The 123,259-nt window shown below is 34.4% G+C and overlaps 6 protein-coding genes and 1 pseudogene across 14 annotated transcripts in view; 3 read left to right on the forward strand and 4 right to left on the reverse strand.

The window, feature by feature from the left end:
- The window catches only part of LOC100251514 (phosphatidylinositol 4-kinase gamma 5), a 6,318-nt gene extending 1,735 nt beyond the window's left edge, over positions 1-4,583 (reverse strand). For 4 of the 6 annotated variants that reach the window (XM_059742907.1, XM_059742908.1, XM_059742906.1 and 1 more), the window contains exons 1-3: positions 4,382-4,583; positions 3,614-3,732; positions 268-2,565 (exon numbers count right to left, since the gene is read on the reverse strand). In XM_059742907.1, coding sequence (XP_059598890.1) covers positions 434-2,413 — 1,980 coding nt within the window. In that variant the 5' untranslated portion in view covers positions 2,414-2,565; positions 3,614-3,732; positions 4,382-4,583 and the 3' untranslated portion in view covers positions 268-433. Of the gene's footprint in view, positions 2,566-3,613; positions 3,733-4,381 lie in introns of all 6 variants that reach the window. The other 2 variants (XM_059742905.1, XM_059742909.1) reach the window with 1 other exon arrangement.
- A 5,774-nt stretch (positions 4,584-10,357) lies between these two features.
- LOC132255078 (bifunctional aspartate aminotransferase and glutamate/aspartate-prephenate aminotransferase-like) lies at positions 10,358-12,202 on the reverse strand (annotated as a pseudogene).
- A 9,669-nt stretch (positions 12,203-21,871) lies between these two features.
- Positions 21,872-30,678, forward strand: LOC100256641 (O-fucosyltransferase 27). Of its 4 annotated transcripts, none has more exons than XM_010662262.3 (10): positions 21,872-23,003; positions 23,101-23,185; positions 25,079-25,152; positions 25,243-25,331; positions 25,450-25,693; positions 26,738-26,850; positions 26,946-27,036; positions 27,138-27,266; positions 28,485-29,038; positions 29,717-30,678. In XM_010662262.3, the coding sequence occupies exons 1-10, from the start codon at positions 22,878-22,880 to the stop codon at positions 30,186-30,188; spliced, it is 1,977 nt and encodes a 658-aa protein (XP_010660564.1). In that variant the 5' UTR covers positions 21,872-22,877; the 3' UTR covers positions 30,189-30,678. The 4 variants fall into 4 exon arrangements, with proteins under 4 accessions (XP_010660564.1, XP_019080884.1, XP_010660563.1 ...); XM_019225339.2 differs by having other exon boundaries at positions 25,082-25,152; XM_010662261.3 differs by having other exon boundaries at positions 21,872-22,446.
- Positions 30,679-40,229: 9,551 nt separating this feature from the next.
- Positions 40,230-51,590, forward strand: LOC100246438 (transcription factor BIM2). Its single transcript, XM_002278286.5, has 8 exons — positions 40,230-41,518; positions 41,614-41,722; positions 41,809-41,917; positions 47,257-47,326; positions 47,473-47,568; positions 48,038-48,471; positions 50,560-50,689; positions 51,179-51,590. The coding sequence occupies exons 2-8, from the start codon at positions 41,635-41,637 to the stop codon at positions 51,287-51,289; spliced, it is 1,038 nt and encodes a 345-aa protein (XP_002278322.2). The 5' UTR covers positions 40,230-41,518; positions 41,614-41,634; the 3' UTR covers positions 51,290-51,590.
- A 940-nt stretch (positions 51,591-52,530) lies between these two features.
- Positions 52,531-56,142, reverse strand: LOC100251581 (rhamnogalacturonan I rhamnosyltransferase 1). Its single transcript, XM_002278262.5, has 8 exons — positions 55,364-56,142; positions 54,926-54,993; positions 54,703-54,791; positions 54,422-54,587; positions 54,032-54,321; positions 53,728-53,932; positions 53,490-53,647; positions 52,531-53,098 (listed from the first exon to the last, which is right to left on the reverse strand). Exons 1-8 carry the CDS (start codon positions 55,638-55,640, stop codon positions 52,861-52,863), a joined length of 1,491 nt encoding a protein of 496 aa, XP_002278298.1. The 5' UTR covers positions 55,641-56,142; the 3' UTR covers positions 52,531-52,860.
- Positions 56,143-69,147: 13,005 nt separating this feature from the next.
- On the forward strand, positions 69,148-75,652 carry LOC100261745 (uncharacterized). The gene is made up of 4 exons (XM_002281696.5): positions 69,148-69,382; positions 69,585-69,692; positions 74,969-75,043; positions 75,266-75,652. Exons 1-4 carry the CDS (start codon positions 69,249-69,251, stop codon positions 75,495-75,497), a joined length of 549 nt encoding a protein of 182 aa, XP_002281732.1. The 5' UTR covers positions 69,148-69,248; the 3' UTR covers positions 75,498-75,652.
- Positions 75,653-76,085: 433 nt separating this feature from the next.
- Positions 76,086-109,774, reverse strand: LOC100256705 (auxin transport protein BIG). The gene is made up of 14 exons (XM_010662263.3): positions 109,408-109,774; positions 109,099-109,205; positions 97,376-97,541; positions 91,206-97,273; positions 89,293-89,910; positions 88,940-89,120; positions 87,050-87,284; positions 82,366-86,919; positions 82,045-82,267; positions 81,232-81,636; positions 80,462-80,605; positions 78,653-79,678; positions 77,825-78,325; positions 76,086-77,093 (listed from the first exon to the last, which is right to left on the reverse strand). Exons 1-14 carry the CDS (start codon positions 109,652-109,654, stop codon positions 76,263-76,265), a joined length of 15,306 nt encoding a protein of 5,101 aa, XP_010660565.1. The 5' UTR covers positions 109,655-109,774; the 3' UTR covers positions 76,086-76,262.
- Between the last annotated feature and the right edge of the window lie 13,485 nt (positions 109,775-123,259).

Consider the following 123,259-nt stretch of genomic DNA (forward strand, 5'->3'; position numbering starts at 1 on the left):
CCAGCATGCTTCAAGACACTAAATATCAAAACAATAACAGCGTAGATTTCTGAAGACCAACAAAGTAGAGAATTTTAGTAGTGTTGATCAGAATGTGATAAAACTGGAAATATAACTGAAAACAAGATCATATATTTTGCATCACTAACATTATATACGCCAAGATCTCCTTTTCCATTTGCTTCTATTGTCTAAACATTGAACAAGGAGTGGAAGAAAAATAAAAAGAAATAAAGAAAAGAAAAGAAAAAAAGCCACAGTTCTCACCTTCTTAGCTTACTATTTCACAATATGACTACGTAAAAAAGAGGCTCCAACTCCCAGCTGTTGCCCATCATGGGAACCCATGAACCTAGGACACCTAAAATCCCCATGGTATACAACCCCATTATTCTTCTTTGGACTTCACATTCTATATCTGATAGCTATCTTCTCAAAACTGGCATGAAGTTCCAAGCCTCTGCCTTTGCCTCTGACCTAAACTTGTAGATTTACGAGTAGCAAAAGCTGGGCGCAGCAACTTCTGGAAAATTTCAAGGAACTGTGTCCAATCCTCTCCATTGATATCTGTCAGCTCAAAACTTGTGCTTGCAGGCAACTGCTCATTGACACTCCAGTTTCCAGAAGATGGACCAGCCAAGCAACCATCTTTTAACATTGCACCCTGGTGTTGCCAAGTCTTCTTACCAACCTTTGTGTTTTCCAGTGACAAGGACAACTTCAAAGCACTTGGAACCTGGCTCCCCTCCACTTGGGAGAGCATGCCATTCCCCTCAATCTCTGCTGCTGCCTCCTCCTCAACATTCTCCTCCAACTTAGAAAGTGGATTTCGCCCATTAGCACTTGTGAACCCAAAATGAGAGGTAGTTTTAGTCACCAATTTCTCTTCCTTACTAGGGATCAAATCAAATTCCTCATCTTCACAATCCATATCAAACTGAAACTCCTCTTCTCTTACTTTCCTTTCCAAAGCCAACACCTCCATCTCCTCTAACTGCCTTCGTGCCTCAATGCATATAACCTCAAGCTCACTTGGATCCCCCTTATGGGCCTGAAACTCCCTACTCATCATTTCACCAATCTCAGCAAGACATAGACCAAATGCTGCTGCTTCCTTAAGGAAAGTGGTGCAAAGAACCAAAACTCGGAGGCATGCCTCTCGAATCATGGGCAACTCCATTCGCAGCATATCAGAATCATGAATAGGGTCAAGATTATCAATATATTCTAGCTCATCCTCAGAGAAAGGAATAGATGCCTGTGGCCAATGGATCCACTCAAAGTATGGATCCTCTAAGCTTTCTGGAAGACAAAGCCCATGGTCAATAGGAACAAGCTCCACCTGACCAAACTTCTCAAACCCGTCAAGCTTCCTGACTAAAAGGTTTCCTGCATGCCTGTCTGTGTTTAAAATCCGAATATCTAAAATCCCAATCCTATGTACAGCAGAAACAGTGAAGCTAGAAGTACCATGATCACTAGCATCAAAATCATGCTGGATGAACTGCTGCAATGAGGCAATCTTGCTGACCTGCTTCCCATTTTGATTCATATTTCCATTCACTCTATCATTGACATTGAAAATTGAGTGTGTAATCTTTACAAGGGCAGTAGATGGCACATTGGAAAAATGATCATAGTCAAGAAGGTAAGCTGCCACTTCTCTAAAACCTGTCTCCCCAACCCTCACTGAACGTTTCAGGCCTGGTTGCCCAAGGGTTTTCCCCACCCAACCCTTTGGGTTGTTTGGGGCAAAAGGCTCCTCATCTGTTGGCTTCACAATGGCAACATTCTCACCATTACAATTTCTAAAATAGTATGAACCTCCAAGCCCACTACAAACAGGAATTGGATCAATACCATTCTCTATTGCCTTCACAATGTCCTTCACCAATAACTTTGTTGGAGCAAAGTAATTTGAGCACCCCAATATCTCAATTGGACCACTCTGATCTCTCTGCTGAAGATCCCGACCAGTGGGTGAGAGACATGGCGTAGATGAGCTTCTGTGCAAGAATTTCCTTGTAAGAAGAAGTGGAGAATCATGTCTAACAGCACTTAGATCATTCTTTAATACTGTATCCCCATATGTCAATGAGCTTTCTTCAGTTGGGATATTGAGGGCAAGCTGCAATCTCTTCTTCACTGTATATGCATTGTCACTCCTGTCTAACTCTATGCCCAACACACTGCCAGTTTCAGTTTGAACAAAAACACGTCTTCTTGCAGAAGGTTTTCTTTCCATCCTCTTATTTTCAAGGCAATCACAACTGGTTCCTTTGATGGTTGCAACTGCCATCTGAGTTTGTAAAGGGCTGTCCAGATCACGAGACATGGTAAGGAAAAGGCGCACAGGCAGAGGCAGAGGCAGAAGTGGTGGCAGCAGCAAAGGGCTTCCCTCTCCCAAACTCATATACCAGTAGTGTTTGAAGGAGAGAGTTTTATGTCCCAAACAATCATAACCAACGCATTGGAATTTGAATTTTCTGTGATGCCCACATTGAAATAGATAATCACTATGAAGCAGACTACGGAACTTAGTTAAATTGCTACATTGGTGGCCACCTGACAGAGCTCGGTAAAATTAAAGAAATCAAAATCAGATAAATTATCTCATAAAAGAAAGTGATTCACAAAAAGAACAAGAAATAAACATGGATAAACAAAAATTAAAAAACGGACATAAACTGTTATATCCCTGAAACAAGCAGGATAAGGCAACCAATAACATCGCTTGTTTGCAGGAACTAAGATGACAATTCAGCAAGGAAATGAAAAGTGTTTAAAAACTGGCGTCCTTATTTGACAAATATCATATATTCCTTGAGCAATTCTAAGAGAAACAATTTTTTTTTTCTGCAAAAACAACAGATTGTTAATCAACCATGCAATGTTCACAGCATAACAGAAGGCATAACTTGTACAGACATAAAGAGAATTAATTGGTTTTCATATCGGAGCAACCTTGGATAACACCAAGAAAATCAGTCTTTCATGAATCCAGATGCTCTGAATTGTAGAATTTCCAACCATAGTTCACCAAACAGTCAACTTCAATTTTTTTATTCATTCACTTCAAAATTTCCAAACTCCCTGTAACTTTGAGAAAATATTTTTTTTCTTAACACTTCTATATAACTGATAATAAAATTTTTTTTAAAAAAAAATCTCTGAAATTCCTAATTTTGAAATAAATTAGTGGGAAAGAAAAATCTCTTTCAATTTACCTGCAACTCAATTCAAATAGCCAGTTAGCAAATACATAACCATGATAGAGTCACGATGGATAAAGATTCACAAAGTAAGCCACAGAAAGAACTTAACAGGCCTTAAACAAACAATCCAAATCACCAAAAGACATCCCCTCCAACAAAAAATTAACCATCTAACAAGAAGTCCTACCTGAGCCTGAAATTTATAAACTCGATTTCCTCATTTCTTAACCATAAAATCATATTATCTCACACGCAACTAAAGCAGAACAAATCGGGAACAAAAATGAAAGAAAGGTAAAAATACTAAAAACTATTTCATAGGTCGCCAAAATTTATCATAAGTTAATCACAAACCGAAATCAAATTCTAGGAATTGGATCTTAATTGGACAGACTCACCTTTTCAGGCTTCTGCAAGAGCTAACAATGACCAAGCATCAGTCCTAGGAATCGCCCACACATTCTTTGGCATCATGGAGACTTAAAGAAATATTTTGTTAATCTTTTAGCATCACAACCTGGAAATTGAGGAATATTTTGTCAATCTCCACAGGAAACAAAACTAAAAGACACTAGAAAAATCTTAAAAGTATATTTTGATTCTTTTGTCATCTGAAATCCATTTCATAGAAACTAAATTTATTCCCCAAAGAATCATCACTGCACATTTCAATAGTAGGATTTATGTCCAAAATTTTGAACAAAAAGTTATGAAACAAAAAATGAGAAAAAAATTTGTTCCTGGGATGCCATGTTTAGTTTAATGCCAACAGAGAAAGATCGGATACCATCAGAAAATGCAAAAATAAAATAAAATAAAATAACAAAATATAAAAAGAAAAAAATACGAATCATAACATTTCTACATAAAATCAAATTCTGCAAGGTGTACAAAACTCAACCTCGTGACCATCAGAAAATGCAAAAATAAAATAAAATAACAAAATATAAAAAGAAAAAAATACGAATCATAACATTTCTACATAAAATCAAATTCTGCAAGGTGTACACAGTTTTTGGACAATTATAAGACGTTAGGTTGTTAAGAAAAGAACAAACTAAAATTTGATTCAGAATTCGTATCGAACTATCTTTCCTTTTTCTTTTCCCACGGTTTCTCAGCAACGAAACGGACGCGACAATGAAAGAAGCCTGTAAAATCTTAACTGAGAGATCAAGAAACGGAAGACGGAGAGGCGGGGAGATGACGGGAAATCGAGAACCGGCGGCCGTAATTCGGAATGTCAAACGAATCGACGGCTATGATGGCACAGACCCCAGATCCCTCTCCGTCTCTATCAGTTGTCCCCTCCCTCTCTCTCCCGCTTTCGAGCTTTTCTAACTTCCTTTCAAGAGAAGCCGCAGATGGAGTTTTCATTTAAAAATAATTTAATAAAGGTAGGCCACGGTTTTACGATATCTTGCCACGTGGTAGAGATGGGGCCGTCGACGGCAGGCAGGCATGGGGAGATCGTGGTGGTGTTGTGCAGGTTTGTCTTTGTCCTATTGTAAAGTGTGAGTGGTGGACCGTTGGATTTGTTGACCCGCTGGGAATCTCACGGATTCGGGTGGGCTCATCTGCATGTCATGATGTGGACAACAGAGGGTGACGCGGGATTAATTCTTTTCTTAAATTTCTCTACGCTTGTGTCTGTACTACATATTAAAGTACGAAGCGTTTAAAGTCTTTTTTTCTGTCGAAAATAGCCTTATCATTTTTATTATATGTGATTATAGCTCATCATTATTATATATAATTAATTATTTATTATTATTTAAAAAAAAAATGGATTGGGATAATGATTCTCTTTTAAAAACTTAATTTAGATAATGTTTCTTTTTTTTTAAATTATCACCATTTAAAAAAAAAAAATTCAACTTGATTTAGATAATGATTCTCTTTTAAAAATTTATCATAATTTAATTTTTCATTTTTAATTTATTCAATAAAAAATATTTAAATGAAAATCAAATAAATACATAAATACAAAAAATTGGTTTGAATTAATTTGTTTTTTTTTAATCCAAATTTTAAACAAAAATATTTCTTTAATGTGTATTCAAGTCATATGATAATAATATATTATTTTTTAATGGTTATTTCAATTTTTTTTTTAAAATGATATTTGAAGATGATATAAGTTTTTCATAAAAGAAAATAATAAATTGTTTATGTATGATGTATTTATTATTATATTCATTCAAATTATTCATTGTTATATTAATTGAAATTGATTTTTTTATGAATACTTATTTATCAAAATAAATATTAAAAATCATTGTTTATTTATTTTATATTTTTCATTAAAAAAAAAGTATTTTTTTCATATCCTTTGATTCCTCATAATGACTTTTTGTACATGCTCATTCATATCAATTTATGTTATTTATATAACTTTGCGTACGTACATTCATATATGATATCTAGGTGTAATTAATTATGATATTTGTTTTATGAGTTTTTCTTTTAATTTTTTTTATAATAATTATAATTTGTATTTTGAGTTTTTATCGTGTATAAAGATTCTTAAAAATAAATTATTATAGATTCTAATTATCTTGATGAATGTTAACACCATTATTTACTTATTTTATATTCCTCATGTTTTTATTTTACTTCTTATAATTCTTTTTTATTTTGTAAGTTTATTAATTAAAAATTGTATTTAAGTATCATTAATATTTTATAAATTTAAAAATTATCATGACCTTTTAACTTTTATTTCAATTGTAAAAAGACAATAAATATTAACAAATTAAAAACGTAAGAGTCAATTTTTTCATCTCATTAATTTATCCTTTAAATATGTTTATCCTACTAAATTTTAATATCTTTTTACGTCTCCTTTTATTTATTACTCTTATTTTTTACTCATCTTATTAAATTAGAATACATTTCTACATCTTCCATTATCGATCATTCTTATTTTATCTATCATTCTTATTTATATTACTCATTTTATATAAAGCAGTTAATAGAAAAAATTCATAAACTATGTGTCAAATCTCGCATTTTCATCTCTTCATATAAGATGAACAACAACTCTTTTTCATTCTCTTATTTTCTTCCAACCATTTTTTTCTTTTAATTTATTTGAAGTTTTAGATGATCAAATTGATACATTGTGTTTTATTTAGATATTTATGAATACCAAAAGGTTCTAGATACTCATTTCTAAAATTAATTTATTTTTTATTATCTTTGGGTGATTATAGAACACTCAAAATTGTTTTTTTCTTTTGGAAATTGGGAAAACAAATTTTAAAAAGATATTTTTTATAATCTTTTTGGGTAGAGGAGAAAAACAAGGAAATACAAAATATAAGATAATTATATTTATTTGGATAAAAATAATATATTTTTGTAAAATAATTATATCTATATGTATGATAAAAATCATATTAATATTGAAATTTTAACTTCGCCTAAATTTAAAATTAATATTTATCAAATGAAAATAAAATTAATATTTAGAAAATATATAAAATTGAGATATAAACTTTTTCTAATCTAAACTATCATTACCATTTTTTTTATAAAAAAAAAAAAAGTAAATATAACACAGAAAAAAATTTCAAATTAATAAAATTTGTATACACAAATTGTTTGATTAATTTATCTATACTACACATAAAAGTTCAAAGTGTTTAAACATTTTTTTCCATAATTTTGATTAAATTATAAATTTTCTTGTTGATATATTGTATTAATTTTCCATCACAAGCGCATCAACAAGGGACTTACGCTCCTTCTGCCCTCAAACACGTTGATCAAGTCAAGTCGTTCATAGGAAATTCAATTCGAACTAAATCAAGACTAAATTAGTGATTAATTAGTGTTCAAAACAAGGAAATACAAAATATAAAATAATTATATTTATTTGGATAAAAATAATATATTTTTGTAAAATAATTATATTCATATGTATAATAAAAATCATATTAATGCTGAAATTTTAACTTCGCCTAAATTTAAAATTAATATTTATCAAATGCAAATAAAATTAATATTTAGAAAATATATAAATTTGATATATAAATTTTTTCTAATCTAAACTATCATTACCATTTTAGAAAAAAAAAAAAAGTAAATATAACACAATTATGAATCAAATTAATAAAATTTGTATACACAAATTGTTTGATAAATTTATCTATACTACATATAAAAGTTCAAAGTGTTTAAACATTTTTTTCCAAAAATGGACTTATCATTTCTATTATGTACGCTTGTATCCTATCATTATTATATATTATATTTAATTAATTCAGATAATATTTTTGGATAACCTACAAATCAACATCACTAACCCATGTGGGATTTCAATTACTAGTAATTTGAAAATTGGTAAAAACTTATATTAGGCACAAAAATAAGTGTAAATTAGTCTCTGTTATTTCTCTTTGATTTTGCCTTTAAAATTTATTAAAAATCATATATTTAAAGTTTAAAAGCACTTTATCCAATTGATGCATTTCTTAAAATTTTATTGAAAGTTATTCGATTGTAAGAATTTATGGATGATTATTAATGATAATAATGATGTAAATTTCTTCCTTCAAAGATATTGTTAATGAAATGCTAATCTATTTTGCTCTGACCATTTCTATTTATTCTCTTTTCGTTTCTTGCTCTAATCAACGGTTTGAAATATCATTCATTAACAACTTTTTATAATTACTATGCAAATATTTCATTTTATTATAATAACTAAAAGTTATGATAAAATTGGTGTCTTTTATTTTTATTATTAGTTAATATTATGGAATTTTACTATAATTTTTATTCTTAATTTAGTTTTTTTATACAATTATGATCAAACAATATATGTAAAATCATATAAAAATGAGAATTTTTCTTAACCTACAACTATGAAGAACAATATAATTGTAATAAATTTTCATATTCTCAACCTATCATCTTATATTCTCGTACAAATTTTTTTGACTCATAGTCTGAAACTATATGAATTTTATACATTTTCATAACCAAAAGATATGAAGGAATTATATGAATTTTTTGTTTTTGAATCATTAGTTTTCATAACCATTTTTAAATTTAATTTTTATGTTTTATATTTAATGTCATAATTTTTTTATTATAATTTATTAAATTTAATTTTATGTTTAATATTTAATATTTATAAATTTAGATAGAATTTATTATTTTTATTCATTATTTTTTTAATTTTAATAATATATAAAATATATATTTATGAGGTGACCAGTTGAACTGTGGTTCTACCGTCAATTGATAACTTTTCCAATCTAATGATCAATTTTGAAAAACATTGCTTTTAACGGCACATTTCTAATGGTCAAATTATTTAAGAATATTGTATTTTTTTTTCTTCATTAGGGTTTTTCCTAATAAAGTTTTGATAAGACATATTCTTACGATTATACAAGGGAAATTATTATAAAATATGAGAATTTATGAGATTTTATAAACTTGTAAATGATAGTCTATATTGATGTAGATATCTCCTTTAACTCTTTATAAAAAGAGGAGACCTATTAGTAAAATTTTATTATATTTTTCTCAGATTATTCCTATTTGTTCTCTTTTTGTTTCTTCTTCCGCTTTTTTAATTTTATAACACAATACCCTTTACAAAAATAAGCTTTTTGTTTTTAAAATTTGGAAATGTTAATAACCGTATTGTTTTATTTGTTAAAAAATATTATTAGCTATAATATTTTTTTTTTTTTAAAAAAAACTCCAACTAATATTTAAAATAAGAATAATATAATTCTTTTCATTTATGATAAAGACTAATATTTTATAAATTAAATTCCTATTAATATCATAATTAAAAGTAAAAAAATACATTTAAAATAGAAATAATAAAACAAACTAAAAAATTAGATCATTTTCAATTTTTCGATTATATCATCCGATTATTATTATTATTATTGTTTTTTTTTTTTCTCATCTTATCTCTATTTTTGCTTTATCCTTATGAACATATCATGTATGTATTGCATTCATGATTTTTTTTTTAATTTTTATTTTGTGGTTAAAAATGTGATATTAAGAATTTATAGTTGAAAAACTTCCATTTGAGGCTATCTAATTCAATATAGATCAAATTTATAAATAAAAATATAATTATTTATTTATTAAAAGAAAACCAATTATTTGAATTTTTGTTAAAACCAATTTTTTTTTAAACAAATATTTTCATAAAATATAATTTTTTAAACTTTTATATTAAATTATTTTTAAATCCAATTTCTTTTTATAAAATTTTTCAAAAGGATAAGAAAGCTTTTCTTGAAATTAAAAAAAAAATGTGTTGAAATAATCTAACCTAAATTGGCATAAAAAGATAGATAAAATTTTCACCCTCTCAAGAGTCAAATGAAACTATGACAAGAGAAGAAATTTGCGGACCCTGCATTTCGGCTCATGCGTTTCCCACTCGATGGCGAGCTCGATTTTTATTTTGAAAATGATTTTATTTATTTAAAAATGACTTGGAGTCGCCACTTATTTTTATTTTTTTAAAAGGGTAAACAAAATAAGAAAGAAAACCCTAAGTGCGACTCCTTATTTTGGAAAAGGTGATCTACGAAAAAACTGGATCGAGTTCGGGGGTCAGGTTACTTATCAGGAAGGTACGGTAAAGACCGTAGCACCCTCTAAGTCCCTAAAGTCGGGTCTCTACTAATGAGATGAAACTGACATGACAATCAATGAGAAAATCAATGAATACTCAAATCAAATCATGCACATACGAGTATCAGAATATGCAATAGAGGATAACTGAAGTGGAAGTGGATGCGTACTTGATCAGCAAATGGCAAAGCGCTATCACAAAATGAGATTAGTGCATAATAATGAACACAAAGTATATCACTCATATCACCCAACTAAATAAAGGAGCACCAATATCATGCATGGTATTTTATTCAATTTCATTCTTATTTTAAAGGAAATTTATTTGATGTAGGGCCCCACCATAGCCCATTTATTTTTGCATGAATTAATTCCATAAATTTCATTATTCGGAATTACGGAATTTAAATTCATGTTTATTTTAAAATGTTTTAAAATCATGAAAAATTCGAAAATGGCTCACCGAAAAGAAAATGGCGGCCAAATTTGATTGAAAAAAACCGGATTTTTGGAACCTAAGAAAAATGCTAAGGATGGGAAACAGAATTGAAGAAATCATTTTAGAAAATGAGGTTTAGAAAATTTATTTTTAAAGTCAAAAGGAAGGAATTCGGGAGGATGACACGTGGCCCTAAGTTGGCCATGCAAAAGGTGGCCATGCTGCGAGTATCTTCTCCTGTAGCTCCTCTTTGCATCTTCCTCCTATTTGGCTTGCAAACCTCTTTAAGAATTTCTTGGATTTCAAGCATTGTTTCTTCAAACCTCTAGCGACTCAAACAGATACAAAACCTCAGTCTGATTCACCTCCAGAAACGTGCCTATCAATTTAACTGCCATCTCATTCTCTAACTGATCCAAAAGAGGGTACAAACTTTCACCCAGCATTGCTCTTTGCTGATCAGATGCTACACTTGCATGAGTTGAAGCCGAAGATGGAATGAGTATTGGCTGTCCAGCTGCAGCATCACGAAGTGGCCTGCCACCCATGTCATAAGGAATTGAAAGCATGCCTCCAGCTACACCTGGCATTGGAGAATCAGGCATATTGAGGCCATGAGGGTAGGGGTAGGCTCGTCCCCCCCTCGGAAGCGTCTGCTGCCGCGTCTGGGGCACTGGCTGCTGGTTCTGCTGAAGGAGAGTGATTAGTCTCGGCATCTGGATCATGAACATAAGAACCAGTGCCTAAGTCCACAAGTTGAGGTGCATGCATAAAAATCCTTTGGAGCGTGTCAAGGGGCACCTCACGGTTCAACCTCAAACTCTTGAGATTAGGACATCTTGCCACCAGTCTTTCAAGGGCAGTCAAATTCACTTTTCCCTTGAGGCATGCAAAATTCAAGGAAATTAGTGATGTGCTGCTGTCGTCTATCCTTAGAAACTTCATCTGGTGCATCTTCATTTTTGCGACTTCTCCTTTTTTGCCATCCATAAAATATGAGATTGCATTTGAGATGCAATATTAGATCGTGCAAACAGTTAAGCGTTCTACTGTTGAGAAAGGAATCCTCGCTCCCTGGATTCCATCCATAGCTGCATCTCACTGTTCAGGCAGGGACGGTAGCCTTGAGGTGTACAATTGCTCCCGTGCATCATTCCATAGTTGCCTGCAAATTTACATGGATACAGCATAGGAGATGCAGATGCATTTGTCGTCCCCGAATGCATCTCCTGGGACCAGCGCAACCTGTGCCTTATCAAACAGATATTTGCATAGAGATTCTGAGTCCTTGAAGATACCATAACCTTCTGCTTCTGCTCCATTATAGGAGCTGAGATCAAGGGATAGACAGAATGCACCCTGAGGCTCTGATATCTTAACATCCCCCCAACTCTCTAACGCTTTCAACCAAGAAATCTCTTTGCTCCTCAAATGCTTTTACCATTTTGGCAACTGCTTCCCCTCCACGGTACCCCAATCCCCAAAGCCGCAACCCCTGCTTTCTGTGAAATGTTGCTAGCACTTGAGGTGATCTGGCTCTGAATTTTTCCACATGCTGCCACAAAGTGTTTTGGACCAGCCAGGTATTCAAGTCGACAACCAGTCATTGCAAAAGTCTTTGAAAATCCATTGACAGTAAGTGTTCTCTCCCACATGCCAGGAGTCTAGGATGTTTTGCTACAATATCAGCAATCTCCTCTAGGAGTTTCTTGGGATGTACAGATCATGTTGGGTTTGATGGTGAACAAAGAATCAGCACCCTTGACTTTTCACTGATCGTGGGCTTAAGAATCTCTGGATCCAAGAGAAAATTGTTGGAGATGAGTGTAGGGTTATGGGTATGAGGGAATATGGGTTTATGGGTATGATTAGTGGAACGGGTAGTGGAGGTTAGTGAGAAATGAATATAGGAATGATGGTCAAGTTTTCACGATTCCCATGCACGTGGATGGGTGAATTTGGAACTTTAATGAAGGCTATGGATGACTTTTGGGGAAGGAAAATGGGATTGGAGAACTGGATTTGTATGAGAGAGAGATTGAAGGGATGTGGCAGTAGGTATGACGACAGCGGGCATGTTGGGTGTAATAGGTGGCCACTGTTTACAGCTTCTTGGGTCTGGTTCATCATTTTGTTGGGCTGGTAACAGTCCACTTCTGGTTGAGCCTCTGACCAATTTGCTCTTCTCAGTCCATCAATCTAATCCAGGGCAGCTTGCAGGGGGAATGGCAACCGAGATGCTGCACTTGACACCACCAATTTATTTGTATCAGAAAGGTTGGGACCACTGGCAACCAAGGAGGCAGAATGACCTATCAAACTTGAAGGTCTTGAAGGTTTCAAAGTCAAACTGGAAAGGGGCTTGGGAGGTTCATGAAGCCCATTTATTTTGGGTTCTCTCATAGATCCTGTATCAGCGTTTCATCGATCAAAGGACCATCTTAGGCTGTAGGAAAATTGAAACTTAGGAAATTACGTCTGTTAAAAAGTTGCTCAGTGGGGTGAGATCTAAGCATAAAGTCATCCATTGGTATAGGAAGCTGAAACTGATCTTCAACCCCATGGCCAGCTGCCCTCATCTCCGAACAATTGAGACTAGTCATGGATTTGGGCATGAGTTTGAAAGCCGGAGAGCATCGTCCATACATATTACCCTGCATATTTGCTCATCTCTGTTCAGTGTAGGACATATTACCCTGCATATTGCTCATCTCAGTTCAGTGTAGCACAGGGACAACATAGCCAATAGTTGCCTGGTAGAGTGCAAGTCTAGGGTAAACAATGGCTTCTTGGGAAACAAGATCCTCATCCACAAGAACCCAATAACCATGAAAGTCCCTTACATATAAGCTTGCTTTATGATGGAAAATAACAGAACGATGAGGAGAAACGGGCCTCAATACATCTTACACATCAGTCATTATAGCCAAATATTGAAGTCGAGCCTGCAACTCATCAAATCTGGAAGTCACCTGAAGCCTAACACGTGTGCCACCACGTCACAGAACTGTTATTTCTTCTCGTTTTCACAAACATTCCCACCATTTCTGTTTCAGCCGTCCAAATTTCTCGGCTTATTATTCTTCATGCATATTTATGAATGATACACCATATTTCCTTTGAGAACTCTTCCTTCCTTTGCAGGAGTTCATAGCTAGACCCAAATCTCCTCTCTCACAGTCCATGCATTGAGCATAATCCAGGAGCAAAGAACAGCCACAACAAGGAAGAGATCATAGAAACAGAGCATGGAAGACAACAGATGAAAATATCCTCAAATGAGGCTTCACTTCATGGATCATAAGTGAGCCTTCCGATTAGGTGGGAATAAACACAATAAATATAACTATCGGCATGACCGTGGAGTATTTCACAGTAGAAGCAAGACATATTAAGATCAACAAATGGCAAACATGAGTTCAAAATTATATATCAACAAGCAACAAGTGGCTTTCATTATTCACCCCAAGCAAACCAATAAACACTCAAACATCAGTAGGAATCATAGAGGAGTAATAAGAATCCAGATCAAATAATAAATCAATTGCATTCATACCTGAAAGAACCCTTTTCCAGTAAGGCTCTGTTTAGCTGTAAATGCCTTCAATCCTCCTCCAATGTCTACAAAACCAACAAGCTTACCCCTCTGAACTGCACCCCCCTCCTCCTGTCCGGCTTGCTTGTCAAGCAATGCCCTCAAAAATATCTCTCTCTAAGCTCTCCAAAAACTCACCTCTCTGCTCCGACCTCAAACTTCCCTATTCTCTCCAAAGCTCCCCCTCTCCCCCGCGAGCTCCCCCCTCTCTGCCAGAAAACCGCAACAAAAAGCACCTCTCACTGCAGCTGCTCTGCTACCCAATAACGGCCTGGAAAAATCCCCAGCATCCTCCCACAGGTGTCGCCTCTTGATAGCTCCTCCAACTCCACTACCTGATTCACTGAAGGCCAATTACGAGGTGACACGTGGTTTCTTGAGATTGTGACACCTGTCCAAAGTTAGCCGCAGAAAATGAGCCCCAGATGGGGGTTTACAAAATTATATTAATATGTTTGACTTTAGGGTATGAATATAAATATGCACAACATGGCCCATAAAACTCTTGAATAGAATGAAGATTGCAACTCTACATCTTTCTAATTTTATGTGCTTTTGCAATGACAAAAGAAAAAGCCAATCCCTATATGGTCCTAAAAGGAAAGACCCATCAATATGACACTCTCAAGAAAATATGTTACCATCACTAGATTCCACAACAATGTGTACAAACAAGCATTATACTTCAATTTCATATCCTCTTTGGCATTTATGCCTCTACAATCCCTAGCTCTAGGATGTGTGCAAATAGTAAATCAATCCCCCCATCACCCTTGCTTCTAAAATCTAAATTAATCTTCATCTACCATAAATAAATCATTACTATTGAAAGACATTGAAGTCAAACTAATACAAAAAACTCATCATCATCATTTATGAAATATAGGGACAAGTAAATTAGAGAGTTCAAAGTTGTAATCTTAGAAGACAAAAAAAAAAACATTGCATCCTCAAATTGAGCATGCTAAATGTGTTTTATTTTCACTATTTTGTCGGAGTGGTTTATCAATCCCATGAAAATGAAAAGTTTCTTGAACCCGTATATTGAATTACTCTTTTTTGGGTGTTTCTAACCTCAAATATAGGCATCAACAACTCTAAGGTAAATATGGAGGTTTTTTCATCAATCCTTTGAGAAAGCTTCTATAGTATAATCTTTTCACTCTCTTATTGTTCTTTGTCTTTTTTGGAACAATGAATTCTCATTTCAAGTATATCAATATGTTTCCATTATAATTTTAATCATTTTAATATACAAGTGCTTTTGATAAAACAATTTTAATAAAAGCATCACTAACCAAAGCATAAGAATAAAGATTTCTTGGATACCTGTACTTAATAGAACGAGTTTGGAATTTAAATAAGCATATTTGAGATTTTTTTTTTTTTAAATCCATGATGGGTTTAGGGTGAGTTCGAGTATTACCTTGTCGCGTCCCGTCCCACCCCAATTATATATAGAATTAATTTTTTTTATTTTTTATTTTTTTATTTTAAATATATATATATATATAATAAAAAATAATAATTTCAATAAAATAAGTTATGAAAATTATAATATTTTAATTATTTATAAAATTTATCTATTTTAATGTAATTAAAATATTTTTAAAAAAAAAAAAAAAAAAAAAAAGTTAAAAATGATGGGGCGGGACGGGTATAAAAAATTTACATACCCACCTTGCCCTATTTAATTTTTTTTAATGCGACATAAATGAAAATTATTTTGAATAAACAGGGTAGGGTTGGGATGAAGACGACCCACCCCACCTCATCTCATTTAATTTTTTTAATATGATAGAGATGATAATTATTTTGAATAAATAGGACAGAGTTAGGATGTGGGCAATCTACCCTGCTACCGTCCCAACGATAGAAACTATTTTTTTATAAAAAAAAAAAACCTAAATCACTTCCAAGAATCTTATTCACTTATAAATATAAGGAGGTATTAGAAAATAATGATGCATCTCTAACAAATTCAAAATGCTTTTGAAAGAATTGTGTCCTATATAAGTGCTAAAAGTGTTTAATGAGGATGAAAATATCCCAAGTATGTTAGAAAGTGATTTTAAAAGTGCTACCATACTTTTGAAAATTGCTTAACAATTTTTGAAGAAATTACGTGCAAGGATTCATTCTTTCTAAAATCAAAATTTTAATGTATAACGATAAATGTGAAAAAGTTTGATAGATTCACAAACAAACTCAACACATGAAAATCTAGATCGAGTATAAATGAGTTTGGGTCGAATACATGTCGACTTGTATAATTTGTTTAATAAATAAGTAGTTTTTAGGTCAATTTACAAAACACAAATTTGATCTGAACCATTTAATAATCCTATTAATTAACCTAATTATATCTTAAACTATTTAACTCATTTTAAATTTGTTTTAAACAAATAAGTTAATTAAGTTACAAACATGTTTAGTTGTGACATTAATCCTATAGACTCGTATAAAACCTCACTTAATATGGTTATTAAATAGAATGACCTGATTATTAAATGAGTTAAATAAGTTACACAATGCATTACCTGTTTAATAATTATATAGTTTTTGGGTTTATACCTTACATGCAATTCTTATTCGTATTCGATTTATGTTAATTTAGAAACAATCTTTTTCACTTTCAAATATAAAGAGGTGGTAGAGAAGTGTGGTGCATCTCCAACCATCACACCGTCCCCCTTTGACACATGGGGGATGCCTATGGACCACCCTAATGGGAAATGCTCTCATTTTCCTTTAAAATTTTCACCAAACGTGACTATAGTAATAGCCCATGCACAGACATCCTCAATGATTCTCCGATTCTTTTATCCCTTTATTCATATTTAAGCTTATCCTATAGCTCCAAAATAAAAATAAAAATACTACATGAAAACCATATTTTAAGCAACAATGCTTGTCTGCATGTGTGGTCATGGTGCGTGGACCCCATCTGAATTTTATTGTCTACTGCCATCTCAGTTGACCTCAATTACCACATCTGAATTCGAAATTGGTGCACATACTTTTTTTTTTTTTTTTAACAAGTTTTATTTATAATAGGGTTATAATTTGGGTTAATTACCCTAATTGAATCTGATTTCAATCATTTTTAATATTTGAATTAGGTTTTTTATTTAGTATTTTTATAATATTTGTAATTTATAATAGTATTTATTTTATTTTGAAATTTTTTTAAAAATAACAAGAATATCAAATAATAATTATATTATATATTTTTTCATTTTGTTAAAAATATGTTAGAGTCTCTTTGGCCATGTTTTTAAAAACTATTTTTAAGTTAAAACATAAAAAATAGTTTTCTAATATTTTATAAAAATAATGGTGTTTAACAAGTTGTTTTTGAAAAAAAAAAATTGAAAATAAAAAAACAAAAATATTATTTGGATAAGTTGTTTTTATTTTTTAAACATAATTTTTTTTTGTTTTGGTTTTATAAAAACATTGTAAATTCCATTTATATAATATAAATTGAATTTAATTCAAATCTTATAAAAAAATAAAATAAGTTTTGTAATTATATATAAATTAAAATAGTAAAATATGAATAATAATATTATAGTAAAATCATAAATTATATTTTTTTCATAAAAAAATATTATTTTGGTATATGTTAAAAGCATAAAGTTATTAACATCTTTGTAAAAAAAAATTGGTTAATAATAATTTAAAATAATAATTTTTAATAATATTTTATTTAAAATGAATAATGAATGTTTAACTTTTTATTCACATGTAAATGAGTTAAAGTTTTTATTTCATGCACACATTCGATATTGACATAATATTTTAGATTGTTTTGATTTGATCTTCAATTAATTAGATTAATTTTTTGAATTTAAAATTATTTTTAAAATTTTATTAAAGAATTTAAATTATTAATTATGTCTTAATTTATAATTTATTTGCCTAAAATCAAAAAATATATTTATGTGTATAGAAGAAATAAAGTCATAATTCATAATATATCAATTTTGATTTATTGTCTTTTTTTTTAATGATTAGATCTATTTTTTGAGTTCCAAATCATTTTTAAAAATTGTTAAACTCATTGATAAATTCAATATAAAATATCACTTAATTTTATAGTGAAAAAAAAATTATAAAAATATAATTGTGCAAAAAAAATAAAAAAATTAGAGCCATCATGAACCCATTTTTATTTATAAATTCTTAGTATTATTAAGTTTATTATTTAATTTTCATATTTTTTTTAAAATAATTACTAAACTTGTTATGAATCCAACATATTAAGTCTTGTTTGATTTGAAACTTATTTATCTGATTAAAAAAAAATTAGAAAATAATGATTCTATGTAATATATAATCATTTTAGACTCATTTTTCTCCATAAATTTATAGTACTGATTGGAACATTATTTGAGTTTTAAATTATTTTAAAAAATTGTTAGACTTGTTAATGAGGACTTCATGTTATGTAATATATGTATTAAGCCTTATTTAATTTGGAGTTCTTTTGCATAGTAAAAAAAAAAAATAGAAATAAGGATTTCATGTTAAAAGAAACAATAAAGTTATTTTAGACCAATTTTTGTTCATAAATTTTTTATATTAATTGGTTCACTATTTGAGTTTCAAATTATTTTTAAAAATTACTAGATTTGTTAATAAATGTATAACATTAAATCTTATTTAATTTGAAATTTTTTTGTCTAATAGAAAAGCTTGTAATATATATAACGAAGAAACTAATCCAAATATTTAAAATAAATTTTTGTTTATGACTTAAAAATGTTATTGAATTTAATGACTTTTTAGTATTAGTTAAATCAGTTTTTGAGTTTCAAATTATCTTTTAAAACTAATAAATTTTATGTATTAAGTACAATTTAATTTAAATTTTATTTGATTAATAACTTTTTTAATGAAATTTTAAAAAATACTTATAATTTAAAAGAATATCATATTTTTAAGATTTTTGATATTACGAATAGATTAGATTATGGAGGGAGAAAGGGAATGATATGATATTCAATTTTATTTATTTATTATTTTAAAAAACAGATGAAAACATTTTTACTTATTCTCTTGTTTATTTCATTTAGCTTTTAAAAATGGTTTCGGTGTTGGTTACACGTCAAACAATGTTAAAAAATTTTAAAAATAGAAAATTATTTTTAAATCATACTACTAAACATGCTATAAATTTAATATTTTTATTATTATTTTAAAATATTATCTCATTTAAATTTAATGTATGATTGCCTCCTAAACATGCTATAAATTTCACTTTTTCGTTATTATTTTAAAATATTATCTCATTTGCCATTTAAATTTTAGATTAAAAAAAAAAAAAGGTGTTTTCATAAAAACCTTTACAAATTGACTTAAAAAGAAAGAAAGAAAAAGGGGCAAAAAAAAAAGCCAAGTTCCCAAAATCAATGTCTTTCTACAGCAATTTGTATGAGATATGATTTGACAAGACATGTTAAAAATTGGAAAAGGAGTTTTTTTTTTTTTTTTTTTTGAATTTGAAGGTGAAACTTTCAAATGCCAACTACTCAACAAATTTTAATGTATGATTGCCTCCTTATCAAATCAAATAAAATTGCATTCACTCAAAAAGTCTAATTGGTCCATTGGTGACTCTGCTCACCCCATGAAAAGCCTCGTTTATTAACCTTTTCTCACTCCTCACCCCCCCACCAGATCTCTTCCAGATTCTTTGCTTTCTCTTACAAGCCCACTCTCAGAAGGCGACACACCGCCCTACCAAGCCCCCTCCCCAACTCCACCCGCACTCTTCCTAAAGTTAAAGCCTTTCCACATCACGTGACATGCACTCCCCCCTCACGTGGCTCTCTTTTCTTGTCCTTCCCATGCATTGGGATTTGTGCTTCCACGCGCCTTTTTCTGCCGTGTGATCATTACTCTTTTCCCCTTGATTGCCGAGCTTCTAACTGCACGGGCTTATTTCGTGCAGTGTTTTGAAGGCTTAAAAATCGCTTTCTCATTTTTTGATAACAGCTTTCAAAAGCAATTGTTTGATATTTTCTAAAGTAAAACTTATTTTTTACATTTTCAAATATTTTTAAAAATAATTTATATTTTTAACTATTTATCCTTCAAATATTTTTTAAAAAAGTCTTAAAAAAATAAATAAAAATAATTAAAATAACTAAAATATATTTTACTGTCATCATTTTTTTTCTCAATAACTAATCATTATATTTAGATCTTATTTGAATCAATATAATTAATATATGGACTAGATATATTTATAATTTTTAAAAAAGTCTTAAAAAATAAGTAAAAAAAATTAAAATAACCAAAATATATTTTATTGTCATCATTTTTTTTCTCAATGACTAATCATTATATTTAGATCTTATTTGAATTAATATGATTAATCTGTGGACTTCATATATTTATAAGTTAATTGATTTATTTATTCAAAATCAATATTTAAATAATTAAAATATATTATTATACTCTGGTTAACTAACAAGGTTATTAAATGTTTGTTGGAATATAATTTTTATTTTTTGTTTTTAAAAATAATTAGAATTTTACCTGAGAAACATCTATATTAAAAAATTTAACTTAAAATTATTCAAATTCTGATTTCTTAATCTATATTTATCGAATTTTCTACTAAAATTATCTTAAATTTTTAATATAATTACATCATTTATTTAAAAATAAAAAGCTACCACTAAAATTATTAATTTTATTAAAATATTTTTATTACATTTTGAATAAAAAAATTAAATCATTAAATTTTTTTAAATAAGATTTCATATAAAATTTTATATTTGAAAGTTTATTTTAAAAACTTTGGTTGGATGTTTTTCGGTTGTGGCTAAATTATTAAAAGATGTATTTATAATTAACCTTTATAAAATTTATTTTTATTCAATATTTAAATAAATGTTAAAAAATTTATTTTTATTAATTGTTTTAATAATTTAATGGATAATTTTATCTTTTTAATCTTTAAAATAAAAAATTAAGAGTTATTGTTATAATTTTTAATTAAAAATTAATATGATAAATATGGAAAAAATGAAATTTTTTTAGCAAAATAAAAAATAAAAAATAAAAAATAATTATGTTTGATTAAATCTACCAAAAAGAACCAAGATAATTGTTCTTTTTTCACAATTTTATCTAGACGACTTTTTTTTGTTGCTCGTTGATAGTAAAAAAAATCAATTTAAAAATCACTTTTAGAGATTTTAAAATTTGAGGTTACAAAATTTTTTTGATATCGCAAAATTTTAAAACCATTAGTTTTCAATGTATGCATCAAAAGATTATTATATATATATATATATATATATATATATATATATATATATATATATATATTATAAAAAAAATTATTTAAAAATAAAAAATTGATAACAATGAGTAAGTCAATTTACTCATATTGATATTTTATGGGATAACATATTAAAATGGATGAAATCTTTTTCATTATGAAAAATTAACCCTTTACCTTTTTTTCAACCTAAAAAATACAAATTTTTGATAAAAATGCTCTTATTTTTTCTTGTAAAAATAACAATTTCTTTTAAAATATACATATAAATAATGAAAATATTGAAGGGTATTTACATGAAAAATGATTACTCTTCAAGTTAAAAAATGAGGACGATTAGTTTTACAAATTTGAGATATTTTCATCATTTTTAATCAATTGATCCATGTTTTATAGGTTGAAAGAAACGCAAAATTTATAAAAATAAACATATAATTTGAAGTAAATTATATCAAAACTTCATTCATATAATTTTTTTTATATGAATGTAATTATTTTTTCCATTGTTTTATTTTAGAAACAAGAAAGGATTAATTTTTAATTACATTATTAAAACAAATTTTTATTAATTTATTTATCAAATTATTGGTTGAACTTTGAAGCACTATAAAGATAAAATCTAATTTTCCAAAAGCGTAGAAAAAAAAGAAAATAATAATAATACAATGAACGGAAAGGGGTATAGAAGTTGGGACATAGGGAACACATTTACTTTGGAACTGAATCATAGGTTAATACATACTTATCAAAGCTAAAAGGAATAATGAATGCGCTTACGTGGCAGTTTTAAGACCTCTTATCGGGTGGTGTACTTCACGCGCTTTTGAGAGCGTGGTTGGGAAAGTATCTGTCAGAATCCTCTGCTGCTCCAACTCAGTTCTCCTGGGCTGTACAAACGTGTTTTCACACGTGTCATCTTCTCTCTCGTGTCTTGACTTCCACTGACCTTCTGGACTCAGAAAAACAGAGATAGAGAGAGGGAGATCAGACCCAGTTTTAGAGAGAGAAATACTGGTTTCCAGAGAGGGAAAGCTATTTGGATTGGTGGGGTTGGCTGTGTGTTTGGGGGAGGTTCTCCATGAAAGGCGAATCAAAGATGGTTTTCAAGTCAAAGATGAAGTGGGTTGGCCTTGTTGGCCTTGTGCTCTCTGCTTTCTCTATATTCATCCATTTGCTCCTTGCTAGATACACCGAGGATGGCATTTCTGACTACCAGTCTTCCGTCACTATCTTCTCTTGGCGACCCATTTTTGAGAATGCAGATCTTCCCAGAACTGTAATGTGCACTCACACCCCCTTAAAGATCTCACCTTTCTCTTTCTGTTTCCTCGGTTTCCCTTTATTTTCAATGTCCATGTGGTTGTCTTGTGGTTTGAATTTTGATCCTTGCTCAATGCTTTGATGGTTTTCTCCAGGATTTCTTTCTGGGTTTGGATGTTCTGTTTGATTGGTGTTGTGGGGGAGTTGTATTTTGAGTTCTGTTCTTTTTTCCGTAATGGGGCGGACAGTGCTGTTTTGGGTAATTGGGTTTTCTTTTTCTTAACCAAATATTTCTTTTTGGTTTTTCGCTTTATGGTCTGTTTGGTAGGGGAGAAAAAGTAGGAAAAGGGAAAAAATGAAATAAAATTCAATTTTTATTATTTGGGGCCTGGGAAACTTCAAAGCTCCATTATACTGAACCTAATTCAACCATGTAGATTAGTGTGCATGAAAATTTTAAATTTAGGTTATGAAAATGACATGAAGTGTGAGATTCAAAATTTAATTTTTTTTCTAAGGTCGGTCGTAGTCTTTTATGCTTTGTTTGGATCTGCTGAAATCATACCCACCAAGGTTTTAGCACAATTTTCTCCATGAGTTTGGCCTAATTTTATGTGTACTGTTTTATGTTAACACCTTCTTATTGTTCATCTTCGTCTCCCTGATACAGAGTCCATTGCATCGAAAATTCTGGGGTCCGGTAAGGCGTTTTGAACCTTTAAATCCAGATGCAAATCCCAGAGGATACTATGCTGGTAAGTCTCAGCTGCAGCTGCATTTTTCTGGGTAATATAGTCTTTTTCTTCAGTCCTCTATGACACAATCCTTGAGTCACAGAGGAGGAATTTTAATGGTAGGATCTTGGTGCTTATCCCTATTATTTCTATTCTAACGGAAAAAGTAAAATGTAGGGGCAATTTAGGTTTCTTCAAGAAAAATGCTGAAAAATGATAGCAGACTAGATTAATATTAGAAGCGCCTGCTAGTTGCTAAGCGGATTTTAGGCTTGTGAAAATTAAGAAGCTCCATTGCTATGGACATAACATTTGAGGATACAAATTTATCATTGTCACATGAGTGGCAGCCCCTATCACCATTTATCATAAGAAACCTAATTAGATTCATGCCATGAAATGCTAAAAACGATCCTTTAACATTGGTTGTTATGAAGTCTCTTATTTCTTCAATGGTCTTATTTTAGATGATAGATCTACAACTTAAAATGATATGGAAAAGCACAATATTTCATTTGATTTCCATGGGATATCCAAGCACAAGTCAAAGAACAGAACTATAATTACAACATAGTTTTTGGAATACCAGGCTATGCAATTCCTTAATTAACGTTGAAGGGGGTAATCCAAATGTTGCTTTTCATTAAAAAATATGCATTCTGAAACTTGTCTTTCTAGCATGTTCAGGACATGATATTATTCCACATTTAAGTCTTGCTGTCAGATTTTTGCTGCTGGTAGTTGGTAGTTGCCACATCCATAACTATAAACATGAACATGAGCATGAACTAGGGAAGCCCTACTAAGTTTGAGTCTAAACATGAATATGGTGATCTTCATTGCTCCATGTCAGTCATGCTGTGGCAGCTAATTTGTACCCTCTTTGGAGTACAGTGGATGATGCGCTTCTCAATCAAAGATGTCCTTTTGAGCTATCAGAGATCTTTTGTTGGGAAAAAGAGGAAGAAAGTTTGGAGAGCAGTTTCATTGTACTTATTTTGGATCATATGGAAGGAGAGAAACACGAGTGTTTGAAAAATACCAAAAGAGTGGATCAAGCAATCATACAACCATTTATGTATATTTTCATTTAGTCGGTTAGGATGTATATAGGAAATTGCTCATTGTCCATATAGACTTTATTAATTGGTTGAGCTTTAAGTAATGTGAGGGTGTTGTTTTTTGTGTAGCCCTTTGTCATGTTTGGTCTTTTGTCATGTTTGGTCTTTTGGCACACTTGTATACCCTATGTATACTTTTGTGCGTCCTTTGATTTGGCCATGTTCATATATTTTATCTTTTGCCTGTCAAAATAAAAAAATAAAAAATCCCGAGCAGAGTTGGATAGGAGAGGTTATTTCTCCTGGAATAAAGGGATCAAGACCTTCCACAATCCATGCTGGATTTGTAGATTATACTTTTAAATGTATTGGGTCGTGGTGTCCACATCCAACCCTATAACAAGGAGTGAAATTTTTTTGTTGGTCTGATTTTGCTGGTCCTTAACTTTAAAAAATGTGCTGTGTTCATTTTGCATTGAACTTGTGCATCTTAGCGGTATACTACAAAAATTTCTGCATTTCCTTGTAGTTTATGGATATGCTTGATCTGGCCTTAAGTTCTGATCAATGGTTCATCAATTTTTCAACCTTCATTTTGTTCATGCTATAACATTGATTCATATTTCCATTATCATTCAAAACGAGGTTGAGTTTATATATATATATGTATATATATGTATGCATGCATGTATGTGTGTATGTATTTAAAATAAATGATAAACATAGAAAACAGGGAAAGGGATGGAAATACTACAAATGCTACCCATTTTTATTGAAGTTGATTTATCCATGATTTGATTGACTTTTCTTTCTGGAAGAGTATTGTATTGTCTTCCTAACTGAACTGTTGCAGCAGCTCCCCCTTTGCAGACAAATGGCTATATTTTTGTCAGGATACAAGGGGGATTTCATGAGATCAGGAATTCGGTGAGTGTACCATGTTCAAATTGCAAGTTTGTTTAGAATCTTTGTGTAGTCTATCTACTAAAGAAATAAAGTTTTTTCTTGAATTTTCAGATCTCAGATGTTGTTGTGGTTTCTCGGCTTCTAAATGCTACTCTAGTGATTCCTGAAATTCAATCAACCACAAGTAGCAAGGGAATCAGGTTGCCTTGATTTTTTAGTACTTATACTTTCGAGTCTCACTAAATGTCTGACCTTGCCCCAAATTGTAGTAATCAGTAATTGTTATTGTCAATTTATTATATCCTGTATTTCATGCAGTTCTGAGTTCAAGAGTTTTGCATATCTATATAACGAGGATCAATTCATGATAGCATTAGCAAAAGATGTGAAAATTGTGAAAACCCTTCCAAAGAATCTCAAAGAAGCAAGGAGAAAGAAGGAGATACCCATGTTCAGGGTGCCTCACTCAGCATCTCCCTATTTTTATCTGCGCAATGTTCTACCGGTGCTAAACAAGCACTCAGTTGTTGAACTAGTAGTTTCTGATGGTGGATGCTTGCAGGTAATGAACTTGAATTTAAACTTTTGTTTTCCTCCAGTGATAGTTACCTAGATGTTATCATATGATGAACAGGTTCTGTTTAGTAGCCCAAGCAAACAAATTAATTTTGAAATCAAACTTTTGATTAACTCTTCACCATGTGTGGGGTAGTTCATTAAGATTTAATTTCTTTTATTATATGATATCCCTACTAATACTAACAGATGTCAAACAAAAAGTTGGGTTGGGTAAGAAGAGAATAGAAAGGACCATGTGGAGATGTTTCATGGCAGGTGTTGGGTGAGATCAACTCTTTAGATGACATTAGTACTTTTAACCCTGTATGTGTCTTGAATATTCTCTCTTGTGCAGTAGAGGGAAAATAATGGTAAAGCATATTTGTTAACATTTTTGGTTAATTACAAAAATTACCTCTAAACTTTTTTTTGGCAGCAAAGTCGATATTAAAATATGCTTAAATGTTAAATGAATTCTTCTCTTAAAATTTTCTGTCAAAATATCGATGTAGAAATCCTTGTGACAAGCACATAGACATTAACATGAGTTTTTATGCAATATGTTTGGATATATCCAATTTGTTCAGCTATTTGTCAAGGGGTTAATTGATTCATTTTGATGGGGAATCTTAACAGAAGGATCGACATTGCTTCTAAAAATAGATTAAGTGAGAAATTGAGACACAGTGAAAATTTAGGGATCCTTTTTGTAATTTATTCTAACATTTTTATGAGAGCATTTGTTCTCAACATACTCTTGTATAAGAGGAATGAAGACTGTTTGATCATGCTTTACCTCAAAGTTCTGATTTCTCCTTAATCAGTATTTGCTTCATCTTTTTTTGCTTTTAGTTTTTTTTTTTTTCTTCCATGTGCTCCTTCACTTGTTTTGCTTTTGAACCGTTTCCTTCACATCTTCTATGGTGAACAATATTTGAGACATCCTGCCCTGGGAACACAACATTCTTCATTTGATGTTATGGTTCTAACTAATTATAATTTCTTTTTGCATTTCAAAGTATGAAAATGGTTCCTGTGTAAAGTGCAGGCTGTCCTCCCACCCAACCTTGAAGAGTATCAGAGGCTAAGATGTAGAGTTGCTTTCCATGCTCTACGATTCCGACAGGAGGTCCAGGAACTTGCAACTAGAATTTTAAATAGGTCTATGGCTGCTCATGATTAATTCTCGTGCAAGTTGTTTATTTTTATTTATTTATTTATTTATTTTTCTTATTCTGATTCTGATTTTATCAAAGGTTACGGGCTCCTGGACGTCCATTTATAGCCTTTGACCCTGGGATGACCAGAGATGCTTTAGCATATCATGGGTGTGCCGAACTCTTCCAGGTATCTGCTTCAAGCTCAGAAGTCATGATTGGTAATTTGATTTTTCAAATCCTTCGTCAGCAAAGCTTATCCAGCATTTTTTTATATGTATTGGTCCCAAGGATGTCCATACTGAACTTATTCAGCACAAAAGATCATGGATGATAAAACGTGGGATTGTCAAAGGGAAGCTTTCTGTAGATTCGGCAAAGCAACGACTTAATGGTTCTTGTCCACTCATGCCAGAGGAGGTACAAAATTATATGCATGCTAGTTTGTTAATATTTATTGATATACATGGCTGAAAATTTTGGGATATATCGCCGAAATATCGGTGTATCGACAACCACCGATAGACATATCGGGAAGATATACCTATGGGGCGATATTTCCACAAATTTAGTAAATTTTTGCCGATTTTTTGGCAATTTATCTGATTTTTGCCGATTTATTGGCTATTTTAGCGATTTTTTGTTGTGAAGGTCTAGTCAACACGACTGGCTTGGTCAAAGCACGGTGAAACGCTAAAAAATTGAGCAATTTTGGCTTGTTGTAGGTGCTGGGACTCGAACCCAGGCCAAAACAAGCAAACTTAGCTTTGGCTCACCATCGGGCTACATTACTCCCTCAATATATTATATGCACCAAAATAAACATATACTAAAACCCTCATAAAAAGAAAATATTAAAAGAATATTTTAATAAACAAATTAATTCTAATTCTTTTATTTTTAAATTTCATTTAATTGATCATTAAAAATATAAAAAATTATTGTGATAATTTTCTTAAGTTTTTTTATATAATTAATATATTAATTAATTATAAAAAATATAAATATTAAAAAATTTATTCATATATCATTATTTATTTTATATCATTTAATACAATTAAATTAAAATGAATTATAATTTTAATATTGAATATATTTTAAAATTATATATATCATAATCAAATATCACAATATTATTATCAAATAATATTTAATGTAATTTAATAATAAATATAAACTTATAAAATTCATATTTTTTTATCAACGAATACGGTACTATTATCAAATATAGTTAATTATATCATATGCATATATCCTTTTTTATAAAACAACTTTAAAATGTTTATTATTATTATTATATCATTTTTAGATTTTTTCTTAATATTTTCATGAGTTTTGATTAATTTTAGGCTCACCGATATTTTGTGTCAAAATATCTGTTGATATATCCGTAAAATCGAAGTACTGATATATCCGTGATTACCGATATTTTCATCCTTACTAATATACGCTATGCTCATAAAAACAAAGCCTCTTTCTCAAGAATCCAATCATACCGTGATTGTACAGTTTGGTGTTTATCATTCCTGATATTTCTTATTCGACGTTGGATAAGCTCGAATGGGTTTCTCTTGGGTGGGCTATTGTCCAAAGAAAATAGTAACCAGGTCTTTGATAAAGGTCTTCTGTTTTCCGCAGGTTGGTATTCTTCTTCGTGCTTATGGATACTCATCAGACACAATCATATATGTTTCTGGGGGAGAAGTTTTTGGTGGACAACGGACATTAATTCCTCTACACGGGATGTTTGAGAATGTTGTTGACAGAACCTCCCTAAGCACTGGTTGGGAGCTCAATAGAATATATGGTCTTGAGGTTAAAATTGCCACCAATACTCCTAGGATCCCAACTTTTGTTCAGGAAGAAATGAAACTTGAAGCATGGAAAAATTCTGGTCCACGTCCTCGCCCACTTCCACCACCTCCAGCCAGGCCTAAATATCCATACAACATTGAAGGTTGGTGGGGTTGGGTAGCTGAGAGTGATAATGAGCCTGATCGTACTGTCATGGAATTGAGGACTAATGCTCATAAATTACTATGGGAAGCAATTGACTATGTGATATGTGTTGAAGCTGATGTGTTCATTCCTGGATTTGATCGTGATGGCAAAGGACATCCTAATTTTGCAAGCTTAGTGATGGGGCACCGGCTCTATCAGTCAGCTGCATCCATAACATACAGGCCTGACAGGTATTTCTCTCTTTTGAGGTGTGTGCATGTCTATAATGAGCCTGAATTCTAGGAGCTGGCATCAATTCTTGCAAAAAATTAAAACCAACTGATGATCAATTACAAATTTTTGCTAGTTCTTTCCTGTCCAGGGAAGATAGCACTTTTAGCGAGTGAATGAAAATTTCTTTGATAATGGTTCTGATCATGAAGTTGAATGATTCGGTTTTATACATTTTAATAGATAGTGAACTGAATTTATTGTCTTTTCATGCAACTTGGTGACGAATGAGAAACAGAAAATGAAGTTTGACCTGAATTATGGCAAAATTTTCTGTTGTTGCATTTGCTTATGTCTAGGGTTATCTTGTTCTTCAATGTGATGAAGAGCTTAATCAATGAGATAAACATGCAAAAGAATCAGAGAGACTGCCCAACCACCCCCAGAAGAAACAGTAATGGAAATAGATTAGAAAACTGACCCTCCATTTAGCATTTAGCAAAACAACCAAGTAAATGCATATTATACTTGATAGTGATCTTTCTCAAGTAGCCTAGGACAAAATCTCTGACCTGCATCATATTTGTCATAACACATTAGGACATATGTCTGATAATTATTCATGCCTTAAACTACTGAAGTTGCCTTAAATTACTGACTCATGTTTTTTCTCTCCTTGTGTGGTTCCCTCGACACAGAAAAGAAGTTGCCAAGCTTTTACAAGAAACACGTGACCACCTATACCAAGCAAATCGGACATGGCTAACATCAGTGCGCATGCATCTGAGAAAAAGCTTATTTGATGGGCTAACAGAAGCATCTGCAAAGTCAAAGCTACTATCTTTTCTTTCACATCCAGTTCCTGAATGTTCTTGCTTGAGGTCCAACCTTAACGAAATACCATTTCCTGGTTTGAGTCCTCCATCTCAAGCTCAAGCTCAGGCTGCTCTTGGAGCTGTGCATCGTTGCCCCGCTTGGATAGAAAATGCTTTAATCCCGCGGCAAAGAGACAAGGACAATGATGAGGATATTGATGAGGATGATTCCACATCATCTGGACTGTTCTTTCGGCCTAGAGGTGGAAATCATGAAGTTGGAGGTGGAGAAATAAACAACAAAGAAGAAGCTCAATTAGAGGACCAAGAAGAACTTGAGGGTGCAGAAAGATGAGAAAGGCCAAATTGAGTTCAGCAGCAGCTGCCTTGATTGCTGTTAATGTATATATAAATTGTTCTGAGTCCGTGGAAGGCTGGAAAGTATTTCAGGTCTCGGTTCTCTGCAGCATGAATCAAGGTTCTAACTCATAGAAGCCCCTTATTTTTTGCTCAAGTTGGTTTAGATTGATCGGGTCTGTCTTGAAGCACATCTCATTGGATTCTGTAGTTTAGCAAAGCCCTTTCTAGGAAAAAAGTATAGTCCTCTTTTGCTAATGCAACCCCACCACCAATTTTGATGTAGGCAAACATATTTTCAATAGAAAACCTAAGGTTTTTGTTTATCTTGTATAGGGAGCCGGTGGGCATTTTGACTATTTGCATGATGAGGTGCCCAAGCTCCATAAAAGATATAGATGCATCTGAGTTCTGCATAACCTCTAATCGGATATTTTGAGTTTCTGCTTTCCAATCCTACAATCTTAGTGTTTTTATATTTGCCTTTACCTATGGTGTTGATGCATGATTTCATGTGCTAGTGGTGGTGAGCTAGTGTTTAAACATGATGCTTAATTTGCTGAAACTGGGTGTCTTTTTCTTTGTTTTCTGGGTTACCACAGTGTTGGATGAGTACTTCACATAACTGGGCTTTGGATGATGGGTTATATCGATCTTGATTAGGTCAAATCACATAGGTTTTTGGGTAAATAGCAGTCAAAATTTTCTTGTTAAACAAGAACGAAAAGTATGGTGGTCAAAAGCGATGTCCCCCAGTTTTTGGGCTATTTCCTTTTCCATTATTGAGCCCACTTGCCCCAATACAAGCTTGAAACCCAAGAAATCCCAGCTATATAAACAGCAGAGAACATAGAATCCAATCATAAGAAGCAAGAAACTACCGAGAAGTGAGAAGTCAAGTACTGACCCACCTACTTGCTCGAATCAGTGAGAAGAATTGCCTCATCTTTCCATTTTTCTGTGTTTAGGAAATATTAAGGTGACAAGAATGAGTAAAGGAAAGAACTCCCCCTGGTACACCTTGTTCTTAAGGTTGCTGTCTTCCTTCTTCAGTTCATCTGCAGGGAGTGGAACTAAATCGTTGCACACTGGGCCGGAGGTGGCAATGGTAGCTGCTGCTAAGCATTTCTCCTCTGCTCACAAAATAAAAATGGGCTAGCTTCCATTGATGATGGAGGTCATCTCTATTATTGCTTCCTTGTTGTTAAAAATAGAAGTTAAAGGTTGTCCCAAGTGGGCCTCAAGAATCATTCGAATTCATTTTGAAAATTTAAATGGTTAGTGTTTATGTTGATTTGGAGGAAAAGGATACACCTAATCCTGGTGTGAAAAAGGAAGAAAATGAAATAAATATAAAGAAAAACACAAGTCTTAAATTCAGACTTGTCAGAAGAAAAATCAACATTAGGTCCAAATTTTGAAGGGAGAGGGGAAGCTAAAGTTTCTTGTGAGTGAGGAAAGTGGGCCTGGCCTAGCCTTGTGGTCAAAATTCAAAACTCAAAAGAGAGCTCTTCTGTTCCTCTAAGATTTCCTTCGTCACAATCAACTCCCACACCCCCAAATATAATATAAGCTTGTAAGCAGAGAGGACGGAGGATAGTGTTGGGATATTTATAGGTGAATGAAAATTAAGGCATATAGTTTCAATTAGACACAACTCTTTCTAATGGATACAACTTGTGTCAAAGGATATGTCAAGTATTTAAGACGCTCTTCTAAAAGTCACCAAAAAACCTATAAATAAGGCCCCAATGACATTTCTCATTCATTCCATCATCAATTGAGTTCAAGTCATTTAAGTGATTCGTTGTTTTTTGTGATTTTGAGTGCTACTATTACAAGAAAGTAATCATTGTATCTTGGGAGACGATTGTCAACAAACCGTAAGCATTAGTATAAGGCAAATTTGTCTTAAAGATATAAAGTCAAACTTTAGCCTCGATCAACCGTTTGTAAAATTCAATATTTACTTACCTTGTCATTTATTTATTATACATAATTATTTGACCATACATTCTTGATAATTCAAGAATAACATATAGAACCCATAGGGCCAGACCCAATAAGAAGAAAGGAAGCAGTGCTCACGGCTTAGCCATTTACTTGGCTCGAAAGAGAGAGAAGAAGTTGTTTCCATCTTTTCATCTTTTCAATTAATAAGCATTAGAAGTCAAGTTGGTGCACCTTATTCTTGAGGTTGGTGTCTTTGTGTTGTGAGGATCCATGAATTGAAGAGCCCAACAGCTGTGGGACGCACCCTCCCAGAGGCAGCCATGGTTGCTGCTCCTAAGCATCTCCTCTCCTCATAAAATCCCAATATGCTAGCTTCACAGGCCTGATCGAGATTTTGTGCTTCAGTTTTTTTTTTTCCCAAAAATTTCAAGCATTAATAGTAAACACAATTCAAAATTTTATTAATTCGAGGATCGGCTATAATTTCTATCTTTCTTGAACTCTTATTTTTGTACACCAAAGGAAATATCGCCTACTTGATGTTTGCTTTGAAATTAGAACATCTTTCAAATTAAAAGCTTTTGGGACTTTATGAATGACTTTGAATGTGCTCTTCATAGACTTCAAATCTTCAAACTTTTTCTCCCTTAACTTATTTTAAAGTTGAGAGAGAATATTGAATGACGTATTTATAATGTTTTGTAAAACAAAAGTATATTGGTAATTTAAAATATTTTTAATCATATTTTAAAAATAATTTTTATTTGTAATATTTTATTTTTAATTATTATTCATATTTATATAATTATTTTTTAAAAATAATTCTCAAAAGAACAAGTCAAAATTATCAAAAACAATTAAAAGATATTTTTGAAAATAATATATTTTTAATTTTTAAAGAGTAGAAAATTATTTTCAAAAAATAATTGTCAAATAAGGTCATATAGATTTTTTTATTGACATTGTACTAAATAAACTAGAAAGAATTCTTTATAGTTTATTTACTATCAATGTGTGTTATTCCTAAACTCTACATATTATGAAATTCTTTAATGTAATACCTACTATCTTTTACTTTTTCCTGATCAAGGACTTTCGTAATTCCTTTACCGTATTTATTTGACTAATACATTATATAGTATATTGTTTAAACTATCAAAGATCTTGTTTATGCATATGCGATAAAAATGATTCCAAGTTTCGGAACTTCCTATTTGGGCATTACTTTCACCCTCATTTGAAACGAGGGCATCTTCGTATAAGACTTCAGCAAGATTTCGAGTTGAAAAGTAGAATAATATTTTTTGTCAAAACCTCTTGAAGTCCATTCCAATTATAAACCTCTAGCCTCTCACCATAAGCAACATGCCATGATGATTAAATAATAAAAATAAATTTGTTATAAGACTATTGTAAATTATGAAAAGTATATAGACTAATAATTGTATAAAATAAATAAAGCAAATAGAAATTAATTCACAAATAAGGTTGATGAGTTTGACTTCGTATCCTTAAGACGAATTTGCCCGATTTAGGTACTTGTTTAGTAGTAATTGTCTCTTAAGATACAATGATTATTTACTTCAAATCACTCAATGTTCTATGCTCTGGAAAAATCTTGAATCAAGGTTTCAATTCATCTTGTATGAGAAGCCTGTCATTGTTAACTGGGCCTTTTGACTATTGACATGGTGAGGTGCCCAAGCTCCATAAAAGATAGAGATACATCTGAGTCCTGTATGACCTCTAATCAGATATTTTGAGCTTCTGATCTCCAATCTCTGTGTTTTTTTTTTCTTGTTGGGGTTACCTCAACGTTGGATGACGACACACAACTGGGCTTTGGATGATGGGCCATATCGATCTCGATTGAGACAAATCACATGATTTTTGAGGTAAATGGTAGTCTAAACTTTCTTGTTGAACAAGAGGGTCAGAAAAGTACGGCGGTCAAAAGCGAAGTCCCACGAGTTTCTGAGCTGTTTCCCTTTCTAGTCTTGAGCCTCCAATACAAGCTTGAAACCCAAGAAATCTCAGCTATATAAACAGCAGAGAACATAGAATCCAATCACAAGAAGCAAGCAAACTACCAAGAAGTTGAGTACTCGCCCATCTACTTGCTCCAATCAGTGAGAAGAATTGTCTCATCATCTGTCCATTTTTCTGTGTTTAGGAAATATTAAGGTAGACAAGAATGAGTAATGGAAAGAACTCCGCCTGGTACACCTTGTTCTTAAGGTTTCTGTCTTCCTGCTTCAGTTCATCTGCAGGGAGTGGAACTAAATCCTTGCACACTGGGCCAGAGGCGGCAATGATAGGTGCTGCTAAGCATTTCTCCTCTGCTCACAAAATAAAAATGGGCTAGCTTCCATTGATGATGGGCAGTTTTTCAGGAGTAATGCTAGTGTCTCTGGATGATGAAGTCTCTCCTATAAGATCCCATGTACAAATGCTCTATCTCATTGGATGTGTCTGAGAATGATCAATGCAGAGGTTGAATAACTGCAAATTTTGGGTTAGGAATGGCCTAGCCACCATTCCCAATCCTCCCAATTTCGCAGACACAGGAAGAATCATATAATCTTCCTAAAAACACTCATGGGTGCAGGTTGATTTTTCTGTTGTTGAAATTTCAAATTGTTTTAGGAGGCATTGTATAGCAGTTTGTATTTGAATTGTTGTGATACTTTTCTACCCTTTGTGAATAAACATTTCATATTTATTAAAAAGCCTTCCAATTCATTTTGAAATTTTAAATGGTAAGTGTTTATGTTGATTTGAAGGAAAAGCATACCCTAATCCTGGTCTTAAAAAGTAAGAAAGAAAATCACAAGCATTAAATTCAGACTTGTTAAAAGAAAAGTCAACATTAGGTCCACATTTTGAAGGCACAGGGGAAGCTAAAACTGCTTGTGAGAGAGGCAAGTGGGCCTGGCCTGGCCTAGCATTGTGGTCAAACTCAAAACTCAAAAGAGGTCTTCTGTTTTTGAACTATTTCCTTTGTCACAGTCCAAGAGCCATCACCCAAGTATTGGGGTAAAAATTCACGCATAGTACGAATTGTAACTCTTGGAATTCATGCATATAGCCTATCCTTTTGAAGTCCTAAACTCCTAACTATGAAATTCTCTAATCAATATCCTCTATCTTATATTTTTCCTTGAGGATTCTCATAGTTCCTTTACAATGAGCAAGATTTAGATGGTATTTGTTTTTTTACTTAATTCTAAATAGAACGTTAATGCTTAATAGTGTTAAATATTATATTGTTTGTTTTTGTAATATTTTATTTCTATTAAGTATTAAAAAGTAAAAAAAATTAATATGTTATTTTTTCTATTTAGAAAAAAGCTACATATTTTGGTGTGTTTGTTTTTTTACTTAATTCTAAATAGAACCTTAATGCTTAATAGTGTTAATATTAGGTTGTTTATTTTTGTAGTATTTTATTTCTATTAAGTATTAAAAAGTAAAAAAAACCAATATGTTATTTTTTCTATTTAGAAAAAGTTACATATTTTGGTTTTTTCTATTTAGTAAAAAGTTTATAATAAGTCATGAAAAAGTAGAAAAACAAACAATTTAAATTCTAAAACTAAATTGCTTTTATAAAAAAGTCAAAAAAACAAACACCATATTGATTTTTTTATTTAGTAAAAAGTTTATAATAAGTTATGAAAAAATAGAAAAACAAACAACTTAAATTCTAAAACTAAATCACTTTCAGTAAAAAGCCAGAAAAACAAATACCACCTTGTGAGGTAGCACAACATTCTTTGTTGCCAGTTCTTCAAGTTCATTTTACTAAACTTTTCTAGCTTTTCACCATAAACAGCCAAAGTAATCAAATAGTAAAAATGAATTTGTTAGAAGACTGTTAAAAATGAATTTGAGGTAAATGACAGTCTAAATTTTCTTGTTAAACAAGAAAGTCAGAAAAGGATGGTGGTCAAAAGCGAAGTCTTCCCAGTTTCTGAGCTATTTCCTTTTCCACGGTCTTGAGTCCGCTGCCCACATGCTCAAATACAAGCTTGAACCCCAAGAAATCTCAGCTATATAAACAGCAGAGAACATGGAAGCCAATCACAAGAAACAAGCAAACTACCAAGAAGTTGAGTACTCGTCCATCTACTTGCTCCAATCAGTGAGAAGAATTGTCTCATCATCTGTCCATTTTTCTGAGTTTAGAAAATATTAAGGTAGACAAGAATGAGTAAAGGAAAGAACTCCGCCTGGTACACCTTGTTCTTAAGGTTGCTGTCTTCCTTCTTCAGTTCATCTGCAGGGAGTGGAACTAAATCCTTGCATACTGGGCCGGAGGCAGCAATGGTAGCCGCTGCTAAGCATTTCTCCTCTGCTCACAAAATAAAAATGGGCTAGCTTCCATTGATGATGGGCGGTTTTTCAGGAGTAATGCTAGTCTCTCTGGATGATGAAGTCTCTCCTACAAGATCCCATGCACAAATTCTCTATCTCGTTGAGAATTTTCAATGCAGAAGTTGAACAACTGCAGATTAGATATCAACCATGTTGGCAGATTTCGGGTTGGTAATTAATGATCTACTACCCAGCAGTCCAATCATGCCAATTTCCAGAAAGAAAGAGGAAGAATCATATAATCTTCCTAAATACACTTATGGATACAAGTTGATTTCAGGCTTTGTTTAGCAGTTTGTATTTGAATTGTTGTCATACTTTTCTACTCTTTGTGAATAAATATTTCATATTTATTAAAAACCTTCCACATTTGTCCAAGCCAAGCCTTTACTCCAAGCAGGAGGTTTATGATTTTAAATAGTAAGTGCTTATGCTGATTTGGAGGATAAGGATAACCTAATCCAGGTGCGAAGAGGAAAATAAAATAAGAAAAACACAGAAGCTTAAATTCAGACTTGTCAAAGATAAGTCAATACTAGGTCCGCATTTTGAAGGTAGAAGGGAAGCAAAGTTGGTTTGTAACTTGTGAGAGAGGAAATTGGGCCTAGCCTAGCATTGTCGTCAAAACTCAAAAGAGAGCTCCTGTTTCTCAACCATTTCCTTTGTCACGATCCAAGAGCCATCACCCAAGTATTCTGGTCAAAGACGGAAGTCCTCAGTTTCTCCACTGTCTCTATATCTCAGTTCACAATCAACTCCCACACCCCCAAATATCATGTAAGATTCAATGAGTGAGCTTATGAGAAGTCAAGTTGGCGCACCTTAGTCAAGTTAGCAGCAGCCATGGTCGCTGCTGGCTGCTGTTAAGCATCTCTTTCTCTCATAAATTCCGGATATGGTAGCATAGCAGTCACGAGGTCCTTTTAAGGACCGTGGAAATACCATACCTCCGTTTTAATAGACGTGATGAGATTTTGTGGTTCAGGATTCCAAGCATTAATAGTAAACACATAATGGTCAGTTGATTCTAAAATTTTATTCATTTGAGGATATTGGTTATAATTTATACCTTTTTTGTACTCTTATTTTCCTACACTAAAAGTAATAACACCTACTTGATGTTTAATTACTTTCGAATCAAAAGCTTTTGGGACTTTATGATTGGCTTTGAATCTGTTGTTCACAGCTTTCAAAAACAATTTTGAAAAACTAGTTTTTAAGCACAATTTTTAAAAACTATTTTATAATTTAAATATATTTTGGGTTTATGATTTCCAATCCCATAATCTATGTATTTTTAGAATTACCTTTTGTCTCCATGATGATACATGATTCAATGATTCAATGTGCTAGTGGTGCATGGTGAGCTAGTGCATGTTTGAATTATTTGCTGGAACTGGGTGTCTTTTTCTTTGTTTTTTGAGGTTGCCTCAATGTTGGATGACTGGATAATGGGCCTTATCGATCTCAATTAACACAAATCACATACTGTTTGAGGTAAATGTTGGTCTAATTTTCTTGTTGAACAAGTCAGAAAAGTATGGTGGTCAAAAGCGAAGTCCCACAAGCTTCTGAGCTATTTCCTTTTCCAGTCTTGAGCCTCCAATACAAGCTTGAACCCCAAGAAATCTCTTTTATATAAACGGCAGAGAACATGGAATCCAATCACAAGAAGCAAGCAAACCACCGAAAAGTTAAGAGTACTCTCCCATCTACTTGCTAGAACCAGTGAGAAGAATTGTCTCATCTTTCCATTTTTCTGGGTTTAGTTAATACTAAGGTAGACAAGAATGAGTAAAGAAAAGAACTCCGCCTCGTCCACCATGTTCTTAAGGTTGCTGTCTTCCTTCTTCAGTTCGTCTCCGGGGAGTGGTAAGTTGAAGAGTTCAAGAAGTACATCCTTACACACCGGGCCGGAGGCAGCAATGGTAGCTGCTGCTAAGCATTTCTCCTCTGCTCACAAAATAAACTTGGGCTAGCTTCCATTGATAATGGGCAGTTTGTCAGGAGTAATGCCAGTCTCCCTGGATGATGAAGTCTCTCCTATAAGATCCGATGCACAAATGCTCTATCCCATTGGATGTGTGCGAGAATTTTCAAGGCAGAAGTTGAATAACTGCAGATTAGATATCAAACATGTTGGTTCATTTTGGGTTGGTAATGGTCTACTACCCAGCAGTCCAACCCTGCCAATTTCGCAGAAAGAAAGAGGAAGAATCATATAATCTTCCTAAAAGCACTTATGGGTGCAAGTTGATTTTAGGCTTTGTTTGGGAGTTTGTATTAATTTGAATTGTTGTAATACTTTTCTACTTTTTTCAATAAATATTTTATCTTTATTAAAAAGCCTTCTACATTTGTCTAAGCTTTTACTTTTCTTCAAATACGTAAAGGATATAATTTCTATTTTTTTAATTTTTTAAAAAATACTAAAATAGTCTCTATTCTTAAAAAGAATATTTTTAAAATATACTTGTGAAAAGTATATTGGATTTTAGAGACAAATACAGAGTACTTGTCAAAAGATGAGTCAACATTAGCATTGTGGTCAAAACTCAAAAGAAAGGTCTTGTACTGTTTCTGAATGATTTCCTTTGTCACAATCGAAGATGGATCAACCAAGTATAGTGGTCAAAAAAGAACTCCTCAGTTTCCCCACCATTACTGAGTCCACAGTCAACTCTCACCCCCCCAAATACTGTATAAGCTTGTACTCCAAGAAATCTCAACTATAAATACATAAACAGCTGACAACATAGAAGATATGTAGAACCGCACCCACAATAAGAAGTGGGAAGCCAGTGCTCACTACTTAGCCATTTACTTGGCTTGAAACAGTACGCGAGAAGCTAGATGTTGTCTTCATCTTTTCATCTTTTCAATATGAGTGAGCAAGACAAGTCAAGTTGGCGCACCTTATTCTTGAGGTTTTTATCTTTGTGTTGTGATTATGAATCGAAGAGTCCAGCAGCTGTGGTACGCACCCACCCAGAGGCAGCCATGGTCGCTGCTGCTAAGCACCTCTCCTCTCCTCACAAAATCCGAATATGCTAGCTTCACAGGACCCCTTGTGGAAAATGCCTTACTTCCGTTTTTATAGATGTCATCCAGATTTTGTAGCTCTATCTTTTTGTTTTGTTTTTTGGTTTTTTACAAGGAAGTTCCAAGTATCATGAGTCAGTCCTTTTACACATCTTGACCCATTAAAATTTTGGGCAATGGGTGTAATCTCTATCTTGTCTTCTTGCTTTGGTGTGTGAAAGGAAATGCCACCTACGTTTTTATACATCTTCTCATTTTTCTATCAAAAGATAAAAACACCATCTTAGCAATTTAATGATTGATTTTGGATCAAAAAGGCTCTTTTCAACAAACACTAAATTATCTTGATGGGGTCTTCAATTTTGCATAAAAATCTTCTTATCTTTGAAGATCTTCAAGACATCTCCAAGTCTTCACAAGAAACCTTATGAGTTAAGATTAAGTGACTCAAGCTCAAGATGGGCAAACTAGAATTGAGTGGAAGATCACGAAGTATTCAGGATCTGCATCATTCGCTGCATTAACTAGAATTGATATGAGAACATTCATATCAAAGGTATATTTTTTAGCACCCAATTGATTAGATTAGTATCCCTAGGAAGTTAGTTGCAGACACCCCATTGATATAAGGCTTGGAATGAAGTTTTTTAGATATTCCTACGAACTTCATTAGCCTTTGGAGAGAGTTTAGTGGGCAAACTGCATCATTGGCAGGTCATCCCCTGTGCACAGATGAAGCTCTGATGGAAAAAGCTTTTAGATTCTCAAGTAAGCTTAGCGCCTCCAGTTATTTTATCAAGGGGTGGGTTTTCTACTTCTTCTTTTGCTTGCAAAAAACAGGGCTTCATTATTTGAGATGGTCAAAAGTTTGTTTTTGTGGGGGAAACAGGTTGAGAGGTTTTCAACAAAATGCAATGGTAATGGTTTTGGGCCATTATAAATGATGGACAATGAGGGTTTGGCTGTGGACTTCCATGGTAATATTTCTAGAGATACCAAGAATATGGTCTTAGAAGTCTGCTTGAAAATATGGTTTCCAATAAATGTAGTCATAACAAGGCTTTGATGGGAGGTGGGAGCTACTTAGATTTGTCTTTCAAGAAATTGATCTCTTTTAGCAAGTTTTTGTGATTGTCAATGGAAGAAGAGTATGAGAAGAAAATTGAGTGCCTTTCAGAAAGTCCTCCTTGACAACCCATTCAGATAGAGAGCTTCACAAATTGGGGTGATTAGTTAATTAAAAAGTATACAACCATTCAAGTAGAAAAGAGAAGCACCAAGAAAGCAAGTGGGATATCGTTCTAGGTGTGCATGAAGTTTAAGATATTTGGACTAATGTTAGAAGGCTTAGATGTTGATGGTTGGAGTCTACTTAGATAGATATAAGTGCCACAAAGATGAGGAAAGGGATTGGGAGGATGGGAAGAGGATTTTGAAAGGTGAGATTGTTGTGTAAATATTTTACAAATAAATTAATAAATATGATATTTAAATTAATAAATATTTAATAATGGTATATTTTTTAATTTCTTTGATAATATCTGAAGATATTTGATTTTTATATTAAATTTTTAACCAAAAATAAAATGTATATTATTGTATTGGTTGGAGAGAAAAGTGCTTTGTAGGCCAAAAGGCAGGGATAAATCTTGTGAAAGGTAAAATATTATGATGTGAAACACAATTCCCAGAGACTTGGTTAAACCAAAAAACCGAAATTCAGTAGAAAATTCCAAAGTGGAGAGGGGCGCAGCTTATGCGACGACGCAACCCCGCGCACATTAGCGTCCGTCATGACCAGAAGGAGTCCCCTAGGGCACCTATCGTCTTCCCTACAAGTGTAGAATTCCTCTTTGTTTTCCTTCACCCCAGCCGTCGGAGCAGTTAGCCTTTGCTCGCCGGACCACTTTTCTCTGCAGGCTACCACCGCCTCTCGAAGCTCTCTCTCATCTCCAAGTTTGCCCCTCTTTCTCTCTATCTCCCTCTCTCCTGCTCTCCCTACATGTTCTATGCGTGAGTGAATTTGCTGATTTCTGGTTGAAATTTTGCAGGGGAATCGGGGTTTTGAATCAATGGTGAAGCCTACAAGGAGTCATCAGGAAGAGGAGGAAGACGACGATGAAGACATCATTGCTAGGAACGACCCCTCTTCGCTAAAAGGTACTCGATTTTTCTTCCTATTTTCATGTTTTCCAGTTGTTTTGTTGATTTTTTCTTTGTTTTTTTTCTTGACCAAATTGTTACAGGGGATTTGGCGATGAGGGCAGACGGGAGAAGTGTCGATCAAAAGGTGAGCGCGCACCGGTCTAAGCATTCGGCGACGGAGCAGCGCCGGAGGAGCAAGATTAATGAGAGGCAAGCTTAACGCGCCGTCAAATTTTGAGATTTTGTATTCATTTCGTGATTTGTTTTTGTTGTGAGTTGTGTTCTGGAAGCTGATTACTATCTCCAGTATTTCTTGAGTGTTTGTGTTTATTAAAATGGGAATTACTTTAATTGCTTTTTCGAATTGTTAATTCTTTCTGTTTTTTTGTCTGCCCATTAAAGTTTTTGAAACAAGAGAAAGGCACAAAAAGCATGGAAAATTTCTGTTCACCCTAAATTTGGGAATGAAGCTTGAACCGGTTCTTGTTCTGGCTAGATACAAGTCGTGGTTTAGAAGATTTAGTTTGAATTCATTCATATCTACTCTTTGGTCATGAATAATGTATGGTTATTTATGTTGGAATTTTAGTTGTTATGAACGGAAGTTAGAATTGAATTTCCCTGTGAGTTACTTAGGAAGAGAGTTAAGAGGAGCTGTGTAGAGAAAAGATTGTTGTGAAGGATACATCAGCTATTGATTACTACCCTAGTCACTCGTTTGTCCTTTATGAATCTTTGGAAACACAAGAACCAAAGGTGTGGTTTTTGTCCTTTCTTTTCTTCTTCATCTTCCTTTTTATTTATTTATTTATTTATTTATAAATAATACTATATCTGCATGAATTAGTTTTGATGCAAGAGAAACTATTTAGGTGAAAATACCATAGTGCTGATGTCACCTAGAAGAGTTTCTAGCCTCTAAAATTCCTTACCACAAAGTCCTCGCAAGATGAACTAGGAACAGAAGTGCTTCCAAGCATCCAAAAAGCTACGCCAAATGCAACATATGATTGATGGAAAGGTTTATATTGAAGAAGGAAGGCCTCTTTGTGGTATTTGTCAAGGTCAGAAAAGCTATACCCAGTTCCTTGCAGAAGTAATTTGGGGAAGATAGGTGTTTTAATTGGATATTTTTTATGAATGAACTTCCAAATTACCTCTTCAAGGAACTCTAGTTTTTGAAACCAAAATTTTTTAATGGGCATATCCCACTAAAGAGATTGGGAAAGAAATGAATGAACTTCCAATCACAATAGGTTTACATCAAGTGTTTGTTTCAAGACTTTTTTTTTACTGGTCATGAATGAATTTACTAAGTATATTCAGGAGGAAGTCTTGTGGTGTAAATTTTTGTTGAAGATGTAGTTTTGGTTGATGGTACTACTACCAGAGTGTTAGTTTTTATGACAAAAAGGACTAAGGATGTATTTGGAATATAATTTTAGCAAAACTAGGGTTGAAAATGAGGGAATGGTGTGAATTGACAATCAGAATAATGTGCTTCACAGGAGAAATTACAAATATACAATCCACTTATTAACTAATTGTACTCTTAATAGAAATTTGTCATGGCTTATGCCTTCCTCATCTCAAAGAGCATATGCCATGTAGAGATTGGCCAGTAAAGACATGCCATTAATAATGAATGAGAGGTACAATGAAGGATGAACTATCATTTAAGGAAAGAGGTGCAAAATTTGAAGAGTATTTTGGAGCAAAACAACTGACATTGAGTTGTATTTGAATTGAAGGAGTGGGCTATGGGTTCATATGTGATGAAGAGTGATGTCATGAGAGTAACAAAATGGTATGCCTAATGTTAATTTTGTCTAGGCATCAGGTTTTTCTTGAAATGTGTGTTTCCTTTGGTGAAGGTTTTGAGGCTCATGGGTGATATAAAGTAAACTAGGTATTTCTATGAAGGTATGGATGAAGCAGAGGAAACAATTGAAGAAACTTTTAGTTTTGTCAATAATCGGTATGATGGACCTATTTTAAAGTTGTCAATTCTCATCAGGATTTGCACCTCCATGGGCTCCTTCTCGTGGAAGTGTAGTCTTTTAATTAACAGAAAGTTATGAATGATTGAATTTTATTTTTCCTCCTGCTCATTTTTCTAACCACATTAAGTTTAAAGAGTATTTTGAAAGTTTGGTTTGTAGGATGTTTGTTGATTTTGAATTTAAACCAATTAATATCAGAATTTAAGTTTAAAGAGTATTTTGAAAGTTTGGTTTGTAGGATGTTTGTTGATTTTGAATTTAAATCAATTAATATCAGAATTCCTTGGAACAAAACTGGTTTAGAATGATTATGTTGGTTTCTCTAGTGACAATTATATTTTTCCAAATTTTATCACTAGTCAAACAAACTTCAAATCAAGCAAATCTTATAATTTAATATTCATTTTGATAAATTGAAATTATGCTGAAAATTTCAAAATATTATTACTTATTTTTAACAAAAAAAATATAATTTTAATAGGGTTAATTTCACTCACACCCCCTGAGGTTATAGTAAATACACTAAGACACCATTGATTTCATATTTCGCTAGTTAGCACCCATATAAATGTATTTCATACATAAAATTTATTTTTTAGAAAATTGTTAAATACACCTACCTAGAATCTCTCTAAAAGATAAATTTTATAAATGTAATAAATTTATAGGGTAGATAAACTATGAAATTTGAAACTAACGGCAGTTATGTGTACTTACGCCAAACCTTAGGAGATCTAAGAGAATTGAACTGAATTTAATATTCATTTAAAAAATTTGACAATTAAAAAATAATTAGTGAAAGGTAAAAAGAAAATTAAAAAAAAAAATGAAAGTAGGTGCATGTATTACGGTGAATTTGTGTGTAAACTAGGTGAGAAGAGCCTTTTAACAATAAGGAAGTTTGTATTAGGGGATTGAGACAAGGAGAAGGTGGAGAAATGGTAAATGGTACACCCTCAAGTTTCTTCCAAAGTTCTAAGGGATTGAGACAAGGAGACCCATTGTCCCCTTACCTTTTCATTTTGGCAATGGAGACTCTTTCCCACATCCTTAGCAAGGTGAAAGAAGGGGGTTCCATTGATGGTTTCTTAGTAAGGGGAAGAAATGGGTTAGGGGTGGAGGTTTCCCATTTGTTTTTTGCAGATGATACTCTCATTCTTTGTTGTGATGCTAATGAGGAGAAGGTGGAGCACCTGAGTTAGGTCTTTATGTGATTTGAAGCGTTATCAAGTCTAAAGATCAACTTGGAGAAAAGTGAACTAATCCCTGTTGGGGATATCCCTAACTTGGAGGAGCTTGCCGGGCTGTTGGGTTGTAGGGTGGATGCTTTTCCAACCACCTGTTTAGACCTTCCGTTGGGTGCCCCCTATAACTCTTGTATGGTTTGGGAAAGGGTGGAAGAACGTTTTTAGAAACGACACCTTTCCCTCATGACATTGTTTGGAATTCTTAAGCCTCAGTGTAAGTCGGCTTCTTTGCTTGGGAGGCAACTTGGACCAGGATTTTGACCTTGGATGAGCTCAGGAGGGGGGTTGGAGGCTTCCTAATAGATGCTACATGTGCAAAGAAAAAGAAGAAATGTGTGATCACATTCTCCTTCATTGCACAAAATTTGTGCTTTTGTGGGAGTTGATTTTTTCTTTGTTTTGAGTATAGTGCGTGATGCACTCTTCAGTTAGAGGGTTTCTTCTAAGTTGGTGCGGTTCTCCTGTTGGTAAAAAAAAAAAAAAAAAAAAAAAAGGCTTGGAAGGTTGCTCCACTATGCGTGTTTTGGACCTTATGGAGGGAAAGAAATAGGAGAGCTTTCAATAACTGTGAATGTTTGGATCAAACAATTAAGAGTTTTTTCTTGAATCTTTTTTGGGAGTGGGTAAGAATGTATATTGAGGATGGATCGTTATCGTTGTTAGAATTTGTGGATTGGATAGGCTTTTTGTAGGGTGTGGTTGATAGTTTTTGTATTCCTGCGCCCCTTTTGGGTGTACATTGTGTATACTTCTTATTCTTATACACTTACACTTATCAAAAGGAAGCTGGTACTATTCAAGAGAATGTGAGGAGAATTACTTTTGAAAAGTGGGCATTGCATTTTTTAAATATGTTCAAAAATGGGCTTGCAAGCATAATCCCATCCCCCCCCCTCTCTCTTTTTTTTTGTTCTTTCTAGGAGTTAAACCAAGAATCTCCCACCAAAAACCCTTGTCACTTGAGCCAGACCTCATATGCAAAAAATTCAACAGATTTTTACAAGTTACCCTCAATATGCTAATTATCTGCTTAAAGGATATGAGGTTCTTATTAGGAGATTCATTCTCTTGTATAGATTGAGATAGTTTTTGGATTGTACTATAGTTTGATTGGTGAAATAGAAAATGATTGGAACCAAATCTAAGAGCTTATGAATTTAATGATGCACATTGCATTCAATATGGGTGAGAAGCTTTGTTGTAGTTGCCTTTCCCTTGAATGTCATTCAGCTTAGTTGGCTTTCCGTATGTTCATCTTAGGGTTGGCATACTTTGCAAGGAGCCCAGATAAGCTTTTGGTGATGTAATACATGAGTCTTTTTTGTTCCTTTTGTACAAATTTCCTTGTAAAGTTGAGGTTCTTTTTGGGTCTTTTGATCAGGTTTGGATTTTATGGGGAGTATTTCTCATCTTTCTCATGATCTCTTTACAGTAATTAATACAACTTCTGTTTCTGATAAAAGAAAAGAAAAGAAGCTTTGTTGTAATTTCAACCTCACATGTACTTTTGTTGTGTAAACCTTGGAGAGACCAGATCTTTTTGAGTACTTGTTGGAAGAAAAATGGCATGTGTTGTGCTTTGGAGACATGGAATTATTTAGGTATTAATGTTAGTATAGATGTTGTAAAATATTATATCCAACAAAGTTTTAAGAATGGCGTATTTTGTTTCTGAAAATGGTATTATTTTATTCAATAGAATGTGTCATTTTGCTGAAAAGTTGCTTTCTTTATTAATATGTCCATTATTATGTGTTCTTTTTTATTCAGCTTTGTCTTGAATTTCATTTCTTGCTCTCAACTTTAGTGCTGTTTCTTGTGTTTATATGACATATTAAACAAATATTTGATATTCTTTTGAGTGATTGTTTATTTCTCTTTGTTTTTCATTTTCTATATTTTTTTCCTTTTTATTTATATGTCACTAAAGTAGTTACTATGAGAATCTTGGTTTGCATTACCTTTTTAATTTTCTTCCCATGCTCCTTCAGTGTTTCTGGGCATTTTAGTATTTATGCCTTCTTTAATTCTTCTTATTTGATAGTTTTATCTGTGTGAGCAAACAAAACATTGATATAAGCTAATTTGAATTGGTTTGAAATATCAACGGCATTGGTTTTCTTAAAAAATCTAGTAATTTGGCTGATGAAATATTCTAATCTTGCTCATTGCCCATAACTGTATGTGATATAAGAGGGACAGATTCACAAAAGAATTTTTTATAAGGGAGTTTATTGTTCAAGGCTTTCTATGAATGTTGTCATTCTGACAGCTGACAAGTTTTAGATTCATGATGCAGATTTCAGATTTTAAGAGATCTCATTCCTCAAAATGACCAGAAAAGAGATAAGGCTTCATTTTTATTAGAGGTGCACCTTATTCTCTTTTTTCAAACATTTCATTTAAGAATGTCTTTGTTATTTATTTATTTATTTATTTTTATCAGAAGTGGAAGAAAAAATTCTTTCATTCCATCTCGTTAAATGAATGCAAGGATGTTATTGTTTATGTGCAGGTCATAGAATACATTCAGTTTTTACAAGAAAAGTTAAATATGTACGAGGGATCATACCAAGGATGGAGTCAGGAACCCACAAAGTTGATGCCATGGGTAAATAATCCTAATATTGGCGTATGTATCATGTATGCATGAGGTGTTTTCGTTCTTAGTTCGCATTCACTTGTGGACTTGGTGTCTTCATATTTTTCTGGACAGATGATTGACTGCCTCAACAAAATATTCTATATATATATATTGAAAAATTTTAGGCCATTTAAAACCCTGCCAGATGTGGCATGACTTCAAGTTGCAGTCTGTATTTATTGGGTAATTGGTTTCAGTTCCTGCTGCTTCATATTTTCTTATGTTGTATTTGTCATGTAGCTACGAGTTTATGTCATTCATTGCATGGAGTTGTAGATGTGCTCATTAAAAGACATTTAATGTACTTGACCTCTCTTTTCTTAAACTGCATGTTTTCCCCTTCTTTTTAGGCTTGGGGTTGGAGAGCATTTTGGTTTACATAATGCATTTTTTCAGGGAAAAGTTATTGATTCATCATCATATCTGTTTGAAACAGAGAAATCGTGGGCCTGTAGAAAATTTTATGGATCATTCTCAAGTCATAAAGAATGGCTCTGGTCATGAGAATAATGTTGCTGTCACCCCTGCAACCCTTGTGAATGCACAAAACCCAGTGGAATCCGACTTTGGCACTGCTGCTGCATATAATGTAATGGATAATACCCCTGGGCCAGCAAGTCAAGCAGTTCCCCTGAACATGCCACTGCAAACTAATATGTTCACTCATGTTGGGAGGAGTGACATACCTACACAGTCATTGCATGGATCTGTTTCTGATGTTGAGAACATTGCTTCCCAGCCCTTACCTCACTTCTCCCACGGTAGACCGTGTACAACTGACTGTGCTGTCCCAAGCAATACAGTGAATGAACCAGAGGAGCTGACAATTGAAAGTGGAACAGTTAGCATCTCAAGTGCCTACTCTCAAGGGTTAGTATATGCAATGAATTTTTTACAATTTTGTTGCAATAATTGCAAAATTTGCTATTTATCCTCTTCGTTTTCTTTGGGATGAATCCATTATGATGGCTATTTTCTCTGAAGGTTTGTCTGCTAGGTTATGTTCTGTAAGAGGCACATTAACTATGCCATCCTGAGAAAACATAAACTAATGAGGTGGACTTTTCACATTTTTACTGATTTTTAGTTATGTATTTCTGTTAATTTTGGTTTGTGTTCAAATTTTCCCTAAGGTTGCTTGTCCTGGCTATAGATCTGAATCTATGCTAGCCTGAGAAGAGGGTAGAACTTGCAGTTGTTTGATTTTAAGAACTTTCAAATATTTAAAAGGGTGTATGGAAGTTTCATTTGCTACGAGGTAATAATTTAGTCAATGTCTTGTACGGATAAGAATAAGGGGGGGCTAGGCCTGAGGAAGCTAGCCCTGTTGAACAAAGCCTTGCTAAGTAAGTGGATATGGAGGTATGCTTGTGAAAAGGACAATCTTTGGAAACAAGTAATCATGACGAAGTATGGGCAAGAGGGTCTTGGATGGAGGACAAAGAAGGCCAATGGGGCGGTTGGAGTAGGGGTTTGGAAGGAGAACTTGAAAGAATCTGCTTGGTGCTGGGATAATATGGCGTTCTTAGCTGGGAAGGGTACCAAAATCAGATTCTGGACAGATATTTGGTGTATTGGTACAGCGCTGTCCCATTGTTTCCCCCACCTCTTTGTCATGGCTGCTCATATAAATGCAACGGTAGAGGAAATGTGGGACCAAAATTCTGGTCAAGGAGGTTGAAATCTAATTCTTTTGAGAGACTTTAATGATTGGGAGTTGGATATGGTAGGGGATTCGATCCATGTTTTGAGGGGTCATAGGCCTTCTTTGGAGGAAGACTCAGTTTTTTGGAAGGAAGGAAGAAATGAACAGTCCAAGATCAAGGAAGCGTATAGCCTACTAGCGAATCCTAATGACACTGCTTTCCCTTCAAGGTGTATCTGGGTGGATAGAGTTCCAATCAAAGTCGCTTTCTTCGCTTGGGAGGCGACGTGGGAGAAGGTGCTTACTCTTGATAGGCTCCAGAAAAGAGGGCTACAACTCCCAAATTGTTGTTTTTTGTGTGATTGTGAAAAAGAAAATGTAAATCATATTCTTATACACTGTATAGTGGTCAGAGTCCTGTGGGATATTGTTTTTGTGTTAGTAGATGTTAAGTGGGTCTTTCCAGAAACTGTAAAGAAAGTCTTAATTAGCTGGAGGGACCCTTTTGTGGGGAAGAAAAGGAAAAAGGTTTGGAAACTCATCTTGTTGTGTATTTTTTTGACGGTTTGGAAGGAGATGAATATATTAGCCTTTAGGGGGGTGTGTTGAATATCTAGAAACTCAAGAATTTTTTTGTTTGTAATTTATGGAGTTGGGCTAGATTGTATATAGGTGAGGAGTCTCTCTCCCTTATAGGCTTTTTGGAGTGGTTAGCATCCACTTAAGGGGTGGTGAGTCTTTCTTGGTTTTTTGTTTTAGAGGCCTTAGCCGTCTTGTATACCACCTGTATGTTGTGTGGCTTCTTGCCTCTTCTTTAATGAATTTCTGGTTTACTTATAAAAAAAATAATAATAATTTAGTCAATGTCTTGAAGTGGTCTTCCTTTCCTCTTTTAATCCTCTACAAATTTGTGTTTTCCATGTTTATGGGATTGGTTTTTAGATTTCATGGATTTTGCCAGCACTCTCAGCTAGGACTTTCAGCCACTAGGTTTACTTAGGGGCATATATGCTTCTAATAATTTGAATGCCATAACTAATTATTTTTTCTTCAAAGTTACTTATTCATAGTTAAGATTTTGATTTTTTGATGTTAAAGTTAATGGTATTATTGAAGGCTACTGTTGGATTGGGGGAGCCTGAAATGGTTTCAAGTCCTAACCTGTTGTTATCAGTAGATTCCCTAATTGTTTTTTCCCCCAGTATTTCTGAAAATCCTTTTTGAGACAATACTTTTTGGTGCAATTCCTGTAAAAGGATATTAGGGCTATTTTTGATACTTTTACAAAGTGGGGTTCTGGTCTTATTAAACAGGTTGTTGAATTCACTAACCCAGGCGCTGCAATCTTCCGGCGTGGATTTGTCACAGGCTAGCATCTCAGTACAGATTGATATTGGGAAACGAGCAAATAAAGGACTGAATGCAACAACATCAAATGCAAAGGTTTACTAGAACCCTCAACTAATTATTAAAGTTGTGTATGTTTTTTGGACAATAAGCTATGAAATCATTGTCAAAATTATTATTATCTTGTTGGGTCAGGCTTTTAATCATTTAACCCAGAATAACCATACGAATTGTGCTTTTTATAAGATGTTCTGAGAATAGAATTAGCAGGGAGGGGTGGCATCGATCATGAAGCTGAACTACTGCTAAAGTTCTATACTCCCCCCAAACCTAACAAAAAGCACTGGAAGCACTCCACCCCAGCCCTTCCCACATAGCCTCCCAACAAAAAGACATTGGTGGAAAAATTAGAATTCCAGCTGCAGTTCTTTTGTTCCTTAAATTTGAAAACTGAAATGCTATAAGAGGTTATTTAATCATTTCTAAATGTTGGTAGCTAACCTGTCTCCCCATTTCAAAGGGAGTTTTCAATCTATGCCTAGAACTAACTAAATTTTCCTTTTCTACATTTTATTGTTCCTTCAGGATTATGAAAACCCATCTCCTAGTAATCGAACAATGGCACATTCGGGGTTTAGGAGCAGCAGTGAGGATTCTGATCAAGCTCACAAGAGGCTCAGAACAGACACAAGCTAGTATCATTATAAGCTTCTTTTTCTCTTTTCCTTTCCATTGTCTATTTTTTTGTTTTTAATTTCATTTTAAAATTTTGTTTGTGGCTTGGGGGAAAGAATAGAAAAAGAAAGGGTTATGAGGTAGGCATAAGATGGTCCACAAACAACTTGGTTCAGACCAAATGTACATGTTTAGCTCATGGTTTGCCAGGAAGCATTGATTCTCCTTGGAAGAATCCTTGTTCAGTGTTCTTTTAGTTTGGTACTATGTTATTTCAGATATAGAGGCTTCCATGCAGATATTGAGAAGCTGCTTTTCTATCCTTGCTAATCTTCTTTGTCCTGATGAGTTGTTGTGCTGCACTTTCCTTTATTATCCCAACTCCCACTCCCATCATTTATCCTCACCAAGTATTGAATGTTTTTTGGTGTCACATATCTGAATTGGAGACATCATTATTTTCGAACTCATCCTTACATTTATTTATTTTACTTTAGTAAATGGATGATATTGGGGATTGCAAGTCAAACATTTATCAGTTCAACAACCCCCAATAAAAATCACCTTAAAAGCACTGCACGTGACTCCTCATAAGTCATATGTGACGACAGATTACAAAATTACACCTCGGGCGACAGCTCAAAATACGGGAAGGTAGGAGTATAATCGATTTTTGACTTATTTAATGAAGCATTAACCTAAGAGTTAGCAACCTACGCCCCACCCCATGCTGGCTCATTTCCACATGGCTATTCTCAATAAGAGTGTTGATTTATTTTTACCACATCAGGCCTGGCACATCATATCATTATTATAGGTGCTGAAGCGAGGCCGTTGAAATGGAGAGCCCCAATTTATAGCTAAGGACCTAAGGTGATGTGTTGCGAAAGCAACGGTGGGAAGTGGTAAACAGCACACATCCACCCAGTCCCACAACCCCATCAATGGTGGAGGTAATAAGAGTTTCCTGGTAGTGGAAGGGGGCTTCTTGGATCAAGCTTTTCTTGGATCACTCATTTTTGCTCGAGAACCTCCCCTAACTTGATGGTTTCTTCTTGGATCACTCATTACCTCTAAAACCAAGTCCCAAAGGCTGGCTAGGGCCTGAAAAAGACTCGGTCATTGTGTTTCAGGCAAATCACGCCCTGTGGGCAATCATTTTTGAATCATATAATAACATTGATTCTGGATGACGCTATATTTAGAATAAATCAGGTATTGTGAATTTTGACGTGTATGACAACAAAAATAATGAAAGAAACTTGACGAAAAAAGCCTCGACTGGGAACAATATCTATTTGCATCCTTCTGATCTTTCTTTCTCTCTATACATGATCCTCATTATTTGAAAATGTAAAATATTGTGCATCATCATTCACATGCTTCTGATCATGTGAAGAACATCCCGGGAGCATAGATCCCACGTGTCCCAACCCAATTTTACCTAGGGAACATATTCCCTGCCCATTTTCTAAACCCTAGTGGGCAAAAAAAAAAAACAAGAAAACAAAGAAATGAACTTGGAAAAATACATAAAAGAAGCAAATATACTCAGGAAAGCCATCACTTTGGAGCAATAGGAATCATGTACTTCATAATGGTTCATCTAACAGTTGCAAACACTCGTGCGGATTGGAATAGAAATAATCTTCTTCCTTTGGTCTATCTGGGATCACAACCCGTCTGCTGGGGCTCCCCACGCGGTATGCATGAGCTTCCTTAACAGTAGAGGAGAACTCATCCCAGCTCAATGACCCATTCTTGTATTCATCTACTAAATTGACGAGAAGCCTTCTGTCCAATTGGATGGTCTTCTTGAAGCCTAAGAATCTGAAAGCATAGAAACACGGTAATATAGTCTCAGATGGAATTCCTCATTAACTTCGATTGGATTTTGGCTCTTCACAAGAATGACGAAAATGAAAGGAATTCCTAAAATTGATACCCTCCCAATCCCCCAAGGGTTCTTCTCCTAAGAAACCATGGAATTGGTTAGAAACGCCTACTCGTCACCAAGTTTAGTACAGTTCGGGCAATATAGAAGTTGATGACAAGGTTAAATCTTTGAATTTTCTATTTTTAATGCCAAGAAAGAAAATTAAAATTTGCAGCCCATCCAGTATCCCCCTATGCCAGTTATCCTGAAAGCACTATGTCAAGTAGAGAAAATTGGATCAGAAAGAGATGAGAAATGACGCAAGTGCTGCCAGAAATATAGTACCTGCGGTGGCCTTCAACAACTTTAGCCATGTTTCCATCATACGTTGGAACAAAAATATCACTCTCCAGGGAGACAAGATAATCCAATGCTGCCATCTGGGATGTGTGGTTCTGGAAAAACCTTAAGTCTGAGGGTTCCAAAAGTGTCTCCTTTCGAACCTGGTCCATAAAATCAAGGCAAATTATTATGGCATCCCCAAATATTAATATCTAAAGCATGCTTCTTCCATTTTACTGACCAAATTAGGAAAAGCTGTTGCCAAAGTTGCCATTCTTCTTTCTCCACCATATATTTGTCCAGCAGCAATATAAATTTGAACATTACGATCGATACCCAGTGCACTCAATATTAGACCAGTTTCCTCAGGTGTCAAAGGGCACAGGCCTTCTCTTCTTTTCACTTTGGAATCTATTATTTTTTCCTTCCACCAGGGGTAAGCATATCTAGGAATTGCAAATTGATAGAATCGGTAAAATGATGATGAATGAAAGTTAAAGTTCTGGACTAACTAGTGGTTTAGCAAAAAACTAAGCAAAAATCACCTCATTCTTGTTAATTCTTCTGCCTCCTTATCATTGCAACCATGAGTACAGCCAGAGAAAGCCAACATGTCCATTTCATATCTGAGATGAAGAACCAGGAAAGGGCCCTTTTCCCTCAGAATCCTGACAACCCTTCTGCCCAATTCCTCTATCTGGGAAGTGAATCTCAGAGCATTAAAATTTACTCGGCAGCGCAACTTCTGAATCTCTAATGGCAGCCCATTATTAGCAAGACGAGCATCGGTTTTATTCAAATGTACAACTTTGTGCTTTTGCACCAGAGGAAGAATCTGTTTGCAAAGCATTATTAAAATTTAGTTCATTACTGTGACTATAAGCCGTATAAGAGAAGTAAAAGGCTATAGTCCTAGATTCTTGACGTAAACCAACCTGATGCAGGTAGTAGGAAATGTTAGACCAACTAACAGGTGGCAATGAATAAAACATTCCCAACTCAACTCTTGTCTTCAGCCTGGGTGGTAGCTCTTTCAATATCCGAACTTCGTCTCTCAATGATGCGATGAAGTGATCAATGTCAAAAATGTCTTGGAACTCACTGCCATCATAGGAAACAGTCTTAAGAACTAAGAACATTTCTCGGAAAATGATGATGCTAAGAAAGAAATAATCTATCCATGCCTCAAAGAGTATGGCATGCCTAATTAACCTACCTTGGATCAGCCCAAAAGGAGGCTTTATCCAACTCTGGAACAATTAGAGTGACATTCAAAAATCTGGCAATAGCAACCATATCACAGATCTGCAAAATAGACACATAAGTGAGCAAGACAAAGTGGCAGATGGCACAGCAACAAGCAATAGGACAGAATCCAGAGACAAAAGCACTGTCTATAATTATGACAATTATAGCAAATGTAGCTTGTAGAAACTCACTGCTGCTCGCATTTGGTTCAGACCTCCATTGCAAGAAATCATAAGATAGCCATTATTCTTATAAACCCCTGCAAACAACATTTACCGCAATCAGGATTGACTGAGAGGATTGGAATCTCTCTATCTATGAAATAATACAAACACATAAATCAATCCCATCACAAAATCAAGAGCATTAGACATCTAAAATCAATAAAGAATGACCTCAAACAACAAGACAGATAAAATCACATAGAAGCAGAGGAATGCAAAATCCGCTTCTTATGAAGAAGAGAAGAGGAAAAAAAAAGAAAAAGAATCACAATTCGCCTGTAGAATCCAGCAACGAAGGAGGACAACTACACAATTTCGAAGAATACCAGAGCAAGTCAATTCCAACCAAATGGCAATCAAGAGTTTTAAGTGATCCACATAAAAAAAATTGAACCCAAAACCTACTTTTTGGTGGAAGAACAAGCTTGGGCGGAGCCGGAGACAATTGCAGAGACGAAGACAAATCGGAGTGAGAGAAACAAGAAGGCCAGCCCTTCAACAACCTGGGTCCCCAAGTCTCCTCCAATGCCATCAACTGCACAACACAAGTCCAGACCAACACACTGGTCATCCCCCTCATCATCCACACCTTCATTCTCGACCTACACACCATCACATTCTTCAACTTCTCCACTCTACTTTTGGCCCCCATTTCCCACTCCAGCTCCTCCACTCTGCACATCCTCACTCGTCACCCCATCACTACACTACAACCCTCAACGCCGATATCAACATTCACCATTATTATTATCATCCACCTACACCCACAAAAAATTACAAACAATGAACAAATAAATATTTTATTTCTCTCCCCGCTAGCCCACACGAGACGATTCTCGCACCCACCTCGGTCCTGTAAACGCCAATTCCCTCGATTCAATCAATCGTGTACTCTAAACCTGATAAACCTCAAAACAGAGTACCCTACAATGTCCCTTGTTTACACTCTCATTCACCTCCAAAATCATGAAAATTGTGAACAAGTTTTGACAGGAGTGCAAAGTGGAGGCGGCAGTGGATGGTAGGTCGCCGGTGGTTAGTCCAGATCCGGCGAGATTGGCCGGAAATGTGAGGGAAGAGGATGGTCGGAAAAAGGGAGAGCAGAGGAGAGCTCTGTGCGTTAATGCTAACTGAAAGCAGAAGTGGGTCGGTGTTTGCATTTACATTTGTGATGAGAGCCGTGAGGGAAGATCCCGTACTATTATGGTATCCTTTGTTTTAACTCTGGTTATATTTTTTAACCATGGTTAAGAAAAATACTATATTTGTAGAATCCCTATTATTTGGTTGAAAATTGAAATTTTTAATTACCATATTTTTTTCAAAAGGTTCTTTTATGATCTTCTTTAAATTCTTTTCAAAATTCGAACTATGGTTGCTTTTATTTTTTTTAATATAAAATATTTAAATTGGTATAAATTTAGAAAAATTAATTCAAAATGCACCAAATTTTGTTTCCAAACAATAAAAACAAGCAGTAAGATCAAGATATAAAATAATAAAATTAAAAGAGTAGATTATTATAATATTAATAAATAATTATTATAAAAAAATTGGTGAAATAGATGATAATAAATATAAAATCCATTAATAAGTTTAGTTACCTCCACCTTGTTTAGCATGAGATTTTAAGTCTCGGATGTTTACCATTTCATCACAAAGGCATATCTAGGAGTGAATTGTATTCCATGAAGAATTGAGACCTAACAATCATTAGGTAATATGCTCTTTTCTTATGTTTTTCTTCGTTCATGGTTCAATATTTTGATTGCTTAAAGGAATCACATCAATCTATCCCGAACTTGTTAGTTAAACAATACAGCGGTGATGATGTTGTAGGGAAGGTCTAAATAACAAAAAGAATAAATTTAGTCTTAGGAATCATTAAATTGCATAAATGATTATTACGTATGAAAATTCTTTAAATCGCAAGAATTTGTTTATCCCAAGATTGATTGATTGATTGGGCATCAATTATGACTTGAAGTGGGTTAAAAAAATGAGCTAAAAAGGCAATTATTTAAGCTCAAAAGGATAATTTTATTTTTACCTTATCCATTTTCTTCTTGACAAAATTAAAAAAGGAAAAATAGGAGATTTTTATTTTATATTTTTCCCACTTTTAGAGGAGTAAAATTAACTTGACAATGACCCTCTAATCTTTCAACCTTTACAACGCATAAGATGGTGTTAAAGAAAGACCAAAATCTGATGATTGGTTAGCTTTTGTTTTTATGCTTATAAAAATAATGAAGAACAAACAAAAAGAAAAATGGGGGATTATTAATATTATTCAAGATTTATCAAATGAGACAGAGATTAATCCTAGTTGATCAGAATCACATGATCCAGATCCGGACCACGGCACATGATGACCCCACCTTATGAAATCTTGTCACACACCAGAGCAAAATCTTGGTCTTAGGAACCTTTTTATATATATATATAATTTCATATTATATATATTTTATATGCTTGAGAAACTTTGGAAATAAAAAGGGCAGTTTCGGAAATATAGAAAGTAGACCAACCATTGGTGCTGCTACTCTGCCATGGCAGTAGACCCAGCTGGTCTGTACGTACAGACTCAACTTTTCCCACTTTTCATTTCTACTGTTTTCTTCATTTCACTGTTAAATAACTTAAATTGTGCCTTTTATTTATTTATTTTTATTTAATTTATCTGTTTTTTAATGTCATTTCATGTAACGTTATTGAGAGATTTATGAATATGAGTGACAAATTGGGATACACATAACCATTAAGGTAGAGGTGATAAGAAATAGTTTTACTTTATTAAGGCTATTTTTGCTTCCGGGGCGGGAATGGGGAGACAGGAAAAGTAAAAATAAAATAAAATGATAGATTTAAAATTAATAAATTATTTTTATATTTTTTTTATTTAATATTCTTTTTTTTTTTTCTTAGTATTTTCTAGGAATCAAACATAAAGTAATATTATCTCATTTGATCCTTGCCACATATCACAAAATAAATGCACTTGATTCATATATTTTTGTTCTTAAGGTTATGTTTGGTTTCTAAAAATTATTAAAAAAAAAAAAAAGTTAAGAAAAATGAATCTTCTTACTTGGTCTTATTATGAAAAATTGGAAAGAAAGTTAAACATTCTAAAATTAGTAAATTTTTTATATAATTTTAAAATTATTTAATATTTGTATAAAAAATTTAAATAAGTAAAATGAGTTTGAAGTAACATTTAAAAAAATTACTGACTTTAAATTTATTTATTTATTTTTGTTTTACTTTTTCTTTTCCTTTATTTTTCCTTTTTATTTTCTTTCTTTACATTTTTTTTTTCAAACTTTCCATGAATCAAACATAACCTAAATACAATGAAAATATTAGATATTTTTTGTTGTACTAAATTTTCTTTTTAATGTGATAACTTATTATCTTATTCATTTTTACCATGAAAAAATAATGATGGATTGTTGTGTAAGAGGTACCATTTACTTTCTTCTTAAATATAAGACTCAATATTTAAATTTTCTAAAGTGATTATAAAGGAGGAATATGAAAATCATATTTCAAAAAGGGAAAAGTGGGTTTTAATTCACATAAATTAATGAGTTCTCAAATAAAATGTAAATTAGATTTTTGAAAATTAATGTAAATTTAGGCAATAATTCTTCACATGATATTTAAATAATTATATTTTTCATAAATAAAAAAATTGATTAAATAATTAAATTATGGTTAAAAAAAGAACTAAAAAAGTATTTATAAAATATATTGTAAAGTGGTATTAATATACTAGTATTTAATAAATAAAAATTATTTTTATAAATTCAATAACATACATATAAAATTTTTTATTTATAAATTTTTAAATATTTATACTATTTTAATAACAAATATTGGAATGCTATATAACTTTTAACGTAAATAAATATCGAATATTGAAAAATAATATATATTTCATTTCAATTTTTTAATTCATTTTACAAACTAAACATAAGAATAATATATCATTTCATACCTCATTGTATATATTACCTAAAAATATTATGTTTATTGAATATAATATTGAAAAACATTTTATGTTGTTGAAAATTATATTTTAAGATATTTATTTTATATCCAATGAAATATGACATGCTATGATATAGATATCTTATCTTAGGATATAAATATCTTATTCTTTCAATTATTCCATGAGAGTGCTACGGTTTTCACCGTCATTGGGAATTCTCTTTTTAGTTCCTTATCAGCCATAATGCATTTTCTTAAGTGTTTTCCTTTCATGGCGATTTATTCCATTCAAGGCAATATGTAGCTTGCTTATTTACTAGCAATCTTTGGGATTACAGATATCCTAAAAGGAATATGTGGTTGAAATTAAGTATTTTTAAGGTATTGCTTATGGTTTCATGAGACATTTTTTTTCCCCATTTTATAAAATTTTCACAAATTTTTCCTTTCTTCTACTCTCCCTTGGTTTGTTTCTCTTTAATGTTGTAGTTTTGAAAATTTTTAGGATACTCGATGTTTATAGAACAAACAATCTCAATCGTTAAGAGCATATAGTGAAATCTAGATCGTTGAATGAGAGTTTGAGTACAAAATAAGGGACTCGTTACAAAGTAGAAAACCTATATTTTAGATTGACATGTAGCCAATAGCTTTTATTGTAATTCAACAACTCATCTAACCTCACTACCAAACCTTGTCACTCAAGGGGTATGTAAGGGAAAGAGAAGTTAAAAGAGTATGAAGCATTTCCCTTAAAAGGAAAATTTGCAATTAATCAACTGAATTATTAATATTTTTATGGCGTTGTAAGTTATGACAAAAAAAAAACTTGATTTTCCATATCCGGTAAATTTTCTTATCAAACAAACAAACATAAGTATTGTCATAAGTAAGAAGAATCCCATAATGAAAGATTTGAACTAGACCAATCCAACCCTCAATGGGATCCTAAAATTAAGAGATGGTCCAACCAAGAACTGGTCCTAGACCTCTTTTCTATTTTTCCTTTGAAGTTATACTTCAAATGGAATGGGGGATTCATGAACCACCATAGTAGGTTGATAAAGACGTGAGAGAGAGAATGGGTGGTCCCAACTCCCAAAGGTGACGAAAGCATAGGTGTTTGGGGCATTAGTTGGAACTTGGAAGAGAGGCAAGTGCCCGTGACTGTTTCTTTGTCATCTCTTTCACTACAAACCACTTGACCACTTCCCCCCATCTTTCTCATGTTCTCACTCTAATTTGTGACGTGCCCACTCATACCCACGTCTCTCTCTTTGCTTGTTTTCTTCCTTCAATTCATGAAATTGAGAACTGCAAGACTCATTATTTGTGAAAACCTAAACTTTCCTCTAAAGGCATTATGCCCTATCCCACATCTTACTTGCCCTCTCCAAGTATCCTAGTGCAAAAAGACACCTTGATTTATGATCACAACTTAGATTTAGTTGGACACGATTTTCTTTTCTTATTGAAAACTACTTCTTAATGGGTATTTCTTCAATCAATCACATCTTATTTATTTTATTTATCAATTTTTATGGCCCTTAAGACATTGCCCACAAGCTTAATATAAGGCTAACTACATGTATGGTTGTTGGAAAATACCCATTGGAGAGATTCTCATACAACTCTACACTCTCTGCATGTGCTACCTTACATTGATGGATGACATGGGTATCTCATCTTTACTTCTAAATACTTTCATTTATGGGAAAAACAAAATTCCCAAGATCTTGAACTTTCCCATGAAAAGGAAAAAGTGAGGGGGAAAAACTAAATGGGCAGCTCTATTTTAATACAATGGGCATCATGCATGGTTCTTGATCTGCATTATTTTGATGACTTCCAGTTCCAGCCAACTTTTGGATGAGTGCAGTTGGAATTTGGAAATAAATGGCCTAAAAATTGGGTCAGTGGTGTGATTATAACATAATGCAATGGTTGCACTTTGGTGTAAGTTGATGTGATATAAAGGCATATAAAAATTACTCAATATCAACATTGGTCCATGGGGGAGCCACTTAGTGCCCCACATCAATTTATGACCACTGTGGATACACCTAGTGCTAGAGGCTAACCTCAATGGAGCTACCATTTAGCCACAGTGTAATATACTAATATCGCAAATGTGTTGCATGTTTTATTTATTTATTTGCTTTAATTAATTGATTGGTTGTATTTATTGAATAAAGCATCAAAATTCCCTTCACTTATTTATTAAAAATCATATTTGTTTGAGATTAGAAGGGTGACTAGACTTATCCCATACCTCTCCAAAGGATGATGTATGTTATGTTTGGTAGCTATTTTTTAGAAAAAAAAAAAAGAAAATAAATTTGATAACTAAAAAGCTATTTTGTATTTTCTATTTTTAAGAAAAAAAAAATATTTAAAAAAAAAATTTAGTTGTTTTTATTTGTTTTTGGAGAACTATTTTAAAAATAATTATTAAAAATAAAGCTCTAAATATAAAAATTATTTTGAAAATATATTTAAAATTATTAAAAGTAGGCTTTTGTTTTACAAAACATCAAAGAATAATTTTCAAAAACCGTTCTTAAAAATTATTTTTTAAAAAAACAGTTAGCAACACATGGTCTAATCTCCTAAATTCATTTTTAGTTTGGAGGTAGATATTTATTTTTTAAGGTTTTCTTTCTTATTTTATTTTATTTTTTAAATAAAAATAAAATAAGTGATAATTTTAACTCAAATTAAATCAAGTTTTCAAAATTAAAATATTTTTCATACCATCGAATAGGAACACACATGAAAAATATCAACTAGCAAAATGTATTCTTTGTTTTTCATGATAAAATTTTATAAGAATTTGATGGAAATAACTGTGTGTATAACACTAATTCTAATATTTGATTTTAATAAATATTTACTAATAAAGTTAGAATCTTGGGTGCCTCTAAAATAGTTGATTGGGTGGGGTTTTTTGGAAGGTGGAGTGAGTTAATGAAATTTACAGGCATCTTAACTGTCACATGCCCCATTTTGATCTTCTCTAGCAATCTCAGCAGTTGCAGTTTCTGAATTGAAAAGGAAACTTCATGTTACTCACAGTTGTCACCTTAAATATTGTCATTTTTTTTTTTGGGAAAACACAAAAGGAAAAAAAAAATTCAAAATGAAAAAAAAAAAAAAACATGTAGCTTGTGATATTGAATGTAGGTAGAGAGCATGTCACCTGCCATACCAAAATTGATGAATAATCATTGTACTTGGTGAATTGGAAGAGCTATCAGAGGCCACTACTAATTGACAGATTAGTTGGTGACACTTGAAATTAAGCTTTAAATCACTTTCTAATTACTAGTGATGTGTGGCCTGGTTCCTCACTTGTTCTCTTCTTCTACCCTATCATTAATATGCATTAAGTAAAAAGGAGCTTGAATTTTGATTACAAAATTAAAATAAATAACTAAAATAAAAGAAGCTTAATTATTTCTTATTTTAGGAATATAATTTTTAGACTTCAGAGTTGCAAAATAAAATATTTTTATAGAATAATAACCTAATTTTTTTCCATTATTTTCAAAAACTTGTTCTTGATATAAAAATGAAAACACATCATTCTATAGGCACTTGAAAGAGGGAGAAAATAGTTCTAACATGTTCTTAAAGATTTGAAAGAAAGTTTTTACTTAACTTTTTTAGATTTGAAAGTTTGAAAAGAAAGTTTTTACTTAGTTTTTTCAAAGTTTTTATCAATGTTTTCATAATTGAACTGATCACAATTCACTTGTCTGATTAACAATTGAATTACGGTCGAATTGGTGAGATCATAAATATATATTTTATGTATTATTAAAATTATAAAAAAAATAAAAAATAAAAAAAATAAATTCTACTTAAATTTTCTCTCAAATTGTAAACAAAAGTAACAATTTTAATCACCATTCATTAATAAAAAAAATATATCATCAACCACTGTATTAATTTAAAGAATCAATCCTGAAATTTATTGTAGAAATTTCTTTCAGAAATTTACTTTTAAATAAAAAATTTATTTAAAATAAAAAAATAAAAAAATTAAACTTATTTAAAAATGGGAACACAATGTTTGATTTATTGATTGTTTCCAAAAAAATTATTTTATTTTCTAATGTTTTTAATGATTTTATAATTTATTTAAACTCAAATAAAATATTTTAGAAATAAAAATAAAAGAAAAATAAACTAATAAAGTAAACAAATATATAAAATCTAGACAAATGCTTCAATTATTTAAATGAAATTTCAATCAATATTGAGATTCTAATTCAATAAATCAATATGGAATAAAATTATAAAATATTAAATATTAAAAAAATTGCTAGATTTCAAAGTTGGAGATTTTAGATTTGGAATGTAGTGGATCCTCGTCGATGTGAGAGGCAGCGGCTCTGATGCCAGCTTCCGTGACCCACTGTTGGTTAAACTAGTCGGACCAGTCGGTTCAATCATGTTTTTAAAACCATGTTTTTTCCTTAATTCTTCTTCTTCTAAAAAAATTATTATTGTTTTATAACATGTTTAATATATTTAAATATAATATAAATATCAATAAAGTGAACAAATTTCATATTCTATAAGTTGGACAAATTAATATTCAAATGATGCAACTATCTATTTTTGAATTAAGTGCAAAAGAAGTAATTAATTTTATTTTGTTAAGGTTGAAGTTATCCCATATCGATTAAGAGAAAAAACCGGGGAGTTTTGTTATGTTATAAAAAGAGGTCTTTACCCCCTATACTATTCATCTTAGAAAAGTTTTTATATTCTCTCCTCCTCATTGAGAGTAAGGTTGAAATTTTGTTTTCATAATGGAAATCCCGATGAAGCTCTCTCCCTTTTGTTTCCTAATTAATTTGGGATGACTTCAGTATTTGACATATCTAAACTTTATTATAAATTTTATCTTAGCATTAAGAAATGGAGGAAGAATATTTATTTGCTTGATGCTTTAATCTCCTTCTAAAGGCTTGAAAATACAATTCGAACTAATAACAAATACTTAAACTTGTTGGAGATACTTCTACCTTAGAAGAAAGTTCCTCTATTTATAGAAAACTTTGAATATAACAGATACAAAATTTTGAATATAACAACATAACAAAATATACCAGTTGAAAGTGGGAGTTGAAGGTTTTTTATTTTTATTTTTATTGTTATTGTTATTTTATGTTATAAAATAAATTTGAAAGTAAAATTTTAATTTAAAATGAGAAAAAAAAATCTAAAAACTCCTTAGAGAGAAGTCATATTTTAAATAATATTTTGAGTTTTTTAATTACTCTACTTTGTAAAAAAAGTTGTGTTAATTTCCTAATATATAGAGGTATCTAAGAGGGAAATTTTTTGTACCATTTTTTTTCTTTTATTTGAGAATAGACTTTTTTTTTCCCATATTTGAGGGTAATTTTTTTCCCCTTGATGTGGAGGCTTTCTCATCCTCTTTTAGACCTAAAAAAAATAAGTATAACTATATTTCTCTCAAAATATAAAATAAGAAGAATTTATTTATTTTTATTTATTAATTCTTTTTTAGATACCAACAACAAAGCTCTCATATAATACATATTGAATATCAAAACTTGATATGGAAGGCTCCCAATTGGGACATTTTTTTTTTTAGAGTTTGACATCTATAGGCTTGTCATTAAGACTTGATTGGAAATTGGTGGTAAAAATCTTAATGGTCATTAAATAATAAGATTTAAACACCATCAATTTTAGGGTTTCACTAGTGATGAATGACAAAGTCTTGATATTTATTGAAAATTATACTTGAGATCTGTAAGCTCATAATTGAGAGTTCATCGAAGATCAAATATGAAAATTATCATTCAAGTAGACTCGTCATGATCATTGAGGTAGAGAGGAGGTAAAATGTCAACACTTAATGCAAATCAAATTGCATTGGAGTGCTAAATTAGAAATTCAACCATTTCGCAAATGACATAACTTTGATGTAAAGGTTGTTAGATTATGAGTCCTGATCAAATTGTACTAAATCCAACATGTAGTTGATTAGCACTTAATATATATTTGAGTGCATCAATGTGCTATAAAATTGACATCCAACCTATTAAGCATGATCATGATACAAAGTAGTGTTGAGATTTTAGCATTCCCAAAAGATTAGGTGTTATCCTTTCTCTTTTTCATAAATTGATATAACCTAATAGATATTGGTATCATAACTTTGACATCATATTGAAAATGAAACATTTTTTTTTTTTAATTTGTAAAAATATTCTAGGGAAAAGATCATAACATTTTTGAAGATGCAGTCAATGAATTTGACACTCAAAACATAACATGACATTGATATTAAAACGTTTTCACAATGTTGAAATTCAACATTAACATACATTGTCATGACATTAGTGGCAGGCTTGGATTTTGGCACTAATATAGAGTGTTCTGACATTAAGATATTGGTGTCATAACGTTGACATGAAGTCGGGTTTGACCTTGATCTGACTCTGGCTACTCCTGGATCACAAGCTCTCATTGATGATAGCTCCTGGTCTAAGCGTTACAGTCATGTTTACGGTCCCATTGTTCTACCCGGTACGTGTTGCTCCATATGATGCCGCTCCACAAGCAGCCGCTACTTAAGAAGTTGCTGAGGAGGAGGTTGAGATGCATGCCATGGAGCAGGATCCTCCAATCCAAGAGGTCGATTTTCCAGAGCCCTTTCTGAGAGGGTGTCATAGTAAAGGGCGTAGGGGATTATCTTATGCATCTATTCGCCCTGCTCCTCATTCAAATGCATTCTAGTTTTAGTGGGTTTTGGATTCTATGGATCAGCTCTACCTACAAGTGGATGCTTTGGGGACTCATGCTAACGACCATCATTGCACCCTGTCTACACAGATGGATGTTCAAGAGCGTGATATGGCTGCTTGCTTCTAGAGCCTTGAAAGATAGCTCACCACTCCTGCATCTTGGCTCATGTCCTAGGGTCCCTTGAGCTCTTCACCTCCACCACCATCGGATTAGGCCTCTTAGTTATTTATTTATTGATCCCTATTTGGTACACTGAAGCCATGTTATCTCAATTTCTTAGTGTCATTTTGTTTGCTTGGTTTGGATGTATGATCATCATTTCACTATTACTTGTAGCTAGAACCATGTCTACTATATATATGGATATTCGTTTTTGTGTTCTTCCATCTCTTTCTCAGTGTTTCTTTCTCTATTTATTATCTTTGTCATATTTTGCGACAAAAAGGGGGAGACAAGATCGATTTTGTTATGTTTTATTATCCATTGATATTTATTTGCATGCATGCCTTGCATTCTTGGCTTATATTTTCCTTCTTATCCTGATTTGATTGCATTGTTTATATATTTTCCCACATATTACTTTACCCACATGTATTTGTGTTTGGTGTGTGCACGTTATAGGTATTGAGATATTTTACATGTTTGGATGCATTGTATTGCCCTCTAGATGTGGTAGAATGAATTTCAGATGAGCGATATTAAGTGTTACGTACACTCCGTTTGTGAGTTTTGGCGGGTTTATGTAATATTGGTTTTGTTACAAAATTGCTAAAGAAGGAGATTGTCAGTGTATTACTGTCTATCGGGAATTTTGTTCCTTTCATTTTAGCATATGATTTTTTTAGATAATGATTTACTCTCTATTAAAGATTTGAAGTTATTGATTGATAAATTGGAATGTTACAGATAAGTCTAAAAAGGTATAAGTAAAGACAAATTAAATTAGAAAGGGGTAAGTGTTGGATTAGATGTTTAAAATGGAGCTAAAAAGTTTTTAAATTTATTTTTGAAATTACAAGGACGCTCAAGTACTTACTTAAGAGCTCAAACGCTTGAAGTGCTCAATTGTCCTTTAGTGAACTCGAGCGCTTGATTTTGGAATTGCCAGCTTTTGGCGATTCATGTTTAGCGAAGTTGAGATTTTATTTTTAGGGTAGATTTGTTATTCGATCCTTTAAGCCCTTGGGCCTATAGATACTCCACTTAAATTCCCATTCCTAAAAGCTCTCAAGAACATGTTGAACTAATTTTGGGTTATTGAAGAAAATTTGCATCCCCTTAAGAGTTGAGATGAGATTCACTAGAGCACTTGAGGTGTTGCATTGTGGATATGAATCTTGGTATAGATTTTGGAGAATAAGTCTTAGATAGTGTCAGTCAAATAATTATGTGCACTACGATTTCATATAGTGAATTATTTATTCGAGGTCCAAAACCCTATGATTTCTTAACTCTACACCTTGTATGGAGGTTTCCCACATAAAAAATCTTTTATCTTGTTTGTAATAGATTGTTTTCAATTATTTTCCATTCTCAAATGATTAATTGAATTGAAAATTTTAACTCTTATAGTAATTTTTTTTATAAAAGGTCCATTCACCTTCCTTTAGTGTTACCCTATTGAATTTCAGATTTTTAATTAATTTTAATTATATGAATTTTTTTTTATATTTTTAATGGTAAACTAAATATGAGAAAATCATTTTTTTTTTCTTATTACGATCCTAAAACACAAACATATCATAAAATTATAAAATAAAGTTTAGTTCACAACTTAGAAGATTCCAATTAACATTTCAATAACTTTAGGAGAGCCCAATTACATAAATATACTAGATTGATGATTCACTTTGTGGTAAATTATAATAATATTTTTTTATATTATCTCATATATTCATATTCAAAAGAAAAAAAAAGTCTAAATAATTACTTTGTTTATTTAAGAAATTCAATTTATAATAAATCCAAATTATTTTATAATTTTGAGTGCAAAAGAGGAATTCTAATTGGACTCCATTTATGTTGCTTTAAATAACTAAATAATATTCACATCAACTCTATCTATCTCTAGATGTTAATTTTAACTCTATTTCTTGCCCAACAATATTTTATTTTATTTTAGTTTTTAGGAATGGATAAGAAAATGTTTTTATAAAAATATTAGATATTTGATAAAATCTAGAAAATACTTTTAAATTTTGAAAAATCACTTATATTATTTTTCGAAGAAACACTTTATAATCGATTCTTCTAAAAACACTTTTTAAAAAAATATTTCTACTAAAAATACTTTTAATAAAAACACTTCCAAACACAATTTAAATACATTCTAATAGTTTTTTTTTGTTTTCTAAAGGTACTTTTCAATTTACTTAACCAAATGTATTTTTGGTTTAAAATTTTATAAAACTATTGTCTTTTTTTATTTTTAGAAGTTAATTGGCTTATAATTTTATTCTTTAAAACATTTTAAATATTCAATTCCAATAATAAGTCCAACTAATTAGTAATTTTTTATTTTATTTTTTCTTATAAATGTAAGAGATAAAATTTTTATGACTTATTGATATATTCTAAAACTTTTCATTAATTGTTTTTAAATATAATTTTTTATTTTAATTTTGTAAAAAACATACATTGTAAATTCAATTTATATAATGTAAACTAAATTTGATTCACATCTTATTAAAAAAAATTAATTACAAATAAATTTAAAAATAAATAGATTTTAATAAATATGAATATTAATAATATAAAATCATAATTATATATTTTTTATAAATATTATAAAATTATAGATATTGACATTAATTGATTTATTTGTGTTACTAACAAATAATAGTAATATGATTTTATAAATATTATAAAAATATGGATATTAACATCTTATAAAAGCATAATTAATTTATTTTGTTAAAACTAAAGAATAATTATTCAAAATTAATAATTACTAATATTATTCTATTTAAAATTAATATAAAACAAATAAAATTTATTTTTTTAAGGTCATTATATCCATACATTTATTATTCAATTTCGAGGATGACATTCTTGAATTATTTTATTTAATTTATAATTAATTAATTAGTTTTTTTTAAGTTTTAAATTATTTTTAAAAATTACAAGATTTATTAAAGAATTTAAAGCATTAATTACGTGTATTATTTTTTATAATCATTATATAAATATTTTGAATCTTAAATTATTAAACTTATTAATAAATTCAATATTTCTCTAATACAAAAATCAAAAGAAACAATTTTTACTTTGTTTTAATTTTTTTTTTATAAAGAACAACAACCAAATAATAGTATGACTTTTTTTAGTTTTTTCTTTCTTTTATGTTTTTATAACATTTGCTGATTTTTTTTTAAAAATTGTTTAAAGAAATAAATTGAAATGGGCCGTTGGACCATCTTTCTGGGCCCGGCCCAAGTAAACTGAAATCTTAGGGTTTAGTTCGGATTGTGGGATTGTCGGAATTAGGGTTTTTGGAGGAAGGATGAGGAAGCTCAAGTTCCATGAGAAGAAGCTTCTGAAGAAGGTGAATTTCCTAGAATGGAAGAGAGAAGGTGGTCACAGGGAAGCCCATGTTATGCACCGCTACCATGTCACGGGCCGAGACGATTACAAAAAGTAAACCCCAGTTTTTTCACTTTCTCAGTCTCTCTAAGTCCTAAAGATCAAATTTTCCGTCACTTTCTTATTGTTTTGAACTACTTTTATTCATTCTGAATCTGACGAAGTCTAGGTTTCTATGAATTGTTTAGTTAATTATTATTATTATTATTGATAGACAGTTAATTAATTAATTAATTAATTGTTGTTGGAAAAATAGATATTCGGGTTTGTGCCGGATGGTGCAAAAGCTTGTGAACATTTTGAAGCAGATGGACCCGAGAGATCCTTTCCGAATTGAGATGACTGACATGCTTTTGGAAAAACTGTAAGTTGCTGAGCCTCTTATTCTACATTTTTTAGCCAATCACTTTGTTGAAGTTTCGCATTTCGGCACTTGAAACATTCCTATTCGTGTTTCTGATTTGGTTTGATTTTAGTCCTCTTTTTTTTAATCTGTTCATCATTTCATACCTCAATTTTGTCATGGAAAAGATGAGAAATTTTGAAATGCGTCTTCTTGTTTTTTTGTGTTTTTTTTTTATTTTTAATTTTTAATTCTTGGAAAAGGAAAAAATTCAATTAACAAAATTTGGTTCATCAAATTTCCGGTAACCAAATATAGCCCAAAAGGAGGAGGAAAGAAAAAGTGAAGGAAAGTTAAAAAAATAAATTTAAAGTCAGATACCTCACCTGAAGTTCTTAACTCACTCAAAACTGAAATTATGTATTTGTTTTTTCTTTCAAGCTTTGTACGAATCTAGCCAACAATTTTCATAGAAAAACCCCACTTCTTTTTTTCCCCTTTTATATGAAAAAAAATAAAATCTCCATACCCATTTGAAATATTCCACCATTGAAAAATTGTAAAAATAAAAAATGAAAAATGAAAATTAGATGATTGCTAGAATAAATAAAAGAAGAGAAGAGACTGAAAGAGAAAGTATACAAGTTGAATATAAGAAGTTTAAGAAATAAGGACAATGTTGGAAGAGGGAAAATTGTGACTTTGCATATGCTTTTAGAATTTCTTTTGTAGGGGATTTTCCACCCCTAGGTCCTTGAGTTCATATTTGTAACCATTTTTAGATGTGCACTTCTAACAATATCTAGAGTAGATAGCTTTTTTCCAGCTTTTGGCCGAACCATGTAGTCATTGTGCTTGGATAGAGGATTTCTTGTCCTTCTTTGTACTTACTTAATTCGTGATAATACTGTAAAAAAAAATAAAAATAAATAAATAATCCATGAAGTTCTACCATTTTTTTAAGAGATTTGAAAACTTTAAAATTTTTCCATCAATTACCTGAATTCCCTAAATTCCAATCATCGGATTATAGGATTCCAAATCAGGCGCCCCCCCCCCCCCTCCCCCTCCTTTTCTTATTAAGTCTAGTTGAGTTATTAAGTCTAGGTGCCTCAATTAGGAAGTCTAAAAAAATAAAAAGATAAAAAATCCCTTCAAAACAAAGAAACATAAATAAAAATACTAAATAATAATTTTTTTTTTTAATTTTAAAATTAATATAATTTAAATCCTCATATATATATATATATATCATATAAAACTCTAACCACTTATATCTTACTTAAGAAGCCATGTGACTCCCCTTAATTTTATCCATAAGAGATTATATGGTTTATTAGGATAACCTCCTATTAACCACTTACATTTTATTTGAGGAGATTTGTGACTCCCCTAAACTTGTAACCATCAAGCCACTTTTATATTTTAGTGATGGTGAAACACTTATATTATTGTAATTAATATGGATAATTTTTTACCTACTTAAGTTGGTTATTTATGTGGTTTAAGGCCATTTTGGGCTTGAAAATTAACCTAATTATGAGTGAGCTCATTCTAGTTGAGAGGGTGGAGAACTTGGGGGAGTTAGTTCTTGTGTTGGGTTGCAAAGTGGGTGCACTCCCAACCTCCTATTTGGGCCTTCCTCTAGATGCCCCTCATAATTATGTGGCTGCTTGAGATGGGATGGAAGAGAGGTTTTGTAAAATATTGGCAATGTAGAAACAACAATATATTTCTAAATGGGAGAGACTAACATTGATTAGGAATACTCTTTCTAGTTTGCTGATCTACTTTATGTCTTTATTTCGGATGCTGAGGATGGTGAGGCTAAGGTTGGAGCAAATTCAATGGGATTTTCTTTGGGGAGGCATATCGTTAGAGAGAAAACCTCATCTAGTGAAGAGGCCATTTTTGTCTAGATAAGAGGAGAGCGAGTCTTGGAGTTAGATGTCTTTCTTTGCTCAAGAAGACAATTTTGTGCAAGTAGAATGGGAGCTTTGCAACATAAAAGGAGGTGCATCGGAAATGAATTATAAGCGGTAAATATGGGGAAGTTGAAGGGGGTAGGTGTTCTAAGGAAGTAAGTGATGGTATGGTTTTGGGTTATGGAAGACCATAAGAAAATTGTGGGAGATAGTTAATTGTAGAATTTTCTTCTCTGTGGGTAATGGGAGTAGGTTAAAGTTTTAGAAGGACAAATGTTGTGGTGATGAACCCATGAGTATTTCTTTTTCCCTCTCTTTTTGCCTTAGCTACTTCAAAAGAGGCTTGGGTGGTGAACTTGTGGTCTCACTCTAATGGAAGAGGTTGTTTTAGTTTGGAGATGGGAAGATTAGAGCCGTTCCCAATAGGTATTGTGTGGAATGCTTGGGTTCCACCTAAGGTGAGCTTTTTTGCTTGGGAAGCGACTTAGGGACAAGCTTTGACTCTTTATCAGTTACAATGGAAAGGTTGGTTTCTGACCAATGGATGTTTCTTGTGTCATACTCACGAGGAGTCAATTAACTATATTCTTTTGCATTGTAGCAAGCAAGGGTGTTATGACAACTTTTGTTTTCTCTTTTTGGTATCTCTTGGGTGATTTGCTTCCCTGTTATAAAGAGACTTTGTTATGTTGGCATGACACTTTTTTTGGGAGGAAGCCAAAAAAAGTTTGGGAAGCTACTTATTTATGCCTTATTTTGGATAATATAGATGGAGTGAAATAAAAGATTTTTTGAGAATGTGGAGTTCTCTAATCACAGATTGAAAGTATTGTTTCTATGTAGTTTGTTTTCTTGGTCCAAGTTGTTTATAGGTGAAAGATTGTTGTCCTATTTTGATTTCATTGATTGGTTGGGTGTGGTCTAAGGGAGGTAGTACTTTTTGTTTTTCCCTCCTTTTTTTGCGGTTGTTGTATACATCGTGTGTACTTTGGTACACTCCTTTTTTTGGTGCTTTTCAATACTATTGCCTTTTATCTATTAAAAAAAACATTAGTAATTTAAAAAAAATCCTAAACTTTATTAGTGAAATTATTGAATTACTAAATTATTGAGAAATTTTCAGTGAGATTCCTTTCTTTTGGTATTTTCATTGTTTAATATATATAAAGCAAGGAAGGATTGGAATCTTGTTAGTAGGATCTCTTTCTTGGTGGGTAATGGGTTGAGTGTGAAATATTGGAAGGATAAGTGGTGTGGGTATTCACCTTTTTATTTTTTATTTTTTTTTATTATTATTTTTTTTATAGATAAAGAAAAGATGTATATAAAGAAAAGAGGAGACACCAAAATAGTGCCCTCAGAGTATATAGGAAGTATACAAAAGAAGTCAAAATGCTCAAACTAAAGGGGGAGGGATAGAAATAAAAAACATCACCTGCCCTTACTTAGAGCCTAACCAATCAATGAAGCTTACAAGCGAAGAAGGGCTCAAAACTATAGACACCCTAATCCAAGACCAAAGGTTACATACAAAATAATTTTTCAATCTTTGGAGCAAAAGCTCCTCATTACCAAATCCTAACACATTCCTTTCCTTACATACTGTCCAAAATATACATAAGGGGATCATTTGCCAAGCCTCTTTACGAGCTTTATCCACAAACGACCCATGCCACCCAAGAAGAGTTTCCTTCATTGAACAAGAAAGAATTCAAGCCACACCAAGGAGGGAGAATAGTAGATTCTAAAGAACTCGAGTCTTTGCACAATGAAGAAGAAGATGATCCACCCTCTCTACTTTAGAGAGGCATAGAAAACACCTATTTGCCAAAAAGTGCCCCTTCCTTTGAAGAAGGTGTGGGTATGTGCGTGTCTTTTCCTTCTTTGCTTGGTTTACCCAACTCAAAGAAGGTGTGTGTGGAGATATTTGGAATTCCTCAGTTGAGAGAGGGGAAGGGGGGATGGGGGATGGAACCCTTCCTTCTCTAAACCTTTCAACAATTGGGAGGTGGATTGTGTGGAGAATTTTCTGGTGTGTTTGCATGGGAAGAGGGTGTATAAGGATGCAGAAGATAGGGTGCTTTGGATAGAGACAAAAAGTAGCAAGTTTATTGTTAAGTATCTTTACAATGCCTTAGAGCTAGACAACTCTGTTTCTTTCCTATTGAGAAGCATTTGGAACTTGTGGGTGCAGCCTAATGTTAGCTTTTTTGCTTGGGAGGCAACATGAGGAAAAGCTTTAACCTTGGTTCTAGTTCAAAAAAGAAGGTGGTCCTTAGCAAATAGATGTTATATGTGTTGGAAGGATGAAGAGACCATAGATCACCTCCTTATTCATTGTGTAAAAACAAGGGTTTTATGGGAGCTGATCTTTACTCTTTTTGGGGTGTCTTGTGTGCTTCCTTCGTCGGTAAGACAAACTCTATTGGGTTGGCATGGTTCGTTTGTGGGCAAAAAGCGCAAGAAGGTTTGGAGAGCAACTCTTTTATGCATCCTTTGGATGGTGTGGAAGGCAAGGATTAGAATGACCTTTGATGATATGCTTTTGATCCAAAGACTAAAAAGTTCTTTTGTATTCTTACTTTGGTCAAAGACAAAGTTGTTTATAGATGATTGTCCTCGGACTTTAGTTAGTTTCTTTGATTGGTTGGACTCTTGTTGAGGTTGTTTTAGCCCTTTCTGTTTTGGTTGATCTTCTCCTATTTAAGCCATTTTGGCGGTGGGTGTATAGGTCTTGTATACCTTGAGTCGTTCTTTTGGAACGTCTTTTTAATATATTTTCTTCTTTATCTATCAAATATAAATTGTTGAATTTGTTGAATGATAATGAGGGTTCCATTAATTGCTTTGAAAGTATGCCAATTTATTATTGGTTATTTTAATTCATAATTTTTGTCTCTACCATTGCCCATTGCAACTAAGCATTTTCACTCTTGAGTGAAAGTTAGATCTATTCGAGCCCAGAGACAGAGCAAAGAAAGCCTTAGAGATATAGATTAAGCAAAACTCAATTGGGGAGGGTGTTTGGAAGGTGTTTAACTTCACCTTTGTTCTTGAAAAGCTATATCTTAGTTGACCTTTGGTACATGGCCTGCATTGTGGCTGCATCTCATTGGCACTGATACCCATCAATCAGAATAATTTGTTTCCATGTTGTCTGATGAACTCTGCTCTAACTTTCTTATGGATGCTGCTGGTCAGAAAAGACGGTAGCAACATAAATTGTTAAATATCATAAGATTGTTGTTATATAGATTGAATGCAGGACCTATAATATTCTACATCTTCTTTGTTTCTTGTTTATATCTTTTGTCAGTTTAATGTACTTTCAGAGTTGTTTTGAGAGCTTATATATTTCCATGTCAATACCAGGTACAACATTGGTGTGATACCAACCAGAAAAAGCTTGGCACTGTGTGATCGCTTAGCGGTGTCATCCTTTTGTAGGTAAGTGAATTGGCTATAACAGTTACACGCACACATGTACTTTATATTTTCAAAATTATACTTTTTTTAAGATTCAAGACCATACTATCAAAAGTAGAAATCTCTTGCTGATCCTTCTGGGAAATCTTCATTCCTTTTATCCTGTATCAATTGGGTTGTGTGCTCCACTCTTGGTGCTAAATCTCTTGTTTTGCATGATTATTTGCTCATATGTTGTTGCAGGCGCAGGCTTTCAACTGTGTTGGTGCGATTGAAGTTTGCAGAGCACTTGAAAGAAGCTGTAACGTACATTGAGCAAGGACACATCCGGGTGGGTCCAGACACAGTGACTGACCCAGCATTTCTTGTGACGAGGAATTTGGAGGACTTTGTGACATGGGTAGATTCATCCAAGATTAAAAGAAAGGTGCTCCAGTACAATGAGAGGTTGGATGATTATGATGCCATGAACTGAACAACTTGAAAATGGAAGCTTTGATTTGGTATCTGATTGTTTTTACTGTAGCATTTTTTTTGTCTAATGATGACAGCAAAACGACTGCAAGTGGTGTATTGATGAAGGATATTTATTTTGCACATTGCCTAATATGCATTTTAATTTTGATGCCATTGGCCCGAGCTTGCTTTTACCTAGGAGAGTTGCATGGGTAGATTCATCCGAGCTTGTATCTCTTTTTTCTCCTGTATCTTTTCCTCTATTAATATACTTTTCTTCATTTTTGATCCAAAAAAAAGAGTACAATGGGAGGTGATTATGATGCCATGAACTGAACAACTCGAAAATGGGAGCTTTGGTTTGGCATCTGATTGTTTTTACTGTAGCAGTTTTTTTTCTCTAATGATGACCTGTAAGTGGTGTATTAATGAAGGATATGCATTGCCTAATGATTTTGATACTATTGGCCCGAGCTTGCTTATACCCTAGGAGACGATTAGTTTTTAGTACTTTTAACCTCCCCCAGCTCCCTCACCCTCACATATTTTCTTTAGTTCTGGGTTAGACAACCAATCCACTGATGAATACGGTAACAGTATGCAGAAATTAGTGCAGGAAAAACTTTTCATTGCCAAGGGAGCCATAAAGGTTCTACAGACTCAAATTTCAGTTTGTCACAGATTTTGAGGGGATGTCCCTGTCCGTGACAAAATGAGCACATAATCACGGCACATGGGTTAAAAAGTTACAACACAATCCATGCCCTTGATTCTATTTAATCTCTCAGCTTTTCCCTGCATTAATTGCAGCATGCACAAAGTCTTCACACTGGGTTAAACCACCGGCTAAAACATCAGATAAAACACCAATGATGTCAAAAGCCTCCTGCAAATCTGTGGCAGCGGTCACCTCGTCAAGCCATGACAGCAACTCCTTTGAAAACCCCACCATCTCCCTTACATTCAACAGCCTCTCCTTCATGACCATCTCCCAACCTTCCAAGTTTTTATTTTCTTCTCCTTCTATTTCAGTAGATCGTCCTTCTGCTTTGACGGATGACACATTTGCTGCCGATTTTTTTACCTTGAAAAACCGCTGCAGCTGCTCAATCAAGCCAGTGTAAACAAGCATGGGGCGGACAATGGCCAATAGATCATCACCACTCCCAGCTTCCGTGGTAGTGCTTCCACTTCCGCTGCTACTTCCTGATTCTGATCTTATAACAGCTGTTGGATTGGATGATGCACGGGATGTTGACCGGCCATGAGTGTGCTGCATGTATGCATGGTATATTCCACGCTGCAAGAAGGCACGTCGGTGCTGCAACCAGGAATCATAAGATTCTGAGAGAAGCGAGTTCACCATCATGAATTGGAATGTTTCTTCTGTACCAATGGAAGGTTGCATCCCAGGAGTGGAGGGTTTGGAATCAGATGAGGAAGAGGTCAAATATGTTGTTATGGTCTTGGCCATTGCCCGCTGGGTGATGTTTCCCTGATCAAAAAGGTGGCGAGCCATCTGAATCATGAAAAGGAGAAAGCGGGAGTTGCTTTCTCTTCCACCGCCTCTGCTCTCCAAGCTGAATGATGCACCTGTGGCAAATCGAGCCAGCATCTGTATAAAATACAAATCGAAAGATTATCAGGAGGGATCTAGTACAGTTTTGGGAATTTATATAACTGCATCTACTCTAAATACAAAATAAAATAGCCCTTAGCAACAAAGCAGCCAACCCTATTACTACATGGAGCAACATATATTTGTGCCTAGTTGGAAGGATGTTTTCCCATGCGTTTTATACTCTGTAGTGCAAGACCCATGGCAAGTAAATAACATCACATTATGATCTAATGAATCTGAACCAAATATTTGAAGATTTTCTCTGACCTTCAAAACATTCCCACAATCCAAAATTATATGATAAATCAATAGCTCCAAAAAATTTGATCATAAATTTTCTATGATGTTGTAACTTTAGATGGCACTGATCTTTATTTGTCAAGGCACTAGTATGCATTTCTCATGGAGATCCAGTACCCAAATTCAGAACTTCTCTATCATGCAAAGCAGCTTTTCCATATAACTTTCAATTTAGTAAACACAATGCTGAGCATATAAAACAAAATTAAGAAAGAAAAAAAGGGAAAATGTAAAACAAAATCTGCATTGTGTGTTTGAGCATTAATAGTCTGAGATTGTAATTGTTGGTTGCTTCTTTTTTCTTCTTAGATGTATACTTCCTGTGTACTACTATGTGCCTCTTATTTATCGACACTTTTAACATATTATTATTTTCTAATCATAAAAAAAATGAAAAAGAAAAAGGGAAAATGAAGGTTTTGTACCAGAACAATGTCATAAGTCAGCAATCGGAGTCGGGGCCCATCAGCACGCCCAAGAGCATTAAGGTTGTCCCAGTACTGATCAACATAGCGGATGTACTGCGTTATTGGGACAGATGGACCTCTCACAGGGAATAGGGAATTGCAATAACTCTCATTGTTTCTGAGGGCAGCCCCCTCCCACTCTTTCTTTGGATTCTTCAGAGCTGCATCTGCCCTTTTAGCCTCCTGATGACACTGGAAATGTATGATGTTAAAAAAACTAACAGTTGTGTAAACATACTCAGCCCGGGCACTTCCTGAAGTGACACCCAGGTTCACACGCTTGCTATAAGAGTAGACACCCAACATGTCAGTAGGCCTCAAGCTATAACCCTCTCTGCACACCATGCAAGCCAACCCATCTTCCTCTTCCTCCACATCTTCCAAACCTTCAAGAAGTGGACGAGTGACAACAATGCGCTCACCACCATCTGAAGCTAGTTCCTGTCGCATTCCAAGTCCCTGTCCCAATTGTCCAAAAAATGACTCAGATTCATAAGCAAGGAATGTATAATTTTTTCTTTCTTTTGTTAGCTGCTGAATCAATTCGTGTCTCAGAGCTAGTAATTGTGTGTGAAACAAACAGTGAAGGCATAGTGATTTTCAATTCAAGTGAATCTGAACATCCCACATCCCAACTCAATCCCTTGCCACTTGAACCAGGCCCCAAAGGCTTTAATTAAATCCATTTTATGAAGTTAGACCTGCCACAGATCTAAATTACACATCATGTATGTATACATGAACAAGCAGATATGTGTTTGCACCAAAGAGCTTAGTGGAAACTACCTGAAGCAACTCCTCTCTTCTTCTTAGAGCTCGACGCCTCATCTCATCCCTGGTGGCATGCCTCAACTTGCAAACCTTCTCCTCTAGGAATCCATCCCCCTTCCCTTCTTTATCAGACAGAGTGTCTAACAAGTTTTCAGCCCTAGCTCCAATCTCATTTTCTCCAGTGACTCCCTCCAAAGCATGGAGCAGTGATAAGATGCCTCCCTCATCAATACACCTTTGAGTGGCCAAATGTCCCATTGATAATCCCCTCAGCATAGACAAGATAAGTGGGACTGATGGCAGTTTTAAACCTGATGCCCATTCTGCACTAGATTTAAAGCCAGCCTGCCCAGCAACTGCAAAACTATCTGTCAGATGTCTAACTGCAACACCAGTAATTCCCTTCTCCAAGATAATGTCCTTCAATCTTTCTCCACAAGAACTTGTCTTGAGTGACTCTGAAACCCTGACAAAATTCTCCAATGCAAACTTTTGTTTGGCTGCCTGCCGAGCAATGTCCTCATCCTTTGGGTTGTCCTGTTGCTGTTTCTGCAGCCTGTCAAATTCACCCCAGTCTTGTAAGTAGGGCTCAAAATGGTGGATGAGTGCTTCCATTGCCGCAGGTTCACCGTATGTCAAGTAAGGCAAAATTCTTGCAACCATCTCAGTGTTCCTCTGCTGTTTGTTTGACTTTTTAAGGCCTGAAGAATGGCACAATCTTTCCAGGAACATGAGGACTATTTTCTTCGCCTGGTCACCAGCACCAGCCACTTCGCTACTAACAGTAAGAGCATTCTGTGTAATGCTAATATTATCACTTTCATTTGCTTCCAATGTCAGGCTCTCCACAATCAAAAGAATCCCTTCAGCCGGCTCCATGGCATCCACAGAGAAGGCACACCTTGCCGTTTCAAGTAGTACACCTAAAGCTCCTAGTCTTAACAAGGCACGTCGATTCTCTCTTATCTTGCAGCAGTGCATGAGGAGATTAAGCACTGCAACTAACTGCTCTTGATTGGACTTCAAATCATCTCGCAAGCGCTGTATAAGAAAAATCAAGTCAGATCAAATGGAAAATTCATTAAAATGTAACAAGAACACCAGACTAACTACAGCTGGTTAGGGGGGGAACCATCAAATAAATGGCAAGGGGTTGCCTCAAAGGTAAAGAAAGGCATGCCAGGACAGACTACAGAACCTAAAAATATTCATAATATTCATCTTTATTATAGTGTAAGCACATGCTAAAAAATATCTTCTAGATCTGCACTTAAATTCCCACTTTAAGTAATATTTGAAATATCAGCAAGATTACCTGACTTCTAACCAGTTGAACACTGAAATCTATCACCAATATTTCCACTGATGCATCAAATGTTTTCCTTTTTTACTCAGGGAAGTGAAATAAAATGTAAAGCCAATTCTGATGCTTTTCCATAGAAACACTTAAAATTCATGTATAGAACTGAAACCTGAAAATGGGAAATTTCAATGCTGAAGTTGGGCAATTTGTTTCAATTGATATAAAAGTTCGACACATGGAGGATCATAAAATCATTCTGCCAATCACTTTTTAAATTATAATATAGATACTTCTAAAATTGTTGAGAGCTTTGTTTTAGGTTCCTAAATAATTTCCTGCACAACCAAACTTCTTCCAACATTTTTTTCCATTTTTGTTGCTTTCCTGGAAAATTCCTATTTTATGACTGAACAAAAATTTTCCCTATTTCAACTCTGAGAGGGAAAGAAACTTGAAGATATACTGTACTTAACTATTCAGATTCCAAAGGACCTCTAGAAAGTAAAGAAGAATCCACACACCTGGATCATGCCCAAAATAATCTCAAGTCCGCCATACTCCTGGACTGCACCTGCTATTGCAAACTCAACCTCAGGGTCTTGTGATTCCTCCCTATCTTCTTCCAATTCTTTAATCATGGGCTCTGTAGCTTCACCATCTAATCCCTGCCAATTGTAAAGAATAACACATCCTTTTATAAAAAGAAGAGAACACATCCAAAATTTTCAAATCAAAGCATTGAAATTAGGATCTCAACAAACCTGATAAGGCACCAAAATGGCATACAAAACTTAGAAACCTATTAACATAGGAAAATGCTACACTTTCCACCATTTTTTTTACCACTTTTTGATCTCATGCAAAAATAACAAGTGACATTGTGACAATGGGATGTCAAAAAAAAAATTAAAAAAAAAAAAATTTGCTCATTCCACCTTTTCCCACATCCAATGATCGCACACCACATCAGTCGGTGGTAAGGAAAGGATGGAAAGAGTAGCATAGCCAATACAAAAAATATTTAGGGGGAAAGAGTGAACAGTGGAAGATAGTGTTCACCATACTTGTATTTTTTTCTTTAGTATTCTCTCAATATCAAAAAAACAGTATTCATGAAACAACAAAAATGATGAGCTCGAAACTAGCAAATGATTATAAGAATAAAGGTTAAAAGAATCCTATGGAAATAAATAAATGGTCCACAAAGTTCCTGGTCATTTAGGACGAGATTCCTCTGTCAATGACCAAAATGGAAATATTTTGGTAGTTACTAAAACTATTGTATACAAACCTGAAGCCGGTAAGTCACTGTCATAGGCGGACAATCTCTGGCTGATGTGGTTGCATTAGAAGAAAGCAAGGTAGCACCAGATATGGTGTTTGAAGATTGACTATTTGACTTCTTCCATACTTGCTCATAAACTTGAGCAATGCTCAAATCCAAGGAGATGATATTCCCAGCTACAAGCAACTCCATGCCATAGTCATCTTCAAGTAGACCTAATAGATCCAACTGATGGCAGATTTTGTTCTTGACATCACGCATCAGGGGACCAATCTCAGCGCTGGAGTAAGGATTCTTAGTCATTGATCCCCTAATAAATTCTTCTTGTGTGTGCGCCTTGTTAAGGACTAAGAGATATACAGATTCAGGTTTTGATGGGCAGATCAAATTGCAGAGTTGCTCCAAGATGAACTGCATAAAAGTTGAAATTAACTTGAGACTGGGCAGTCGGACTACAGTTTTACAATAGGAAGCCATGGTTAAAGAATAAAGAATTTATTCTGATTCTCAACCATAATGCTTGTAGTTTAGTTTGTGACATAAGGAAGAACCAAACCATGCATTAAACTCACGCCATATTGACAAATGTTGACCCTGCTCTGTGTTTGTGTGTGTGTGCGCGCATTCTAATCAGAAAAAGCTTGCTTCAGAAATCATAAGCCAACACAGATGGGCATAAAATTTGACAAAAAATAGATTTCAAGGGAAAAATCAATATTTTAGAACTTGATAGGTATGAAATTTTGATAATAATTTAAAATATCATAAAAAAATAACTACAATAGAAGGCAAATGGAGCATTGGATAGATCATCCATACCAAAGAAGTTCGTCCTTTTCTCTCTTCTCCATGAATTTGCAGACCACAGATACAGGCACGGATAAACTGGCGTTTATTCTCACTGCTCTCGAGTAAAAGGCCATCCAAAAGATCTTTTAGAAGCCGATTGCAATCACTTATTAACTTCGTCTTCTGCACTATCAGACCTCTAATGACAATAAGGGCCTCAAGGATTTCAGACAGCAAGTTGTCCCGCATGAATCTAGCACCAAGACAAATTAAAAAAGAAAGAAAAGATATTAAGATAAAGAAGAGGGGATCAGTTAACTGTGAAACAAAAGAGCAATGGGGCACTTCTACCTTGATCTGATATTGGGAACCTCTAAAAATTTGCCAAGGAGCTCTATAAGCTTGTGAAGGATGAAACCCTGTGAAATGTCAATGTGCAGGCTCCTCTCTAAAGACTCAATATTACCCACTTCTTGGGAAATTAATTTACATATTTTAGTTAGACATCCCCGTACAGTCAAGAACAGACGTGCATCTTCTGAATCTATCATCTTGAAGAGCAATTCAAAATATTCGGCAGCACTTTCACCAGCAGAGAGAGTTGCTGGTAACAAAGCCATGAGTAAGTTTAATAACCGAAATCTCCTTGCTGGACTTTGGGCACAAAGCAAACTAATCAGCATGCACATCTCCGACCTTATAGATTGAGAACAAGCACTCAGTACTAGTTCTGTAACCCATGACCCTAGCTCAAATGCTGACAATTCACCCTTAGATGTCTTACAAGCATTGCGCTTCCATCTGAGGGCATATTTGAGAGCCAGGTAATCATATCTTTGAGGTCGGGGCCTCTGGCCAGAGCTTTTAACTGCCTGAGAAACTTTGTACTGCCTCCTGACAAAATCAAGATATGATGCTCCTTTTTCCCACTCTGAGTAGCTCAATAATTGAATATCCTGAGTCTTCTGAGAACCATCCCAATTTTTTTCTGATAATTCTGCAACTGACTTACTCCCACCACCATGGCCACTCACAGATCCAGATGAATTTGAATTGTTTTCATCCTTACTCTGCAAAAGTGGAGTTGATTTTCCCAACCCCTGCTCTTTGTCTACCGTATCAGGTTTTGGAGGGGTACATGCCTGAGATATTATCCTTAGACAAGGAAGAATAACATGCTCAGCAATGGCAGGATGTTTGGCACCCAATTTAATTGAAGAAAATAACAACTGAAAGACAACACGTAATCTTGACTCCCAGAATTCATCTGCCAAAGAACACACCTCTGAAAGCAATAACAACTCTTCACGACTAGCAAGGGCAATGTCCATGGAGCGATGATGTTCAAGGCAGTACATGACTTTCTTCTGTATTAAGCTGTTCAACTCAGAAACAGCATTTGCATCACCTTCAGAGAAAGCACAAAGTACTGCCCTGGCTTGAATGCGAGCTGTTTTTGGACCTTGATGAATATTGTTTTCAAACAACTCCGATAAAATGCTAGCAGCAACAAGTTGTTTCTTAGAATTTGGGTGCTTGGACAGCACCTGCAATATCTCAAGACACTGTGCTACAAATGTTGTTGCACAGCCATAGCAACTATTTGGTGACCTGGAAACCACAAACCTTGATGAGGCCACTGCATTATCAGAGTGTTTCTGGTGCAAATAATTCATCAAAACCCGACGAAGCCCTTGCAAGGTCTGAACACTTTTGCTGACAGAATCAAAGGCAGCTTTGCACTTCTCACCATATAGGACACCAAGAAGAGCAATTTTCCGATTTATCTTACATGAAGGTCCAGGCAAAGAGACCATCATTTGCTGTACAGAGTCCTTCTGTTGTGAGTCCATTTCATTCTCACCAATGCTTGATACAATCTTAAGCAAGGGCTTTTTGAATCCCAAAAGCTGCTGATACCTCCTATGGGCATTTTCAGATTCAGCTTCTATAGCTGTCAATCCCCTCTTCATATCATCATCATTCTCCATGCTATCAAATGTAAAACTTGGCTTTGCCATGAAGTTGAATTCAAAACGGCCATATTTGCTATATCCACACTCATTGCATAGAAAAGAATCCAAGTTCTCATAATTAATATTGCGGCATTGCCTACACTGATAAGCATTCTCATGGCAATTGCTGCAAATTCCATGCTTATCAGTGACAGGTCGACTGCAACGTGGGCACTGCAATGGTTCAAGTGACAACGCCTGAAGATTTTCATAGAATGAATCCAGCTCAATCATGAAGTTACATGCAGTGATTGGAATGGGGAAATCCACTTTCAGCTCAGTCTGATTGAAGGCAAGATGACAACTCTTTGCACGCTTCCACAAGGCCCAATTGTTTTTCAACTCCGACAGGTCAGCCACAGGCCTATTGTTATAGTACAGGTTCAAAACTTTCACAGATTTTGATTTACGGGCATCATGAACATTCATGGTCACAGTTTGGATAGTGTAGCTCCCAGTGCATTTCACTATTATGCGGTTGTCGGTGAACTTTGTTTCAGATTTAAGACTTTCTAGCTTCATTCTGCTGTAGGGTACCTCAGGAGAGCTGCAAGCAACACAAGGTTCACTCTCAAGATAGTAACCATCAAATTCCACCAGACCACTTAAAGTGTTGTAGATGCGGGAATTAGGATGATTAGCTAAAAGCTCATTTTGTGAGTGAAGTGTCTCAAATATGCACCTAACTACATCAGTAGTCAAGCATCGGTCAACAAGTTCAGTGCTCTGTGGCTTTGAACTAGTATCAGGAACTTTCCCCAGCAACCAGGTTACAAGCTCGGTATATTCAACAATATTCTGGCCATACATCGGCAGACATTCCACTTTTTGCAAGAGAGCTACTAACATGGTTTCCTTGAATGACTGCTTTCCATGATGCCAAACACCATAAAGAACACATTTGGCTTCAATCCTCACAGAGCTTGAATTCCACTCCAGTAAAAAGGAATTGATGAATTGCCTGAGGACATCACCACCCTTCTCAGTAAAGATATCCACCGCTGGCTCCATATCCAAATAGGACTTCTCTGAAGCAGATTCAGATCCATCTTCACCCTTTTTCTTTTTCTTTGAATCCAGAGAGACTGTGCCTGATTTGTTTGAACTTGTTCCTGCATCTCCTGCTTCAGCTTTTGGTAGAGAGTGGCTGATGTCTTTTCCTGTATAGAAGGCCAAACTTAAGAGCTTAAGTGTCTGAACCACAGACTCTTCCCCAAAATAGAATATCCCATTCATCAGATATGGCAAAACATCTCCATTCCTCAAACAATACTTCTGCCAGTTCCGAGGCCGGGCAGCAGCTACTTCAGCCATTGTAGACAGGCACTTCACTATCTTGACACTTCTCTCATATGGAACAGGATTCTGAAAACCACCAGATTTATTTACATGTTTGTAAAGTTTCTTGGCTTCACTGGAGAATTGCCAAGAGTCTCGAACACTGTAATAATGAGTCTTGCTTCCACATAGATGTAGAAAAAGCCTCCTAGCATACCTTCTTACAAATGTGGTATGAGAATTGTTGATGTAACTGCAGAGAACATCCTGGTAACCATCTAGCTTCAGATCCTTACCAGAGGACATCTTGTAAACCTTCTCTTTCTCTCCAGTCTTGTCTTGTTTTTCTGGTCGAACCAAACCATATACCAGCCGGAAAGCATTCTCTAACAGTAGTCTATGGTAGTCCATGAAAATATCCATGCGATGGGCCTTTGCATATGAATCTGAAAAGAATGGAGAGAAATTGCCAGCTGGTAGCTCTCTTCGAACTGTTAGTAGAGCCCCACACCCCAAGCCAGGGTTTGCACCATGTGCAGCTTCAAAATTAACATTAGGGGACTTAAAAACATGCACCAGCTGCTGTAGAATATCCATTAGATAATTAACAAATGCTTGCTGCCTAAGAGAACTGCAAGCTTGAAGCAGTTGAGATGCAGAATCATGTTTCTCTTGATCATCCAATGAAGATGGAGCCACAATTGAAGTGGAGGGTGGAATCTGAATATTGCTTTTATCCTGCATATCTGAACCTCCACTTGACTTTGGAATAGAACCATCACTGCCTGGCTGGTGCCAGTTTCGTAGCATCAAGGTGAAGAACATGAAGACAAGGATTGCAACTTCCCCAAAAGGAGAACGAGTTTTGGCTACAAAAGGTTTACTGAGATTAATCTCATCCAAAAACCATTTGATTAATTTCTCCAGATCTAAGCTTTCAGGTCTTGAGCTGTCTATAAAAGGTCCACCTACAGCAGATGATAATCTGTAGAAGAGCTGCATAACAGGTATAGCCTGAAGCCCAGAGGTTGTCTTCATCCATCCTTTCAGCTGTTCAAGAAGCTCAGAGAGAAGCAATGAATTTACAGCCCTTTTTGATGCCGAAATTGAGACAGGATCAATCACCGAAGCAGAAAATTCTCCAGATTCATTGGGTTCCAACACATGGATTGCTGGAGTAGAATTCTGCACAGTAACATCAGTTGTCACCGGCAACAAGCTTGATTCGCTTAAGTCATCAGTGGAGAAGTGAATTTCACTGCCATCTCCTCCTAATGTTTCCACTTCAATTGGAATTGCTGACATAAGATGATCTCTAGAATGCGGTGGAGGAAGTCGGTCTGCGTCTAGTTCATAACATGCCTCACATAAATCAAAATCAGGGCAAACGTTACAATGCCATCTCCGTCTAAGTATAGGAACAGTGGAGCAACCATCACAACAGTACTGAACAGATGAAGTAATGGAGTCTTCCTCAATCATGACCTGGGTATTTCCACCAGCTGCATCAGCAGTCACTGATGTAGATACTGTGCTCTCTACCACATCATCTGTAGGTAACATAGTTTGCTTTGGAAATGGAACCTGGAGCAGTCTTGAAGATATAGCCAAGCTGGGGAAAAAAAGGGGGAGTAAAGACCACCAAAAAAAAAAAAAGAAAAGAAAAGAAAGAGAGAGAGAGAGAGAGAGTAAAAGAAAGAAAAGCTTACTTTATAGTACAAAAAAAAAAGGAAAATAACTACCTGCTGGATGTTTGAACGGCCTCATTGGGGGAAAACAGAAGTTTCTTGAATAATACAACAGCTGGTGCAACAGATCGTCCTCCTGTATCTCTTCCATGTAAAGCCAGACATTCAGCATAGCAATAAATAAGTTCTACAGAGGATACTACAATGTTGTTCATAGTCTGCGTGTCGGGCTGCTCTATGTCCAAAATTCCCCATAAAACTTGCATGAGCCCATCCACCACTTCAGAACCTACATCAGGTTGTAAGAGAATAAACAGTGGCACACACATAAAGTAGAAACAGAATATAAATAAATATTTGTTTTCCATCAAAAGCAGAATGAAGTGCCAATTAACCATCTTTGTGAAACAAATATAATATCTGCAACCAATACATGCAGCGTTACTCAAGAGCTTTCTAATATCAATGAGAGGATGGACAAATATTATTATCATTATTTCAGATAAGGATGCAATAAACTTCAGAAAAGTAAGATGAAATCACTACCAAAAATTTGATTTGAAGCATAAACAGCAAGCAATAACTTAAAAATAAACCACCAACTATGTTACCTGGGCTAGCACATATCCGAAGGTGTGCATCAAGCGTCACATCCTTCTAACCTCCAAACTTAGAATGACAAATCAAAGTTTGTTGAAATGACGAACCTCTCAACAATTATAATAGTTTAAAATGGAATGTCCATGTAAAATAGCATGTTTGATATCGGTTACTAATTTGGAAATCTTCATCTAACACAACAATTTTAGAAAATTATCCGATCAAAGTCCTACTTTGTTACAAACATATTCCTCTCTTTTGTTCAATATGTCTGTTGGCAACAAAGATACAAAAAAAGGGTGTTTAAGAATGTTAATGACCATGCAAACATATAAGAATGCTATTATGCAAAAAATGAATTATGCATTATATGGTCATCTAACAGTGAAGTGTAAAGAGAAAATACTGTGAGAGAAAATAAAGATACAAAAAAGACATTGCCAATCCAGTGAGCTCAGGCTGCTTGTGAACAGTGTTTCAAAAGAAGTTCGAAGCATACAATTTAAGGCTACCACTAATTGTTTAGCCTTGAGACTCAACTTAAGCTTCACCTTGTAGGTGTATAGACTTGAAGGTTAAGCCTCAAGGCTGTTAAGGCATAAGCCTCCAATATGCAGCCTTTTAGTGGGTTTTAAACTTTTGATATGTGGGTCTTCGGCTTTAGGTCTTGACTTCATGGAAGTGCAGCCCAAAGGACAAAAGAAACAGGGAAATAAGAGAAAGAAGAGTGCAAAACCGAAAGCTAGGGCGGAAGGTTAGTTCCAAAGGAAACAAGGAAATAAGAGAAAGAAGAGTACATAACTGAAAGTTAAGATGGGTGGACATCAACATTGATGAGAAGAATGACAGACCAGTTAGATATTGCAATGACAACAACTTATCTTTTTACTATGAATTTTATGGTTTTCTTATTTATATTTACCTAAGATATAAGCATTTTTCCCGATCTTTTGAATTTTTCATTTTTTATTTTGGGCTGGGGTTTAAGATGCAGCTCACACCTTGCCTCCTTGGGGGAAAAATACCTCAAGGCCAGCTTTGGCCTTTTAAAACATTGGTTCTTACCATGTATTTCTTGCAGTTCAATCAAGAATTGCTATATTTCTTTAGCTTCACTCGCAGAAACTTCTGGGCAATGAACTATTTTTAAAAGTTCAAAAATATCAAAACCATTATATTACACAAAATGCTTCCATTTCCACACAAATTTAGCTAGTAGTTTACTATATTCATAATGAGAGAACTTCCAGATGGAATATATATCTGCATCTGGAATACAAACTACAATCAGTGACATGATTAATAGAGGAAGCAAGTAAGGTATATCAGAGAATGCAACAATACCATTTATCTCCAGAAAAGTAGCCAAGTTTGATCGACGATGCAATGCAATTTTAGAGACTGCACGCATCTGGGCTGTAAACTCTTCAATAATCCACCCAGCTGTAGTACCGCCAACACCCAACCTTGAAGAGAGAACAGAGGTAGATTTCACCACCCCAAGAAGGCGCATTGTGTCCTTAACCTAAGTGAGGAAATTGCAATCAGTGCCTGAAAAATATTCCTAATGCAAACCCCCCACCCCACATGACATTCACACATATATGTGTGTGTGTGTGTGAGAGAGAGAGAGAGAGAGAGAAAGAGAGTGAGAAAGAATGTGTGTTTCTAATATATCATAGGCATTAGGCAGTTACTTGGTAATATATTTCCCTTCTAGGAAACACAGCCTGCAGCACACAGCAAGCAGCAGCCTGCAACAAGGGCTCCCTGTCACTCTCAAATATAGTTTCTAATAACAGCTTGCACTTAAGTTTGTTCAGCTCAGATTTCACTTCCTCAACTTTTGAGCATCCTTGTGGCCTACACACAGAATATAACCTAGACAGAAGCTTGAGGCCATCCGCTACCACCTGCTCCTGAATAGGAGCAGACTGCATTGAACGGCACTTTTTCCCAGATCCTGCAACCCAGGAGTTACAACCAAGAACACGAGCTTCTCTATCCAAAATTGCATCCATTTTTTCTTTCCATCCAAATTCATCCTTAGCTCGGCCGTAAACTTCCAGTGAATCTATTCTAGGTAGTGCAGAGCCATTGAAGGTTGACCCAACAGATACTGTAAATTCTTCATCAGCAAGAAGTGATTCAGCAACTGTAAATGGAATATCATACCAAGAGCGCATGCCATCATCTAATTTAATCACTCTCTGGAATATGGTAATATCAGAAGGTATATGGCTTGCAGATGTATTACCCACATGCACACGAAAACCCACCATGACAATATCAGGATTTGAATTGGCAACAGTTATCTGAGAAAAGCAAAGAAAAGGGCAAAGTTATAAATAATAAATGAGAACATTGAAATTCAATATAATTGCAGCTATACCAATCACCAACACCAAACCATCTAAAAGTTGTTGCAAGCCAAGTGTAAGAAGTCAAGCAGAAACATAAAGTACAGAAGAAAAAAAAACCTGCAAAATGGAGAATTCTGATAGTAAATAAGGGAAAAGATTAGCTAATTCCAGGCATCCATATACAAGGAGATATGGAAAGGCCACCTCAAACTAATTAGTAAAATCATATGTTCTGGCAGTGCACTCTTCCTCCTCAACTTAGGATGTCAATCATGCCAACTATTATTGAGAGATATGCAATCAAGTGTCATCAGCATCTTAACCACCAACATGCAATAACCAGGGAGACACTTTTGATGCTGTCCAAAATCACCATGGATGCCCCATCATCCCATTCGGTAATCACCAATGGATACCACCATGGAATTACAGTTTGACAAGTTATGAAGGTTACTATGACAATGTGTGTAAACCATCATGATGGCCCTTACTAAAACAAGAAACCAACCACCAGAAAGAAGCATCTCCACCAATAATACAAGCAAGTAGCTACAATCAGCACACCAACACCAGCTCCACAACCATAGTGGCACAGGATTACCAATTCCCCAACCTAAACAATTCTCATATAGGAAGCAAGGGAAGAAGCACAAGTAGCACCCTTTGGTAAGAACATGAGAGAGTATAATTAATGGTAAAAGGATTTTATGTAATTTATTGGTGAGAAGCCCTTGAGAATTTAATATGACATGCAAGGTGATGGCCAAAATGGTATTGCACACCATGTAAAAGGAAACTGGTTCTGTAAGGCTTTGGAAGTCAGAATTGCCTGATTTCCACATATGGACTATTTCTTGAAAGCAATGGGGGTGCATCTCAGAATTTGTGCCTCATCAATAGGAATCAAGGAAGAGCTTGTGGACGACTGAAGTGGCTAGCCCCACAGTAATCTTGTTCCTCAAATAAATACCAATATACAACTGGCTAATTGGGAAAAGCAATTGAACAAAAGTTATTGATGACATAGGAGAAAGCATGAAACTAAAAATGTCAATCCTGTCATAGATGAATTTAACACAAGCATGTGAGAAAAATCAAAGACAGAGAGAGGGAGAGCGACTTTGTAGAGGAGTCAACTAAAAACACATTAGAAATCAAGCACATCCAAGCCTGCTGAAAGCTATTGATTAAAAAGGGAAATTAGCATAAGATGCTACAAAAGTATCTTGAACCAAAAGCAACAATACCTTAAATCCTGCAGGGCTGGGGCTTTCTAGAAATCCATCCTCGGATACCAAGCTATGCTTAGCTCCTTCTGAATCGCCATTTCTGACAGCATCACCACCCAACTTCACATCTGCAGTTATGCAGACTGTTTTCTCAAAAAAATCAAGTGGGAATTCTGGGTTTGTACCAGCATAAGCTTTATTGTTGAGGATATCTGAACCCAATCTTTTAACTTTATCCAAGGTCACACTTGCACCTGCATCGACTCCCATGGGAACATGCGAGTATATCTGAAGGCTGCCATCATCATGCAAAACAAGACAATGAATTTTATCTTTGGACAAAGGCTTGTAAGCAGTTATCCCTACCAGTGGTGAGGTCGAACCCACTGCATGCCGCATGTTCTGTGCAAACAACTCATTAGAACCCATTGATATGGCAAGTGCAACATTCGGTTTCACACTTGAGAAGCAAACGAATAACCCACTCCCAACCAGCAACTCCTTCCAACGATGCAGTCCAGCTGGTCGCAGTTTACCATCTTGCTCATCCTCATATACAGCAGATATCTCAGTTAGAGATGTTGCATTTGGATTTAGCCGACCTATAAAGGTAGTTCCATCTTGGTAGGATATGAAAAGCAATTTATATGTCGAGGAGAAGTACACGGATGAGCCTTTTGCCTGAATGTTCCTATCCTGAATATGAATAATTTCCTTCAATGGTTTGGCCCCAACATTACCCTCCAATGACAATTCCAGCCTATATAAGCTTCCAAGTTCAGAAAGAACAATAAGAAACACTCTCCCTTGAGAAGCCACAAGTAGTGTTGCATCTACAATCATGTCATCAGACAATGTGAAGTAGTGCATGGGACTGATATTGTCCTGAGATAGATCATATATTTTGACAAACCTATTGGTGACCACCATTAGCTGAACTTGAGAACCTGGAACCCAGTCTATCCGTCTAATATAGGCACCTTGCAGAGCAAGTTCAATGGCAAGACGGTCAGTCACCTCACCACGAGGACTTAAAGTGAGCACCTGGCAATCCTCAAAGCCTGCAACAGCAAGATAGTTCTCTACCACTGGATTGAAAACAAGATGTACAATTTCAAACCGAACAACATTCTTGGAGAGGGGCTTAACATTGGTCTTGTCGGCTGTTACAGGTGCAATGGTGGCTTGTCCAATCAGGTGGCCAACATCAAATATAGCAACTTTGTCACCTTCCCCAACAGCAAGTCGACCTCGAATACTGACACTGAGTAAAGATTTGACAAGAGAACCACTGGACAGATGGGATTTAAGTTCCTTTGCATTCGAATAATCTGCCTTTATCTTCAGATCCAATGATCCACTTTTATATGCCTTCTTCAATTGCAGAATATCAACACCATAAGACAGCACCTTATCTTTGCCCAGAATAATTTTCTTATCTTGTGAAAGGTTGGAGTCTCTTTTGCTAACTATTGAAGGCAGCAGAGAAGAGCAAAGTTCAAGAACCTGACCCTCAACATCAAGTTCTTCAAGTAATACTGGCATTCCATCTTGAAGCTCTCTTGAAATAGACAAGCTGACTGAGTTATCTACATCTGTGCATCCATCCTCATCCAGATCTGAATCGCTATCTGGAAGCTGATCTCCATCCTCAGTGAAAGGTAAAAAGGACTGAAAGTTAACAGAACCACGAACAGGTGCACTGTTACTTCCAGTGAATTTTCGAGGCTTCAAGCATTGGCAATTGCTACCTCTGACACCCCCCGCTCCACAGTCACAAAAGAATCGACTTGAACGAGAATAAACAACACGATGATCACGATGACAAACTTTGGCACACACAGAGCAACATCCTTTCGACACAGTCAGATCACATGTATAACAAAAATACCAGTGTTGTTCCATAAAATTGCTGCCACTGGATGTAAATGTGCATACCTTGGAAGCAAGTGCCCTTTCACTGTTACTGTCATCTTCCTCATCCTTATCCATGCTAGCAACCTCACCATCAGATGTTCCATCATCCTCATCTTCATCTACAGAAGTTGCATCACATTCAAGAGAAGCCGATCCTGTTTCTTGATTAGCTGAAAGAACCAATGTTTCAGAATTTTTCCTTGAACCTACTGGTCTAGAAGCCACAGGTCCAACCCCAATACTACCGCTAGAAAAAGGCTTCCCAGGAGATTTTTCCAAGGTACTCTTATTAGACCTACAATCACTCAAGACAGTTCCAAGAAAACCAAAGAGAAACTTTAACCCTTGAAGCAGACCCTCGTCACCAGCCAGCTTTTCCATCAATGCTACAGTCCTCTTTAAAAGTGGCTTCATCAGGGATTCCCCTCTAGAAAGTTGAACTATAAAATGGAAATAGGACTTGGCTGTATGGATATCAAATAAAATAAATGCTGTATCAAGTGAAATCAGCATGGCTTCAAACAAATGACTATGTAGCTCTTTTGATTGCATATCATGTGGGGATACAAGGCATAAAATAAAATTCATAGTTGATTCTCTGAGAGTTGTGGAACTGGCTTTTGCACAGGAAACCCCTTCTGAGGCATCTACTGCACAACCCACCAGCCTCTTCTCCAACCATTTAGACAGACAAAGCAAATCCATGCTAAGAAATTTTGTTTGTATCTTCTGCTTGAGGTCAGGGCAGAGGTCTCCAGATAAAAGATCAACAAAGAAGTTAAGGACCTTCACGTTAACCGATTCAGAGTAACAATTATCCAATGAATCAACCAGAACCAATAAATCACCACGTTGCAACCCATAAAGCTCCTCGACCTTTTCAGACACATCAACCATACTGACATAAAATTTGAAAATGACAGCCAGTGAAGGGTCTTTCCTGAGGATATCCATCATATCGATTGCCTTGGTCACTATACATTCATGGATACTACCATCACTCACTTCCCCAGCATTGATATCCCTTAGAAAACCTTCCATCTGCTTCATCTGAAATAGGTAGCTAAAATCTGATCCTTCCATTCCAGCACTCAAACTGTGATAAATAGCTTCACAATTCCCATGAAGGCTTTCAAAGATCCTATCACACTTGATAGTCATCACCGAATCAAGGATCTCCTGCAGAACCTCAGTCTCCATAAGAATGTTTCCCCTCGCATCCTTGATTTTCAGCAGCCCCTCTAGAATGCAAATGATCCCTCTTATGCTTAGAATGCATGAAAGAAGAATTCCACTGGAAGCTTGAAGATGAGAAGGGAAACCATGCAATATACATTCCCAAAAGACCTTAGATAGGAATCCAGAAGCTCTTTTCTTAACCATCTGATCCAACTTTGATAAGAGACCATAAACAGACTCCAGATGACAAGGATTTATTCCACTTTTCTCAAGAAGCCCATCCTGCATGCATTTGTCAACACCAGTATGTTTGAGAAGCAATAAAGGTGAAAACCTATCACCATGGTACTGGCCATTGTCAATTGTAGAGAGAAATGCTTTCTGGTAAGCTTGTAAATATCTGTTCAAGAAAGATGACAATATCCTTGAGACTTTGGCAACTTGCCCAGCCTCTAATAAACTGGAAATTAGGCCTTCTGCAAGAGTAAGATATTCATTATCACTGGATGCATATTCAGGAGAGATTGGACCCATTCCAGGGACACTGTTTTTTAGGCAATATTCCCCAATTCCGGTTTGAAGCAAGGAGAGTACCAGAGACAACCACATTCCATTCCTCAAGAAATCCCAGCCCAGGTCTTCAATGTCATCTGTTATGTGCACAGCATGCAAGTGCTGCAGTACACCAATTACCACATCCAAAAAGCTAATGCCCTCACCAATAACACCAGAATGACCTAGAAAAGAATGGCTAAAATGAAAGAAATACTTTACATCTGATAAATCGAGAGTCTGCAAGTCATTCCAGAGTGGCAGGGGATGGTCTAATGCAGAGCCCATTGTAGGAATATCCCAACAAAGTATAAAAATGTACCTTTCAAGAATAAGGTCTTCCACGGTTGTAGCTTTCTTGCCTTTCCAGAACCCCAGAATCCAATAGAAGGAGGCACATATATCATCCCAATGCAAGCATAAGGATTGGATGGCAAGATCATCCCTACAAAGTGAAGCAGGAAGTGATGCAACATCAGAAAGTTGATTGACCAAACTACTGAGGAAAGGGTCTTCTTTGATCCATGCACCCATTATGTTCTCAACTGCAATTGATGCCCAAGATGACAAATTATCACTTGGGTTAACAGAAGGATTGGATCCAGCAAGTGGTGCTTCCCTCAACTTGGATCTCAAATCAAGAAGCAATGATGAAGGACAAGCACGGGGGTAAAATATCATATGACGAAGCACTAAAATCAACCTTGAAACTAGTATAGCCCAGCATGACAATTGAGTGCTGTTAAAACCATCAGCAGGAGCATCAATTGTTCTGAGGGAAGAAAAAATTAAGTTTGCAAGTGTTGCCTTTTCACCTTCTGAAGATAAATGGAATGCCATAAGGAGAATCTCGATGTGAAACACGGAGGGAAGAGTCCCAAAAAGTTCCTTGAGGCTTGGACATTTTGAATAGAGAGCTTTTGTCTTCTCAACAATGAAATCTATATATCCCCTGTAAATTTTGCTTCTCAACTGGCTACCAGCCAAACCTACTCTACAGATGAGAGAGTGAGCTAGCAAAGTTAGGGTTAGATCATTGTAAATGAAGCAACCACTATCAACATTAAGGATTTGCCCAAAAAGGTATTCTTCAAGTGAATCAGACAAAGCATGACGTGTGAGAAGATTGTGCAGCAATTCAAAGCAAAGTTCATGGACGTGTCCAGTCTTCCTCTGCTCTTGTAAACCTGTAAGGTTGTCAGAAATCCTGTCTTCAGAATAGCAGCCCTGACAATTGAGTATGGAAAGCAGAATATCAATGTGCTTCCCACTAAGCTTTTTACAACCATCCTCATAAACTGAGGTGTGCCATTCTGGTGAAAAGGCACAATCTTTTAGAAATCCCAATACTTCTGAAGCAGCTTGAATTGGCATATTGCAGTAGTTGGAAGTCGGATTGACTGAAGCAGGGGCTTGATCACATCCATCTGTAGATCCTACAGACCGACCACCCTCGGAGAAAAGGTCTCCAAAAAGGGCTTCATCTTCATGACAAACAGCATTCTCTGTTTCAGAGTTGCAACTAGCTTTTGCACAACTTGAAAACGACCTCTCCAGTTTTGGCCTTAACTTCACACCTTCAGAATGAAGAAAGAAAACAAGATCCATCAGATTGTCCACCCATTGATTGGATGAAGGAAATATCTTTTTTAGTAGCTCCTCAACTGTATATTTCTTTAGCAAAGAAATTTTTTCAGAATGAAGGCGACATGAAGGGGAATCAATCTGGAAATCATCTTGGACATCAAAAGCCTGATATGTTTGTTTTTTGACTTCCACAATGAGTTTTAGAATGTAAATAACGCTTCGAGGGAAATAAGCTAATGGGGGCTTTGGGTTAGCTGCGGACTTGTTGTATCTCCATACATCAGAATCCAAATTGTCCAATACTGAAGCTATAATACAAGCCTGGATATTCTGAAAAACACTGCTAGTCCAGAATATAACACGGACGAGATGAAGAAACTCTTCCAAAAGCAACAATACAAGGTTCTCAAAACTACTCTCAACAGGTGCATGGCTATTTGCAAATTCAAATCCAGGTTTAAACAAGCTAGGTAGTACATCAGCACATGAAGCAACTGCTTGCAACAATGCAGGATCATATTCAACATATGGGATGTCTCTTGTAAGACTTCCAAGTAATTTTAAAATCCTTAACCCAAAGGACAGTCTCTTGCGGAAATTTATTCCTGCTGTCTTCTCATCATCAAACATGTCTGGAAGTATAAGCAGTTCTTTGCAAAGCCGGATGAGACGTTGAATACATCCTACATGAAGGACTGCCCAATGCTGAGATAGAGAAACCAACTTATTCAAATCTTGGTGAAAATTGGGTCCAGTAAACCGTTGCATCTGGCTATCTGGTTGCATACATTCAGAAGCTAAAGTCATTAGAAGCCGATCAACTGGTTTCTCTCCCCTTGAGCAACTTACCCCTGCTTGAAAGAAGTGTGAAAAAACATGCCATTAGAAAATTAAAAAAATAGAAAGCAGGACATCAAAGTGGGAAGAGAATTAATAAGTAATGGAAAAGGTACCTTGAGGATTGCATTTAATGTGGTTTTCCAATTCAATATCACCAGATTTAACAGTGAGCAAAGGCAACAAATCTACAAGGGTATACACAGAGCATGGTTGTGATGGATCAGGTTCTTTATCCACTCCAGCAACTAATGCTATCTCCAATAGCTGAACGACATTATTCTGAAAGGCAAAATAATTGGAACACATATAACAGTTAAAACTCCTAGGGTATAAACTAGCTTGGGAGAGAGAACAGAACAAATGCCATGTTCAGAAATGAGTAGGAGTGTAGTTGATACACAAGGAAGGAACTTTTTTAGTTTAATGGTGATGACAGAGCTACAGCCAGAGTGCAAGTCTTTTAACTTTTTATTTGGTACACAATCAATCAAACATGGAAACTCCCATCCCCACTCCAACACTTTGACACCTGAGGTAGGACATGGAGGCATGCAAGTCACAGAATTTTTATTAACAAAGACACAGACATTAAGGTAGCTGAACTACTACCAATTTCAAATGCTTAAATCTGGACTTCTATGAGCAGCTCCAAGTCTTTCACATTGTAAATGCATAGTTTGGAGTCTGCTATCACATCCACATATATTTATGTATCTTCCATATTTTCAGAAAATTTGACTCCTCCCAAGTTTGTGATGAGGCATCATGTGTATGTCCCTAAGGCCATTATGCAATTGGCTAGCATTGTACTAGTGCAAATTGACTAACGCTCTACTTTAATTCTATCTACCAAATCACAAGAATATCGTAAGTCCTTATTTTTTCCTAAATTTTATTAATTATTCATTTAGATTGTGATATCCATTATGGACATTTCTTACTACTCAAGGCATATGAAGTTTAAAGAGGGCCAAACTTTTGAAATTTCTCTCCCTCATAAATGTTGATAAGAAAAATTTGTGCATGTAAAAGTAATAAAGCATGAAACTCTGTAGTAAAACCAAGGAGAATGATAAAGAGAAATTAACATACAGTATAGTTAATTTGAGAAATACATCCATAACAAGCATTCGATGTATTATAAGGCGAAGAAATGTGTTCACACAGAGCATGTGAAAACACAACTTGTATGTAGTATGAGAAGTTTACAGCACGACCAGAACCAATCAAAACAATGGAGTTGTTTTTTTTTTTTTTGATAGATAAACAACCAAATATATTAGAAAAGGCTAAGAAGCCGCACGTATACAGGGGGTATACTGACAACCCAAAACAAGGATGAAAAAAAAAAAACAAAAAAGGGGAAAAGCCTCACCCACCCTCAAGTGGTCCCAAGCCACTCCAAAAAGCCTAAAAGAGAGTAGGTTTCCTCACCAATGTACACCCTAACCCAACTCCACAAGTTACATACAAAAAAATTTTTGAATTTCTGAATATCTAAAGACTCTTCCCTGAAAGCTAACCTATTCCTTTCCTTCCAAACCGTCCAAAATATGCACAACGGAATGGAATTCCATATCTTTTTTCTTTTTCTCCCCACAAAAGAACCCCTCCATCTAAGTAACACCTCTATAACTGACTCTGGGAACACCCATTGAACTTCGAAAATGGCAAGGGTAATCTCCCAAATAGTTTTAACCATTGTACAATGTAAGAGAATATGATTCACATTTTCCTCTTCGCAGCCGCATAAATAGCACCAATTAGAGAGCTGCCACCCCCTTCTCTGAAGCTTATGCAAAGTGAGGATCTTCCCCCACGAGGCTTCCCAAGCAAAAAAAGACACTTTTGTTGGAACCTTATCCATCCAAATGCGTCTATTCGGAAAAACACCGGCTGAGGAGCCACTCAACCTTTTGTAGGCCCCCTTGGCCCCAAAATCTCTATTGCCTTCCCGCTTCCATCTCACTGAGTCCTCTTTAGGAGAAATCCTGAAGTCCTTCAGAAGATTCAGCATATCTCCTATCTGATCCATCTCCCAATCATTGAAATCTCTAGCCAAACTGAGATTCCAACCTCCTTGACCCAGACTAGAATCCCACACTTCACAAACTTTGGCATTCTTATGACCCGCCAAGGTAAACAACTGAGGAAAAGTTTGAGAAAGCGCCTCATTGCCACACCACTTATCCGTCCAAAACAAAACTCTATTCCCCTTCCCAACCTTAAAATCAATGCTCTCTCAACACCAATCCACCTCCTTCATGATCTCCTTCCACAAACCCACCCCAAAAGGCCCACACACTTCCTTAGTCCTCCACCCACATCCCTCTTGACCATATTTCACCCCTATCGCCGTTTTCCAAAGATTATCCTTCTCATAGGCATATCTCCAAACCCATTTGCCCAGCAAGACTTTGTTCAACAAGTCTATCTTTCGGATGCCTAAACCACCCTCCTCCTTAGGGCTGCAGACCACCTTCCAATTAATCAAGTGAACTTTCCCCTCCAAGCTTCCCCCCCACACAAGAAATCTCTTTGAATTTTTTCAATCCTTTTTGCCACAACCTTAGGAATGCGTATAAGGGAAAGGAGGTAGATGGGTATGATGGCCAAAGTGCTCTTAATAAGAGTAATTCTTCCCCCCTTCGAAATATATTTCCACTGGGCTAGTCTTCTTCTCATTCTCTCTTCCACCCCATCCCAGGAAGAAGAGGTTTTATGATGGGCTCCAAGGGGTAGCCCCAAATAAATAATGGGTAAAGCCCCCAATCTGCAACCTAGCTCAGCCGCCAACTCCTCCAACTCATCCACTTCCCCCACAGGAATTAGAACACTCTTAGCCAGATTAATTTTGAGGCTGGAGGCCGCCTCAAACCATGCCAAAATCCAGCTTAGATTGGTAAGTTGCTCTCTTCTAGCTTTGCAGAAAATGAGTGTGTCGTCAACAAAGAGGAGGTGAGAAACAGTCAGCTCTTCCCCCCCCTCTCCCCCGCAGCCTACAGCCTGAAATAAAGCCCCTCTCACCAGCCCGTCTAATAAGGGTGCTAAGCACTTCCATACCCAAGACAAAAAGGTATGGAGAGAGGGGGTCTCCTTGCCGCAACCCCTTTGAATTCGAAAAGAAACCAGCTAGAACCCCGTTGATTAATATGGAGAATTTGGCAGTAGAAATACACCACCACATCCAATCCATCCAACGAGACCCAAAGCCCATCTTCCGAAGAACCTTCATAAGAAACTTCCAGTTGATGCTATCATAGGCTTTTTCAATGTCCAACTTGCACATCAACCCTTTCTCTTTTCTTTTATACCAATAATCAATCACCTCATTAGCTACTAGAGACGCATCCAAAATCTGTCTCCCTCTCACAAAGGCATTTTGGTCAACTGAGACCACCCTATCCAGCACTTTCTTTAGCCTATTCGCTAGGACTTTGGCTAAAAGTTTATACAAACCCCCAAGCAAGTTGATTGGCCTGAAGTCCCCCAAGTCTTCAGCTCCTCCTTTCTTAGGAATAAGGACCAAAAAGGTGGTGTTGAGAGACTTGGCAAAGGACCCATGCTCAAAGAATTCCTTAAACAGATCCACCACCTCCTCCTTCACAAAATCCCAGCAATCTTGCCAAAAGGCCATTGTGAAGCCATCCAGGCCTGGAGCTTTGTCTCCCCTCATCTCCATCAATGCAAAATGGATTTCCTCCTCAGAGAAAGGCAACTCCAAGTCTTCAGCTTCCCGGGAATTAAGTTGATTGAGCTACAGCCCCTCAATATCCGCTCTCCACCCTGGCTCTTCTGAGAGTAATTTCTGGAATGCATTCACTATCCCATCCCTCACCTCTTGTTCCTCGGTCAGCAGCTCCCCATTAATCATAATCCTGTCCAGGGAGTTATTTCTGCGGTGGGCATTAGCCATACGGTGAAAATAACCGGTATTCCTATCCCCTTTCTTGAGCCACAGCTCCCTAGACTTCTGCCTCCAATGAACTTCTTCCATTAGCACCCATTTATAGAAGGCATCCTTGGCTTCTTTTTTCTGCTCAGTTTCAGCTATAGACAGGCTCCTCTCACTCTCCACTCCATCCCAGTACTCCATATGCTGAAGGGTAGAATTTTTGTTGACTTCCAGCCTTCCAAACACCTCCCTATTCCAAACTTTAATATTATGTTTCAAGACCTTCATCTTATAGGCCAATCTAAAGCTAGCCCTTCCTCTCACCTCAATCCCTTGCCACCACCCCCGGAGAAGACCATTGAAGCCGTCCACTTTCAGCCACATATTCTCGAATCTAAACGGAGTAGGGCCCCTCCTTATCCCCCCACCCATCAGCAAGATAGGAAAATGATTGGAAGTGGGTCTATGCATTCTGCATTGGGCTACCCCACTGAACATATCTAGTCACTGCTGAGTCACAAGAAACCTATCTAGTCTAGCCCAGGATTGGTTATTCCTGCCCCCACTCCAAGTGGCAATACCCCCTTGCATAGGAAGATCAATGAGTTCTAAATCATCAACAGTTTGGGCAAAACTTCTCATGGCACCAGACAACCTTCCCTGTCTACTCCTTTCTCGCTGGGACAAGATGACATTGAAGTCCCCCCCTAAACACCATGGATCTTCCCACAAGCCTCTAATCGCCCCTAGCTCTTCCCACAAGCAATCTCTGTCTTCTTTGGAGAAAGGCCCATACACACCAGTAAATATCCAGGTCATCCCATCTTCCACATTCCTAATCCTATAGGAGACTGAAAACTTCCCCACCTCCGTCTCCATCACCTCCAGAGACCTTTTATTCCAACACACCAGAATCCCTCCCGCAGAGCCCAAGGCGTCTAAAGCCGCCCAATTAGACCACCTACCAGAACCCAAACTTCTCACCAAACCCTCCAACAAAGTCTGAATTTTGGTCTCCTGAAGACAAAAAAGATCCACCCTCTGACTTCTGATCATTGCCTTAATAACCCTTCTTTTGGAGTTGTCATTGGCTCCATGAACATTCCAACTTAGGATTCTTAGCTTCATTTAAATTCCGTAATTTGGCACCCCCTTACTTGCTCACAACCATTTTGCTTCTTCCCCCCTTCATAGTTAATGGAACACTCTAATCTTTTCAATTCTCTCTCAAATTTAGATTTCTCCAGAAAGGTTTTGCTATGAACTCTTTCCCTTCTCTTACGAATTTTAATCAGGAATTCCATAATGTCCTTCTCCAGACCTTCTGTCGAAAACCCCAAGAAATTACTAAACTTGGCCAAATCGCTCTTCTCCCAACTTAGCTCCCCTCCTGCCTTATTAACTCGTGGCACTATTTGATCAGAGCCCAATTCCTTTCCATTATCATCAGTTCTGCTTTTGTTGGCCTCCACCAAATCCCAGTATTCGACAGTCTCACTCAAGGGGGGTTCCATGCCCATGAGCATTTGAAGCGGATTTTCACCCTCGTCACGCTTCTCTTCAAGCCCAGAAAGGTCGCAATACTCCCCCACTGGAGTCCGACCGAAAAAAGGAGAAGGGGAAGAAAGAGGCTCAGGGATCAAGCAATCGGACTGAAATGGGACAATATCATACCTCGTCGCTTCCTCTACAAGGGCAAAATCAGTCTTCGTTTGCTCTCTTTGGAGGAGCTCTGCCTCGCTCAGCCTGCGCAACCCATCCTTCTCCCAAAACAGAGAAATTTCAGAGAGTGGGCTTCCCGAGTGGCTTGGGCCGCAACTCTGGGCCTCAACAAATTGGTCACTGGGCTTTGACCATCGGCTACCAGTCCCGCATCCACCGTGGGCTTCCAAGCCTTGGTCCGTTTGAAGTCCACCTTCTCCTTTGGCCCAAAGAGTCCACAGAGGAGGAGGATGGGTTAATGCCCTCAGACCCATGAGGCTTCACCAAGAAGCCCGTCTCTAAAGGCCCGCTCTGCATAATCCCCGCTCCCTGGGGCCTTAACTGCGGCCCACTAAGCCCACGATAGCACTCCATGGGTCGCCCCGACCCAGAAGTCAACCTTCTCGTCCCATCTGCAGACTGCGTCTGCTCCTCGAGCCTCGAGCCCCCTTCGACCTCCCTCACGCGCTTGCCCTCGCATGGCTAGAACTCACTCTCTACCTCTCCATCTGTTACGAGGGGTTTTCGGTCGGCATCACTCGCAGCGTCGACCTAATCTCCCACCACAGGGTTAGGGGATAGCACATATTCTCGACCCATATTTCCACCATATTAGGGATTTTCTTCTCTTTTATCCTTACCCGAATTCTAGCCCACTGTAACTCTTCCATCCTCTCCGTTTTAACATCTATGTCCAAAAAACCCCCGCACCCCTCTCCTATCTTGCTCAGAATGTCCCGATTCCATAAAGAAATGGGAAGACCCACTATCCTTACCCAGGCCTCTCTTTCTTTCTCTTCCTCCGTCAAACATCCCATCATTTGGCTCCATTTCTCCAGTCGCATGACGAAGCCACCGACCGATATTTCCCCATCATCCAAGGCTTTCTTAGCTTCTGTTATCATCTCAAATTCCAGTAATGCCTTGTCGTCTTCCAGTTTGGCCAAGCCTAAATTGCCCTTTAGCCCCCACAATTTTGCCATTTGGGTCCCCCAGCTTCTTAAATCTCCCCCCCCCTCCCCCCTCCTAGCATTGGGTTCCAACAACCGACAAGGCAATGGGCCAGCTTCTCCAAGTTCACACATAAAGCTCTGTTATCCACTTTCACCCTAGCCACCTCTTCTCCGGTGCTGCGGTTCTGCTTGACCACCTCCGCAAAGGATTTTCCCAGCATGGGTATCCAAAATTTGTCCTTGTCCTTCTGTCTCACTTGCCCGCCTGAAATAGACTCCATCTCTCGCAGCACCTCCACCATGAGGGTCCAACCCCCTTTTGCTCCTCTGCCTCTGGGTACAAAGATACTAAATCTCTTCTTTTCCCGATCTATAACCCCCAGGCGAAGGAAACATCCCCCCTTGTTTTCGCCGCACACTAAAGAGAAATATCTCCCATTTTCTTGTCAGCGTTTCTCCCAATGGCCAGTCCTCATGTCCTTTGAACAAAAGACCAGGCCTTCAATGAGCGGCCCTAAACTTGCCGGCCCCAACTTAATCCAAGAAGAGACACCTCCCTTTCTTTCCACTATAAAGATTTGCGTCCTGCCCTTCTTCTTCTTTGTCTCAACCTCAAAAGTCTTCGACTCTACCCCAAAACTCCTTTTCCGACCCCCTGACTGGAGATAACCCGCTGAGTCCCCATTCGCACCTTGGAACCAGCTCTCTTCTCCATCTCTCTCACACACTCTCTCTCTAGGTCTATACCTCTGAAGACGTATAGAGACACCAACCTCCCTCCCAAACTTGCTCCCATACCCTTGCTACCCATGAATATTTAGTAGCAACCATAGAAAATAATGTCAAAAAAGATTCTTCCAAAAGTGTCAAACCAACAAAATATCAATTTTGGTTACAAGTCTATATAAGATTATAGTTAAGGTCTTACCAAGGTGCTTACATAGAATTCTCCAAGAAATCACCTATATTTCTCAAGGAGCCTTTATCGAGGGGAGACAAATTTTGGATGTTGTTTTGATTGTCAATGAAGTGGTGGACAAGAAAAGGCGTTCTAGGGAGGAAGGGATAGTTTTCAAAATAGATTTTGAAAAGGCCTATGACTCTGTGGATTGGGGTTTTTTAGACCATATTTTAGAGAGGAAAGGACTCAACACAAAATGGAGATCTTAGATGAGGGGTTGCTTATCCTTGACAAGTTTTGTAGTCTTAGTAAATGGAAATGCAAAGGTTGGGTTAAGGTACCTCAAGGTTTGAGACATGGAGACCCTCTTTCTTCTTTCCTTTTCACCATTGTGGCAGATGCTCTAAGTAAAATGATGATTAGAGCAAAGGAGAGTAGTTTAAACAAAAGGGTTCATAGTGGGTAGAGAAGACTAGTGTTTCTTTTACAATTCGCAGATGACACCATTTTCTTTTCTAAAGCCTCTCTAAAAAACTTGCAAAACCTCAAGTTATTCCTCTTGGTTTTTGAGCAATTAACAAGGCTTAAGATCAACTTAGAGAAGAGCACTCTCTCCGATATCAATATGAGCTAGGATATGATATCCAGGTTGGCCTCAATGCTTGATTGTAAAGCTTCAAATGACCCTTATCCTATTTGGGCCTTCCTTTACAAGGGAATCCGAAGGCAAGGGAATTTTAGGATCTAAAGATTGATAGAATTTCACGAAGATTGGATGGGTGGAGAAAGGCCTTTTTGTCATTAGGGTGGTAGAGAAGGGAGAAAACACTAATACAATCATGTTTGTCACATATCTCTAGCTATTTCCCATCTCTCTTCAAAATCCCAATATTAGTAAAATTAAAGATTGAGAAATTGCAAAAGGATTTTCTCTGGTTATGGGCTAGGGAGGGAAAGAAAGATCATCTTATCATGTGGGACATAGTGTGTAGGCCAAAGGAGTTTGGAAGTTTAGGGATGTTCCCTGAGAAATTGTGCTCTTTTAAGGAAGTGGCTATGGAGGTTCCCTAAGGAAAGTTATGGCCTATGGCATCAGATTATTTCGAACATATATGGGACACCAACATTTTGGTTAGATGGTCACATAGATGTCCTTGGAAGGCCATTGCACAAGTTTTTTTAAGATTTTTCCACTCTCACTCGCCTTGTGTTAGGTAATGGGGAGAGAATTTGTTTTTGGGAAAACATGTGATAGGGTGATCAACCTTTGTCTTCACAATTTTCAGGTCTTCATAAAGTTAATATAGTGAAAAATCTCACAATTTTAGTCGTCCTTGGTAACTCCTCTCCATTTTTTGAACCTCGACTTCCGCCACAATTTCACGGATAAAGAAATTAAAAATCTTGAAAGACTCATGTCCTCTCTTTTGTGCACTTATCTCCCTCCGATGTAGATTCAAGAACTTGGTCTTTATCCTCTTTGGGTTCATTCTCTGTAAAATCCTTTTTTTGGGCTTGTCTAATTTATCAAATCCTTCCTTGTTTCTTCCAGCTAAATTTTTATGGAAATCAAAAGTCCTTCCAAAAGTCGAAGCATTTGTTTTGTTAGTGGCGCATAAGAAGGCAAATACCATTGGTATATCATAGTTGAGAAGACCCTACAAGTCTCTTAGTCCTCATTGGTACCTATTATACACAAGTTGTGGAGAAATGATTGACCATCTCTTTCTACATCGTCCGCTAGCGTTAAGGCTTTGGCACAGGCTTTTTAAGCTAGCCAACATGGTATGGGTTCCGCCTAATGGTATTTGTAATATGATGATTATTTCATTTAGAGGTTTAGGGAACTCCATTATAGGTAAGGCCCTGTGGCAAATCACTTGACTCATTATACTTCGGATTGTGTGGCAAGAGAAAAATGCTAGAATCTCTTAGGAGAAGCAAAGAACAAAAGAGATGTTGTGGGATCTAATTCACTTTTATTCATCCTTATGGGCCTCTTGCTCGGTCACCGAGAGAGAAATGATAGAATCTTTGAAGAAAAGATGAGAACATAAGAGATATTGTGGGACCTAATTTACTTTTATTCATCCTTATGAACCTCTTGCTCAGAGGCCTTTAAGGGTGTTCCACTCAATGTTATTCAACTTAGCTGGTACTTGGCTTGTAATTTAAAAGAGGTGGATAACTATGAGAGAGTTTGAGTCTTGAGGACAACAAGCTAGACTCTACTCCATGTGGTTGTAGTTGTCGATAAACGAAGTCTACATCTCTCTAGAGTGGGATCAGTTTTTTAGTGGGAAATGAGAGTGAAATATTTATAGGCATGATGTTTCACAATAGCAACCCCTTACAAAGAAATTTATGTTCCTCCTAGAAATTTCTTTGTAAAGATACATTGATTAGCCAATATCTCTACCAATGCAGAGTTCACTTCCATGCCTAAATTTTGGGCACAACCTCCAAGATTGGGTATTTGTGTCCATGGAAATAAGCTAGCATAATTCTATAGCCTACAATGGCACATCCATAGTCTAAACAATCAGTGATCAACATTTCATGATATCGGCCCTTTTTCCATTGAATCCATTGTGCAATTGCATCCTCTATTCCAACTTTACCATCCCCCAGGCGTTGTAAATTTTATCATTTTCCTAGAAGCATGTAGTTAGGGAGAATTATGACCTTTTTTAAAGGAAATTAATGATCCCTATAAGATAAACACATATACAAATATATAGGCACGCACAAAGGCGTGCTCAAACACATACATGTAGATACACACACATGCACACACAAAAAGGGACAAGGAGAAGAGATCCTATCCACTTTTGGAAGATCTGTTAGAAGTGAAGCCTCCTCCAGCTATCATTATGATGGGTTCTAAAAACAAAAGAGGTTTATAGAAGTTTCATAGGTGGATATGCTGATTTTGCTAGAGATTTGCCATGCTCTTTGTCATGGTCCATGTGCTTGGCTAATAGCATTTTGTTTAATGATCTTTTAGCCAAGAAAAGTCCCAGTCAGTAGGGTTTTTTTTTTTTAAATAGCAGGGGAGCCTTACATCTCTGAGTTGTATAGAGTTTTTTGGGGATTTTTCTGTCTCCTAGTTTAGTTGTGCAGCTTAGTCAGTTATTTTTGGAGTAGACTACACTCATTTTTATTATTTTGATCAGGTTTTTTATATTTTGGGAGGATTTTTTCCCATTATTTTAATAATTAATTCATGTTTGTTGTTTTTTAGTAGACAAAAGCAACTGTGCTCTCCCTCTTGTTGCTTCTTTGGTGTTTAGATGCAGTGACTTCATAAAGCTATGCTGTACGGGGCAACTGCATCTAAATGCTTTGAGATACACATATACCTTCTCAAAATGCTTTTCTCCCAGTAAAATTTTTTTTTTGATAAATGCTCTCCCAGGAAGATTACCTCTGACAAAACACCCCTTGATTGCTAAATTAAGGTAATTTAGGCAGTTTGAACAGGTGAATCTACAGAACCATCCTTCTTAGTGCCATTGTGATAAACAATAGATAGACTTGATGAACATTTGTTCATGTAGATGAGATGCAGCCCTATACCATGACTAGAGAAGTAACAGCCCTTTTTCCATTGAATCCATTGTGCAATTGCATCCTCTATTCCAACTTTACATCCCCTAGGCGTTGTAAATTTTATCATTTTCCTAGAAGCATGTAGTTAGGGAGAATTATGACCTTTTTTAAAGGAAATTAATGATCCCCATAAGATAAACACATATACAAATATAATACCCAATGCTAACAAGAAATCCATTTCAAATGTAATGCGGCATTGCTATTAGCACCATAAAAAAAAGGGTACTCTCAAACCAAATTGAAATGTTTTGAGACAGAGAAACCTATATAATTTGGAAAGTATAAAAAAAAAAACTAATTAAACAAATTTAATACATAAATACAAGTTAAAATGAAACTCATATCCATATAATGAAAATTGCAATTAGGACTACCTATCAAATGAAACTCAAATTAAACTGGAATACATCATTGGCGAATCATATATGCAACTTAAAATAACAACAACAACAACACTAATAATGATAATATTAGCAATAATAATTACAGAAGTTTGACAGGCACATCCAATTTACCAAGACACTCATTTCCAAATAATGCAAAATAAATAAATAAATAAAAAATAATGCAAGTATGTGATCGAACAAAACCAAAATATTTATGAAAATCAGCATATATAAAATCCAATTAAAAAAAAAAACCGTAACCCCCCAATTTCAATAGCTCATACTCAACTAAACATATCATAATAAAGTTCAAACCACTTTAATCTTATATGTATAGAATCTAATATAATCATGTGAAACATAACTTGCGGAAAAGGTCATAAACCTGAATACTCAAATCATCACTCTTCAAGGCTGATCCCTCCAAATAAAAAATAGCAAACTCTATTGACTGTTGCACGACCGCCACAATTATTGGCTCCACATGCTCCACTGTTTACAAAAATCACAAGAAGAAGAACAGATTAAGTGCTTTACATCCAGGGATGCACCATATTTATTTATTGATAGGCTAGTGGTTTTTCTATTTTTGAAAATACTATTTGTTATTTCAAAGCTCCAATTCTTGCTTTCCAAAAACAAAAAAAAAAAAACAAAAAAAAAAGACAGAAAAAACAAAGTGAAAGTAGAGTACGTGAGAGGGATCGCGTAGAAGAAGCAATCGCTTGAGCAATAGAGACGACGGATTGAATCTGAGAGTTGTCCCAGGAGAGGAGGCTCAGTTTGGGGTCCGTGGAAACGACAGCGTTTTTGAGAATGGAGTAGAAGGCTTGGAGGCCAGCCTTGATAGAGTCATCGGAGCGGAGCCTCTGACAGAGATCGGAGGGCGATGATTTGTCCTCAAAGAGAGCTTCCACCAGTTTTGTGAAATCTGAAGCCATAAACACTGATAATCGAGCTCCACGACGGCGGAGATGGTGGCGATGGTGCTCGAGGCGCCAGTAGTGGTGGTGGGGGAGGAGGAGGTGAATTGGGCAGGAAGAAATGTTTTCTTATCCCTTAAACTAAATGCTTTGCTTTATTTGTAGGTCACATTATGCCTTTCCTTTTTCCAAATACTTAAGGGGTATTTTTGTCCAAAAAAAATTACTAAATTTTAAGCTCTATGGTGGAAATTTTGATGTTGTCTTCAATCGTGTCGATTTTTTATTTTTTATACTTTCTTAAATTAAAAAAAAAAGTTTTTTTTAAATATTATTAAAATATAATTATTTAAAAAACAAATACAAAAATATAATATTTTTCATCGTTTCTTTTATTTTCTTATTAAACTCTTTTATTGAAAAAATAAATTTATTTTTTATACATAATTCGTCTTTCAAACAAATTCTTATTTTACCTTAAAAATTTTCATATTAAATTATCTTTTAAAAAAAAATTGAATTTTTTTAAATTCATTGGAAAGACGACTTCAAAATTTAAAAACATAATAATTCTAAAATTATTTAAATATTGTTTTAAAGAAAATACACTACTCTTACGACTACTCCCTTTTCAAATCATGTTCTTTATGTTTTCATTTAGAAAGTCAGGTTTAGGTAAACAAAAAAATAAATAATATATATAAATTCATTTTTATTGCCTTCTAGCCTTCTAGGAGGAAACTTCTTGAACACCGACTTACATTGTTATTGTCAAATGACAACAATATCCTCAAACAATATTAAGTGCTGGAATAAATTCATCTTTTACGGTTCACAAAAAATATCTTTTATTTTCTCGTCTCATTCCACAAAAAATCAAGGCTTTTGATTTTTTTTTTTCCTTGAAAAAACTTTTTTAAAATTTTTAATAATTTTATAATATTTAATTTTTCTTTGATGTCTGCAGTGACTTGTGAAATTTTGAGACCTTGAGATTATTTTTGTATATCATGGTGAGCTTCCAGCCCTTTAGTTGCCTTTGTCTTCAACTTTTGTACCTTTTCTAAGTTCAGTTTGGGCCAGCTTTTTAGTATTCCACAAAAAATAAAAGAAGAAAAAGAAAAAGGGAAAAAGACATGGTTGATGACTTTCTATCACTTGAGAATGTGCTGGTCTTTACTTAAGCACCAAGGGAACTCTTTGAATCCCATCCTAGGTGCTATAACCATCCGGTGCAAACTCAGAATTTGAAGAAGTTAATCATGGTTTCCAAACCCCATATGACAGTAGTCTATCTTTTAGTGGAAAAAAAATATATTTTATTATTTTTATTGATGATTTGTCTTGTTATAATTATACTTATTGTATAAAAAATCTTAGATAATGAATGTCCTTGATATATATATTACTCAAGTTGAAAGATAATGTTGATTTTCGTGTAACGATTTTTGGTGAAAAATCAGAGAAAAATGAAAAGAAAATATACAGATTTAACGTGGTTTAGTAGGTTACTTACGTCAACGGGAATAGGGAATAAAATTTTCACTATATCTCAAATTAGGATTACGTAAAATGGTATTTATATTAACCATCATCAAGTAATGAAATTCCAAAAATACCCCTTCGCTCCCCAAGTGGAACAGAGCGGAGTAACGACATTTACCCATTTTTCTCCATATACCTTTCACTCAATATGAGTCACATACTACAATAAATAATTAGATAAAAGTGTGAAATTGCTAGATTTAATAGAGGTGATGAATATTATGATATAAAATGAATCAAACACAATATCCGAGCCCATTTGTGGAATTCTTAGAAAAACATGGCATATATGCTTAATACACTATACCAAATACATGGTAACAAAGTGGTGTAGTTGAGAGATGTAGTCATATTTTAATAGACATAATTAGAAGTATGTTAAAGTAATTCCTTGTTATCTAATGTTAAACTAGATTTTTAGAAAGGCAGCTCTAAAGACACATTTTGAATTATGGACCGAGATGAAATTTAGTTTAAGGCATCTATATATTTGGGATTGCTCGAAAAGGGCAAAAATCTATAATCCATGTGAAAATATGAACCATTAATGGTTGCTTTATTGGTTACCTAGAGAAATCCATAGGGTATAACTTTCATTATCCTAACCAAAGCCCAAAAATTGTGAAGACTAATCAAGCTAGGTTCATTAAGAAGGGTGCAATTAGTGGGGGGAAAAAAATCAAGAATTGGATTATTCAAAAGTTAGTGAGCAAGTTTCATTACCTAGAACTCATTAAAAAATTGCTCATACAATTTTTGAACGAAATGATGACAATGTTTCACTCTGATGATTATTCACTCCATAATGATGCCATTAATTGAATCCATCATAGAAGAATCACATGGAGTAGCATTAAGAAGATCTCGAGAGAAATAAATATATGCTATTCTGAATTATTTTATTGTATATACAAGAATCATATTTTGATAAAGAAATCACAAGAACCTGGTTTCATTTTCACAAGCAATAGAAAGTTCAAATTCCATTAAATGGATTTACTAATGACGAATTTAAATCCAAGGAAAAAAAAAAAGTTTTGGGCCAAAATAGCCCTATCATGATAATAAGAAAATAAAAAAAAATCATTCTAACCACTTTTTTCCAAATTAATGCTTAAAATTGACTTTTTTTTATTGTCACAAGTCATCCTATTTTATTTTATTTTATTTTATTTTTTAAATTTAGGTCGAAATCACGTTTGACAAATGTGGTTTCATTTTTTATAAAAGAAACCATATTTGACTCGCAATTGCCAAATCAAGTTTCACTTTTTTAACTTCACATTTTTACCTTTTTATGATTTTATTTTTTATTTTGTCTTAGTTATATAACTTTATTATTTAAGATTGTTAATTGACTAATACATTATTTTTAAAATAAGTGTGTATAAATAAGATCATTAAAATTTAAAATTATAAAGTAAATATATAAATATTATATATTAAAATTTATTATTAACTAATTAATACTCTTATTTATGTAAAATTAAAAATATATACCTTAATAATAAAAAAAATTATATATTAAACTTAAGGGTCTAGTACTATTTTAATAAAGATAATTTTATAAAAATAATAACAAATTGTTATTTTCTTTATCAATAAATTAATAATCTTAAGATAATAAAATTCGATGAATAAAAAAAGACAAAACTAAAAATAAAATCATAAAATATGAAGTCAAAAGTGCAGACGTAGTTTCACTTCTAAGCTTTTTGCTCTATTGAATTTCACACTTTTGAACTTTTTGCACTTTTTAATTTCAGACTTTTTCATATTTTTTTCTAATTTTTTTTTATTTTATCCGACTTATTCATATAATCTATTAATTTAAAATTATTAATTTATTGATAATAAAATATTAATTTATTAGCATTTTTACAAATTTGTCTAGACTCTTCAGTTTCCATATATAGATTTTTTATTATTATAAAGCAAATGTTTTTTATTTCACATAAATAAGAGTATTATTTATACACAATATATATATACACACATTTCAAAATTAGTTAATAAAATTAATTTTAAAAAGTCCACTATAAAATTGAATTTTTTACTAGCTTCATCAAAGTCACAAAAAATATCCATTAAATATTTGTATACTGAGATTAAAATATTAAAAAATGTAAATAATCTTATATGCCTCTATAAAGAGAAAACTCATGTCTAATAGGTACTCTCTTCCTCTTTGGTAGCCCTTCTCTAATTGTAGCAGTTACCAAATTTATATATGACGTGTGATGAACATCTATCTACGATGAAGTCAAAAATAAAGGGGGTGGAGGTAGCATTATAGGCCAACATGGGCCATATCTACCTTTCAAAATGTTTAGGGGTACATTTAGCTTAGTAGATGTGACAATCTATATAGGTATAAGGAGAAATATAGATGACTTTGGTAGTGGAAGAATAGATGGGGTAAATATTTGTATTGAGGTATGACTGATGTCTTAAACTCAAGTCCTAGTAACATAGCTAAGGAAGCATCAAGGTGTAATGAAAGGGGGTTGACACGTGGGTTAGTGGGTATTGAGTTGGGTTTGAAAAGATGGTAAGTACTAATAATGGGTCTAAATAGCTAAGGGGTTGTACTGATGTTAGGTCTGAAAAGATAAACAACTATATTGATCGTGGATCTAAAAAGGTATGGAGTTGTAATATTACTAGGTCTAACGAGGATATGCGTTAATGACTAATATATATATACCTCCACCTTGAAATGTTCATTAACCTCAAATAGATGGTAATCAAGCAACTTTTAGTTGTGTTGGTGGTTACCTCCTCCATGTTGTACATATGGGAGACAATAATCCTCCTAAACAATATGTATAACATTAGTGGACATTTGAATAATATTAACAATACCATTACAACAAGCATCATTATTAAAGTCCTCTAAGGCCTAACCTCCTTAAGATATGATCGGTGTTATACTCTCAATTTATCATATAAAATTATATGTAATTATTTTCTAGAATGAATACTATACACAATATGTAAATAATATTAAAATGGTACAAACTAATAAGTGGTTAGATAAGGCAATAGCTTAGCATCACATAAGTCCAACAACATCTATAGATGTAATAAAACAATGTATAATATAACAGTATCATGCCATTGTTGGGATGGAGTCTCTAAAAGCAAGACATGATGTAACAAAGTCAGACTTAACCATCATTTTAATATCCTTTTAGTATATTGACATTGATTTGAGCATTTAGCTCATGTCTTTTATATTGGGTACATTAAGAGTTGCATAGAAAATATACATCATGGGTTCCTTGTAGTAGATAAGTTGTTCACAATCGATTCATGAATTTGGGCAATCTAGTAGAGATTAATTGTAGTGTACTACCTCTTAATTAGAAGAATGACTTGTCTCAACTGTCAGGATGAGTTTCCCATAAAGAATGCATTAGTGTATGTGATACACATTGGATAGGACTTACTGTGAATTATGACACAAGGCTATCAATTTTTATGATTCACTAAACTACTATATTGCATGAACTCCAACTTTAAGAGGATATTAAGTCTGTGACAAAATCAATAGGAGACTTTGATTTATAGGTGAGATCCTAAAGTGATAATATATCCCTATGAATTGGGTCACTATTGATGGAGGTTGGTGACAATGGGTATTTTCAATAGAAACACCATGATATCTCATGAATTGAGACAATGTGTCTTCTTGGGTGATCTAAAAGACATATGATCATGAAATTTGTGGCGTGGTAGTAATTTCTTTAGTGGAATTTGATATATGCTTTTTATAAGCTAGAGTAAATAATTTGATCACATAATAAGTGAGATTTGTAACTCAAGGATTAGAAAGATAATCTTAATATGTGATAACACTACCTTGTTAGATTTCGAACACCAGTTCATGAGGAGTCTACATGTAGTGGATAGTAGGTCATCCCAAGCTTCATTTCGTTGTTATTTACATAGGGTATTGGAGTGCAATTGATTCTTTTTAGTGGAATGTTGAATCAACTTCAGAATTGGATTATGAGGGAGCTAGTGGTCCTATGGGTCTCAATAGTCCCTGCTCTAAGCTCATATACCTTAATGACACAATTTATGATGATTGGATTAACTTTAAGTTCATTTTTGTGCATAAAGGCATTTTGGTAATTACATAAGGTTGCATAGAAGAAAATGAACAAAGTCTCTGGATTAGGTTAATTCATGAATTAGATGACCATATGTGATTAATTAATCAATTATGAGCCATTTTGGGCTATATTAAATGACTCAAACCTTGTTAGGCTCAAGTCAGTTAAGCCTAATAGAGGAACCTTATAAATACTCTCTTAGGGCTAAGGTTTTTATAACTTTTTTGTAAGAGCTTTCTTCTACCTTTAGAGAAAGAAAAAGAGTCAAATCTTCCTTATTTCCAAAGTCCACATTTTAGAGTACCAAGATTGTGGTTTAAGTCATCTGGCGGAAGATCTTAGGTGTATGAGACCTTTAGACATGTTTTTCACCATAAGGAATTTATCTAGAAACATCCAAATCCAGGTATGAACACTATTTCTCTAATCTTTATTCTAATATGGTTTTTATAGCCATATGTTTATGTTGTAATCGATTTAAAGAAACCTATGATAATTTGCATGCACCCAGCGAGATCTAATGATAAGAAAATGAGAAATTTGGATATTCACAATAACTGGTATCAAAGCCCTAGGGTAGGTTCTTTCATGTTAGATTCATTCTAAGGTGTGCTAACTTTGTTTTACAAGGTATGTTTATTCAACCTATGACCCAAAGGGATGAATGGATGTCAATACGATGGTTATAATTGTGATTGATATATAATGTTTGGAAGTGTTGATGATTATTGATTTAATGTGTTGCTTTCTAGTGTGCGTTGTAAGCTACGTCGTTAGGAGCATATGCTTTTCTTTTTGGATGTTAAAGTTTTTCCTTATGGCTAGATTAATTGTAAACTCCCATTTTGAGGAGTATAAGACTTTTGATTATATAAAAGTTTAGTTTTTTTATCTTGTAACCCAAAGAAAGAATGGAAGCATTCCAATACATCGTAGTATATCCATGGTGAAGATTCCCCAATAAGAAAAATGTGTGTTTTCCAATGGAGTGCCTATGTAGTAACCCTTACTTTGACTCAATTTTGAGGAAGTCTCCTATGGGATTTTTTGGGCAAGCAACATATGATTTTGAAGCTTAGGAAGTCAGGAATCTAACGCTTCGAATGGTTCACAAATTAGAGTTGAAATGAGGGAGATATGATCAATTGAAGCAGAAGGTGTAGTTTGGCGATCTCTCAGCGCGACATGAGTGCTCAAGCGCCCTTTTAAGTGCCCATCTAGTGCCACAAGTTGCTTCAAGTGTCCCAAGGCTTCATATGACGCTCTACGTGGCTTTGTTGGCTCTTTTTGGGTTCGAATGACATTTTAGGGTTTCTATAATGCTACTAACCTTAATTTTTATCATATGTTAGATTTGGTAACATTGGATATTGGATATCCAACATTTTTGGTTACCAAATATGCAACAGGATCCCTAAAGGCCATGGGAAAATTATTTATTTGTTTATTTCCTTATGTTTATTACATGCTATTTTTTTTAATTGCATATATGACTTAAAATAAGATATTTTGGTATTTTTTATTGGAAATAAATTTTCATGAATTTTTCAAAATTAAAAAACTTATTTAAATTGGAATGTGCATGGTTAGGAAATTTTATTTTAGGTAAAAGAGAAGTTGGAAAAGGATTAAGCGTCTTCATTCCTTTTAAAAATTAATTCTTTGAGTTTATATATATAAAATCTTCTCAATTTTTTTTAGATATTTAAGAATCAAAATTTTCCCTCTTAAAGAAGAGCTTTTATTTTTCCAAATCTTTATAAAATAACATTTTTCCTATTTTGCACAAGATTCTGATTTCAATAAAATAAGTTAAATTTGAAAATTCAAGATTGATAATTTATAATTAAAAATGGTTACCAAAATAAGTGTTAGAACCCAAAAAAAAAAAGGTTTTTTGGTATTCTTAGTAAATTTTCTTGAGAAGATATTTTCCAAGATTATTTATTTAAACTGGTTGTTGTTTAAAAGAATGTTATTCCTTTTGGAACTATCCTTGTTTATTTTGATATAGGTGGTTTTCTAAGCTCTTTCCCTTGAGAAAAGGAAAACTACACTTATTTGGTCCTCTAGGCTTACTTCTTGAGAAAAAAAAAAAAAAAAAAAACCATTCTATTTAAATGTGGATAATTTAAGGATAAGGAATGAGAGAACAATTCTTCTAGCATATGAGTCCTAGTTTTAAAGGTAAATAACATATTTGAAAAATCTCATGATAGATAATTTATGATAAGAAAGGTTACCAAAATAACTTTGGAAAATTTTAGTAATTTAATAGAGATATAAGATATTTTGAAAATACTTTTCAAAATGGATAGTTTAATTCCCTTTTGGAAACAAACATTTTTGAGAGTTTTTCATAGAGAATATTTTATCAATTAAGGAATTGCTAAAATGTTCTATTTTTTGTAGTATTTAATGGAATAAATTATTATGAAGTTTCCATGTAAATATTGGGTAAGTAGGAAAAGGCGTAAGAACTAAGGAAAGTAAATCTAATGAGGATTTTTGAATATGAGAAGTAAAAGTTCCTTTTTTGGATAAGATGTTCTCAAAATTATTCAAAATCTCATAAATTAGTAATTTCCCTATTACATTAGAGTTTTCAATTTGGAAAATAATTATTTTAAAATTTTTCATTAAAGATAATTTATCATTAAAAGATAATTATGAAAATGCTTAGTAATTTGATGGAAATAAATTTCTTTGAAACTTTTCCTAGATAAAATATTTATTAATTGGATTTGTGTAAGAGAAAGAGAATTCATTCTCCTAGTACACTAAGTTTCCAATTAGGAAATAAATGTTTTTAGAAATTTCTCAAAGTAGATAATTTATTCATCAAGTTAATTACTAGGGATTTAAATGCTTTTATCTATCGCAATGAAAACATATGATTATAAACACCATATTAGAATAAAGATTTAGAGATATAGTACTCATATATGGATCTGGATGTTCCCAAATCAATTCTTGGCAGTGAAGTACATGTCTTAAGATCTTGTACACTCAAGTTCTCCCGCTTGATGACTTGAACTATGATTTTGACACTCCAAACTATGAGCTTTAGAAGGGAGGAATCTAGGACTCTCTTTCTCTTTGGAGGTGGAAGACAACTTTCACCTAAAAGTGATGGAAACTATAACCTTTAAAGGGGTAGTTATAGGGCAATCTTCACCACAATGAATTGATCTAGGAATGTCTAGTTATTGATAAGCACTCCAAACCCGTAATTTGAATCAATTTTTTTTAATGATGTTTTTGTCTCCATTGTTAGAATTTAGAGGCTTAGCAAGATGGGCATGTTCCCTAACTAATCTAAGAATGGGAATGGATAATCTAGGTATTCCATACAATTGCTATCATAACTTTAGGTTAGACTTTAAGCATAATAGAACCCTTTTTATGATGTGTTAACTCTATTCTGCAAGGTTTGAGATTCATCTTATGGCCCTAAGGATGAATATATGAACATATGGATGTGATATTTATTTATTTTTAAATATGATGATTATGGTTGTGAATTGATTATTTTTTAATATATTTGTTTTCTCATTTTTATAGATGGACTGTACACCCCTTATAAAATTTTTTCGATGATTGTAAAATTTTCTTTTTGATTTCATAGATGGGTAGTAAACTTTAGTTTGAAAGAGTATAGGACCTTTATTTTTAATGTAAAAGTTTGGTTTTTAATCATCTATGTAATCCTTGAGATGAGCAATCCAAACGACCACAACATATCTATGGTGGAGATTTTGGGGAAAAAAAGGGTAAGTTTTTTATGGAGAGATGATTAGAAAATGAGATATCTTGCTTTGGGATTTGCAATCGTAGGAGGAACACTCTAGCACCTAAGTTAACACTTGAGTGACCATTTAGCACTCAAGCGGGTTTCTAATGCTCAAGCACTCAATCCATCGACTTAGTAAGTAAAGAAACAATTTTAGGGATATTTTTAGGTTTTGTAATTTCTAATCCTATTTATGTTCTAAGGGTATTTTTGGTAATATGGAATTTTGGAAAATCCAAATTTTTGGACTTACCAAAATTATGTAGCATGATACCTAAGGTCATGGAAAAAAGTTGTTTTTTCTATATTTATTATATTTTCTTTATGCATATTTCTATATTTTTGGAAGTTATAACGTGGTTAAAAACAATTAAAGGTAATTTTGAATTTTCTTAGGCAAATTTTCATGAGAGGATGATTTCCCACTAAGATATTTATTTGTTTTGGAATATGCTTATTTAAATAAGGAAATTTTACGAAAGGTTTTTTGAAAGAGAATAAGTGATCACTCAGATTTTTGTCGTTTATTGGATAAAAACAAAATTTATAACCTAATTCACTATTCTATAGTAGTTTGTACCCAATAAAAAATGGTTTTAGTACAAACTACCGTAGTATAGTGGTTTTTAGGTGTCGTCCACTAGAATGAATTATTCTCGGTAATTAAGGCTTGAATGAGATGATAAAAAATGATTGTGATAAAATGAAATTGATTTGAAAATTCATGATGAAAAATCAATTTGACAATGGTCTAAAATTGAGAAGAAAAATAAAATGTAAAATAAAAGTAAATTAATAGGAGATGAAATTCTCGGAGTTAGGATTTTTTAGAAAACAATTTCCATGGTGAATAGATGTTGAGATCTAATTTTCATCAAGTTAGATTGAAAGCTTAAATTTTCATCTAAACCAATTTTTGATTTAACTTTAGGTCTAGATCTAATTTATCTTCAAATTAGGTAATCTAATCCAAGAGATCAATTCAATTCATCTTAAATTATCTTCCAATGATTCACACAATGCAACTATTCAATCTCATTAAATCTAGCATTAAGAATTTGAATCTACCTAGCTTGCATTGTAGTAATCATCCAAGACAATTTGAAGAGAAAAATCTCCAAATTTCAATTAATCAACCAATTGGATCAAATTACCTTTGCAATTCAAGCTCAATTCTCTAATTCACCATAGATCTTGCCTCTAGATCCTCTCTCCTCAGAGAAAAACGAGATTTAGCCACTCATGCTTAGAGATTTGATCTCACAAGACATGTTTGGCTACTGAGAAAATGAAGGAAATTAGAGAATTATATAAAGAGAAGAAATCTAGAAAGTTCTACAATTAGGAAATGTATCAAAAGTCTTTGAATGAGTCAATCCCATTTCTATTTATAGGCCAAGGTCAAGTGGACACTTGGTATCATCTAAGAGGTCTTCTGGAGGCTTCTTCATCAAGGAATTTGGAGAAAATACATTTTCGCACGAGCCCCAGCAATTTCGCACGATGGTGCGAAGTGGATGATCCATCAACATTATTTTCGTCTTCCTGGAGCGTTTCGCATGAATGTGTGAAAATTTTGCATAGTCATGCGAAATTGCTTTTTACTTTTCCCTTAGTATGTTGCAGCCAACACCCATTCTGTTTTATTTTGCATGACTATGCGAAATTGAAAAACATGTTTTTTCGACTCCTCTTTGCAATTTCTCCCATTTCTTCATTTTTAATCCACCTCTACCACCTTCAATTCAGCTCCAAATCCCAATCCAAACTGATTGCATTGCTTCTTTCATTATGCATTTGGATCATCATCAACTTTATTTGTTTTATTAAATTTGATTCATCTCTTTTGTCACCAATTTATCAAAATCATATTTTGAAATGACTCCAAAACTTCATAAAACTTGTTAGTAACTCTTGTAAGGACAACAATATGTTAATTGAGTATTTTAGGCATAATTACTACTCAAAAGATGTGAAACTCATGAGAATTATTGTCTAAAATATGCTTTTTTTGAGTAGTAATCAATAAGATAATTTACTTTCCTTATTGAAAAATATCTTAAAGAGATCTTTTCCAAAAATTTTCAAATTAAAGATCTTGAAGGATAAAATATTTTAAACTTTATGAAAGTCCTCTTAATTTCAAATATTTATAAAATGATTTTCCTTATGAACATAAGATTCTAATTCAGGAAAATAAATTTTAATTTGGAAATTCTCATGATAGAGAATTTATTTTTAAGAAAATTGACAAAATATAATTAAAGTCTCTTATTTCAAAATATTAAGTGGGAGAGGGACCCTTGGCAAGCCCATGCCTCCAAGATCAAGGCCATCTTTATTTTAAGTCCATTACCGTCCTAAAGATGGGTTGACCAAGAAATCAAGGGATATGGACTTTCCTTCTATAAACTAGATTATATATCTTAGTAGTGGAAGTGGTTAATTATAAAGATGAAACTTTTGACTTGGTAACATTGATGTCAATGATCTTATTATACACTTACCTCAAATATGAAGTGATAAAATCACCTAAAGTGGTTTTATTTGCATGATCTAAGAGCTAAATTTTAAAATTTATGTTAATCACTGTCTTAGAATAACTTTCCAAGTTTAAAGCAAAGTGATTAATTAGAGAGGGTCTCTATCTAGTAATAAGAATCATGACCTACCTAAAGTAGGCTTGATTCTTGTGATACTAGGACACTTTGCATGGATATATATAGTAATTTGAGAGCACTATATTTTTACTAAACCTTACCAACCTACTTTGAATGCTCAAACTTAATTAATGCATGGGTTTTTCATTTACTATAGGAATCATGTCTTACAACCCAATCACCCTTATTCACATTACTAATAAACTTACTATACATAATTATGTTGATTGAAAAAAAACAAAAAAAAAAAACTTGGACATAGTGCTCAAAATAGAAGAGCTAAAATGAGTAACTCAAGACTTTGCACCATCCATTCCCAATGAACATTCCTCATAGGAAAAGGAGGATGCTCATTCCCAATGGCAAAAGGTAGGTGAGAATGCATGTTGTATTATACTTAGGTCTTTGGACAATGTATTGCAACAACAACACATGCCTAATGCTACTACCTATGAGATTGTCTTTAATTTGTGAGAGATGTTTGGTAGCAAGGGTAGGTTAGTTAGTCAGGCTGCCCTTAAGACTATTATGAACTCTAAGATGACAAAAAGAACTCTGACTAGAGATCATATTATTTGTATGATTGACTCTTTAACAAGATAAAGATCCTTGGAGCTGAAATCGATAGTGAAACCAAGGTCCACATGATCCTAGAGACCTTGTCAGACTCCTTTAAGTAATTCATGCTTAACTATTCTATGAATAGTAAATTGATGAACTTGCCAAAGTTGATGAGGGAACTCTAAACAACTAAAGGGATTCTTTAAGGATCACTTTCATTTTGATGGAATGTATATGCTTGTATATTAGTATATGATAAACTATTTCATCTTAATATTGTGGTGTAGTGGTTATCACGTTAGTCTTACGCACTAAAGGTCCTCATTTTGATCCTAGGCAACATCATTTTCATTATTTATTTTTAGGTATAAAATTGGTTTTAGTAAGTTGATATCTACATCTTTTAATTATACAAAATTGATCTTGGCACTAATATTATATTTGGTAATGACAAGTTTAATTAAGGTTAGAATTATCATGGCTCACATAGTAAGGTTGTTGTGATCGTAGACATAGTTTTTCTTTAGATTCTAAACATCATTTTAGTGCTTGTGACATAGTACAAACTACGTTGGTTGCTTTATTGAAACCATATTTGGAAAAAACCAATATGACATGGTGATGTTAGAGTTGTTATGCTTAAGGTGGTTATTTTTTAATTCCCTTATGATAAGATTCTTGGAGAAATTAGTCTAGTTTGAGTTGGTGACCAACAAAATTTCTTGGTGGAAGCTTGCTACTTTCCGTTCTCTTATAAGAAATGAGCTTTGACTTGGAAATAAGTTGTAAGTAATATGTATGTGTTAAAATGAAAGGTTTTACTAAGTAATAATAAGTAAAACAAAACATTGTTGGATATAGGAAGGTTCAATGTCAACATAGGTGGTGCAAGCTTAGACCTAGTATAAGTAGCAATAGCTTATGTATTAGGTGTTGACAAGGG

Source organism: Vitis vinifera, chromosome 14, assembly GCF_030704535.1.
Source record: "Vitis vinifera cultivar Pinot Noir 40024 chromosome 14, ASM3070453v1".
Classification (NCBI taxonomy): domain Eukaryota; kingdom Viridiplantae; phylum Streptophyta; class Magnoliopsida; order Vitales; family Vitaceae; genus Vitis; species Vitis vinifera.

What these genes read in the sequence shown, in the direction of transcription:
- LOC100256641 (XM_010662261.3), top strand. Translation starts at nt 22,249, where the DNA reads ATGAAAGGCGAATCAAAGATGGTTTTCAAGTCAAAGATGAAGTGGGTT. An exon ending in TCCCAGAGGATACTATGCTG is followed by an intron (nt 23,186 to 25,078) that starts GTAAGTCTCAGC and finishes GAACTGTTGCAG; the next exon opens with CAGCTCCCCCTTTGCAGACA. An exon ending in GTCCACTCATGCCAGAGGAG is followed by an intron (nt 27,267 to 28,484) that starts GTACAAAATTAT and finishes TGTTTTCCGCAG; the next exon opens with GTTGGTATTCTTCTTCGTGC.
- LOC100246438 (XM_002278286.5), top strand. Translation starts at nt 41,635, where the DNA reads ATGGTGAAGCCTACAAGGAGTCATCAGGAAGAGGAGGAAGACGACGAT. An exon ending in AGGCTTCATTTTTATTAGAG is followed by an intron (nt 47,327 to 47,472) that starts GTGCACCTTATT and finishes GTTTATGTGCAG; the next exon opens with GTCATAGAATACATTCAGTT. An exon ending in TCAAGTGCCTACTCTCAAGG is followed by an intron (nt 48,472 to 50,559) that starts GTTAGTATATGC and finishes CTTATTAAACAG; the next exon opens with GTTGTTGAATTCACTAACCC.
- LOC100251581 (XM_002278262.5), bottom strand. Translation starts at nt 55,640, where the DNA reads ATGTGCAGAGTGGAGGAGCTGGAGTGGGAAATGGGGGCCAAAAGTAGA. An exon ending in TCCTTTTGGGCTGATCCAAG is followed by an intron (nt 54,588 to 54,702) that starts GTAGGTTAATTA and finishes CTATGATGGCAG; the next exon opens with TGAGTTCCAAGACATTTTTG. An exon ending in GAAGAATTAACAAGAATGAG is followed by an intron (nt 53,933 to 54,031) that starts GTGATTTTTGCT and finishes TGCAATTCCTAG; the next exon opens with ATATGCTTACCCCTGGTGGA.
- LOC100261745 (XM_002281696.5), top strand. Translation starts at nt 69,249, where the DNA reads ATGAGGAAGCTCAAGTTCCATGAGAAGAAGCTTCTGAAGAAGGTGAAT. An exon ending in GGCCGAGACGATTACAAAAA is followed by an intron (nt 69,383 to 69,584) that starts GTAAACCCCAGT and finishes TTGGAAAAATAG; the next exon opens with ATATTCGGGTTTGTGCCGGA. An exon ending in GCGGTGTCATCCTTTTGTAG is followed by an intron (nt 75,044 to 75,265) that starts GTAAGTGAATTG and finishes ATGTTGTTGCAG; the next exon opens with GCGCAGGCTTTCAACTGTGT.
- LOC100256705 (XM_010662263.3), bottom strand. Translation starts at nt 109,654, where the DNA reads ATGGCTTCAGATTTCACAAAACTGGTGGAAGCTCTCTTTGAGGACAAA. An exon ending in GAAGGGAAATATATTACCAA is followed by an intron (nt 89,121 to 89,292) that starts GTAACTGCCTAA and finishes TTCCTCACTTAG; the next exon opens with GTTAAGGACACAATGCGCCT. An exon ending in CAGTGACTTACCGGCTTCAG is followed by an intron (nt 80,606 to 81,231) that starts GTTTGTATACAA and finishes TACAATTGGCAG; the next exon opens with GGATTAGATGGTGAAGCTAC.